This window comes from Melozone crissalis, unplaced genomic scaffold (genome assembly GCF_028551555.1).
Source record: "Melozone crissalis strain CALT ecotype California unplaced genomic scaffold, PUWL_Pcris_2 ptg000027l_1, whole genome shotgun sequence".
In the NCBI taxonomy this organism is placed as follows: Eukaryota; Metazoa; Chordata; class Aves; order Passeriformes; family Passerellidae; genus Melozone; species Melozone crissalis.
The window spans coordinates 3,985,923-4,130,101 of record NW_026535805.1 but is presented as its reverse complement, the minus strand read 5'-3'; the positions used below and the strand labels follow the sequence as shown (position 1 = coordinate 4,130,101).

At 41.3% G+C, this 144,179-nt stretch overlaps 2 protein-coding genes across 2 annotated transcripts; one reads left to right on the top strand and one right to left on the bottom strand.

Annotated features, from left to right (window-relative positions):
• Positions 1 to 9,468: 9,468 nt before the first annotated feature.
• SMYD2 (SET and MYND domain containing 2) lies at positions 9,469 to 39,716 on the top strand. The gene is made up of 12 exons (XM_054279985.1): positions 9,469 to 9,650; positions 12,274 to 12,337; positions 19,224 to 19,334; positions 20,941 to 21,001; positions 23,453 to 23,577; positions 27,249 to 27,316; positions 29,017 to 29,119; positions 31,500 to 31,610; positions 33,384 to 33,504; positions 33,703 to 33,877; positions 36,433 to 36,541; positions 38,513 to 39,716. Exons 1-12 carry the CDS (start codon positions 9,469 to 9,471, stop codon positions 38,591 to 38,593), a joined length of 1,311 nt encoding a protein of 436 aa, XP_054135960.1. The 3' UTR covers positions 38,594 to 39,716.
• A 5,159-nt stretch (positions 39,717 to 44,875) lies between these two features.
• On the bottom strand, positions 44,876 to 110,994 carry PTPN14 (protein tyrosine phosphatase non-receptor type 14). Its single transcript, XM_054279929.1, has 18 exons — positions 110,821 to 110,994; positions 104,085 to 104,254; positions 81,208 to 81,305; positions 79,006 to 79,073; positions 75,778 to 75,848; positions 74,043 to 74,130; positions 71,575 to 71,663; positions 69,896 to 69,983; positions 69,152 to 69,234; positions 66,752 to 66,809; positions 63,428 to 63,506; positions 60,294 to 61,783; positions 57,726 to 57,869; positions 56,481 to 56,699; positions 53,281 to 53,409; positions 52,112 to 52,346; positions 49,984 to 50,147; positions 44,876 to 46,066 (listed from the first exon to the last, which is right to left on the bottom strand). Exons 1-18 carry the CDS (start codon positions 110,992 to 110,994, stop codon positions 45,938 to 45,940), a joined length of 3,576 nt encoding a protein of 1,191 aa, XP_054135904.1. The 3' UTR covers positions 44,876 to 45,937.
• Between the last annotated feature and the right edge of the window lie 33,185 nt (positions 110,995 to 144,179).

The following is a 144,179-nucleotide window of genomic DNA, read 5'->3' as shown; positions in this document are numbered from 1 at the left end:
TTATGAAATCTTTATTTCATTCCTGAGATGGCTATATTATGTCTTACTGCTTTCATGATTATTTCAATTCATCTAGTTCCTGCATACATTTCAGAGCTTTTCCTTTTTCACATAACTCCCTTGAGAAGCAGCTTTGCATTGACTCCTTTTCTTTCTTTTCCCTCTTTAAGAAAGTTTTGTCTCTGTGGATTTTCTCTGAAGATGCTTTAACTGATGAGCTGTGATTTCAACACTGTTCCCCAGACTGACTGAGCAGTGGAGTCTCATTCTCTCTGTGTTTGCTGAAGCTGGTACTGTGCTCCAGCTGAACACAGTTCTCAGGACTGCCATCCCAATGCATCTCCTGTTCTCTGTCTTTCTTTTGTTCCTTAAGATATTTCTTGACGTATGGAGAATCCCTCTCCCCTTCTAGAACTGGAGGAAAAGTGTCATGTTAATCTTTGGGAATGCAGACTTCTGTTCCTAGTTTTCCAGTGTTTTAAAAAGTCCTGATTTTGTTAAGTCATTTTCTGGGACAGAATAATTTTGTCCATGAGTGCTGTTTTTATTTATTATTATTTTGATGAAACAGAGTAAAATAACATGTAAATACATCCACGAAGTTCAATGAGAGCAAGATCCTGCACATGGGTCAGGGTGATCCCAAGCACAAGTACAAGCTGGGGATGAAGGGATTGAGAGCAGTCCTTCAGAAGTCATGGGGGTGTTGGTGGGTGAGAAGCTCAACATAACCTGACAAAACAATTCACCCTGGCAGCCCAGAAAGCCAGCTGTGCACTGGGCTGCATCAAAGCAATGTGGGCAGCAGGTCCAGGGAGGTGACTGCCCCTCTGCTCTGCTCTGCTCTGGTGATACCCCACCTGAGGTGTTGTGTCCAGCCCCCAACAGAGGAAGGACATTGATCTGCTGTAATGAGTCCACAGCAATGATCTCAGGGCTGGAGCACCGCTGTTATGCAAAGACAGACTGAAAGAATCTGGATTGTTCATCTTGGAGAAGAGAAAGCTCCAGGGAGACCTTACAGAAGCCTTTGTGGATCTAAAGGGACCAACAAGAGAGATGGAGAGCAACTTTGTATAATGGTAGGTAGAGATAGGACAATCTAACAGACTGGGATTCTCCAAATTGCTGTCTTAAAGAACATTTGCTTTTCCATGTGGTCAATCATATCTTTACATGCTTTACATGTATGGGCCCTGAAGTTAATTTACCAGGTGTTCCCACTGCATATGGAGATTCTGACAACTCCAAGTCCCACACAGCCTTTCTTTCTCACCCCATTGAGAGGCCTGTCAGTGATATAAACATGCAAGGCAGTCACGCAAGATAAAAGTTCTTAGAGTTTTATCACTATTTCTATTATTGCTGTTGCCATTCTCTTAACCCTGAAAGCTAATAGGCACTGACAATGGACAAGGGAGATGTATTTATCTAAAATGTACTTTTCTGTATCTAAAATAACTTTCACAGCACAATTCTCCATAGTGCTGAAAACCTGAAATCCCTGATCAGTTCACACTTATACTGCCTCCACTCTGGATCTTTCCAAGAGCATCCCCAGAAGAGTGCAATGGCCATGTGACCATGTGACAATGCTTTCCTCCAGAAAGCATTCCCAAAGGCAACACGGACAAGACTGCACCGTATTATGGGGTGCACATACAACATCCAGCCCTTCAAGTATTCCCAGTGCCACATCCCTGAGCTCACAGAACTCTGCCCCATGGAGCCACACCACAGGGGCTGCAGCTTCAGGGACATGTTATTCCATAAACATTGAGCAAACACCACAAATCAAGAGTGCTCTCCATGGGCCAAAGGCTCACTAGCCCAGGCCCAGAGCAAAACTCCCAAGTCTTTACTACATTTTTTTTTTCTCCCATCTGCTAAATGACCACCAAAAGTTTTTTTTCCAAGTAATGAGAATTCCCAAAGCCACTGGTTGTAATAAAAATACTCTATATTTGACTTAATTTTCAAATGCACTCTGGTACCTAATGCAGAGGTGGGAGAGCAGCACATTTCTGTATAAACACATCTGGAAGCTTCCAGCTGCTGCTGGTGTGATACCTCTCACCACAGTGTCCCTCTACAAATATTTAGTACTCTGCTGGACCAGGTTTCATCTTTCAAGAAATAGAATTACCTGTCATCTGATGATGGATGGTGGCTCTTGTCTCAGCAAAATCTGTGTGTTCCCTGCTGCTGTCCATGAAGAAAAGCAGGCACAGAAGGAAAAGCAGAAGAGGTGGTTGACAGAGAAAACACTTGTGGACACGAATCAGCCTGCTGAAAGATGGGCTCCTCAGACAACAGGGAATCACACCCTGAAAGAGGGAGCTGGTATACCCAAAGGATGCTCTTTGGTTTCCAGAATCCATCCACTCAATGCCTTTTTTTTTTTTTTTTCATTCATGAAATTGAACCAGGACAGTGAGGGAGGAAGGTAAGAACAATATTAGTTACAGTTCTCCCTCCTTCCTGCTGTCACTTCATTTTGTTGGAGAAGAGATTAGAAGGAGGAGTAGTAGTCTGCAATAAAAAGGAAGATAAAGGAAAATTATGACACAGAGGGCACTGAAGATTAAGATACCTGTATATGCAGCAGGGGGAAAAAAGGAGTGTGTGAAGTACGTGATACACAGAAGAAATCCCAGCAATGGAATTTGCCAGGAACTAGATGAAGGCGGTAAAATCATTAATAATGAAGAAAGTCATATTCAGTAAATATGTCTCTCCTTGATTTGGAAAAAGCAGGATAACAGCAGTATCATATCAGGCAGCCAAAGCCTTTTTCAGTCCATTAGTAACCAAATAGGATGTTAAATATCTACTTGTGATAAAAACCTGTAATTCATCAGGCCCAGATAACTTGCACCTGAGGAGTCTCAAATAGTTGGTGGAGGAAATTCTTCCTTCCACATGTTAATTTTTAATGGGTCTTGAAATAACACAGAAATTCCAGAAGACTGGAAGAAGACTGATGTTTTGCCAGTGTTCATGAAGGACGAACATGACGACCTTGGTAAATACAAGCCAGTGAACCTAACTTCAAACTGGAGAGGAGGTGAGGGGGGAGCAAAAGAATAGAATATGGGATTCAAGTGATAAAGAATGAAAGGACAGGAAGTAATTAATGCCAGTCAGCATGGTTTTATGGAAAATAGGTCTTGTCAGAAAAACCTGATTAGATTACAAATTTGGTTAAAAAGGTAACCGCCTCAGTCATATATTGCCTCAGTGATACACTGAGACATTTGTAAGGCATTTGATTTAATTTTGCAAAACATTCTGATTTAAAAAAAAAATATTGTACAGCCCTGGTGGAATATCCCCTAGCAGAACAATGCTTTTATTAAGCAGCAAATCTCAAAAATGTTTTATCTCTGGGAAGTCATCACTGAATATAGATATTTTTAGCATGGCTGGGAAAGGGTCATTCTTAGGCATAGAATTTGAATGTTTTTGTAGCTGGGTTAAGTATAAATTACTGTTGATTGTATTGCTAATGCAGTCTTTGCAAAAACAAATAGAAAAGTAACCAATATGTACATAGATGTGATGTTACATCTTTATACAGCATAGGTGGGGCTACTGAAACACTTCACATTTTCATTGATCCTATGTTCCACAATGCTGAAAAAAACCCCAGAGGTTTAAAGAATAGCTGCAAAAATCATTGTTAAAGCTGAAGAAAATGCCTTACCATGAGAACTTTATAGAATATGGAGCTATTGCTTGGTTGCAGTGAGTAAATACCTCCATCAGCAGAAAAGCAGCTCACATAATTTCCTTTTTCAACATCCCAATGTGCTTGAAAAAAAGAGTCAGGCAGTCTTAGGACCCAGGTCGCCCTGAAGGGCATCTGTTTCCACATCAGTAGCAGGATAGGTTAAATACAGCCTGGTGGCAATGGGGTGTCCCTCATGTCAGGAGGGGTGCCTGACCTACTACACACGGCAGCACTCGTGTAGGTCGTCTGCATCTGTGAAGGCTCCAAGATTTTTCTCTTGCTTGTAATCCCTCTCCAAGTAAAAGGGCAAGATAAAATGACCCTGGATAATTCAGAAAGTGTCCTGGCCAATTATCCTAGGGAGCCTCAAGGAGTTATCAGAGGATCAAAGACCCTTCTCTAGTCTTCAACTCAGAAAAGTTGCAGCTAGACAACAAAAGGAGAGGCAGGGAAAGAATGTGACAACTTAATGATGCTACAGAAACACTGGGTATGATCCTCAACTTGAGCAAGCAGGTGCCACTCCTTCAAAGTCAGTGGAGAGATGCTAATTTACACCAATGGAGAATCTGACATAATGTTTTTTTATTTGCTTGAGTCCTGCCGTGGCTCCATAAGCAAAGGTTAATGCAGGTCTGCCAGGGGCAGGCTGGAGTGAGCACAGAAAGGCAGTTGTGAGGTTGCTGATTCTGATAAAAGCAAATTGTGAACTGCAAGCATCTGAGTGTTGAGTGTCACATTCACACCTAACTGCTGCCCTTGCCTGTTCCCCACAGTCATCCAGCTCTGTCATCATGATATGTTCCTGAAACCACATTTGTGCTGCTGCCACTTTTTGTCTTTGGACATTTGTCTACAGGCTTTCTATAATGACATACTAAAATGCTTGTTAACTTCCAATGAGTGGATTACAATATGTTTAACCCAGGAAAATCACTTCCATATATTAGGCAGAAACTTGAGTCTTTACTTCTTGTTCTGCACTTGCAGTAGGGATGTTAATATTGATAAAACTGCAGGAGGCACCTGATAGGTGAGGGCAGTGAGGAGTTTGTTCTTTTCAGAAAAAAAAAATTAAATTAGGAACTTCTTCCTAGATCTCTGGGTCTTTAATGTCACAATATCTCTAAAGAGAAGTCAGACATCTCCATAGAGTTGCCCATCTTCTCCACTTCCACCAGTCCTCTCTGACTGGGAACAGAGTTCTGACTATCAACAGAATCACGGCATCTCCAGAGCATTTTTGTTTGTGTTTCAGTAGTGGGCAATGTCAACATTGTCAACATGTCAACAACTAGTGGCACAGATGTAGAAGATAACATGAGGACAGATTTTGAATGTCACACCCAGGCCCCTCCAGGGCTGGGAGCACATCTGCCTAGAGATGCATGGGTGACACACCATTCTTGCAGCCCCACCGAATTCTGAACTCGCTGCCATCCCTGAACTCCCTCCCACCATGCAGGTTATTTCCTAGAAGTGATCAACTGCACTTTTCTTCTTTGAAAGGCAGCACTTCCCAGCTCCTGCTAGGTTTTTACATTCCAACTGAATCTCTGATTCAAAACTAATAATGCACTCACTGGCTAAAAAGATGCAAATCTGAACCCAAACTACCCATAAATTGCAAAAATACCAGAAACAGCTGCCTAGCTACAGCAGGACAGAGTTTAGGACAAGCCATGACATCTACCCACAAAACTTACTAAACCAGCTTATGCTGAGTTTTTCATTACTTACACTGTACTGTGGGATAAGCTTCCAGCTGCCCCTGTCGTGAGTACCTGTACTGGTGAGCTGAAAGCAGCTAATGGTACCAAGAGGTTCAGGGGGAAAAAAATACAAAGGATGAAAAAGACAAGGTTACTATACCAGATCTCTCTGGAAATAATTGTATTAAATATAGAAAAGGTTATGTACCATTTCCACTGTCCTTTCTCTCCCCATAGGCTGCTGGCCTATGATTGTTTCTTGTACCTACCCTGTAGCTGATTTTATTGTTTATTCCTAGCTCCCCCTCCAGTTTGCTCGGGGCCCTGTGTCTTAGCCAGTGACTCCTGCTCCCTTTCCAAGTTCAGAACCTTTCTGGCTAAAGTCTGCGGTGACACGAACGCAAAAAGACAGCTCTGGGCACGGGGCATGCAGCCGTTCCTGGAGAGAGCAGCCTGCGCCGCGGCCGTACCCTTTCTGCAAGATTAAGTGATTAAGCCTAACTAAAAGTGACTAACAGGGATACATCTTTCCCTGTCAAACACAGAAGGTTTTCCACAGAGCAGCTCCAAGGTTGTGAGTGAAGGTGAACAGTTCTGCTTCTAAAGACTCCTTAATTTTAAGAAATTCAAAGACCCGGCACGACACTTTGTTCTGTGACTTTCTTAAACCTACACCCTACTTCACATCCTTTCATGAGCCATTATCTTTCTTATTTAAAGCAGACACAACAGAAGTTAAAAAAAGACAGAAGGGATGAGAAGTACAAGTCTCTGCAGATGTAAGGAATAATTTAGCAAAGTATTTTATCACCCAGTCCTGCCAGGTCTTCAACACATTCTGCAAGCACGGACTCCTCCACTCATCTTGTGAACAGTGGGGAGAGAGAGCACTCCGGTCTTTTTCTGGTTTCAGGAAACTCCCTGGTGTTGACTGTTCATTCAGCTTTTGCATGCATATTTATATGGCTAAAGCCTTGAGAGTCTTCATGGATTGATTACTAAGTCTGTGTTTTGCAATAAAACATTATTTATTTACTCATTCATAAAAACCCACATTCAGATTTTCCGATGAACATGGTACAAAACCACATAAAACAGGGAGATCCAAAAGAATATGTTTTATTTACAGGTTTTGTATAAATACAGAAAACAGAGGATGGGATAAATAACAAAGTAGTCACCAAACTGTTTTCATTAATAACTTATCAAGCCAGTTTTATTTTTGAAAAGATCCAAAGGAAGCAAAAAGCTACGCAGGCAGCTGGTTGAATTTCTCCTGGAGGGTTTGAATGGGACTGCAGGCCGGTGCTGAATTTCACTCTTGTGAATAAATCCAGGCATTATCTTTTGGAAAGCAATATCTTTCAGGGTGGAATAAAGCCTGTTTAGTAAATTATTATTTTTGTTTTTAAAACTAAATGACTCTTTATTAAAAAAGAGACCTACTGAAATTTGAATTTTTCCTCATTACCTGAGGCATAATCAAATTGTCAGCTGTTTTACAAGGGTGATAATGTGGAACAGAAGTGTGATAACATTTGCCATCATTCCAGCTGGTTCCCCCCAAAAGATACCTTCTCACAACCTTCTCATCAGTGAACCCACACGATCTTAGAGAAGCACAAGTTATTGTTTAGAACTGGTCTGATAATCAACATCAGAGAACCATTAAGTTTGGGAAACACCTCCAAGATCATCGCGTTGATAGATACAAGTGGTTGTAGACCTGTTTTATTTGGACACAGTGTAATTTGAAACACAAATTAAATGCTGACTTCTGGAAAAAATGTAGGAATTTGTCACTGATTTCAACACTGTCAGCGTGACCAGAATTTCACTACTGGAGTATATCACAGTTTTCAGATTTCAGAAGCAAATGCTCAACCATTTCATTTTACTGATACAGAGAGAAAAAAAAGCTGAGAATATTTCAAAATAGTTTATAATGCTATGACAAGATACAGCAGTTGAAGGTACGACTTAAGGGTGAAAATAAAGTATATATTTTTACTAGGGTTTTGGAGTTTTTTTAGACCATCTATTAAGAACATTTTAAAATCAAGACTAGTTACTTCCTAGAAGTTTTGCTCTACTTTGAGCAGGAATTAGTTCATGGGATTTACTAGCTTGTGCAGTGTAAGAAGTCAGAGTAGATGGGTTTAGGAGCTGCGACTCTATTTGTCAAACTATAATGGATCTATAAATTAAACAAACTGGATTGACCATAAGGGCAGTTTCCCAGTTAATGTTAATTCATTCTTAAAGTGCATACATTATCAATCACTATTTTTAAATATACTTGGATATAGAATAGTCTATAATTAAGAGTCCAGACCTTTGAGCTTGACATCTTCAATCTACACTGAACTGGGATGTAAATGGCAGTCCTCATGCACTAGCTGAGGTACTTGGTTAGATACTGCTCCTATTACTTTAACTGCATACCCCAATACCATCCCTGCAGGTCTGCAATTGGGCATGATCAACATCTAGCTGAGTTGTTGAGGGTGATAGGATAATTTTCAAGGACTGGGCCTATTTTCATTGCTCAGTCCTTCCTTGTGAAACAGTAATGTTTTAACTAATTCAAATAACAATGCTGGTCCAGGAAGATACATTATTTTTGCAGTGAATCCACTAATGTCATCATGTTACGATGGATGAGAATAACAGGGGGGTTAAAGATATGCAACTGGATATAAATGATTATATGGAATAATGTAGTGGTAGGGCCCTAGGGCACAACTATACCTTAATCTTCCTGTCCAGTTTCCCTGGGGATTCCCATCCACCTTGTCTCCTGCTGCCCCTGGGACCTGGCTCACCCCTGAGTGTGCATGGGGCTCTCAATTACCCTGCAGGGAGAGCCTGGGCTTGCCACGTTCTCTCCCTGCCCTGGTTATCTATCCAGGAGGCCTCAACACCTGAGCTCCCTGTGACCTGAACTGCAAACCTGCTCATGACAGAGGTGCCTTGGTCTGGAGGCCTTGCTGCTCCTCTCAGTGGCACTTCATCACCCTGGTGTGAAATAAGTTTCAGATTACCCCACTAACTATTCTGCTAATGCAGTCAGTATATTCCATGCTCACTATGCTCCTCCAGAACTCCAAAGGAGAAGCCTGCATGCATAACAAGCAGCTGATCCTGAAGATACTTAAAAGCTATTTCCTGAGATAACTATGATTTTCACAATATTAGTGCATAGCAATGTGGCATGGAAGTATTCCTTGGTCTTTTGGCAGACAGAAATCTTCCGAATGTGATAAAAAAAAAACAGCCACTTTCTACAGCACAAGAAAACTTGTGGTAAGGCACATAAGTTAAAAAAAACCCCCAAAACCTAAAAAACAAAAACAACAGCAAATCTTAGAGGCTGGGAAAAGCCACTGCTGTGCAGGAGGAGACCAAAATCACCTCAGTTGTACCTTTCTTCACGTGAATGGGACTCGCTTCACTGACTTCGCTGGGACCTTTGTAACGGGCTAATATTAACGTGAGGCCAGCGGGAGAGGCCCCTCTGCCCGAGATCCGGGTGGCTCCGCGGACACCGCACATAGCGTGCCGTGGGCAGCGGAGCGGGCGGGCAGGGCTCGGGGCCGGAGCTGGGGCAGGGTTCGAGGCCGGAGCTGCGGACAGGGCTCGGAGCCGGGGCACGGCTCGGCGGGCAAGGCTCCCGGTCGGTGCCGGAGCCGGGACAGGGCTCGGTGTCGGAGCCGGGACAGGGCTCGGCGGGGAGCGCTCCCGGTGCCGGAGCAGGGGCAGGGCAGCGCTCCCGGTGCCGGGGCAGAGCTCGGTGTCGGAGCAGGGGCAGGCCTCGGCGGGCAGCGCTCCCGGTGCCTGTGCAGGGCTCGGCGGGCAGGGCTCGGTGTCGGAGCAGGGGCAGGGCAGCGCTCCCGGTGCGCAGCCGCCGGCGGGCCCCGCGCCGCCCGGAGGAGGCGCTTCCCGCGGCGGCGGCAGCAGCGGCGGCGGCCCCGGCTCCTAGAGCAGCGCTGCGAGCCCGCCCGGCTCGCTGCCCTCGGCGGGATGCGCTCGGAGGCGGCGCCGCAGCTGGACGGGCTGGAGAGGTTCGCCAGCGCCGGCAAGGGCCGGGGGCTGCGGGCGCGGCGGCATTTCGCCGTGGGCGAGCTGCTGCTGAGCTGCCCGGCCTACGCGGCCGTGCTGACGGTCAGCGAGCGCGGCAGCCACTGCGACGGCTGCTTCGCCAGGTAGGGCCCGGCCGAGCCCGGCTGCTGCGGGCGGCGGCACAGCTTTACCCCTGCTCAGCTCGTGTGCTGCTGTGGCAGCGCGGAGGTCTAAAGTCAAAGCTGGTTTTCCCTGCTCAGCAGCTCAGGAGAGAGAGAGGAAAAGGAAAAAAAAAAAGTTTTGCTCTTCCCGTGCTCTGGCGGTCGCGTAGACACGTGCGTAACCATCCTCTGGCAGGAAGTTTCATTCATCCGTCTAGTTTTGTAATAACTTGGTGTTCGTTGGTTTTAATGAAGGTTTGATGCGGGAGAAAGGGTCTGCAATCGCCTAATTCACACCTCACATTCCCTAGTGCGGAGCGAATATCTATGAATGAAATGTATATATCTCCGTATTGAAATATACACAAATGCTTGTATATTACCTCTGTCTGAAACCTTAGTCTGCAAATTACTTTTACTGGGGCGGAGCGGAGGCAACGCAAGAACTTGTTTGTCTCCTGGCTGGGAATAGTGGGACTGGAGTGCTGTCTGCTCCTGAGCGCTCCGGGATTCCTGGTGCTGCAGGGATGCGGGGGCTCGGGTTTGCCGGGGCCTCTGCAGCTCCTCCTCACCTGTGGGAAGGGTCAGGAGGTTTCCAATGTTTGCCTCCAGCCTCTCAATGTGAGCTGCTGCAGGGTGTATTAAAAGGTGTATTGGGGTTAGCAAATTCTGCGTGGATATGACACGCTGGCACGGCACACCACACCATATTTTTAGAAGGTGTAGTATTTTTGTGGCTTCTGGCAGCTTGCTGAGGAATTAAGTGCTTACCTGGTTATAACTCAGAGCAAATGTTAATAGTTGCCTCAGTAAAGAAAAACAACTGTTGCAATTGTGCTATTTTTATCCACACATCCTTTTTCTTTCCTCATTACCTTATCTGCCTATGACTTGGTCACTTGATTCACCCCGCTCTTTGCATATGAGCACCTAATACAGTTCTAGTGAAGCTGGTGAAGCAAGTTCCATTAATTTGAAGAAGGGTACAGCTGGGGTGATTTTCATCACCTCCTTTACACCTTTTCCCAGCCTGTAAGGTTTGCATTGAAGTCATGTGTTTGGTTTAAGAGTTTCTTGGTTTTTTTTTTAACTCTTGTACCTAACCACAAGTTTCCTTGTGCCAGAGAAGCTGTCTGGTTTTGTTTATCATATTCAGATTTGTCTGCCAAAGGACCGGGGAATACTTCTATGCCTCACTGGTGTGAAGTAACACTGTAAGGATAATAGTTATCTCATGGAATAGCTTTTAGTAGTTATCTTCGGGAGCAGCTGCTTGTTATCCATGCAAGCTTCTCCTTTGGAGCTCTGGGGGAGCACAGCAGTCAAGGAACCCTCTGACTGCAGCAGGACAGCAGTTAGTGCGGTAACCTGAGACTCATTTCACACCAGGGTGATGAAGTGCCACGAAGAGGGTCGATGTCTGGATGCGGTAAGCCGATCCGGCAGTGCTCAGACATGTGTTCTGTGTCTGTGACTGTTGCATTAGCGCTGAACTAGCACGTACAGATTCCAATCGGTGCTGCTGGGATTTCCAAAGAGCCCTAGCACGGAGGCTGTGGGCTCCACACCAGCCGTGGGAAGGGAAACTTGGACAAGTTGTCCTGCAAGCTTTTGTGGCGACATTGGCAAAATGAGGCCGGGACATTGTATTTGCATGAGATAGTGGTTGTTACTTTAAATACGCGGTTGTAATGTCGCAAGAGGAGTCGTGGTGTTAGCTGGGCTCGCTCAGGTTGCGCCTTGTGTGCCTTGCAGATACAATCAGAGGTTGCCAGGCTCGCTGGGTTTTATGGGCTCCCGATGCCAGTGACCACCCAAATGTTGTACACTGTCACATCAAGTAACGACCCTCACCCTTGATTTGCTCCAGCGAGCTTACCTCAGTGTAAGGCTATTTATTTTATTTTTTCCTGCAGACATTTTAAAAGCATTCAGTACTGCTGAGAGATCCCTATTGCTGTCATACCAAAATGTCACTTGTTGGGTAACACATGTTCTATTTTTGGTGGGATCTCTTGCAACACATGCACTTTAAAGCAGAAAAGGACCTTTCCTCGTGGCAGTTCCCTCTGGTGGAGTATATACAAATATATAAAAGGAGAGTGTGAGCCTTAGGTCTGCTCAGAATACACAGATATCAGAGCAGACAGGGTGGGGCAGTAAGGGGCTCTCAGGTGACAGGAGGTCAAACAGTATATTTAATAACACAGTATTTTTTCTTGGCTTTTGGAGGCACTTATTCAACAAAGGTCATGCATTCTATAACCAAAGAAGCAATACAGTTGTCAGAGCAGAACCAAAGGGTTAATATTAGTGAACAGAACAATTTTAAAGTTTGCAAAACACAATAACTTTTGCTCATTATTCTTTGTGGCAAAAAACGATGCTCTGTCTAAGAGCATAGAGTAACATGTCTTCAAACCCAGCAATTTATCAAGAAAGCAGAGTGCTTTTGCATAATGAGAGTTGCTTGGAAAAATATGCTTTTGAAAGTCTAATACAGTTTTCATTGTGAAATGCAAAATAGTGTGCAAAAAGTGATCCAGTATATGCTTTTCTTTCATTCAGGTTTCTAGAACAGAATAACTTCTGTTTTCTTTTTAAGGAAAGAAGGATTGTCCAAGTGTGGAAGATGCAAACAGGCCTTTTACTGCAATGTGGAATGTCAGGTACGGTCATGCATTTTGTGAGGGTGGGGGAAGGAGGGTGGGGGTGCAGAACTCCAATTTTTGTTTGTGTGGCATTGATATGCTCTGATTGTAGCTCTGGTTAATAGCAGTCCAGTCAGTTCCAGTGTCCCACAGATGCTGACCATGGAGTTGTGCATTGGACAATTACAGGATTTCGACATGGTCTGCATGAGTCTTTCAAGATCAGTAGCTTCAGGGCTTGGTGCCACTGAGACTTTGATTAGAGCTGCCTGTCAACCCACTAATTATGTCTGTATTACTTCTTCCTTTAAGGACAGACCTGATAATTTAGCATTAGCTCACTAAACTGGTAAGAGATCCTGTGTCTAATGGAAAAAAAATCAAATCTCTAAATAGCATCTAAGGAGAGAGAGAGTTTTTTTAGGATTTTTTTAAAGAATATTTGAATATTTTGAGTATTGAGACTACCACAGCTGATGGTAGTCATGACCATTTGAAACCTATCGGGTTTTCTCCTGAGCTTATTCAGTGTAGCAACTTCTATTCTTTTTTGTTTTTAAAGGATGTATAATGTAAGTTCATACTAATAAAGTAGAGCAATACAAAGATGTCCAAAGCATTTGCATGCAGTTTTCACTCTGTTTTTAATTCAAATTAGAATAAGCATCTTTAAAGAAAAGAGAGGAAAAAAAGAGACAGGATTAGACTATTAGAATCTAGCCTTTTTGGGCCCTCAGCTTGATGGGGAAGAATGATCTGGTTTCTGTGTGGAAAAACCCATCTGGGTTGCTGGTTGGATAACGTGAGCTATGCCAGGTCTGTGCTGCTGGGCCCAGAGTGTGGAACAATGCTTATGAGGGATTTGAGTGACCCAAGGCCTGGCATGCCACTGTGTGCTGGCTATAAATAATCCCAACCTTGTCCCACATGTTAACGTGCTCCTGGCTGCATGGGGCCATGGCAAGTGGCTCTGTTGTCATTACCTGGTCAGAGATGTCCTGGTTTGTGCTGCCCAGTTCCCAGGCACTTTGAACATGGCTGTTGCTTTTATTTCGAGGATGTCTCTTGTTCTCCTGTTGCACAAGTTTCAAAAGAAGCCTGATCTCTCCTCAGTTTTCCTTCTATTCCCTCCCCTACTTCCTGCTTTCGCACAGAATCCTAGTGAGTTGTGGGTGAATCAAATAGCCTTTTGGTTTTGAGGCACCAGGAGAACTCAAAAGGCTTAACAGAAATGAGGTTTTTACAAAACTTGCAGTACTTCATAGAATTTCCAAAGTGAAAGCTTACTGTATGAGCATCTTTAAGGTTTTTGAGAGAAATCTGGATGAGCTTTAAAGTCAGTGTAGAGAAAGCCTATGTTTCTTCCATGAAAAATGCTTGTTTCTAAGAAATGTTTCTTCATGTCATTATTTCTTGCAAGCTTTTAACTAGATGAGGTAAGGAAATCCTTGAACAAAGCAGCTGTTTAGCAGCTTTTTTCTGAAACAGTTTCTTCTCTTACTATATAAAATGTACAACAGTTTATGAAACAGCTGTGCAAGATTTTCTGAAGTAGGAAAGCTCAGTAATTTGTGCTGGGAAAAACAGCAAATAGATGTCATGTTGGAAGTAGAAGAACTTATTTCTTCTCATCCATGGTCCTTTGCTTTCATCACCAAGTGGCCCTTCCTCAGGGTCCTGACTTCCAGCCTTGACAAAGTTTATACTTTTATGTTTACAAACAAGGAAGGATTGATTGATTTTATTTTTTTTCCCTGTAAAGTTTTGTACATGTATTGCCTTTTTTTTAGATTGATTTTTTTTTAGTCTTTATGTTTTGGTGGTCAGAATTCTCTCTCTCTAGAGGGACATGTTCCAAGAGTAAAAACCTGAACTGCTTGAACTGTGTCCTTAAGTCTGCTAAAGCTGATGCTCAGCAAAAGCTTGTCTGTCTGATAAGTTAGTGAATTAGAATTTTTCCTCCTGTTGCTGTGTGGTATGGTGCTCGAGATATATTTTTTTAGATTTTGTTGATGTCTAAACTATAGTATGACATGCACAGGTACTAGTACCTCATCCTTGCTGGTAATATACAAATGGCTTTTGATTCTCTAGTTTATATAACACTGTCTTCCATCTTTTGGGCCCTTCTGAGTCAGTCTGATGAAATTTATGAATGTTGCTGAGATTGAATTCTTTGACATTCTTCCAAAATTACTTTCAAGCACAATATTCTCTAGAAACTGGTCTCCACTGACTGTATGTGCTACACAGACAGCCTGCACTGCATCTTCATCCTTGTCTTGTTCAAAGGCACTTTTCAGCAGTTCAGCAATTCTTTGTGAAAGCTAAAAAGGATATCTGTGCCTTGATACTGAATTTGTAATGCTGGAATGTACAGGAAATGTGTCCCTTTTGCCTGCATGGATGTGAGACATCATGAGACACTCATAAAAGGCCAGGGCTGTACTTGAGAGCTGTCATGGTATTGTTAATTTCATTTTCATTTTATAAGTTAATTTTTCCCTGTAAATCCATTTTTTTTTTTTGTCAATTCAGTGAAAAATTGTATGCACCCGACAAGGACATGGTATGATTTCATATGTTGGTTGGTACCTTGTTAGTCAACACAATGCAGTTAGACAAATGTTTACCACATGAGGCATAGTGGGATAAAAACCCAAAGCTTTTGAGCTTGCTCTTTTCTTACTTAAAGATGTCCTATACCACAACTCATAGGAATTCTTGCTCATTGTGGGGAGACGTGGATCTAGAGGACTGGATCTATGCACACACACACACAGGCTTTGGCACAGCTCCTTAATGTTCCTGTTTTGGTCTCTTATTTTGCTTTTGGGATGGATAACCACATGTTTCGCCTACATTAAGCTGCATGCTTGCATGGGTGTGGATTCAGGGCATGTAAGAGTGGAAGTTGCCTTCGCTGCCTGTCCTTGCTGCTCTTAATGTTTGGTGGGTGGAATCTAGTCTGGGTTTGCTGGGTCTTTCTCTCCCCAAGCCCTAATCCAGGTCTCCTTTAAAAGGGATTGTGATTTCCAGCAGATCACACCGTCCCACTCTCCAGTTTCACCTCCTTGGAGCACAGGCCTGTTGTTATAATAGTGGCTTTCAGCCCCCATCTGCAGCTGTTTGGGTCTTGACTTCTTAAGTTATAATAATTTTAGTCAAGCAGGAGGAGACTTGTGCTCATTTTTTCTCTTTAGAAATTAGCTGCTGGAACACCCTGAAGGGAAATGTTTTAAGAGGGTTATGTGGTTGCAATTTTGGACCTGGTGAACATGAACCAGCTACTGGAACTCCTCTTGCTGTTATTTACTCATAGCTTTCATTTATCCCAAAGAGAGTGGAGATAGCTAGCCAGTGTGCAGAAGGAGATGTTTCTGTGGTGAATTTCAGCATTTGAAATATGTTTTGTACAAACCACTTATGGGGTTTTTTTAACATGTCACATTAAAGGCTGCTGTAGTTGGTGTTGCTGGAGTGAGTGAAACAGGTATTTTTACCAGCTAGTAAGCCTCAAAATGTAGTTGCACACCTGTAATTAGGATTAAGCAGGTGTGTTTTAAATGGGACCTTGTAGAAATTGCCTGCTCCTCTTTGTTAAGATGTAGAAAAAAATACAAAATTTTTTGCTTTGATGATTCTGCACAAAAGGATTTTGACACTGCAAGATTGTGTTGGATGTTTCTCCCCCCTATAAAAAACTTTCCCAGTGTATTTTTCTTTGGTAAATGTCTCCTGTGAACATGTTAAATGTTTGCCCTCAGTCAAATAACCTCTATAGCCCAGTGCTTGGTAAATGATGATGGGGAGGGATGGCTGTGAAGATAAATAAAACTTCTGCCTTCACTGCTTGGTGAAAGGCTGTATCAGAGAACTTTACCAATTAATATCAGACATCAGAAGTTGCCTCACTGGAATTCAGTTAAGGAGTTGGATGCCATTTGATCACAATTGGGCCTTAAGATTCTGAAGAAGTGAGCTTTACCCGTGCACTGGCTTGCCCATCATTTCTCTCTGCTATTTATGTGTGTTTCCTTTCAATTGAACGAAATAGAACTTTTTATTTAGTATTGAAAAAGCCTATGTGAAATAGGGGGTATGAGGACATTTGTTTGGACTAGAGTTTTGTTTTTTTTAATATTATATTTTGTCACTTGTTGTTTTTCTCCTCCAGTGAGGTATAAGACAGTGTTCTGGGAATCAATCCAGTAGTCCTGGATGGCAGAATCTTTTTGAAGAACTTGGTGAAGAGGAGTGTTCCCATGTGCTTTGATGTAAAAGGCATAAAGTTTAAAGAACTTCCCTTCCAAAAATGTTGTCACTCCTAAATGAAGGGGAAAATATTGTGGATGTAATGATAATAGGAAGAAAATATCATTAATGTAGCATTAGGGATTCAGCTAGAACAATGCTACTTGTTATAATTCAAACTACCTGGAGGAAAACGTGGAAAAGAATGCAAAATACAATCCTGCTGTGATCGCAGGGAAAGCTGCTGTCATGGTGCTTCTATCCCAGATATTACTCAGTCATCAGAACTCTCTTTTTTTTTGTGGTGTTTCAGGCTTTTATCTCATTTTGCACAATTCAGCCATATCTTGTCCCTTTAACCTCCCTACTAGTTCATATAACTCAGTGTGATTCTGCCTGGGGAAAGATTTTAATTAACGATGTGTAAAGAATAAAGGGACAAATGGATTTTTTTTTTTAAAAAACACTGCTTCAAGACAGGCACGTGATTTTGCATTTTGATTTTTTGTTTTATCAGATAATTTCTCCTGTTTATTTAATGGGTGTGTATGGATGAGAGTCCTGCAAAGCTTCAGGTTCAGTGCCTTCACTTTTTGAACAAGCATGCTAAAGTTAGTGGGTGTCCAGGGTAAGCAAGAAGAGGTGAGAAATGAGATTTCCCTCTGTGTCTTTTTAGCCTTTAGCCTGTAGATTCCTAAGCAAAGGCTGTCAGGAATTTTCCAGAAAAGATTTTGGGGCATACATGGGAAATGGGTCTCTCTGGGGTCATTTTGTAGTGTGACAGCTGTAGGAGAGTTGAGAGTGTAATTTCACATGACATGATTACAGTGTAATATACTATTTTGGTTCTGGTCTGTATTGCCACATCCTCTTAGAATATTTACACTGGAGCTTATTTCAAGCAGGCTGTATGTAGGTTTTTTTGGAAGTACCATACAGGGATATTGAGGACAGCAAAGTTGACATTGTGAGGGGCTTGAATACCCTTGCAGTGTTGCACTGCTTCAAACCGTACCCAAGGCCAGGGCAGGTGCTGACCTTTCTTTTCCTAATAAAATAACCTCCTAAAGCTGTCTGTGCCCGGCACACTTAAAATAACTGTTTTCAGTGGAAGAAATTTTGGTGTAGTAACTCTGAAATGAGTAATTTTGGCTTTTGTTTTGGTCTGCAAAACCTGCAAATAAGCTGAGCAGCCGAGGCAGGAGGCACTGAGGGTCCTGATTCCCCGGAGTGTTCCCTGCTTTGGGGTGCTGTGTGTAGTTCCCACAAGGAATCCATCTCCCAGCAGACCTGTGGCATCTCTACCAGTCCTGTGTAGATGCTTCAGACAACCTCCAGTGTGTCTCCCTGGTCTTCCAAACAGCTCTTGCCTTTAGTGGTTAGGCAGCTGAGGGAAATTGTTCCTTCTGTGCCACTCAGTCACTATGATAAGCCGTATTGTTGGAACTTTTAAATGACTATTAATTATCTAAAATAGTAATTATTTATTTTTTAATTAATAAATGATTTAATTATTGTTGGGTTTTTTAAAAACTGGGTCTGAGTGGGCCAACTCAGGGTCTGCCATACTGAGTGAATCACAGTAATGGGATTTCAGAACATTCTGGAAGGTGCTAAAAGTTTTTCAAGTTTTCACTTACAGATTTGTAGGGTTTGTTGTATTTTTCTCTTCTCGTGTTTTCCACCAGTTTCAATCTGGTATGAAAGCAAAATTTGATGCTTTCTAAGCAGACAGAAAACTATAGATCTGTTCTAATATAGTGTTATAAATGTGTGTTTGGGATGAGATATAGCAATAAATAACTGCATTGCTCGAATATTTCCATGTTTAAATGAATTAATAAAATGAAATTTGATGCAGTCTGAGGACAGCCTGGGCTAGTGCAGATTGTTTATATGTGATTCTGTGCTGTTGTTTGGAAGATTCTGTGGCCTCGGGTGAAATTTGTTGAGTGACAAAAGCCAGTGTGTGCCTTTTGCCATCACTCCTGTGTGTTGTTACTGTCTGTTGAGCTAGGAATATGCTATGCATTACCTAAACGATATTCTATACATTTAACTAAAATGTTTGTCTGTACTAGTGTTTTTTCATTGTCTAGCTGTATTTTTATTCTTCAACATTTAAGGAAAAAAAATCTGATAATTCCATCAGAATGCTTGTGTTTGACCTTACAGTCAAATGTTTGTTAGTGATTGTGAATCCATTGACTTCAGACACATTACTCCTGATTACAGCAGGGTCACCTCATAGTGAGGGGCCAAGGTATTAAATGGAAATGAACCCAATAAAGTCATCAAGCTCAGACCTACTGCGTCCTCACATGCTTGATCTGAACAATAAGAACTGGTGATTTATAAATCATGTTGTCTGTTTGCTCCTCTGTCATTTAATACTTTTTTCCGTTGAGCAAATGAAGATGTTCTGACCTCAGCTCATCCCTTATGGATTTGTTTGGGAAAAAGCAGGATAGCTCTGCCCCTTAAATGTGACTCAAGCTTTTGTTCCCATTCACTGAACGTCACCTTCTTTTTTAAAGGAAACACATTTCACTTGACCTCTAGGATCTGGCAGGACTTGCTTCATCCCCTTTTTCATAAGTTTATCTCCATTTTTTTCTTTTTTTTAAATTATTTTTTCCTCTGTTTTCAGAAGGAAGACTGGCCAATGCACAAGCTGGAATGTGCCTCCATGTGCACTTTTGGGCAGAACTGGCAACCCTCAGAGACTGTGAGGCTAACAGCAAGGATCCTTGCCAAACAGGTGAGCAGAAGGCAAGGCTTGGCCTGGGAGGTTTGCTCCTGCTCTGGGTGCCGGGAGAGGCAGGAAAATGAAAATTGACCGACAGTAACTGTCCCTGCAGAGCACACACACGGACACACAGACACGAGTTTCCTGTGTACAGACAGGTGTGACACAGAGCTCGAGCAGCTGAATGCACTGACCAGCACACCACTGTAGCAGGGTCAGGGCCAGCATGGTCCAGCTGAAGACTTTTGTGGGGAGCTAGAGAAAGGCTAGTGAGGTCTTCAGCTGTAACCTGAGGCCAAGGTGCTGCTGAACAGAGCCTGGGAATATTTACTGATGGTTTCACATCGGTGTTTCAGCCTCTGTTCTGGTAGATTTGAGCTCTTGCTTACACATGTGGGCAAGCACCAAGACCACACTGATAAAAAGAAAGAACAATAAGATTTGCTATTTGGGTTTAATTCCAAGAAATGCTTCTGGAGTTATCTGGCTGCAGGCACTGATACCTTTATGAAGCAGTTGTCTGTTGTAGTATTTTTCAGCTACTGTTGCACAGCATTGTGTAGCATATAACTCTCAGTATGTTTATTAGTCAAAACACCTCTGAGGTATTCAGGTATAAACATTTATGATTCTGAGTTAGCTGGTGAAAACCAGAGTTTGAGAGAGAAATCTCAGACCCTTTGTGTTTGGGAAAAAAAAATCTTGTGAGTAAGGAAAGAAGATTGCAATGTCAACCTCCATTTGAGTGTTCCTTAACTCTGTGGATAACACAAGTGCTTACAGGGATGGGATGGGATTCATGAGTTTCAAGGTTATTGTGCTGTGTGTCTTAATATAGCTCTAAACTCTCTCTGCAAAAACAAATCCTCTTTGAAGCATATTTTTATGATTGAGGTCTGCTTATGTGACAAGGGCAACCTGGATACTGTATGTAGGGAGGATTTAGGTGGCCTGCTGGGAAGGTAGCTGCATCCTTGCTGTGTGTGTAGATGTGTGTGCATGAATGTACACGTGTGTGACTTAATTAAAGCCGTTTGGGGGTGATCCACAAACAAAATCCAATGTTTAATGACAAAAAGTCATTGGAGTAAATTTTTGCTTTCATCGCTTACAGGGAGGGGGGAGAACCCTACATGTCATATAAAAGCTAAATATGCAAACCATAGTCCCTGAACCTCAGCTGCTGGGCCACCTGCAAAGCCATATTTAATGGCCAAGATTACAAAGAAGTGGCCTTAGGCCAGCAGTGGAGCATTGCTTTTGAACTCTGTCAACAGTCAGTTTATTCACTTTCCTCAAAGCAAAGCCTGTCTTCTGCCTGCTTGCTATTGTTAGCAGCTTTCTGGGTGTCTAGAACAAAGCAAATGACATATTTAAAATACTGTTCAGTTTATGTATATAAATTTGAGAGGAATTCATCTTTGGCTGCCTAATTTCGTGTGGAGAGAATATTTCTATGCCTTTAGTTAGGGCAGTCAATTTAACTCATTGCTGTTCATTGACTCTTATAAATTCCACAGACTGTGGGTAGGTAGGAGTTTCCAAATTCTGAATGAGTACACAAAACTGCTGAAGTGAAACATTAAAATATTTTCCCTTTTTTTCCCCTTGTTGTTAGAAAACTCACCCTGAAAGAACACAGTCAGAGAAGCTGCTTGCTGTAAGAGAGTTTGAATCACGTAAGTAAAAAAGGCTTGCAGGTAAACAGAGGTTTTGACTTAACTATATTAATGATTTGTTTCCCCATGGCTCCCCTCCATCAACACCTTTCAGAACATCCTGCTCCTGAGGAAAGGAGTAAACAAAGAGAATGGAGGTTCTTCATTTTCTTCTTTCTTTTTTTTTTTCCTTGGCTGTTTGTGGGAGCTGTGAAACAAGGATGAAAACCTAGACAGAGTTAATTATGTAGTATACATCCATCTCTTGCTTCTCTGGTGTTCTAGTGTCTTTTGAGAATTGTAATGTTGCAAAATTAAAATAGCTGGTATTTGTTACCAGGAGGCACAAAATCAGAGACAGCACAGTTGCTTGATGGTGACAGTGACTAAGGGGCTAATTGCAGAACCCTCTGGACTGTGCTTCAGTATCTGTCACTGCCAGTCAAATCTGACATGTTATATATGATTCCATGTCCTAAATGCTCTAAAATAATCCAAAGAAGGAGATAAGGCAGTGGGTTGTTTTAACTGGAAGGCTGCTGTTTACATCCAGTAAGGCCGAGTTAGAAACTGACCATTAGTGCCCATCCTGGCACAGTTTTCACCAGCCTGTTGTTTTCTGTCTTGGTGCTGAGCATAATATACACAGGGGCAATGGGTTGTGTGTTCACATTTCTCACCCTGATGGCTTCCAAAACCTTTTGCAAAATGTTGAATGAATGTACTCATTGCTAGGACTTGAGGTAGCAGGGTAACCAAGCACAGTTGTCTTCTTTGCTTCCTGAACAAAAGCTCCTGTCATTGCTCTTGGGACAACCGGGGGAACAAGGGGGAAAAATGCCTACATTTAACTTTGCCTATGGCAAGGATAGTTCTACAGGTAAGTTGGCAGGATTGAGGTTGAGGAGAATGGGCAAGTTTCTGTGTATTCTTCTGCATTGAAGCTTGTATTCAGTAATTTATTAATTTGAGAGATAAAAGGCTGAAATGTTTTTTTCTGTTGCGGTGTCCTATTTGTCCTCTAGAAGCCTTTGTTTTGTTAGCAAGCACCCCTGTTCCTGCTGCTTTTTGACTCACCTCACTGCTTAGCACACCTTTATCAGTTGTCTTATGCTTTGCAACACCATACACAGGACAGGAAAAGGCACCTGGCTCTCAGTTGGAAGCTCAGAATTTCTTATTTCTGATTTGTCTTCATTCTCATCAAGTAGTCCCATTTCATTTTTTCATTTTCCTTAGTGTTTTTTGTGATTCCCCCATCATTCACATCTGCTCTTACAAATAATTTCCTCCTTCTTTGACTGTTGTGTGCAGCCTTTTCTCTCCATTATTATTTTGAGTTGGAGAGAGCAGGAGAGAATTAGTAAAACTGCCAGTGTGAGAGAGTGGATTAGGAAAAAACTTCCAAACATTCTGCTCTTGAGGGGAGAGAGAGGGGACCAGGAGCCTATGGCTGATCCTCTAGCTTACTCTGCATGGACCAGGTAAGGAAAGGTTCAGTGGCCATGGCTTTGGCTAGAACTTGTCGTGGGCCTGAGGGTTAATCTCTGGAGAAACCCAGAATGGAATACAGTTGGCAGGTGTGCCAGGACATTTCCACTGATGTTCCTGCTGTCTCCTGTTAGTAGGTGTCTAAACACATCTCTGTTGGTGGTCACCCCCAGCCCATGGGGATGTGGGCACTCTGTGGCACTGTTTGCTGCCTCCTGAGCAGGTAGCTGCAATAGGTCAGGTGGATTGCATTCCTGGGCAATCACCCTCATGTTATCCTGCTCTTGCTGCAAAGGGAGCCCCTGTAGCCAGCCCCAGTGCTGTTGCTAGATCCCTACCACGTTTGGCCACAGAGATTTGGGGCTTCTGTGCTAGGAAAGAGCACATCCTATAAAAGCAGCAGGGATAAACAGCCTTAGCAGCAGTTTGGGCTGGTTGTGCTGTCTGGATGAGAAAGTTTCCTTACATAAAGCATGCTTCCAGGTGGGTGATGTTCAGTGTGAGCTCATGCCACAGTGGGTGGGACCATGTGTAGCTGGTGAGGTGGTGTCACACAGCTGAGGACAGCTGTCCCCAGCTGGAAGGCTTCCAGAGGGCCAGGGCTGCTGGGCTGACTGCTGGAGTTAACAAATGTGCTCTAAAGACTACGGCCCTTCTCCCAAGGAGGGAGTCTGTGTCCAATTATCTGCTAACCTAAAGATGTCAGAAAATGCTTTTTAATCCTTCATGTTGGGCATGTGCTGGACTCGGTGATCTTGTAGGTCTCTTCCAACCTGGTGATTTTGTGATTTTGTGTTCTTGTAGTGCACGTGTGGCTTTAGCAGAGGCAACATTATGTTTGTGGAAGAGCAGGTGCTTCTTGCAGTACTTCCAAGCAGCTTGTCCTTCAGGGGTTTCTGTTAAAGTCTGGGCCTCTTCTAACCTAAGGCTACCTGGAGGGGTGTTCCTGTTACTGAAATGAAATGTATTTTTTGTCCACAGACCTTGACAAACTAGACAATGAAAAGAGAGAGCTGATTCAGAACGACATTGCTGCTCTGCATCACTTTTACTCAAAGCACTTGGACTACCCTGACAATGCTGCCCTTGTAGTTCTCTTTGCACAAGTAAGTTGGCTAGAACACAGCCTGCTTAGGTGGATGGTGCTTAGGAGTTTAGCCTTCCTGAAAGGGGGAGGATGTAAATGGCAATGGAAATGGTAGCTCTTTGCTTATCTTAGGGACAGATGGAGATCTGCTTCATTGAGCAGTAGTGGCTGGATGTGCCCCACTTCCATCCCAAGGGGAGAGGCTCTTGCCTGCAGACTGTCCATGAGCTGCTTCTCAAACACTGAAGAAAAGGGGAAACAGCCTTTAATAAACCCTGCCAAAGTTAAGCTCCTTGTGGGCCAAACATAGTGTGGCTGTTGTTGAACTAACATGGAAGGCTGCTGGCCTGAGACCCTGCAGAGGCAAATCCTTCATTCAGGCTTCAAACCTGTGGAAATCCTTGCTGGTCAGGTCATCATTGTGTTTGACCTTCACAGGGAGTAAACTTCAGAGACGTAGAAAGAGCTGCAGAAAGCGCAGCCTAAAACTTTTATCTGCTGTGTGGCTTTTAAATGTAGTCAGGTGGTTGGCCATCTGGAGAGATGAAGGAAAGACAGGATGTCTTGTTAGATAACTTCTTATATGTCACTTCTTTTTTCTCACCTACTTTTCATATGCATCTGAATTGGATGTATTGTAGTGGATGGAATAATACACCGGTGGAATACTGAAAGATCCATTTTCTTCTTTTCCCTCTTTTGCTTCAATATGAGCTACTTTTGTACTTAGGTTTCTGAGTAAAATAATATCTTGAGATGGGGGCAAATGTTGACTTCTGTGATGAAAACTGAGTTGGAAATATCCTGTTTTTTAGAGCTGGGCATCTACCAACAAGGAGGCACAGTTACTATTTCCTTACTACAGTGGTACTCTTATTCTGTAGGGTAGTGATTCTTTAGGATGTTTAGCATCTGCTTATCATCCCTTGTGTTGTTTTTAATTACACATTTCCTTTCAATGATGAGGGTTTTTTTCTCTTTTGAAGACTTTAAAATTTATATTTATTAGAGGGATACTTTGAAGATGTTAGTAGACCAGTTTCTTGTGGTATTTCAGAATATTTTTGTTAGAATGTAGCCAGAATACCCCAAAGATTTCAGTATTTTGGCTATAATGACTTTTGTTTCATGTCCTGTCCAAGAGCAGCTCCACCAGATTTGTGGTACTTTACCTGACTTCTGAGAGCTGCTGGCTCCATGATCTCATATTCCATCCAGTCTTCTCTATGGATGTCACCCGTAGGTGTTATCTTGAGCTCATCCTGATCATCAGGTGATGATCTCTGCCACTGTGGACATTAGAATTTTTTGAACTAAAATCTCCAGAATTCATCTGGATACTTCTTAGAGATGTCTTACAGGATGCAGCCTCCTGAGGTGTTAGTCCCAGGATAAATCTTTCCAGAAGAATGGGAGGCATGCTTGTACCTGAGCTGTGCAAACATGTTTCCTAATAATTAGTTCACTTGACCCAAAACCAGTAGTATGGATATGATGCTGCTTTGTTTCCTACAACACTTACTTTGGCCTCATGTGGTCTGTCTTGCTTCTCCATTCCCCATTGTTTCTCCTGTGGTTCAGGGCAGTCATTGGGACTCAAACACCTCTGACTCCTCATTGCTTTTAGTGAACTTTGCCTGATGCTGTTCCCTACACAGCTAAAGTGTAAGTGCTCCTTTTGAGTGGAATAGAATTCTTTTGCCCAAAGTCCTTGCCTTTCACTGCTGTGTTCACCAGCTGTTGGCATCATTCTATTCTCTTTTGTCCCTATGGAATATAGCTCTTGAGGCTGGAGCTTTTCTTCCTCAGTCTCACCTTTCATACTCTTTGAACAGTTTCTGTCTTGCCTCGAGTTCCAGCATCTCAGCCTTTTCTTGAAGACCTTGCTTTTTGTGCCTCCCTTTGCACATTCTCTTTTCCACCATTGGAAACAACCTTGAACTCCACTTTTATTGCTGTTGTCTCTTCACTCCCTCCACTTTGCCTGTTTTTAGTCATGCGTTCATCTGGTGAAACCAGTGTTATCTCATCCCTTCTAATAATTTCTCTTTTGTCATTTCTGATATGATACTTCCATGAAGTGTGTTGTCTCTGGCTTAGTGGAGGCGAGTTGATGATAACTCACTATGTATTTTTAAATATTTCCCTGTGATTCAGAACCATCAAGCTGTTCTTTGTCAGCCTTTGTATCCTTATGTTCTTACTTGCTGTTGATATTATCTTTCCCTTCTATTGTTTTAGCATTCAGCAATTACATTTTGGTTTTGGTTCTGGTATGCTCTTACATTGGCGAGTGCAGCATCCTGCCATCTTGAGAGACTGGGAACCTTTGGGTGCTATATTGCTAAAAATAACAGGATAAAGATCAAGCAAAAATAGCAGAGATACTGATGAGTGCATCAGGATACTTGCCTTAATTGTGAACTCACCCTGAACAGTTCTTACCTGAGGAGTGGAATAGAATTCTTTTGGTATTTGGTATTTGTGTGTTTCTAAAAGCCAGTCCAGGCTGCATTCTAGCTTGTGAGGCATATCACTTTGCCTGATGAGCAACCTGGTCTACTGGAAGATGTCCCTGCCTCTGAGGATTGGAGAAAAAACAAGAGATTGGAACTTGATCTTTACAGTCCCTTCCAACCCAAACCATTCAATGGTTCTGTGATTATTGCTGGTAGTATTTTGTGTCAGCTCTTACCCTTTCCTAAACAAATACTGCACTTGATTGACGGTTCTTGTGCCCTTTGTAGCTTTAACTGGACGTGGCCATGTTGTTTTAGTGAGTGGTTGTTTCAGTGTGTTACTGGTGCTTTTTTCATGTTTGTGGGGAGATAGTGGTGAATGTGGAGAGGGTTCTCTTTGTGTCAGTATGTGTGGGATTTGAAGTGGAAGTGGAATAAAGTACTTGACTGAGGTGCATTTTGGCCACTTAAAGTAATACAAACCACATGAAAAAGCTGAAACTTCTGTAAGATTCCTTTGACTTAGATGAGAACAAAAGTGAGAAGGTTTTAAAACCTGCTTGAATCTATTCTATAAGAGAGTTTTGTGAACAAGTTCTTTTGATCCTGTGTCCGCTTAAATTAGGAATACACTTCCTCTCATACTTCTGTCCCCTCCTATTCTATGTCTTTATGAGGTTCAAGTCTTTCTCAGTGCTTTTGTTGTTTTCACATGTGCTTCAGCTGTAGCTGATGCGTGCAGGCTTTGATGACAGGGCCCTTGAGGCAGGTCCCTGTGACATGTGCTCCATCAAAGCTCTGCACTGCCTCAGTCTGGCTGAGTTGGCTGCCCTTCTCTCCCACACTGCTCCTTGCACGTGTAGTTCTGCTTTGGCCCTTTCCTTGTCATGGTCAAATGAGGTCTCCTTGGCCTGTGCTGGGGTGAGGTTTTGGGTGCTCTTTGTGAGCCCCACTTCTCTTGGTTGGCCCTCTAAGGAGCAATTCACTAGGTGTGTCCTGAGCAGGTGCAAGTGTTGGACTGTCAGTTCTTTAGTGTCCCTTTGGAGTGAGACTTTGTCCTCACTTCGCTTGTCGGGATGTCATGGAGCTCCCTGTGAGTCCTGGGGAGGTGGATGAAAATTGTCACCAAATTTCTGCAATTGTGTTTGATGTGTGAGAATGTGATATGTAAGTACATAGGGAGTACTCAGATGACCAGAAGCTGATCCATCACCTTTCTCTTTTTTCTTAGGTTAACTGTAATGGCTTCACAATTGAAGATGAAGAACTCTCTCATTTGGGATCAGCCATATTTCCTGAGTAGGTTGGTTTTAATATTTAAAAAGATAAAATTAATTTATTTAAGGACAAATAGAAGTAGATATCTACCAAAATAATTAATTTATCTTGTTTTTAAGATCTTTAATTGACAAGTAAAATGTGGCAAATTATTTGCAGCAGTTTTTCTTAAAAATCCAGTAATTTTGGTAAAATTGCACATATAATTTGTTTTGGAACGTAGATTGTGAACTATATTCAGGTTGGTAAAAAACATTTACTTGGGTAGTAGGTTCTGGACAGAGACATTAAGTAATGATCAAAGCCAAATGAAAAGGATTGCAGATGACTTGCTCTGTTTTGGCTGGGTACAATCCTTCTCCTGGTGCTCTCTGAACAATATCCTTCTACCTTTGTTCCTTGGCAAATAGTAAATCCCTTTCACAGCTTCTTTGAGCCTTCTTGCTATGACAGTGGAAGAAAAATATGTACAAGCTTCTTAGCTTTACAAGTAAACTGCAGATGCTAAATGTCAACTGCAGTTTGTGAATGGGGAACTACAGCTTTCTTCAGGGCCAAAAAACATTTCTTGCATTTTTAAATCTGTCCGTCCCATTTAATATTGTGGCAGAGGAGGGTATTTTCTGCCCCTGATCTTTGCACAGCCTGTATGAAGGTATTAGCACTGAGGCTTAGTTTGACTTCCTGGTGAGGCTTGGATTACTCGTAGCTTATCTGTGTCAAAGTAACCTGAAACTCACAGATGCCCACTCAAAGCTGGATGTGATTTTGCCAAGTGCTGCAGACAAGCAGTAGTAGCTAGTCCTTGCTCCACAGATTATGCTTCTTCTTCAGGCAGGTCTGTCTGATGTTCATATCCCTGATCTGCAGATTGGAAATTAATGCCTTGAAATGCCCAGGATCAGAGTCATTGTGGGAAGAGGAGAGCATTGATCTAGGATGTTCTGGAAAAATGTCCAGCACCATCATTTTGTAAATGCTCAGGATACAAGAGTCAGATCTTTCCTACTTAACAGTTATGCCCGTGAGCTGAAAATACTGAAGAGACAGTTGTTATTTTGCTGGATTGGAAGAGAAAGAATTAAAATTTAAAAAAATTATCTCAGATAAACAGGGAACTGCACTTTTTCCAGACTTGGTAATAAAAGGCTTACTTTTCTCTATCCATCCAGGTTTTGTGTCCAAGTCATGTGCTTGTATAACAGACAGAGATGTCCTCCCTCCCACTTCAAACATGGAGGCAGTTTACATTTGAATAGAAGCCTGCTAAAATTTTAACATCCATCTCAACTTTCAGTGCAGTGAAGACTTTTGTTTTCCTGTATTTACGTGTTTCCTTTTAGGTTTAACATGTTTTTCTTTCTCCTCTGAGGAAAATAGTCTGTCTGTCATGTTGATAGTGAAGCTGAATGAACATAACTGTCAGCTTTCCTGTAGCACTGTAAGAAGGGGAAAATAATAACTTGCCTAGTTCTGCAATAATAGGATTTAAAAATTGTAATGATTCATTAGCAGAGCCATTCTCCATATCATTAGAATAAATAACAGTACAAGAGATTTTCCCAAGGTTACCTTCATGTTAAGCCTCAGAATAAAAACAGCTTAGAGAGACAGACTGACTCAATCTTTCAGACCTATTTATTTTGTGAAGTGGTGCTTAACTTTTTATGTGTTACTTGTGTTGGTGGTTGGGGAAAACATTTACTTTTCTACTTTTACAGTGTTGCATTGATGAACCATAGCTGTTGCCCAAATGTGATTGTGACTTACAAGGGAACCTTGGCTGAAGTCAGAGCTGTCAGAGAGATTGAGCCTGGAGAGGAGGTAAATGTGGTGTTTGAATGTGCTCTGTTCTCCTGCAGCCCAACAGGATTCATTCTGCTTCTCAGGGATCATTTCAGTTAGATGGCAATTTAACAACAGGAAGGAAGGATCTCTTGCTTCTCAGCGAAATGTAAGATGGTGCTTTGGAAAAATTAGGGTGGCTCTGGAGGACTGAAGGGATCTGGAGGCACTACCCTAATTTTTGCTAATGGGAAGGGCACCTGCAGCAGTCACTGTGTATCTGCCAGCCTCACTCTCAGTTTACCCATCTGTAAAATGAGGCTGAGTTTACTGATGTTTGGCTGGTGCTTTGAAATTCCAAGATCAAAGCAAATTATTACTGCTATAATAGTTCCCAGTATAATAGTAATGTGTTGAAATTGAAGCCAGAATAAACAAGGTAAATGGGTACAGATAAATCCTCTGACTTCTGTTTGGACAGAGATCCACAAAACATGGGACTTGGTCATATCACCTCAGTGGCATTTGCTGGGAAATCACAGAAGAGCAAATGTGTGGTTTTAGGTGGAGTGAAACTGAACAGAGAGGAATAAAAATCTGTGAATTTGAGTAAGGCTCTAGGTTTACTTTGAAACTTTCTCAGTCAAATAATGGATTTGGCAGGGAGTTTAAACAGTAGAGCTGCACTTTACTAAAAAAAAAAGAAAAAAAAAAAAACCAACCCCAAAAAAAGTTAAATAGAGCTGGGGAGGATGTTCAAATACCTGTAGGGAATGAAGATACTGAACATCCTCTCTGGGGATGGAGTTTGCACAGAATTTCAATGGCTCGTTTGTAAATGTTTATTTAATTGGCAAAGTTCATACTGATAAGCTCAGATTTGATTTTTGATAACATCTGCTGTTTTCTGAGGTGTGTAATAGCAGCCTGGAAGAAAGATAGAGAGGTTATTTTTGTGGATTATACCTGATCTGTCTTGTGAACAAGATGAGTTTAGTTGCTGTAGCCAAGGATGAATGATTCAGGTGAGCAACTTCTTTTGGTACCATTTGGCAGTGATGATTTCTGTCTGTGATTTTGGCACTCACTGCAAATGCATTGTGGTAACCAACAGGACTGATTCTGGCTTCAGAATTTTGGTGTGGAATCCCAGACATTTTCAGCATTTTGGGGGAAGGTGTATCATTAGAGGTAGATGATGTTGCTTGACATCTTCTTCAGGTTGAATTCTGCCTTAGAAATTTCATCATCTCTCCAGGACCTCACAGGTTTTGCACATTTGCTTCTCTGACCCTTCAGAATTTTCCAAATGTGAGCTGTGCCTGTGTGTGGTCGCTGTGCAGTCTCCCAGCCTGTGTCTCCATCTTCAGGCTCCGTGTAGCCATTGCAGGGCAACGTTTTAAAGGTTTTTTTTGCTGTGAATGTGGTTCCCGCATTGCACATGCTTTGAAAATATCGAAGGGAGGAGAGGAGTGTGAGGGAAAGTATGAGATGACACACTCACACTTAAGAAGAAGGTGCACTGTATGAAATTACATGTAATTTTACATTTGAAGAAAAGAGAAACTTTAGGTATAAAGACTGAGCAAAGCATTTCAAATAACTGTAAATGAGGAAATGGAGCTAAAGCTGTTCCTTGGTCTGCAGAATGATCAACTGCACTGAGCATAGGACGTGTTTCTTGGGGGAGATCTCGTTTTAGAACACAGCATTAAAGCTACTTGCAGGGGTTCTTTTCTGAAGACCATTGAAATAGAGGAAAACTTAAGAATAGTGTATATGAAGGGCCTTTAAAATGTTCAAAAGCAGGTTTTCTTTGCTTTAAAATATTGCTGCTGAAGTAAATCTGATATTCATTCTCCTTGAACTGGAGCACTGAGCCTCTCTTCTTTTCAGAGATCTAAAGGTCTTGTCCTAAGTTTCTAAAGCTACTAGTGACTGCTGTTGCCCCAATTTTTGTAGGTTTTCAGAAAGAAAAATTTGAGATTCCAGCCTCCAAAAAAACCAGGCCACTGTAATTTATCCTAGGCTGGATACCTGAAATCATTATTTTACTTCTGAAAAGGAAGCTTCTCTTTGTAGTCTGACAGGAGCCTGAGATTTATGCTGTAATAGTTTCCTTATCCACACCTGAATCTTGCTGTCCTGGGTGCAGGCCAGGGTAATATTTGAGGGAAATTCCATAACAAATAGGAAAGGAACATTTCTCTGTCAGGTTGCTTTCACAAGTGACAGCTCCTGGTGCTGCCAGGGGGCTTGGAATGTGAGGCAGCAGGCAGGTGATGTGGCTGCAGGGGTCCACAAGCTGCAGGAATATGCAGTTTTCATACTGCACATATCAGAACAAGTGTAATAAATATGTTTAGTGATGCTGCTTCTCACTGACTGTTGTTTGTTTGGGTTTTTTTACCATTTTTAGATTTTTAGCAGCTATATTGACCTGCTGTATCCCACAGAAGACAGAAATGACCGGTTAAGAGACTCCTATTTCTTCAGCTGTGATTGCAGGGAGTGCACTACAAAAGAAAAGGTAATGGAATTGGTGGGAAATGTACTGCTGACTGTCAAGGCACCTACCCGTGTCCTGAGATGGAATATCCTATGTGGCTTAATTACATTTTGGAAAATAGGATAATGGGGATGGGGGAAGGTGGGTGTGTTTTTCGGTCTTTCTGTCCAGAATGCTTTCTGATACTCATTCTTTCCACTGTAATCATGACACACCAGGAAATTTCCTGGTAGAGGCCTATTTAAAGCTGAACTACAAAGCAAAGATGAAAACATTGTTAAAAGTAGATAATTATACTGTGTCTAAGCTATTTGGCCAAACAAATTTAGCTCAAAACTTTTTTCTTTTTTTTTTTTTTTTAATTTCATGCTTTCTACCAACTCCTAGCAAGCAAATCTTGCTTGAGGCATTTCTGGGATAGAATGCTGCTGCAATTCCTGGGTGGGACATTTCAGTCAATTCTAGGGGACATTGTATGGCATGTCTGGATGGTTTGGGGACACAGCAGGATCTGAGGAATGATCTTTTCTACAACAGCCTCATACTGTTCTGCTCAGGGACAGCGTGGTCCTGGGTCACAGACCCTTGTGATGTGCAGGCCAGAGCTGTGGTCATTAAACATGAGCTGGTGCCCCTCAAAGGACAAAGGAAGGTCCAGTGTTCCTGACAACAAGGTGTTAGGTGTTTTAAAGAAAAGCACTTCTTGGAGGGAAGAGGTACCCAAACCCAACAGATACTGAGACAGCTGTGCCTGTGCAGCCATTTGGACCTCTTTCACTGTAGATCCTACAAGAATTGAGCTCTGTGTAGTTTATTGTCATTCCAGACAAGATCAGTGTGTCTGGCATAATCTAATCCTTAAGTTCCAGATAATTTTTTCCTCCCATTTTCACCAGGTTTCCCAAAGTGACCGGACAACCATTTCCTTCCCCTAAATGGTGTAATTTTTTGTGATTTTTTTTTTTTTTCAGATAGTACCCAGTATTGTTGCTTGAGGCCCTTCTGTTGATACCATATAATTTCTGTTTTTCCCCACAGTTACCTTGATAAATTTGCCACTGAGTTTAATGAAGCCAGGATTTCATCTGTGATTTTCAGCAATGTGCTACTCTGGGAGTCCCCTGTCACTCAGCCTCCTTCAGTTTTGGAAGGAGTCCCTGTACCTCTCTCAGCTGGCAGATTAAATAATGAAATAAAAAAATCTTACAACAATGTGAAGCTTAAACAGCAAAAAATTGTCTCTAGATTGTAGCTGGCTCCTCATGAAATAGTATATTAGATAGAGAGATAATAGAAAGTGGAGCTGTCCAGCAGAAATAACAAAATATATGGAAATGTGGTTTTGTCTATAGATCTGAAGGATCCTTTTCTGTATTTAAGATCATGTTGTTTTCCACAGAGATATCATTTGGTAGTCAGCCTAAGTTACTTGAGCTGATATACCCTTAAAACTAAGCCTAAATTTATTTTAAACTCTAATCTTTTGGAAGCAGTGACATTTCTTATGTAAAACCACTTGCAACACAAAATCAAAAAGCTCTTCAGTCTTTCAAATAAAGACACTTCATGGAAGTAGAGAATGGCAGATGAACTGGAAGGCCAGGGGATCCTAGGATTTCTAGCCAAGGCTTTGGAGAAAAATTGCAGGTGCACATTCTACCTTTGTTTTTTCATTCTTTGAAGAGCTTAAGTTCACATCTGCGTCTTTTTATTAGAGAAATTTTGTATAGCAGGTGCACTTTTATTTGTAGGGCTTGGAACCTGCCTTTGTAAGGTCCATTGTGTTTCCTTCAGGATAAAGAGAAACTGGAAATCTGCAAGCTGAATGATCCTCCATCAGCAGAGACAGTAAAGGACATGATCAAATATGCCAGGAACGTGATCGAGGAATTCAGGCGAGCCAAACACTACAAATATATCCTTTGTCTTACCCTGGCTCCACTGGTGTGTGACCTAGAAATCTTGCCTGCTGGGCTTCAGAAGTACATGCAGGAGAAATACTGTGACCAGGAGAAATTAAACTTGTCTCTGTGTTCTCTGTGGCTGAAGGCATTATCAGCTAATTGTATAATGAGAGGCCATCAAGTTATTGCATTCCTTGACTTCTTCCTACCCCCCAGTGAATTACTGGAGATCTGTGAACTCAGCCTGGACAAGATGGGTGCAGTGTTTGAGGACAGTAATGTTTATATGTTACATATGATGTACCAGGCCATGGGTGTCTGTCTCTACGTGCAGGACTGGGAAGGTGCGCTGTGTTACGGGCAAAAAATTATCAGACCCTACAGGTAAATATGACAGACTATTTTTTTTAATGGTCTAATTAGTAATATGAACAATTAAGACAAGTTTGTGCAGAAATCACTTCTCTCAGTATATATTGTATAAACATTCTACCCATGATACCACTACTCAAAAAGGAATATTTAAATGCCAGGACAGTGCCTGTTATGGTCAGAATGTGGTCTGCAATATACAGCAGGACTGATTTTGAAATCCTTGCTTTGGGTTCTCAAAATAATTTCGTGCCACCTTGGGTGCCATGATAATTCTGCTTAGCTGGATAAATGCTGGTTTCTAAAATACCATCATTTTTTACTAAGGAAGGGCTTCAGACTTCATCTGCAGCCAGTGTTTTGTACAAGGCAGTGGAGGCACAGCCTGTGTTGCTGTCAGCCCCCCGCAGTCTCCCAGTGCTCTCTGTCTGCAGCAGCCCGGTATGCACGGCTGCAGGAGAGCAGAGCCGAGTCCCAGGGCTGGGGCCGAGCAGCAGAGGGAGCTGGAGCCGAGCTCGGAGCTGCGGGTGCCCCATGGCCCTGATCCCACTCAGAGCTCCGGGTGCCCCATGTCCCTGATCCCACTCAGAGCTCCGGGTGCCCCATGGCCCTGATCCCGCTCGGAGCTCCGGGTGCCCCGTGTCCCTGATCCCACTCAGAGCTCCTGGTGCCCCATGTCCCTGATCCCACTCAGAGCTCCGGGTGCCCCATGTCCCTGATCCCCCTCGGAGCTCTGGGTGCCCCATGTCCCTGATCCCGCTCGGAGCTGCGGGTGCCCCATGGCCCTGATCCCGCTCAGAGCTCCTGGTGCCCCATGGCCCTGATCCCACTCGGAGCTCCGGGTGCCCCATGGCCCTGATCCCACTTGGAGCTCCAGGTGCCCCATGTCCCTGATCCCACTCAGAGCTCCGGGTGCCCCATGGCCCTGATCCCACTCAGAGCTCCGGGTGCCCCATGTCCCTGATCCCACTCCTGAGCTACGGGTGCCCCATGTCCCTGATCCCCCTCGGAGCTCCGGGTGCCCCATGGCCCTGATCCCCCTCGGAGCTCCGGGTGCCCCATGTCCCTGATCCCACTCAGAGCTCCGGGTGCCCCATGTCCCTGATCCCGCTCGGAGCTCCTGGTGCCCCATGTCCCTGATCCCGCTCGGAGCTCCGGGTGCCCCATGGCCCTGATCCCACTCAGAGCTCCGGGTGCCCCATGGCCCTGATCCCACTCAGAGCTCCTGGTGCCCCATGGCCCTGATCCCACTCAGAGCTCTGGGTGCCCCATGGCCCTGATCCCGCTCAGAGCTCCCAGTGCCCCATGCCCCTGATCCCACTCCTGAGCTACGGGTGCCCCATGTTCCTGATCCCGCTTGGAGCTCTGGGTGCCCCATGTCCCTGATCCCGCTCCTGAGCTCCAGGTGCCCCATGTCCCTGATCCTGCTCCGAGCTCCTGGTGCCCCATGTCCCTGATCCCACTTGGAGCTCCGAGTGCCCCATGTCCCTGATCCCACTCTTGAGCTCCGGGCGCCCCATGGCCCTGATCCCACTCAGAGCTCCGGGTGCCCCATGTCCCTGATCCCGCTCAGAGGAGCTCCCAGTGCCCCATGTCCCTGATCCCACTCCTGAGCTCCGGGTGCCCCATGTCCCTGATCCCGCTCAGAGGAGCTCCCAGTGCTCCATGTCCCTGATCCCACTCCTGAGCTCCGGGTGCCCCATGTCCCTGATCCCGCTGCCCTGGTGCTGGAGGCGTGGGAGAATGCCCAGACTGATGCCCTGTTTGGGGCAAGGCAGCTCACAGCCCCTGCAGGAGCTATGCACGCTGTTTCTGATCACATTCCCTGTTTTTGCAGTAGAAGCCCGTTGGTGAGAGCCAGGCAGTTAGGCCGGCTGTGTCTGGTCCTGCCGTGAATCTCCCAGAGTCTCGTCTTGAGACGTGACTCTCTTGCCAGCTGGGGGGAGCGCAAGAAAAGCTCTCCCTTTGGAACAGATGCCAACATAAAGTCACAGATCACTTGGCAGAGAGCAGTGATACAAAGAAGGAGCCAACATTCCCCCCCGGGGGCTCAGTACTATTTATCTTCCCTGGGACTTGCCCAGCTCCTCTGGCTCTGAGCCTGGCATTCCAGGTCAGCTCTGCCGAGGCGGGCTGTGCCCGCTCAGTGTGTGCGAGCACAGGCTGCCATGTGTGCCCTGCACACTGCACAGGGCCCCTCGCTTTCCAGCCCACCAACCATTGTGGAACACACAGAGCTGCTGCTGCGGGTGCAGGGTGGCTCCAAAAACTCATCACAATGCAGGCTCTCTCTGTAGCTGGCTAGATTAAAACTAGTGGCAGAAAGTCATTGCCATCTGACAGCTGTTCAGAGGCATATGGTAGTTTCAGTCCAATTCCCAGCTGACAGGCATCCCCATCCCAGACACAATTGGCACGGGCTCTTGGCAGTCATGGCAGAGAGGATGAGCGCTGAATGGGCAGGGGCACCGAGAGGCAGCTTCCTGCCCCATGAGAGGGGGACAGAACTGGGGAAATGCTGTGAAACTGCCAGAGTTGATGAAGCTGAATTTCTTTCTCTCTTGCAGTAAACATTATCCCTCCTACTCGCTGAATGTTGCCTCCATGTGGCTGAAGTTAGGGAGACTGTACATGGCGCTGAAGAACAGGACGGCTGGAGTTAAAGCCCTGAAGAGGGTATTTACTGCCTGGTTTCTCCGTTAATAACACCAGCCATTGAAACACTGTGTGCCTCTCTGTCAGTGAGCTGGCGTGGTAGGAAATGCACCATGTGTTAATATATTTGGTCACGGGAATTTTGGCTCAGATTTGGTTTTTCTAGAGATGGAGGATAGGTCTGCTCTTGGGTGCCTTTTCACAGTGGGCTCATACTGCAGCAGCTGGAGTGAGAATTATGCTTAAACATTTGCTCTGAGTTCTTCACTGAGCTAGAGCTGCACTAGTGTAAATGAAGCAGAACCCTATCTTCCCCTCATTTGCTGGGTAAGGACAGGAAAAATGCTTGGCTCTTATAAAAGGCACATAGTGTTTCATTGAAGTCTGTGATTTCTATATCCAACTTAAACTAGGCATGCTTTTGATGGTTATTTGTTCTGGAACCAATCGATTTTTACATAGCTGAAGGGAATTCAATGCATCTGGTAATGCTGAAATTGGCAAATACAGCATTTTGGTTATATATTTTTCTTCACCCCTTTTTTTTAGTCTTTAGTTTTTTATTCTGCTATTTTTTATTAGTCTATACTATGTTTCTTGACTATTTTCCCCTATTGTTGTTGGACAAAAATTTATTTTAGTTTCTTAAGCATCCGTGACTATTGTAGCATATAATGACTCAGTGTGGAATGTCACAATCTATTTATTTCTTCTTGCTTTTTAGATGCTGGCAAGTTTTAGCCAGCAAATAACAGCACCAGCCAACCATGGTGAAAGATGCTAGAAGAATATATGCTCTAAAATTTAACTGTTACCTAGTTTGAAGTTGGCATAGGTTTTCCTTCACTGTCATGTTAAACCCTTGAGTAGAAATGGGAATTGTGCCAGTAGGAGCATGGGATGGGGGGTAGGGAACTGTGAGGTAAATTTGTTGGCATAGTTAGTTTCCTTACACAAACATTTTCTAATGACTCACTTCCAAAAGCTGTCTACAGGAACTGCCCAAAGTTATCCCAGCCTCTGATGTTTGGGATTTAGTGGAAAAGCAAGCCCATTGTTCCCTGTCAGTTTGTGGGCAGCTCATCCAGAAGGTCCTCCTTTCTTTTTCAGGCAGGAGGAGGGGTGGGGTCATTTCTCACTGCTGAGGTGGAACCAAAAGCCCTTGCTGTACTGGCTTAGCAAATACAAGAGCATAAAAGTTTCCCAAGGATGAAATGACCAAATGCTCAGAGGGCCAGGATACTGCAATTCCTTGCTCTGTCTTAGCTCCCTTGCTTTTTAACCATTCTCAGACTTACAGTGAACTTTCTTCTCAGTCCTGTCTAGTGTAGCCTTTTATCACTTCTTTTCTCAAGTGGAAATCTTGCCCTGGCACACACTCCAGGGCAGGAAAGGTGCCAGTCAGGGGTTTGGCTGCCTGCAGCATTCCCCCTCGGGCCTGGAGCAGGTGAAACACCAGGGAGTTGTTTGGCACAGCAGTGTCTGTCCGAATCTTATGGGATCTCACTTCTGCCTAAGTTGTTGCTTTCTTCCTAAAGCACTGGCAGCCCCTGGAAGGAGCAGAGGGTTTACAGACTCAAGTTTGAAATGCCTCAGCATTACTCCTGCACTAGGCCTGTATGTCTGGGACAGCTCAAGGATAAATTGGTAGGAGCAGAGCTGGCTCTGATACTGGCTAAGTCCTCTGCTGGAATATTACCCACCGCACTTGCAGTTTTCTGTCCTGGAGCTGGTGGCATTCAAAGTAGTTTTGTCAGGAATATAATTTTGAAAGGTGCTTTGGGCTCCTTTAAGATCAAAGATGTATTCTCTGAATATAAAACCTTTATTACTTAGTTTTGAATTTCATTTTATTTCCTACTGGGTTTATGACTACAAGGGGACAAAAAGTAGCTAGAGGTGTCAGACTGATTCAAACCTCTAAAGAGAGTATTTATAGCCTGGTGTTATATATGAATCAATTGTGTGAATATTTTTTTTTTCTTTTCATAGGCAATTGCTATCATGGAAGTAGCACATGGGAAAGATCATCCATACATTTCAGAGATCAAAAAGGAATTAGAGTACCACTGAGCCTTTGAATCTATGCAATCCTTCAAACCTTTATTTAAAAAGCCTTGTTATGGAAACCTTCAGGAGCGCTTTGAAAAGCGGTAGAGTATGAACACAGTTCTGTCCTATAATTGGAATGACAAACACACGTAGGCCTAGCTTCCACACATCTACAATTACCTTTTTTTTTTTTTTTGGTAAGGAAGCAGCCATGGTTTCTTAAAGGTTATGCCTTTTGATGGCTCATGTGCAGAAATGGCCATTTTTTTCTTTAGTGTTGGTGTGGATCTTATTTGTGTAAAGTAAATAAAGTGGTCTTGGCCCCTCTGGATGCCTGTTGTACACTTAAATGGGTGCAATAGTTTTGTGATACATACTTTTGCCCAAATAGTTTTGCTTAATCTGACAAATTAGCAAAAACCCTACTTTTTCTGTTGTGGTTTGGTACACATTTCCTTTTTTTCTTGCATCATTTTTATTTGCAGTGGCTTAACTGAGAGAGAGGAGAAATGGGGTGATGAATTATGTACATTTCACAGCAATGCCACCGGTATTCCCTCAGCCAGTTAATCTGCAGGTCCATCACTGCTCCTGGCAGGTGAGGATTCATCACACCAAAGACCTAGATAGAGCTCAATTTGTCTTGCACAGAAAATACTGACACCTGTGTTGGAGCTTGAAGGCTTGCACAAGACATGAACTATGCAACTTCTGGCTTTTTACACTCCTTTACAAGTTAAAGTGATTTATTGCAGAGGAGAGCTCATATTTCCTTACAGCCATACCTTCACCTCCAGTGGATTACAACTATTGTAAGTAATATGTTGGCAATTATTTTTAAGAGAGGGACAGGAACACTTTCTGAGGAAAAACTCCAGGACTTAACTTTCTCTACCCATATACAAAACAAAAGGATTTTTTCCTCCTCCATTTAGATCAATGGCAAGAGTGTGCTTTTAAGGATGGGGGAAAAAAGTGCAGCTATAAACTTCTAGCATCAAAATGGAAATATGGTGCACAATAAAATTACCTGCCTCTTTTCACAGTTTATAAAGTATGATGAGAAAGAACACATCACCCTTAAGAACTTCATTGTATTTTCTTTCTTGTAAGCACTGCTCTGAAAATAAAACTGCTAGAACAAGGGGTTGTCAGCTCATTTTGCTGAAATCTTTCATTGCTCTCCAGCCAGCAGTTGTTGCTGGAGTATATAAAACTGCATCAGATCTACAATTCCAGAAAGCCAAAGCCTAGTAACTACAGCCAAGCCTAGGAAGAGGGCACTAGCTGACTATTTTTATCCTAACTTTGTCTTGTCAAATAAACTCTTGTCCTGGGAAATAATACCTTTATTTCAGCAAGTCTGTCCAGAGCCCACACCACACTTCAACACCAAAGAATTGGATTAGCTGAACATGTGGTACCAGTGGGAGCCTTGCCCCTGTGAAACTTGGATTACTATTTGCAGAGGTTATTCAAAGCTCACTGTGGCCCTGGCTGTGCCTATCAGTTTAACATGGGAAACCAACTCAAGCAGTGTAGGTGCAAATACAAAACCCTTAAGCTGATACAGAAAAGAAGACAAACATTGTTTTCCTTGAAAAAAATGGTTTATTGTATACTGTGAATATGAGGGACAGCCTTACCAAAAAAACCTTAGTGACTGAAGACATTCTCACATTTGCAAAAGCATATAAGAAACTATTTACACAAAGGCAGTGAAAGGGGTAAAAAAATTATTGCAATCACTTAATGCTGATAGAACTTTTTATAATAAAAAGAGAAAGAAAAGAAACAGTGCAAAAATACTGTCAAAAGTAATCAGTTCTATACACAAGATAAAACTGACAAGCATAAGCTTATGTACTGATATGAATAATACATTAGAATATAAAATAGCATGCATAGATTTTTATTTTTTTAAAGGCTTTCAATAGCATAGAATAATTCTGCCATTCAGCCCTAACAGGAGGGGCTGGGGGCACGAAGGGCACATAACTGATGTCTCATTTTTCTACAAAATGTATACATACAATGAGGTGGTGAGATCAGATCACTGTTTTGTGCTAAACTGTCAGGTACAGAATTACAGAACAAATAAAACCAGAGGCATCACAATACTGCAGTAAAACAGGACAGTAAAATCCAGTGACATAAAACTTAAACATGTTACCTCATTTACCACATTCCACACAATAACATATGGGAATATTACAGTCATATGCATGTGTAAACTTTTTCCTTTGTAAAATAACAAAAGAAAGGTACTTTACTAGTGAGGAAAAAATGTTATTTGTATGCAGCAACCTCAACAGGATAAACATCCTATTACCAGTGTTTCTGGTACTACAGAGATTTGCTTTCTTTTAAAGACCAAGCAGAAGCAAGAAAATACTTTTATTTAACATACACAAAAAGGAAGTTCTCATGCATTCCATCTATAAGTTATGGAACTCACCAGCACAGGACATTGTGAAGGCTAGAGATGGCTTCTAAAGAGAAGGTAATGGCTTCTAAAGAGAAGGTAATGTGATTCAAGGAAGATGGATCCACCAGGAGGTACAACACAGGGAGCAGGACACAGCTTTGGCCTCAGGAAGCCCACAAAGTTTGCTGCCAGGTGCACCAGAGGGGCTGAGCACCCTTTTCTAGACACATCCCTATTTCTTCCTCAACTACCAGCCACTGTCTAAGTCGGGAGTGCCCCACAGCCTGACATGGAAACAGTTTGTGGAAGCATTCCTTTTCTGCCTGCCTAATCAAGGAGCACTACCCCTGAAATACCTGGAACTGACTGTCCAGCCACTGAGAATCAGTGGCAGTCCTTCCCTTGCTGTTATATTGTTCTGGAATTCTCCAGAGGAAGCTCCTGTTTTCAGTGATTTCCAGTTCACTCTCTGCAGGCAAAGTCCTGTTGTTAAACCATGTGGGAAACTCTCAGTGAGAGCGCACAGAAAGCACAGGCAACAAAACTTCAAAGAAATGCCAGCCAAAAAACAGCTGAGGGAAGCCAATGGAACTGGAATCTAAGATACTCCAAAAACACTGACTAAATTTGTTTACTTTAAATATTTATATAAACACTGCTATTTTTTGACCTGTGCACTGTTTTGTTTCACAATCTAACAATAGTTTATTTATGGTTAATACTTCCATCTTGTTTTGCCCCATAGCCATCTGTTCCCTTCCTCAAATCCCCAATCCCTGGAAGCAGCTGCATGTATAATGTCCTTCTCTCTAAAGACCTAGATGGCATCTAAAGCTCCCTTAGCACCAGATCCTACAAGAAAACACCTCTAGAAGGCTAGGAGTGAGTTGGGGGCAACTGCTTTAGGGGTTTGGACTTGCAGCCTTTCTCTTACTGCCATCAAAACCTAGCCCAAACTCGACATGCCTTGAAGTACACATCAGCAGCTTTGTACTCATTTTGCAGAAGGGTGGTCAAAGGCTATTTTCATGCAGTCCTTCCTCTCATGGCCAGCTCAGGAATTTGCTCCTGCAATGTGATGCAGGCCTTTATTACTTGCAGTGGCTGCCACCCTAGCATTTTTTTACCCACTAAGACAAGGAGCAAAATGTAACTCAGACCTCCCTCAGTGATGCACGAGAGCTGCTACAGCAGAGGTCAGCCTGATGATTCCACTTTCTGAGCACACAAAGCACAAACTGTTAGCGAGGCTGACAACAGCTAATTCAGTCATCATCTCCTCCCAGGAGACCAGTGGGAAGTCGGCTGTTGGAAATGCAGCATTGTCAGAGTTAGCTCTGCTGAATTTTCCCTACAGATTTCTGTGCTATATCCAAGTACAAGACTGCCCAGCAACATTTCTTTTAGAATTGCTTGTGGACTACACAGACATAGCAGGTATTGGATCAAAAAATAACATCCCGGCTGACATGACAAGCACTATTGAAGCACTTAGGTTGGAAAAGAATGAGTAAGTCCATGTTTTGCCATTTGCATTTCTGTTTGTTTACAAGAAAGTAATTTTAAAACCCCCAGCTTTTGAAATCATGCAAATATTTAATAATATTTGTAGCTGAGGCAGGTGATTTAAATAAGTAGAACAGAAATGCACTTCAATATACTTCAAGGACTATGCTGGCAATAGGTTGAGTAAGCTCTCAGAGATGTGTCTTTTGCCAGCTAAAATTTGTTTAGGGGATTTCTGATAAGGCTGAGCATTTAGGATCCCTGTATGCCTATACAGGAAAATGTTTGTGGGCACAAGCTTCATCTTTGCTCAGGTTGTGAAGGACAAGAGACACCTAAACAAGCCTTTGTAGGACCTGAAACAAGTAGGACCTGAGCAGCTGATGTCCACCATCCTCCAGTGTGACTGATGGGTGACAGAAACAGGATCCCCAGAGCACTGAGCAGCACCACAGCTCAGCTGTCTTCTCTCCCATCCCTGCTCTAACAATGGGAAGCATGAAATGCTCAGACCATAACTTTAACCAGCTTAAAAAAGCTGATGCCAGCACCTCAATACTATAGTTGGTAAGAGTTTAAATTAAAAAGGCAAAACATGTTAAATACAGATGAAGAGTGAACTGAAAGAAAAACAGACACAATGGATGCCCAAGCCAGACTTACTCATCCGCTGCAAGTTCTCTCTTGGAAAGCATCAGGGAGTGTAGGCTGAACATACCAGACTGCAAGGTGGGTGCCCTGGGAGAAGACTGCCTGTGTCAAAATTCTGTTCATTGATGAATCATTGTGAGATTTTCAATCCAGACTTTACTCCAAATGGATGAAACTGGTCTCAAGCTACTGTCAGGCTTTGATGTTAAAAAACATGCAACACAACAAACAGCAACTCCAAACTGTCCTTTTCTCAAACTCAAGGGTTCTGCTGTTTAAAAGTCTGCAGGACAGAAATTTAACAGCATTGCTGCTTTAAGGCCCATGTGTTCATTCCTGCTATGACTAAGAAAATTGGATGCAAAATGCATTTTCCTGTCACTCCCTAAAGGTTAGGAAATACTGCCCAAGCAATTTTGGCCTGATAAAACTACAACAGGTTCAAAGTGAGAAGGTTCATTTTTTCCCTTACAAAACTGTTTCAACCATAAAACATAAGCATGCTGAGGGCTGCTTGTAAGCTGGGGTGGAAAAGAACCTCTGAAGACATGCACCAGCCCAATTCACTTAGGATATTAACAGATCTAGTCAAGATAAAATCTAGCCGGGAAAAATACATTGAAGTCAGATAAAAGGAAAAGTTTTAAATTACCATTCTTTGACAATGAAAAGGAAAAAGTGACTCACATTGGCCTCTATCTACCATCCCAGCCACATTAGGAGTTAATTGGAAATGACTGCTTACCACATGGCCACTTATTTGGCTCATTAATAGGCACTGACTTAATTTGGAAAGGATTTTTAGTGCCTTTTTCTAATTAATGTTTTTCTAAGACACCTATGATGCATCTTTGCATAAAAAAACATTTGCTTAATTTTCTTCCCTTCAAACACAGCTCTTCACACTCTCTTATGCAATAACTTTCCTGTGCTCACTGTAGCAGCAGAAACACACATTGCAGCCAAGAGCAGCTGAATAATAAGACACAGGAACATATTCTTTTCCCTCCTGATTTTCTACTTCTCACATCCAATTGGAGCAATGGGACTTGACAGCTCTGAGTTCAAACTTAATTCATCATTAGGAAATTATTCAAAAAGTTATAATGAGATAACTAATTTAATACACTTTGCTTCAAGGTTTATTCCTTGGCTTTTTTCCCAGATATAAAGCATCTCTCTGCAATTATCATGCAGATGCTGCTGAAAAGACTTTAAATGGTTGCTGCTAATTTAACAAGAGATATGTTGGCACTGGCAGAAAAAAAATTAGAGGAAAACTGAAGTTGACTGAAAGCTCAACTGATCCCTAAAAAGAACATGGTCAAGCTATTACAGCAAAATAATTCCTCTCCATTTGCTGGTGGTTACAAGTCTTAACCAGAGACTTTGTCATCTGTCATCATGTTAGGCCTGTATTGCACAGCACCAATTCAACACAGTGCAGTTTTAAATACATTCAAGAAACATTCTGGTACAGAACCTTGGCTTAAGCTCCCCATTAATTTTAGTTCCTTTAGTGCTGAAATTAAGAGTGCTTGCAGGCTTAGGCCCTTGTACATTGACCAGGGTTTGGAGGTGGGGATGCAACAGAAAAGCAACAGTAGGATTAAAATATTAGAAGCATGTGGGGAAGGGATACCAAGAAAGGAGATTTCACCACAACAAAGTAACTGCATTGCATCACGTGTCCTGAGAGGCTGTGAAATTGCCACCCTTGAGAATTCTGGATGTGACCCTGCACAAGCCTATCCAAGTTTCAAGTCAGCAGTGGGGTGAGTGGGGCTGGGTCCAGAGACCTCCAAGGCACCTCTCTAGCCTGACTCCTTCTCTAACCACCCAACAATAGTTCGCACGTGAAGACTAAGGCAACTGAGGATGCCTAATTTAAATGAGATTCCTTCTCTGCAGAGGGTGAGCCTCAAGGCAATAACACTTTCAGTGTAATTTGTGAGAAGGTGCTTGATTTGGCTTTTTATCCAGATGTGTTTGGTTGAAAATGCTCTGCTCTTAAACTCTCAGATCACCAGAGTTATTGGAAAGAGTCATTCACTGACTTCAGCCTGCTAGAGGTCACTGCACTTCACCCTACATTGCTTCTTATGATTCCCTTCAAGGGTTGCACACAGCAGCAAAAAGCTTCCTTAAAAAGATACAATATTGATTTTTTTCAAGGACTAATCTAAAACCATAATTCTTGTGGAATTTGAAGAGTTCAGCACCCAAAACTCTCTGTCCTCACAATGTCCTGTGCTCGAGCCCTCTGTAACATGCCCGGCTGCACGTGCAGAGCTCAGGTCTCCGTGCTGTGCACCCTCAGCTTCCACTCACACAGAGCTGACATCTAGCAGGTCTTGCTTTCACCAGAGAAGCCACACACTGGGTCCAGAAGGTCCTTACATGAAAAAAACCCACTGCCAAATAACTGTGGGTCTCAGAAGCCGTGTAGGAAAATAAAAACCAGCAAACTACCTTTACAAAGGATTGCTTTCCTTACAGACATGTTACAATGCAGACCAGTCATGTCAAATGTGGTTCACTTTGAAGGTCACTATAAGTTTTATGAGTTATGAAAGTAATTCAAAAGTTATTCCAAGAAAAATAAATTATATCTTGTATAAAATAATCCATGGGAGACTAGTAAAGAACCATCATTCCTTACTTTCAAGACAACTTTAAAAAGTGCAATATATGCACACAGTGTTGTCAAGGCAGTTCCCCTTGTTCATCAGTAAGGTTCAGTCAGATCCACAATGCTGGGTCTGGGATGTTTGAAAAGATTAAATAAGTCTCGAGTTTTGCAGGAATTGTATGAGCACTTGGTAGACAAATTTGTACTGGGCTATGGTCTGGATCATAAACACCCTCTGCTCCCGCAGGTGTCTCAGCATCACAGGAACGTCCATTTTCTGTAAAGCAAAGGGGAAAAAAAAGCAGAAGAATGTGTATTCATTAAATCAAACAATCACAAATATCAGTTATTTGACACAGGGAAATATACTATAGTTATAGAAGAGAAAGTTTCTGTGGACAAAATTAAATGTGCAGGCAATGATACAGATACTTTCACTGAAGGGCAAGGGAACTCATTGCCACCAAGAGATCCAGAAACTCCAACGTCTGGTTTGCCACAGCCAAGTGTATGTTAGCAAATAATGCTCCAGGAGAAATCGGTCTGTGAAGTGAAACAAGGACCCAATATCCACAATGTGTGTTTTGCACACTCCAGGCCAGCATCAGTTTGTTGCCATCTACTGAATATCCACTGAGACATATTAAGGTATAGTCTAGCTTCGTTTCACCCAAAAGAAACTCATGTGTGTGCCCTGAAAATGCTCTGCAGCAGGAAGTAAAGTCCAGTAAGTAGGCACAGATAAGGAAATCCACTGGGAAGGCACAGCACTAACCCCATTAAGCAGGCACAGGCAGCCTATAATGGTCTGAACTCAAAACCAAATGAGTTCTGTGAAACAGAGGCCCACGAGCTGAAGCGTTAGAAATCTGCACATTTCATTAGAATGCTATCATCAGATTTCTGGCATTTAGGAAGCCAAAAACCTATGATGCTGTTGTGTTTTATCTGTTACAACAGGTACACAAGGAGCTATTGAGAAGTTGTTGAGCCATGAAGCTCAGCCTGGCAGGCTCAAATTCAAGCAGCGTGTAATGTGAGCCAAGCTGAGGAACACAAACCTTCTATGGCAGCACTAAACGTGAGCACTGAGACACACAACTGGTTTTGGGGAAGTTCTTAAGCAGTTCAAGATACAAAACTGAAGAGCAGCGAGCCTATCAGGCAACATAAAGTGCACTTTGTAATGCCTGCTTGCAGAAACACCAAGAGGAGCTTAGCAAGTCTTTTGACTGAGATTGCTGCTAAGCCTTGGAGGCCCAACTGAGCATGGAATCCGCTTCCAGGCACATCTGAAGTTTCCTGGAAAGTTTAAAATAAAAGTCACGCTGCATATCCATTTCTGTCCATGTATATAAAACTCAGAATCTCCATTCCATGTAAACAAGTATTAACTCATAGGCTATCACTTTCTGAAAACAAGGCCAAATATTCTGCCACATACCCCAACAAGCTGTTATAAAAGGACATCTCTAGAGAGTCAACGAGTGTAAATATTTGAGATGAGTAATGTCATATTATTATCAAACAGGTGCAAAGAAAAATGGAAGCCTTTCCAGTTAACTTGGCTAACTTGGAGAAGGCCTCCCTGTGGACTCAGATGCTTATGAAATGGTTCTTGCTGAGCAGAGCCATGTGGAACCTGATCTCACCTGAACAACTACAACAAAAATGCAGGCCAGCCTTGACCTGCACATAATGTTCTTCTCTCAGGTTTTCATTAGCTTTTAGTGGGCACACAGTGTTCCTGCACCTCCTCAAAATGGAGATGGCTTTGCCTTACCTCAGAAATGGAAGAAAACCCCATCCTGCCTATTTAGTGTCACTATTTATAGCCAGCTTAGTATTTGCTGATTCCAGGTAAGGAGAATCCCTAAATTCACCTTCATTACCATGTACATGTCAAAAAAAAAAGAAAAAAAAGAAAAAAAAATACACCTAATGCTTTGCTAAGCTGGGACTTGCAAACAGAACTAAAATGCTACTTATTTCTGCCTCCCAAACCAAAGCTCTCCCATGTGAAAGCATGCTGCAGATGCACTCATGAGTTAATGTCCCAGTGCCAAGTCTGGACTAAAAGTTGATGGAGCAGGTTCTCAATTACTTTCTCGTACTACGTGTCTACAGCAGTAAGGATGTAATGATGTGACATTTACTTGCCGTGCAGCAGTTACTGAAACTCTATCCCTGCAATGAGATACAGCTTTAGACTCAAGCAGCCATTGCCCAGAAGCCACAGTGACTGAAGCTGGACAGAATTTGATTAAACATGGCTTTTTACCTGAACCTGAAACCTCAGGCTCGAGAGTTCTGGTTTCTGTTTCAGCACTGCTGCAGGCTTTCCAAAATGCTCTTCTTCAAAATTTTCAAACTCCCTCATGATTTTTCTTCACTGCTAAAATGTTAATGCATTTTACTTGCTAAGACACTTCTGTGAAAACCAGTTCCTAAGACTAAAACATTTTAAGTGAGAATTAATTTTATTTCAGGAAAAAACCCCAACAAATTCAGTAAAAAATAAACAAATTAAAAGGAAGTCCTCTGTGCAAAATCTGTCACAAACTGAAAACATACTGTCAAAATTTAACCTTTTTTAAAATTAGGTTTTAACAAACCAAAAACATTAACTTGGTACAATCTAGAGAAACAAGGCCCTTAATAAAAATTGTATTTATTGTTAATGATGATTTTCATTATTATTCAAGACAAAAGAATGCTTTCATTAAGGGACATCAGAGAAATCCCTTATTATTGAGCACTACCATCACGTCCTAGTGAAGTTGATGAAAGCTCATATGAATGATGCCAAGGCTCACCCCCAAGCTTAGATGTTGAGGTGCCAAAGCTACTCTTTGCCTAAGGGGTGACTTCTGTAAACCACAGATTCACTTCTGTAAACAGAGGTGGCCAGACCCTGTTGCACAGCCCTTAGAGTTTGCTTCTGTGCACATGCACAGGGTGCTGTAAAGCTACACTGATGCTCACAAATAATCCAGCATGGCTCTTTTAACTCTCCAGCTTTCCTCTGGAGAAGAAAGCAGAAATTTTGTGGCTGCCATATGAATAACAGAAGCAGTCACTTCCATGTGTCAGTGCATAAGGAAAAGTCAAGCAGGGTCAAGAGCTGGAGCCATTGTCCCACTCTGGAGCAGCTACTGAGCAGCAGTCAGCACTGGGAGGCTGCTGGATTCCCAAAGCACATCCCCATGGGCCCTTTCTTGGCCAGGATACCTCCTCTTTTCCCTTTCTTCCACAAATAAAAAGCAAAAGAACAAAGTGTCACCTGTGACACACATCTACAGGACAGCTTCACCTTCAGTGAGGCCCAAGCAGAGCTGGAGATTTGTCCCAGCTGATCCGAGTCCAGGATCTGTGGGGATCTTGTAACTCCAGAATGATGACCTGCTGGAGTTCTCAGTCTTTCCTGAACTCACCCAATGGCTGATTATTGGAAGGGGCAGATGATACATGTCTGTTTGTCACTCTTGCTGCATTCTTATCTCTACAAGCAGTTTTGGTCTTTGAGCATTTTCTTTGGCAAGAGAAACCCCTGGTTTCCACAGTTGTCATGCAAAGTGTGTGGCACGCTGTTAGTCAAGATGTGACGTTCCTCCTAGACAGTTTCCCAGTGACAGATGAAAATTAGGTTGTTACTCATGGCTGCTCTACCGGGGCACTTGTTCCTAACTCCAGACTGTGTTACTCATAATGCTGGCTGCAACCCTAAAGCCCTACTCCCCACAGGAATACAGAAATACACTTATTCTTGAAACACAGCTAAATTTCATTCCAGGTGAGATTACAAGAGAGAGGAAGGAGCCCAAGGAGAGAATTTAGAGAGCAGAAAACTTCAGTTAAAAGAGCAAGGACATTATTCTCTAGCCTCTCTCAGGTAGTGCTCATAAACACATTGTATTTAATTAAATACAGGTATGGATTCGACTAAATTCTCAAAAGAGAGAAGAAGGCCCTAACTTTGAACATATTAAAATAATAAAAAAATAATAGCAACTATACAGAAAACTACAGCAAGTAACCTGCCATGGGGAATCTCTGCCCATCACATTTAAGGTCCTTGTCCTGCTCACAGAGGTAACAGAAAGAAATCACTTCAATGCCTTTTAATTTCAACCTGAGGAATGCAGCCAGTTAGCCAAGGCATAAGCTGGGGGTTTGCAAAGGAAGCTGACTTACCTCATTATGCTCCAAGCAGCCAATCATGAGCTCTGTGAGGATGACCACGCCAGTCCTGCCCACGCCTGCACTGCAGTGCACCACGATGGGAGGGTTGCAGGTGTTGCTGCTGTCCAGCACGCTGTTGGTGTGCCGACGCACCGACTGGATCTCCTCCAGGTAAGCTGCAAGGGGAAAAGCAGGCAAGGCTGCAAACATCTACATCTCTACATGGCAAAATTAGGAGGGGAGGGGAAAAAGAGTGTGGAAAAGTCATTATCTGTCAAAGTGGCAATAACTTACGTTTTTTACAACATAATAATTATCTTGGCCAGGGTGCGCTGAGCAGCACTGCATCCAGCAAGTACCAGCTGGGTGTCAATTATTACTTGGGAGTCTGCTCCTTTAAATTAAATAGTTCTTTTAAAAAATTAAATTCTGTTTTCCCCCTTGCAAATCTCCAGGTCCCCTAAGCAGATGATTCTAGACATTACTTACAGCAATTCCTGCTATTAACAGGCTGGGATCAAAACAACAGCTAAGCCCCATTGAAAGTACTGCCTGTCAAAGCCAGTATCACATGGGAAGCAAGCATCCATCTGCCCTGTTTCCTGTCTTCCTTCTCCCTTCTAGACTCTGACAGAATCTCCCCCCTCCCTCTCTGCTCAGGGTTTGTTCCTCAATAGCTGCAAGCCCTTCTGGGAGATCACTGCTTTGTTTTCCCTGAAGCCATTTGTAGAAAGCTAGGGGCTCAGGAACAGCTGCCTTGTGTGGCTGTCCCAGCATCATTCAACACATCCTGCTGTCACACCATGCTGAGAACCTCACATGCTGAAAGCTCACTTGGCTTCCCAGCACTCCAAGTGGGAACTGAGACCTGAGCCGAGCTCCCCAGCTCTGACCCTTGGTGTCAGGGCACTGCAGCCCCAGCTGTCCTCTCCCCACAGGCAGGATGGGGCTGGAGGCCTACCAACATCAGAAAAGCTGCATTTCAGTGCACACAGGGAAATGGGACTCTAAGTGGTGACAAACAATGGGAGAGAGGAAATGGGGACAATCAGGTTCCAATTACTGCCATACCCAAACACAGCTACAGGGTATGAGAAACAAAGTGAAAAACAAAGTATGAAACAAACAAGGAATTGGACAATAGCTTTTTCTTGAAGACAGATTCCCTGGTACTCCTTTGCTGAAGTTGAAATTTTCTATTTTTTGTCTTGGTGACAGATCTGGGGAAAGGAAGATGCACTATTTACATGCAGTGTGTACCATGCAAAGGAGAATGCATCATGAAAGGACTGGAGCTGTAGCAAGACTGAAGTAGAAATAATGGATCTTCCTGAGAGAGGGCTTAGCTGCCACAGAGCGACATTGCAGCTGCAAAGCTTTCAGGAGCTAAAGTGACAGGCATCTCCAACACATCAGTACACCATGTACAGACTCCTTCAGTGGTAATTTAAATATTTCTGCATCATTCCCCACTGTACTGCCAGAGATGTGTCTTAAGTTAAATAATGGTTGAATTCCTATTACTTAATATGGGAGTGCTTATTACTTGGTAAGAATCAGGAAGTGTTATTGACACATTACAGATGAATATAATTGCTGTATTTTCAGAAAAGCACAAGCCAGGACCATATGTAATTGGGGAGGCCCTCGAGCACTACCTGGGTACCTGTGGTTACAAGGGTGGCACTGCATGTGTGACAGAGCCCTCTGCTCTTTTGCAAAAAGTAAAACTGAAGGAGATGCACCTTATTTCAATAGCAACTGATCCTCTCACCCAGACCTTTCTAATCACATTTGTGTACAGGCTATTATCTCCTGAATCGTTAAATAGTTGGGAAATGTCAGTCAGTTCCACCAACAGATCAGCCAACTGAAGTACCCTATTAATTAAAATTTCCTGAGGTTTTGGCACTGCTGCTGCCTTGGATTTTTCCTCCTGCTAATCACTTTAGCTCCTACCTCTGGAATACCACTTTTTTTTTTTTTTCCTCCAAATTGCAGCAAAGTATAACCTAGTTGAGGCCTGTGTACACCACAGCAACCACTTGATATCAGTCCCAGCTGTAACTAGGTACAGTGAACTGAATCCAGTGTGAGCAATCTTTTTCTTGATTTATCATGCAAAATAAAGGAATCTTACATAAAAAGCCTTGGACTTCTTCTGGACACCCATGGTCTGGCCAGTCAGTGTACTGCAAATGCCACACTGTCCTCTCCTGCCCAGAGAGAAGATGCTTGACCTTCAGACCAGTAGTTGCAAAGCAGCCAGAGTCCGTGCGGAACTTGGTTGTCACCTTGAACTTCCCGTAGGTGGCTGAGCTGTGCTTAGAGCCCAGCTTAGGCCAGTAACGATGGCTCTTGCTTCTGCCTCCCTCCTTGATAACAAAACAAGACAAAAAGCCATTAGTTTCTGCAATTCTCTACAAACAAAGGGCATAAATCTCTCTGGATAAGCCAAATATTCTTATTTTAAAGCATTGGAAGAGTAAGGAGCATCCCACAAAGTTAAGAAAATACCCATTAAAACTTAAACCTCTCAGCCATGTAGTGTTTTTAAGTGTAAAACTACTTGAAGACTCTTGTCTCGTGGCAAAAGACAGCTACTGCCTAAAACACCTTGGTAAGTATTCTCCTCCTGGGGAAGACTCTCCTTTAATTAGAAGGAGAATCTCTCCAGCAGCTTGTAAGTGTCTGTTCTTGATCAGCCTTGGGAACTGGACAGTGACTTGATGTGCTCTGCAGCTCCCTGTCTTTGCTGAAAGCAGCCAGGCACGGAGCCGAATGCAGTGTTAGTTAACAACATGTGCCAGGTTTTACAACATAGCACACAGTTCTTGGATTACAATAGGAATAACTGCTTTGCTTGGCATAAGAATAAAAACTTATTGTAGGGTGCTTTTATTTGGGGGTTTTTGCCTTTTTTTTATGGACACTTCTACGGAAACAACATCTTCTGGTCTCTTTTCAGCTGATAAGAGTGATGGTATATAGAATTGGCTTTGGATGGTGTGGAAATCTCTGTCATTTTAACCAGGAGCAAATTCAGAGCTCTCACATTCCAATGGAAACATCTTTGTTTGGCTTGGCCCAAGCAGAGGGAAGGAGGGCTCCTGCTTGTTTCACATCAGCATTTGCCAAACTGAGTGTCAGGAAACTGGGAAGTATAGTATGAGAGCAGTGCAGGCATATGTTCAAACAGAGCCAGAGGAAAAGGGGATGTTGATAGGAAAAACAGGTTACTGGAGTGGGAAGTGATGATAACAGGAGATTGGCTCACATCAGAAAGAACTATTCTGTGATTTCACATACCTCCTCAGCTGTGACCATGGCTATAACATTCACCCCCTGTTCCCACACCATCTGCCAGAAGTCATGGCATGTGTGTGGCAGGGGCCCTTGCGTAGCAATGTAGTGCCACTCCTCTCCACCTACAGTCACCTGCGAGAAAGGCAAAAAGAAACAACCAGTCAGTGCCAGAGTTCTCAGCAGTGTCTGTGCCAGAACTGCCTTTTAAACAAAAGGAACTACACTGAAATCTTTGTTCTTCTACTTTTGGTTAAAACTGTGAACAAAAATCATCCTTTTGATAAGAGCTATTCTGACAAAACATAACCTTCCGTGCTAACCTTCAGTGCTTCGATGTCCTGTCTTGATAACCATAAATCTTTGGTCTAAAGGCCCTCTTTCTTGCTATTGCATCTGGATCATACAGGCAAAAAAAACCCCCAATAATCAACCAAATAAAAAATCCATGGATTTTACTCACCTTCACCAGAACCTGAAAACTACCATACAGTAAATGCAGCACACCAAATGGCTTTCAAACACCATGAGAAACTTAAAATTACCCAAAGCTGTAGCCATGTAAATCTATTTCCCAATACACAACGGGTTTACCAACCACATCTTACAGAAGTATTTGTGTATTTGCATGACAGGTAATGAAATTCTTTTCAAAGCATTAATATACAGATTTAGACTGTAAATTCTGAATTGCCCTGAACAGAGCCAGCATTACCTTGCAGTTAGCCAGTATAATACACTGCTTCATTTAACTGACAGAGGCAGTTAAAAAAAAATCACTTGTGTATTAAAAAATCGTAATTTTACGACGCATAATTTGCTATACATCAGGAAAAGCTTAGGGAATCTTTTTTCAAACATTTTAGGTAAAAAAACAAAGTGTTTTTAGAACTGCTACATATCATTTCAAAAATATGGTTGCCAGAAGAACCAGCCAAACTCATTATTTGGAAAGTTGAAATATTTTTCCTTCTCAGGCTAAGGTCTCCTAATTCTGTTTATTAGCCCAGAGCCACTTCTCCCAAAGTTATAAATCCCAGAGAAGAAGATTTACAACAAAAATGCTGACACATCCATAAATATCAATGTACTGGCAGACAACGCTACGAGGAACAATCAATAACTCTGACAGGTTCAACCACATACTGTGTTTGAGGTACAAGCCTTTGAATACATTCTCAGAAATAAAATCAATTTATTTATTAGTCAAACAACTGTTTATTAATCTGAGATGCTTGGGAGTTTACACCTGTAAATAACATTGTTTTTGTATGATAACAAGTTTCTCAATTCACTGAAAACTGTTTGACCCTGTACAACAGCTCCTTTTCTTTATTTCATACTATGCAGCATTTTATTTTTTGAACAATGGTTAAAAACAGCAAGACCAAGGCTGGTAGACTTCTTAAGTTCTTGTACTAGAGGAGAATTAATACAGACTGCACAGCCCCAAGGAGCATCCTGCACTTGGACTGATGGTCTGCAGCCATGAGTGCTGGTACAGCCCTACTGAGCTCTTTAAGTCAATACTGACCTGACACAGTCAGTCTGATGAAGTGCTCTGAAGAACCTTTGTGCCTAATCTTCATAAATTTAATTACAATTTTTCTCTTTGGTATAGATGATGATCTTTGTATCTTAAGAGCAATGATGCATGGTAAATCTGCAGAGAATTATTGTTAAACTGTGGGGCTTGCAGACCAAGCAGTGGGAGCTGGAATCCTCCAGGCATGGATCTTATCAGGATGACAGAGGAGTTTTCTTTGTCTACTGACTCCTGGTCCAAGCCTCCTGGCACATGACATGAAAGGCCCATAAATAGTCTGAAGGGAATGGGATGCCTGGAATGTTTACTGCATTCTAATGTCCTAACTGCAGGAAATTAAAAATTAAATGTTGGGCTGAAAACACAGGCACACACTGTGCTGCTGAGGTAAATTTCACAGATGCAATTTCACCTTCGAAGCAAAAGCACATCTGCTTGGCTTCTGAAAGCGCTGCTCCAAGTGCAGGAGGGAAACCCTGCCAAGGCCCTGTGTCTGTCAGGCACCAAAGCACTGCTGCCTGGTCCTGGGTGCTCCAAGATGTGTCTGTGTCCAACAGCGACACACAAGGGAAAATGGGGGCTCAAAACTAGCCAGAAAAAATAGCATCCTTTAGGAATATCTTCTTTTTCTCCACCTACTTTGTAGGTAGAAAATTTGGGGCTCAGAAATTCATCATCATAGCAATGTCTGATTATGCAAAAACTCAGTATCTGGTTCCTACCAGGCTATGCAGAGAAGTGACAAACTGCCAGGATCCTGGTTCAGAAATGATTCAGATAAAAAATTCAGATTTGAATCACCAGAATTTAACACAGTAAATCACAGCCTAGGCCAGCAAGTCTCTTTAAACTTTTAAAAGGCTTTTACTCAAGGAAAATACTAATTTAACAGGATGTTTTATTCATTATTTTTTAATTATTTCTTTTTAATTTGGATTTTGACAATGCGAAAACGAAGAAAATCCTCTCTAACAACAATATCTGTCATCTGATGCAAAGGATTTCTGTTACTTCTCTCAGGGTACAGTAAAAGCCAACAGAGGACTTTGCAAAAACTGCTGGAAGCTTAAAGAAAAACAAGCATCTGCAGTCACTGAAGCATAGTTCACTGTTAAAACTGACCATGCTTGTAAAAACAGTCAGGTTGTATCTTTAATTATTTCTACACTGAATTAACAAGAAATCTGAAGTTTCTTGTCAAAACATAATCTGAAACATGAAGTTCAATGCAGTTACCAGTCAGAGATGCAGGGACCTTGTTGGTAAGGTCAGTATGGTCACCATACCTTAAAACATTGCTTTATCACACTGCAGGTACTGGGGCTGATCTAATGCATTCTCATGATGGTTGAGAAACATGGCACCTCTTTCTACACTAACCAGTAGAGCCATTCCACAACAAGCTGGCAGAGGTGGGCACAAAAAAGCCAAGGATGCCTCTCTAAAATAACTTCCCAGTCTCCAGCAGTTAAATCAACTTATGCATGTCAGTTGATAGGAGACTTTAGAGATGCCCATGGTGACACAAAAAGGCATAACAATGCACCCTAAACCTTTCCAGAAACTCCTAAGGTACAGAAGATGCTGCTGTGCAGCCAGAAATGCAAACAAAGCTTTAGCACACCTTCATTTGGCAAGCAAATCTCAAGCAAGCCTTCACCTTTATGTGTGAAGCATTGATGTAGCCTGTGTTGTTTTCTTTGGTCGGCACCAGCTCCACGCGGTTCTCCTCGTAAGGGACGACCTCCCTGATGCGGTTGCGCTCCGTGTTCTCAGGCAGGGCAGCAGTGGTGAAGATCCCATCCGCCTTCTTCTTTGGAATCTGCTCGTATTCCGTAAACACCATCCCCTCCTCCAGCTTCCTCCTCAGGATTTTGCACTAGGATTCAATAGAAAGGAGCACCGACCCATTAATGCTTCTGGGAGCAACATTCACCGCTAGACCCATCCATCCATTCTTTGAATTCCAATACACAGCCATAGCATTCTCTCACTCACTCCTCCTGCAGTTATCTGAGGGAATATGACACACTTATTTCTACCAAGTGAAACCACTGGCAGATTTTACAGTTTGACATTCCACCTCCACATTTTTGAAGACTGATAGCATAAAAGGCAAACCTGCACTAAATAATCTTGGTTCAGTAAGAATTTTTGTATGAGTATATGATTTCAACATAACAGATATTTTAATTTTTTTTTCCAGGAAGAAGATTGTATACTGCAAGAAGTGTGATGTGGCCCACATTTTCAAAACACTGCCTAACTCACAAGGATGCAATGCCTGTGGCTGAACACAATCCCACATACAGACAAGGCGGAGGTGAAGTTCTACCCCATGGGTGCCAGAAAACACAAGGCTGCAAATTTCTATCCATAAAACCAGAAAGGTTCTTTGCAAATTTGCTTCTCAAATCTTAACGGCAGCAACTGTTTTTAATATCTGAAATTCCATATCCACACACACACCCGTGTGTGCAAACATCAGGAGGCAAACAACTTCTTTTTTTAAAATTCAATCCCATTAGAGACATTAACCAAAATCCTTATCAGTATCAGAACACGAAAGACAGTTTCTGTGGGTGAGCACTGCAGAACTTTGCCCGATCAAGTGAAAAATGTGCAAAGTATTAGATTTACAGATTGATCTTGTATGACATTGTACAGTCAGGTGAAACACAACAGACTCCATTTTCACTGACTTCACTAAATGCTCAAGACATTTGATTCTTTGCCTGCATTCAAAGACCTACAGTGTTAGCCACAGATCTTTTGCATTAATGGCTCTGAAAACTTATAAGAGAAATTTGTTTTTCACATTTAAAATCAGATTTTAGTATTTTAGATACTTCATGCTGCTGGGAACAAAGCGAACAAAACAACATTTTGTGAGGCTCCATCTTACCCTCTCATCCATTGGCACCTTGGTGACTTCATCCTGGCTGTCCTCCGGCACTGGAACCCTAGCAACCGAGAGTCCGTTCAGTGCTGCCAACATCAAGGGCCTCTTCTGGGCCTCCAGGCCTGCCATCTTCTGCTTTTCTAGATTCTTTTGGCAAGAAAAGGCACGTTTTCATCTCTGTGTGATTATTTATAATGCCAGTAAAATGCTGGAATGTTTTTTTAATCTCCAAAATCTGCAACTCTCTGGCCAAGGAATGCAGATGATCACCATTAGCATCGTAAATTCAAATACAATCTCTATTCTTCCTGTTATTCCTCAAAGGCCTGCTCCTACATGAGCACAGAATTTTAATTTCAAAGAAGCAATCCCAGCATGTAATACAGTTTACATGCCATCAAAAGACACACAAATACAATCTCAAGCATTTTCCTGCAGACATTTTGCTGGATGCAGGACCAGCAAAATGTCTGCAGGAAAATGCATCACCCTGTTACGTTAAAGTAGCACTACCAAAGCCAAGATACCTGGGGCATCTTTTGAAAAGCAATAATTTCAATCTATAACAACAAACACTACAACACAGGCCTTTGTTGCTCTTCTGTGATGATAATGCCTAAAATGAGAAGTCTTCTGATGCACTTAGCTTTTATGGTGATTCAAACAGCACCCATGATAAATTCTGCACTAAAAACTGAGCTCACATGTCCCAGAAACTGAACATAATAGCAGCCAGGGAGGGATATTATTTATCATATTCATGAATCATATTATGGTATGACATGGAGAACCAGAGCATGAATTTTAAATTCACCATGCTGCCTCCTCCTTATGCCACTGGGAGTTGAAGCATCAAAAAAGACAGAGCATCCCCAGAAGTGCCCAAATTAGGAATATTTTATTCCATTTCCTTAACAGCTCTTTCTGTTGGCTTTGGAAGGAGGAATAAGCAGAAAGGGTGCCTGGTTCTCAGCACACATATGGAAGCTGTGGTCACCAGATGAGCCAAGCTCATCTCCTAGAAACACATGATGGAACCTGAATGCCCTCAGACATATACATATGCCTTGACTTTTCAAAAGCTTGTGAGCTTTTTCGTTCCTCCAGAGCACTAAGCAAAAAAACAAACATCCAAATCCACTCTGGCTTCTTTTTTATACTCTGTGAAAGCAGGAAAATGCAAGTATTTTCCCTTTGTTTGGGAACTTTATTTAATTTTTACTATTTCAAAGGTGAAACAGAAGAAAGTCTGTGCTGAACAGATCAAGGTCATCAAATTACCATTAATATCACACCTGATTCCTGTGACAGAAGGAATGTCCACACTTGTCAAGATTCCTGATCTAGGCTGAAACCACCTTAAAAGCTTAATGCCGAGGCTGCCCCTTTACTTCCCTTTTTTCCTTTTTACTTTCTGTTTTACATTTAGGAGTTGTCAAGGGCTAAACTCAGTCTCCATATTGCAATTTTGTTGCTCAGGTTGTATTGCTAACAGTTACATCAGCATAAGGATTCCCAATGGACAAGAACAGCAATGGATATGTTTAGAAAATGTCTTTGAATACACAGTAGTATTTAAATATAGCGAGTTATTGATCTAGTAAACTATAAACTCTTTTCTGCTTTGGGCCATTTAGGTGCTTTACTAATTTATTTCAGACTTCAGTGCTGAAAATGAGAGCTACAGCATATACTTGGGTTTCTGTGACTGCAGCTGCACTGCTTACAGCACTACACCAGGTATATGTGTAGGTCACTAAGGGATAAGCACCCCTCATATTGCTGTCATTGCCTTGAAATAGTTCTTATTTTAAATTTGTTGCAAGTTTAACAGAGCCCTACTTCTCATACTTGAGTGCACTTTTAACAAAATAAACAATCCAGATGCTCAACCACACAGCCTCTACATCTGCTGCTTCTCTATTTAGATATCCGGTTCCTCAGTTACTGGCAAAACCAACAATCCATATTCTAGGGCTACCAGGGTTTTATTCAGAGAACTACGTTACATAAAGTGGCAGGAAGGGAATTAAAGATCATTTGAAAAAAATCCTGAGTTGCCGTTATGTGATGTGATACTTCACCTGACACGCTTGCAAAGGAGGAATAAAACACAAGTGCCAAAAACACAACCCCCCACCCATCTCAGCAAACACATTCCAGACTCGCCCTGCCCTCAAATCCTAAAGGGAAGCAGGCATCAAGGGGGTATTTGCCATCAGTCTCCTCATCCCCAGATGCCTGCCCTGCCATCCACCCATCTCCCGCCAGCACTGCTGCCAGGGCAGTGGCATCCTCAGCTGGGTCAGACACAGGTCTGGCCACCAGCCAAAGAGCCACAGCTGAGACAACAGACAAGCCCAAGCAGTGCATAGGAACAACTCCCTTGACAGCCCACAAAACCAAATTGTATGTGGCACTTAATATCACATTTCCCAACTTTAAGCAAATCCACTGCTTCCCACCCACACGTTCCCTGCAGTTTACTGACCCAACAGATTTCTGGGATGGAAATTGACCTGTGTGATTACTAATTTCCAAGAAGCCACCGCAACAGAGGAAGGCACTTACCCTCATCATGATCTCTCTTTCTATAATGCTGTCCTCGATAGAAAACATTTCAGACACAGGCCTTTCCTTGACCGGCTCTTTCTTGACCCGCTCCTTCACACTGGTGAGGTCAGGCTCCGAGATAGAGGGTCCCAGTGAAGAGCCATTTATTGCCACTTGATCAGTTCGAGAGACACTGATGGCTTTGGAAGGCCCTGGCCTCATGGCCTTGGCCCTGGCCACAGCCACAGAAATGCTAACGTGGTCCTGCCTCAGCGCTCCGTTGCTGACACTTTTACGAGGCCCAGGGTACTCTGGAGGAGGTTTATTTGGTATTCTAGCCAAGGCAGCTTGCAGCTGAGCACTGTACTCCATGTTCTCGTGGAGGGCTGCTATCCGGGACACAGATTCCTGCGTTTCCTCTTCCTCTTCGCTTTCACTGCTGTGTATCAGCATTGTGGCATCGGAAAACGTCTTTTTGTGGTGGTAGTGAGGGACCTGCTGAACTTCGTGGCCCATCTGAACCGGCTCTTCCGGCTGCACCTGCTCCCGCAGAGTGTTCCTGCGCGGCAGAGGGGCGTTCAAAGTCTTCAGGGCCATGGCTTCTATGCCGCGCACCATATTGCTGATGACCTCCAGGCTGTGGCGCTTGTTGACGGCCGCGTGGTGCTTCACGGCCATGAGGGGCTCGCTGACCTCCTGCAGCGACTGGCGCACCACGGGCGAGCTGTCCTCCTGGAAGGTCTTCACTGAGAGCTGCACCTTGCGCGTGACCAGGTCGGGGCTGCTGCCGCTGACGTACTTGTGCCGGTGGCTGGCCAGGTCGGGCGTGCTGGTGGCGGGGCGCGGGCGCGGGTATGGAGGCGGGGGCCTGAAGAGATAGTTCTTGACCATGTGCGTGGTGTTGTAGCTCTGGCCGCTCTGCAGCTGCACGTTGGCCAGCTCTGGGGTGCTGACCGTGTGGGATATGGCGCTGGCTGCCGTCTTGTTCTGGGCAGCGTTGTTGGGGTTCATTTGGTCAGACGGGGCCACGGGCTTGTTATAGGCACCCCCCTGGGGCCCGTAGGTGATCGTGTAAGGGTGCCTCTCGCGAATCTCAGGCTGGCTGTAAACTAGGTCCTCTGGCTGGTTGTAAGCGTGTGTGTTTCCAATATTGAGATTCCTCAAAGACTGACTTTGGCTGTCCATCTGGATCACCCCTCTCTTCATTTGCCTCATGACGGTTTCGTAATCTGGAGTTGGCCTGTAAGATGGGACGATGATTGCACTGTGTCTATGGCTGGGGATATAGTCTGCTCTCATGATGTCACTGCCCGGGATGCTCAGATTTGAGGACATTGGAGATGCCTGGATGAAGTTCTGTGAGTGATTGAGGGAGTTCATGCTGTGGGCACTGCATACACTCCCATTGGGTCCATTACCATTCAAGTAGCTGAAGTCCATTGGACACCTATCCAAACTGGTCTGAGACCTACAGTAAAAAGTTTCTTCATTTCCATGGAAAATGCTATCTGTGTAGAACAGAGAGAGAAATGTTGATAATTTTAACCCACGAGGATTTATTCACTGCTAACAAAGCTTCAAATGCGGTTTGCACCAGTGAGTACATAGACAGCTTAGTGCACAAATGCAGGGAATGTTTGGTCTTGGGAGCATCCTTGAGCCATCAAAACAGAACTAAAGCAAAGCTACCAACGCAAACATTCCCAACATTTAGCAAAACATGGTAGTAGTTCAGATCCTTGTGGGAAACATGAAAGGGGAAAGAGAGGAAGTGTTTTTGCCTGAGGTGGCAAGGAGGAATAAAGGGGCATCTCCTCCCTTAGCATTGTGAAAGGGTTCACTGATGCTGGCACCTTAAAACTCCAGCACTGCAAGCATACGGTTAACCTGAAACATTCTCTTGTCTCTTCTGTTGATACATGGCTGTCTGAGATTTAGAGTAGCAGAGGACTGTGAAATTGGAAATCCTACTTTAGACCAATCAACAGTTTTGAGGATCTGAAGAAAGACACATTTGGGTGATCAAAGCTCAGTGAACAAAAAAAAGGAAAAAAAAACCCAAACAAAAAACCACCCTGCAGATGCACTATAGAATGTTAAATGCTTCAGGCAAAGCCCTGAGAGGAAATCAAGACAATAAAGACCATATCACAACTTTACTGCCTGTCTGTCCCTGTTGAAAATCTTGTAAGAGAAGGGTAGAACTCCCAAACTCTGAAATCAGCTAGTTCTTTGAAAATGTAGAAAAGTCTGTTGTAAAACTAAAAGAATTTTACAATTTTTCTAAAATTGAGAATATTCTTCACAGCCTCACCTCCACAGCAGAACAGCAGTAGCCACTAAGTCAAATCTACTGTATGCAAGGAACTCTGCTAAAGGGCTCCTTTCAAAACTTACCAAATTCTGCCTTAAAACAGTCAGACTGCACAACCCAAAACACTAACAGGTATGATTGAGAGTTCCTCTGCTGCTGAGAGTACTTCAGCTGTACCTCTCATGAATTGCAAAGAACAGCAGCCTAGCAGACCTGGCTACGTGTATTCCAAAAGGTGGGGTGGTTAAGGGTGTGAGACTCAAGCTGTTTAGGAGCTGGGCTCCATTCCCAGACTTGATCAAAGTAACCTGGCACAGCCTCTTAAAGAATTTATTTGTCAAATATGGGCATGAAAACAGTTAACCCTCCTTGTGTCTGTAAGGCTAACAATGCAGGCAGATGGTGGTGAAAAATAATCAGAAAAGGTTGTGCACAGATACAGTTTCATGGACAGGACATCATGATTTCTCCTACAGCAAAAGCTTTTTGCTGTCTCCTTTTCCCTCACTCGGTTTCTCTCCCTGGCCCCAGCTGGCACTGCCTTTGAGTACAGCCATCATACTCCCTTTAGAAATTATTTTTTCAGTTCACTGAACCGGAATACCAAGTTTAAGGTCCATATAATCACATGCAGATATTTTAGGGAAATTTGAAAACTGGAATTGGACTTCAAACAGAAGACTTACTGCAACATTAACTACAAAACTGCTAGTTCTCCTGCAGAAGCAGCTCCCATCTGACCATGATGGCATTATAAATCTGGATATAAGGCTTAGGAGCTTCTTTGCATACACATAAAATTGAAGTACATTAAAGGGAAAATATAAGCTCTAAGTACCTTGTGAATTATGTGTTTCAGTGTAGTGTTCTCCACACTGGACATGCATAGGAGGCAGTATAAAAGGATGTTGTCTTGGCTGAAATAAAAGCACAAGGAAACAAAAAAGCATTAGCCACAATTTTTGCAACTGAAACAGGAAAAATGGTTCTTTGCCCTTTCCACTGAATACTGCTCCTTCTTACCCAGCCAAAAGCACATCTTGGCAGCTCCTTATAGAACAGAGAATAACTTTTTGTAAATCGCTTACTAAATTTTGTTACAGAGTCCAAAACTGACCAGTTTATATTCTTTTAAGATCAACAACTTCAGAAAACAACATCCCCAATTTCAGCTCTTTTAAAATTCTTCACATTTTTATTAAAAGCCCTTGCCCTTGAAGAATTAAACCCAAACAAAACAGACACCTAATAAGGACAAAAGCAGACATGGAACAAATTCAAGGACTTAGGACAATGTCATACACGCAATAAGATCACATATGGACTTAAAATAACTCTGTAAATTACACAAACATTGAATTCCTTAGATAATGAATTCAAGTTTACTCCAGTAACCTGCACAGAAAGAATTTTTTTAATGCAAATCTCAGAGGGGGCAATTCGGCATTAAATCAGCAGGATCATTTACAGAAAATAAATCAGAGCTGACGCCGTATTCCCCAGCTTTGTCCCTTGGTAAACCAACGTGTTTTGCAATTCTACTTTGCCACCTGCACTGCAATGTCCTGTCTGGTGTCACTGAGCAAAGTTTATGAAAACATATTTCAATATATGAAGTAAGCAGAAAGACAAGGAAGACACTCCTGCCTCATGAATGTGTCCTCCTCAGCAGCAGAACAAGGGCTTTTCATCCAGGCTGATTCACGTAGCTCAAACTATTAAGGAATACTGTGGATGCCCAAGGCAAAAAACCCCACATAATCTGCCTTTGTGTGCACATGCACCAAATAAGCACCCTGCAAGTTTGCTAGCAAAGAGGGGGTGGGGAAGGGGTAAGATTTACATTTTCCATGTAAATGGTGAGAAGGAATAAGAATCAAAGATACTGAGCTCGGTATGAATTCTTGCATACAAAATAGGTGTGTTAAGCCAGAGCTGGAAAACAGCAAGAAGTATTTTTGTGACAAGAACAAATTCCAAAGGTATAAAATCCTAGTTTCACTGAACAACCTGGGCCAAGGAGACTGCTGTTGACAATTTTAGTAGAGGAACTGAGGCTGGAACTGATACTGGAAAGCCTAACAAATGGAGGGCAGAGGAAAAGTACAAGGAAAGAGAAGTGACTTCTGCTAAGACCTGGAGCAGACAGTTTTCTTTGTGACAGATGTTATGAAAGGTACCTGCAAGAAATCTGGAATTTTTATTTCTAAGGCCCATCTGCCTCCTCTGAAAAAAGAGAACCCTGGGGTCTGCAGAACAACAGTAGCCAAATTAAAGACGACTTGGATTTTTTTAAAAATCAGGTAATTAAATATACCATTATATTAAGATCTCCTACACTGAGGGGTTTTTTTCTGGAAAACCAACATTGCTGGGTGGTCTGAGAGGAAAAAGAGACACCAGAAACCATGCCAAAACCATATAAAGGGTCTTGATCTGAAAGCAAAGAACATGATCCCTAGTGAAGTGGCAGAGCCTCACCCCAAAGATTCCACTTCACTTCCCATTTCTGCCTACTGATTTATTGCTACACAAGACAAATGAATAGGTAGGTGTATGAAGGTATGTGCAGTTCAGACAACAGTCAGGAGGCCTTTTTTTTCCTCCCAAAGAGAACTGTTCCAACAAGTTAGCAGAACAATTATGAAAAAGGCAGCTGAAAGTTCACTGTGAGCAGTCAGCAGCCCAGTGCACTTTTTTCAATTGATGAGCCCACATTCTTCCTCTTGATCTTCCTGAGATTCTGGGGATTTAAAGCTTGTTGTATGCTTATGCTTAAAAAAAAGTGTGAGTACATTTGTTTTTTCTTTTGAAAGAGCAGATTTCCATTTTTTTTATATAATTTAGAAAGCAGCTCACTTTTCCCTCTCATGATATTACAGAGGCTGTAGCATAAAAATGCAAAGCACCATTCATTTTTTCACCTTCAGTTTTTCATAGTCATTTCCAGGGTTCTAACTCATAAATACCAAAAATATTGTAAATATGCTACAGAGAATGCAATTCACAGCCTGTGTATTGCATCATGACATCTTAGAAACACCTTCACAGAGGAAAGACAAAGAAACATGGAGGCAGCTACAGCAGCTTTCCTGCCAGTGCCTGGGACACAAAGAGTGCAACTTTTAGATCTAATGGATTCTATACACTCACACAGGAAAATAACCTGTGTTGAAATCTGCAAGGATAAAGCTATCTTAAAATCAGTACCTGCTTAAGCCTAATTTTGGAACATGTTCACAAACTGTAACCACACTGTGGGGAAATGTCAAGAAAACACTTGCCCACATCACCTTTCTGTCAGGCAGCAACAGGGTAATGGACTTTTCACTCTGGAAAGGGCTACAAAGTAGGTATAACCTATACCACACATGAAAACTGGCAACCTGCATAGAAATAATATTGCCCTCTGTCCAAGGAACCAGCAGTGCGACTGTTACATAAATTCAGAATCTGTTAAATAAGATTAAAAAATACCGACATGCTAGATGTTAAAATTTATTCCAAAAAGAGTTTCTTTAGAACAGACAGGAGAAAAGAAAAAAAAAGACTAACAAATGATATTTTTTTGGTAAATATTTCAGGAAAAAACACCCAGTTTTGTCACATTGAGTGTTTCTTGGGATTAGTTAAACAGAAATAAAAACAATTTAAGAAAAACTCTGAATCACAATCCTGACTGATTCTAATAGTTTAACTTCAATTAATGGTAACTTCACACATAAAATAGGGTCCTAACCCAAGAAGCTGCTAAATTGTAAGTAGTCTTTATACAAAACCATGAGGATTGAAGAACTGTGAAATGTAACATTTTGTAATGACTAGATTTGATGCACAGAGAACAAGACGCTTCAAATCCTTTCTAGAGGATTATTTTCTCTACATATTGAAATAACCTCAATGCAGCAGAAAAGATGCTCAATTTCTGCAGAGCAAATAAAAATATAATGCCTTGAAGACTGTAATTTTTACTACTCAGTGGCGATATTATCCAGTTAATCAATCTGGGCAGTCACACCATTGAAACTCATTCCAATCTTATTGCCAACAAGAAATGAGTTAATGGGCTTAGTTGAAATTTAGAAAGTTGTTCATCTTACACAATGCCTCATCCCATCAGAAATGGTATAGATATTCATAAAGACCTCACAGTGGCACATACCAAGGATGACCTACTCCAGGTTGGCCGCCGTCGGATAGGGGGAGGAGAATTTGATTGTCTGTGGAGGAAAAAGAGAAATGATAGAAACCACAATATCTCAATTCTGAGTCAAGAATGAATGGGAAAAACAAGATGTGAAGAATCTGTTCATATTGCTCATTACTGAGATTTTCAGATATATGAATAAATGAAAATAATTCAGGTTCTCCTTTAAATACAGGAAATGTTCCCATTCCAAACGATACATGCCTTTTGATCATTATCCTATTTGGCTCACTTGGAAACACAAGAAAGAAAAATTCGGGTTCAAAATGAATTCAACATGTCTCTTAAAGAAAAATTCGGGTTCAAAATGAATTCAACATGTCTCTTAAGTAAAAAAAAACTGAACATGGCAGACAGGTACAGTTTCAGGTGACTTAATGTGAACATTAACACAAGGACAATGTTATGATCTGATAGCAATCACTCCAAAGCAATGCACACAGATCAGGGAGAAAAAGAAAAAACCATCTGGTTAGACAATACTAGCAGAGCCACATACAATGTTAGAGTAGCCAGGTGCAGTGGAAGGAACAAGGAGTGGAGGAGACAAAAAAATACGAGGAAGGGAAAGAAACAAGTTGAAAGGAGGTAGAAATATAGTGCTTACGTGAAGAGAGGAAAGGTGGAATTTGTCCTCTTACAGTTTCTGATCTGGTGAATGATGTTATGTGCAATTAGAGGAAAGGCACACAGGAAAACAAACAATTATCACTTTAAGACAGAGGGCAGGAAAATTATCTGGCTAGAAAACACACACTGGCATATGCTGTCATCAATATCTGAAGCTCTAGCACACAAGCTTGTACCACATGAGACCATGGTCAGGAGAGCAGTTCTAATGACCAAAATACATTGAAACTTGTTATTTCACTCTTTGACTTCGTGACATCCCCTACCTTTATTAGTCCAAATATCTTCAAGTGGCCTGTGAATCTGCTACATACAACACTTTCATAGGACCCACATACTTATGGTTCAGTGTTTAGGAAGAAACATGATCAAAAGCTATGGCTTCTGCTGTCTGGATTGTGAATGGTAACAGAAAGTTCTCTCTGTTGACCCCAACACAGCTTCAAAGGGGAAATATCCCAAGGTGACACACTATGGTATTTTGTTTTCTTTCTTGACTGTCACAGGGAAATCAATCAGGAGCTCCCTTTCAATCCCTCTGGAACCATTAAAATTGAATTTAGTATTGGACAATTGAAAACCATTGTATGCTACTAAGAAATGTCTTTTCCAGTCTTTCACTCTACTCCCAGGAACTGTAAGCAACATGCAAAATCTAACCAACATCTCTTTTCTGTAAGTGAAAAGATCACTCAAAGCAGTTCACCTCTCTGGACTCTCCTGCGCTCTAACTCACCAGATGTCAATATAACGTGTGCACATGTGAAAGACCTTCCAATCTTCCCCTCACCATTTTGGCTTTATTTTCCAACAGATGGCATTACCCAGCTGAACAGATGGGATGTCCAGCTCTAACTAGAGTTGTTGATAGAGATGAGACTTCTTCATGGTAAGTTTTGCAAGAATTTAATGTTCTCTGTTATACATGCCCAGCACACCATGAAAATTTCTCAAAACTCTAACCTTTTAAAAGCCAAATTTATCTCAATCTGAAAATGTGTGCTGGTGTAAATGAAACATCTCAGCTAAGAAACAGACTTTTGAATTAAAGCTAAAGCCTAATGAATTCCTCCTTCAGTTAGAAGGAATCACCTGTGTGAGAGGACTAGCTCAAGGCCAGTTTCTAAGAAAGTGCTCAAACCAGAGCCTAAAGGAGACTTCAGGTTTAGATTTACAATCTCTGCTGTGTTGTGGCAGCACAGCGACGCAGATTAACACACCCAGGTGTCCTCCCTCGTTCAGCATGCATAAGAGGCAGATAAATTATCCTGCCCAAACTAGAAGATGACAGCCTCCACTCTCCAGCACCTTTAGCTGCTGGATGGGCAGTGCATCTGCTGCTACAGCTCACATTTTGACATGCTGATCTATGTCACCTTTCACTCCAGTTTAGGCTAATACTCTGGGCTATCAACAGCAGACACCAAGACCTTCAATTCAAGACTCCCTGTAGGATTTGGCTGCATGGGTAGCACCAAAGCTCAGAATGAAATTTCATTCTCAATCCTCTGTTCTTGCTGATGGTCAAAACAAAGCCAGAAAAAAGGGAAAGGGGAGAAGAACAACTGACAAACGTGACTAGAAAAAAAAAGGAAACACCAGACCAACTCCCCCCACCCCCAAAAAAAAAAAAATCCCAAAAACCAAACCAAACCAGTCATGGCAAAACTCAGACCAATTCCAAAGCAAGGTGTCAGAATGCAAATGTGAATCAAAAGTACTCACTCTGTGCAGATTTTGTTTTGTTTGTAGAACTTGTGTCTTGATGCAAAGAGACGTGAAATATATTTTGCATTTTCAAGATCATCCTTTAAAAATGAGAAAAAAATAGGAAAAAAAATTATTTTGTTATTTTTACCAAGAAGTGACAAAAGTTTTTTTAAAAATCCAGTTGCAGGAATGCTGGGTAATGTCTCCCATGGGCTATTCCATGGTCTACCATGGAATTTGGCTCCCAAGAACACATCTAGTGGTCTCAAGAGCACTGAAGGCATAGGATTACTGAAACCCAGTGGTGTGCATTGCCTCTCCACTGCTAAGGCACAGTAGGGGGGGACTGCAGCAATAAAATGGCTCAAGCTTGCTGGTCCAGTTTCTGTACAGGCCTTGGTTCAGGGAGATGTGGAGTGATTTTAAACAGCACAGAACAGCACCGTGGCCCTCTGAGCTCCAGTATGTGCCCACAGGGTAGCACATGCCCAGTTTCTACTCATGCTGCTGTATTTATGCCATTCTAAAGGCACTTCAGTTTTCTTGCAGACTTCCCAGCACAGGACATTTCAGGATGCTGGGAAGAAAACACAGAAATTAGCAGCCAAATGAAGTTAATTTCTCTTTCTGCATGAAGTTCAACAGGAATGTGAGGGGGGTAGTGTTATGCAAGTGAGCTTCTCTGGGAAAAAAGAATTTTAAAGGTTTATTTTTACATAAGTAGCTTTCATGATGACACTGATCAGATCTTTTTCTTACTGTGTGAAAGAGTACATTCTCTTCTTTGTTGATCAACTCTAGAACAATTGAAGACTTGTTATGAGCAATATTCCCAATGTCATTCCACCTGCAGAGTAAAAAAATGCATTGGAGTTTGCCAACACATACATTCAAACATTTCACAAACACAGTAAGAATCCTTTAGTCAACATCAGTCTCATTTTATGGGAAAGGTTTTCAGTAACTTTTTGGTGAAGAAACCTGGTCAGGAAAACAAGGAAATCAGGTTCTGATTAAACAGCTCTTAACCCAAAGCAGGAGAGTTAAAAACTCTCTTTAAAAACACGAATTTGAAGACCCACAATAGAAGACACACTGAAAACACAGTAATGATAACCATTTTACTGAACTGTGGCATTTTGGAACTGATTGATTTTAGTGACATGTAACAGAATTATTTTAAGTGTCATTCCTCCCCAAATGCTGTTTCCACCTTTCATTCAGTGCTAATTCTTGCTAAAGAAGGTTAAGTTGACAACATGGTTATGTAGGCTATGCATACCATGTTAATACTCTGGCCTTATGTTTGCAATCTTTTTATTTTTTTTTTCCCAAGTAATTGTCAGGTTGCCCAAGATCTGAGTTATAATCTCCTTACAAATAGCTGACAGACATTTGCGTACATTGCATGCAATCCACGGGTATGGAAGGGACTTGTTTGTTCTGTTTGCAGCATGCATTCCTCTTCATGTCATGGCAGGATGCTTGCAGTGCTTATTTCCAGAGAGTTAGAATCCCAGCACCAACTCTCATTTCTACATGTAAAGAAACTTCTTGCTTTTGTCACCTGGCCCAATTAAAGGATTATCTAATTCCTTCTCAAAATTACATATGCAAAACCAGAGCTACAGGGAAAAGGGAGCACTAACATTTTTTAAGCTGACTAATGAAAGCTCTTTTAAGGCAACCATCCCTCCAGAATTCCAGCTGAAGTCTGATATAAGCCTTAGCTACTTTTGAAAATTGAAAATCAGTGCACCTCAAAACCCACAACTTTTAGGCTGCACAAAATTCCTACTCTAATCACAGGGATTAGTAAAAATCCACTTCAAGTAAACAGCAACAGTAATAAAAATACCCACTAGAAGAGTAGCAAAGAAGAGCAAAACTATCCTCCCTGGAACCATGGAGATTTCTAGCAACATTTTCATATAAAACAAAGCCACAAAAGAAAGTTAATGGATAAGCCATTCTTATTAACCAAAATAAACTGCAGAAGAAACAATAGCATGACACAGCCATGATTTTCAAAATCACAGAATAAGAAAGTTGAACATTTTTTTAGTGAGGCACCTAAATGTGGCAACCAGATTTTCAGAAGTGTTGAGCTCCCAGGCTGCCAGCTGTGAGGTTTAACAGATTTGCATTCAGAAGCATCAAAGAAGAAGACATAAAGAAAAGAGAAGAAAAGTGATCAAAGCCTTGTAAACTAGAACAAGATACATGACAGGCTACTACAACTTTCTTGCCATCCAACCCATTCACAGACATCAGAAATTATTCTTTATCTCTCTTTGGGCCACGAGACCAATCCTGAAAACAGCAAGGTTACTACTCCTTAGTTACAGGATCAGCATTATTACAGTCACATATGCAAGTAAGGAAAAAATCCCACACATACAGCTCCGGATAATAACATAAAAGACCCTCATTTTTACCTATAGATCACAGTTGTCCTTCCAATTCTGTTTTTTATGAAGATGCCCATGAAGAAAATACCAAGGTGTATGTCATTTCCATGGTTATCCTGCAGAGAAAGGAAAATTTAATAAATGCTCTGGTCAATAGGTTTACAGGAATGCATGCTGAAGTACCAAAGAGAAGCCCTTCATTGTGGATGCAGGACCAACCTATATTTTGCAGCTTGACTGGACTCTGATTTTCATTATTTAAGAGCAGTTAGCATTTAAGTGGATTCATTGTGCTGATTAGTGAGAACAGAAGAAGGATAAATGACCTCCAAGTTCTCGTCTCCCAAAGAGCATGCAGACCACAAACTGGCATTCACTGTATAATACCCCACATGCCCTGTCTTTGTGATTGCAACTATCTAGAGCCCGTAGGAAAAGCAATAGCTCTCTTTCACAGTCATGGTGTTTCTCCAGACATCTGTTAAAACATGTACAGATTTCAGAGCACCACACCTGGAGATGGAATCCCTCTCAAAAGCTCTACCCTTCACACTTCCTCCTTTAAGTCCTCCACGTAGAAATTCACAGCATGTCATCCCAAAAAGTACTTTCATCTCTGTGCAGCTACATCTTCTATCAATTTTCAGTAGTTGGGTTAAATATTCAACTGCACACACCACATAAAAACAATGCAAAACCAGAGGACTCTAAGAAGTCCTATTGCTTTTGCACCTACCCATGTCTCCTTGCAGGCTCCTGTTCGAAAAACCACATGCTCCCAATCCATTTTGCAATCTGTTTTCTTAAAAAAGCCTTTTCCTTTTTTTTTTTTTTTTTTTTTGCTACAAAAGCTTAATACTGTTGACAAAGAGGTTTTTCTACATTTATCAACAAGCAAGAACAGTTCCCCCTCAGCTGCATATATAGTAATTGAGTCACACTTTAAAGTGGTAAACAGAAATCACTCTAACATCCTGAGTGTGGTTAGAAAACATGGCTAGAAGAAAGGATATGAGAGAAGTTAATGCACCATGCCTGCACACACTGTACAAACCATCAGGTCCCCTGCATTTTAATAGACCAGGCCAGAGCTGTTCTCCTGGCCTTGCTGCGCTTGATCCCCAGAAGGCAACGATGGAGTCTCTGCACCTGTTTAACTACTGAGTGCTGGGCCTTTTGCTAACCAACCATGGCTGGCAATTCATCCACAAGCTGAGGGTCAGCAGTTTAGTCTGATTAGGGGAAAACACATTCTTCTGCCTTGTGCCACAGGGAGTTTTACAAGGCAAAAAGATTGGGAATAGTGGGGGAAAATGTACGTATTTGTTTACATTCAAGTAATATATCTACGTGTGAGTGTGTATACACACAAATACCTGCATGGTAAGAAAGACACATAATTGTAATAACATTTTCTACCTGGGAAGAAAGAGAAATCTTTTGTTTTCCCCTTTGAATGCAGTTCTGTTTGTGTCCATGGCCACCATGCTGCTCCTGAATGCAAGGCTAACACCTTCCTGCCATTTTGCAGAGCACCCAGTCCACTGCTCATGCTTACGTTACAGACACATGCAATAATATCTAATGGCACCTCCAACAGAGGAATCTGTTGCAGTAGTGCGCAGCAAATTCCAAATGAATTTGAGGAGAGCTTTCAATTCATTCATTGGCAATAAACATTCCAAAATTTTTTTGGTGGGTTGAAAGTTTTTTGCCATTCAGCTCCCCCTCTCCAGGCCAATTCTAAGATTGGTGCCAAAGGATCAATTTTGACTTCAAAACAAGCAGGAAGCTTGTTTTGTTTGGTGTGCATTTGGGTTTGGTTTTTAAATTCCAAGTTATCTTTAACTAGCAGGAAAACCATTCACAATTCACCACTTATGGTGTCTGGGCAGGTTAGCAAAAAGAAATGGGTCCTGTTGGTTACAGTGGTTTTCAGTTTCTCAGCACAATTTTTTCATGGCAGTATGTGCTTCATAAGGCCACAAATCGAGACAATCCATGGCAGGATGGGACTTCCAGTGAAGGCAAAGTGACTGCAAATGCAAAATAATCCCTGAAGTTCCCCCTTATTAAAAATGCATGGAGGACCTGTGTGCACACATAGGAAACTAAGGAAAAGTGAAGTTCATGCTTTCTCAGTAGCAACTTAGAAAGATATGAAGAGGTCTCCTTTTCCTATCCTGTTAAAAATTACCAGAGCTGAGATTCATTTGCCCTGGCCACTCTCCCATAGACAGCATGTGAAAGAAAGGCAAGGAGCATCTCTTGTTCTGTAACAAGGATTTTCATGGAAGAGAAGCAGCACCGTAGGCCTAAGTAACCCTCATGCTGCAATGTCCATTCAAACTACCAGCAGTCATTTCACCCTCTGAAGCAGACTTAAACAAGTCCTGTCTCTTTTGGACAAACATGACTTGCATGCAGACCAAAGGTTGCTGCAGAGTTCTGCATCGCTTGATTCAGAGGTTCCTTTATAATATACACTGACATACCTTCACAGGGAAAATTTCCTGTCCAAACCCATCCAGACGTTCCACTTCATTGATGTACATTAGCTCAGCTTCTGCTGCTGTAATGCCACTGCAATTACATTAACAAAAGGCAGTCAATAGTTCAATATTACACACACACACACACAAAAATACTAGCAAAAAATTGTGAGTTTCACAAACCACTTGAGAAGACACTTTGGAAACGCTGGCAAGAAATGCACAACACAAAGATAACTTTCAACATTAGGATCACTTTCAGCAAGGGGGGAAATTTTAGTAAATGTCAGTAAGCTAAGGTACAAAGCGCAGTCCAAATGACAGGAGGAACAAACAGAACTGATCACGTTATTCAGCTTCTTCCACACATAAAATCTTCTCCAGGCTTTATTAAACCACCAGGTTGTGGATAGTTTTGGATGGACAACTTGAACCATAGGGGTGCTAATCTGCCTGAATATTATACAAGGCCACTGGAGCTTCCTACAATGACTTAAAAGGAAAGACCTACATTTTCAAGTTGGCTGTTCAAAAACACAGGCACTAAATCCAAAAGTTGAACAGATTCTCTTTCATAAGAGAGAACAAACCAGCTGAAAACTTTTACACACGTGTCTACACATGCTCCTGTCACAGCTCAGGAATTCAAACAGATTTCAATTCTCAAAAGCAGGTCAGAATAGATTGCAGGTTGCTCCAAAAAAAGCCACTATTAATTTTTCTCCTCTTTACTCCTCCTTACCACAGCTTACAAACAGAAATATAGGAACCAAATACCTCCGAGAAGGGAGGTGGAATGTGATCTACCTGCTGAAGTGAGAGGAAGTATTTGCTCTTTGTGTTGCAGAAATAGCACTATAGAGCACAGCAGGTGGGAAATCTTTCCTTTCAAGTCTGTGAGTTAACCAAGATCACACAAGCAGCCCATGGCAGGGAGAGAACAGAACCAGGCCTGTTCATGGCCAGCTTGGAAGCTATTCCTTTGGTTGCATCAAAGGCCCAGGCTTGCATTGAAACTCAAAACTGAGAATGGCCCTAGACTCGGAGATTGATATTTGTCCTTTTACAACCACTTTCTCTCATGTAATGGGGAATGCAGCATCCTTCACATAATATTCCTATTGCATATGACATGTGGGCACTGCCATTTTTTCCCATAACAGCACTCTGGAGGTTTGAACACTTCCACCACTGAAACACCCAGACAACATGAAAGACACTTGCTCACAAAGAAGGTTTTTTTTACAGAAGCGCTAATGCACACACTCCTGGCTCATTAGCTAGTAACACTATCCTGTGTCCTCTCCTTGAGACTTCAAACCCAATTCCTGTTATTTTCATTTCCATTACACTGAGAGCATTGGTATCACCCCCTCCTCTTGTAAGAGGCTCTCGGATCACCACTGCTCAAGTCACAGGGTCTTTCACATCAGGATTTAAATGAAATCAGAGAGAGGAGTCTACTGCATAGCACCATAGGGTTACACATGCTCATTAAACTCAAGGGTGTCAATGCTCGTTTATTTGGGATTAAGCTCCTCAGCCATTTTGTGTTTACAAGAGGCAGATAATCTTCTGTGATAGACTAATTAAAAATCCAGTGACACAAAGCATAATAGCAACATGAAGATAAGCTAGTTAAACACTGCCAGGAATGCATGGGGAGGCAGGGAAGTACTAGAACAATGATAAAATTTTTTTTAAAAAAATAGCACAAACTTTATCATGTCAAGCTCACCTGTGAGTTCGGTGCTCCTGGGCAACCTTCTGAGTCAGGTCCTCCAGGACAGCTTCATCCTGGGTCCAATCCTGTAAGAACATGAAGCAGCATCAAAAACTAGTCAGCCAAAGAGAGAGAGGATAAAATGGCAGACAGAAATTATGACAGCAGATAGTTCAAGACTTGTAGTTACAGAAAGAGGACCTATCACTGACCGCATTGAAAATTCAAAGCATGGGATGCTGAAAATATGTGAGAAGAACACAAAACTCTGATTTTATTTTTTTTTTACCTTCTTTAGAGAGAGTAAAGAGATACTGTTAAAAATAGAGGTAAGGTCCTTATTATTTAAAAATATAGAACAGACTACAGAGTGCAGACCTTGTCCTGGATAAGTACTGAACAAATCCTTAAAAAATTTGGAATTCTACAAAATAATATATACCTTTTGAAAACAATATAATACACAGACCATGTAAAAATGAAAAAAGAATTCATGAGTATTTTTTGAAAACTAAAAAAAATGGAAAATTGAGTATTTTTTGTCCTGCAACATACAGACACTCCGCTCCTCACGTTAAAGGGATTGAGTTTTGCTACTTCTTCCAAGATGCATTAAAACCTACTTTATGCTTGCAACACATTTCTGAGCAGAAATTTTTATACTCTCCAAATTTAATAACGTGCGGCAGAAACAATTCTGAAATAATTGGGAGCAAGATAATAAAGGAAGTCTACTCATAAATTCAAGGCCAAAAAAAGGAAGCTGAAAAACTTTCTTGCAAAACCTCAAAGTTCTTACTTTTATTGAAGAAAGCCTTAAGGCTGCATGTAATGTACTTAAATACACTGCTTCTTGCTCAATGGGGCCCTCCCCTCTGATATTTGCTTCTGCCACAAAAAAATGTGAAAGTGGTAGCGTGCTAATGAAAAATGGCATGGTACATGCCTATGCACAGCCACACACCTGTGGGGTGTACTGTGTACATAACTTTGTTCTTTTCACTGCTGAAGAAATGCCATTTGACACACATTGTAGCCTCACAAGATCAAACAGCACGAACGCAGCTGCCCCTCCCTCATCCACAAGCTCACTTCACTAATGAATTTACAGCAATGTTCTCAGTGGAGGCTTTTTCTATGCCCCAAATTCACTCAAATCTCCCAACTTGCTTAGGGACTCATTTGTATCTGCAGCACTTAGCCACTGTTGCTGAACTTGCAGTGAAATATTTACTTTTAGGTTATCCATCCTCCCCAAAGAGGAAAGAGAAGTAGTTAAAGAAATGTCTAGAGAAATAGTTGATTTAAGAGTAGGTTTCTGAAGGTGTAGGAAGCAGACACTCTGCTGACCTTCTTAAATTTAGCAATAGTTGCATGGATGAAAGGCAAAATACCACAAAGCAATGGTAAACATGCAAAGCAGAAGAGAGCTGACCACACTACTGTGGAGGCAGCTGACACAAAAATAGAGGGTCTGAGATGGGCCCAAAGAGTAAATTGCTGAACCACAGAGAAATTAACCACCTGAAAGCTTATCTAGAGACCTAAAACCTTCCCTATTTTTTTTCTGAACAGAAAAATAGTACCAGCATATCCCTGGCAGTGTTCAAGACCAAGCTGGATGGGGCATTGAGCAGCCTGGTCACTAGAGGAGGTGTCCCTCCTCACAGCAGGGCGCTTGAAACTCTGATCCTTGGGATCTCTTCCAACTCAAACCACTCTGTGATTCATTTTGTATTGAAAGAACTTTGCAGAAGTTCATTTACAAAATTACTCCCTGACAACAACACTTTTCTCCATGTATATTTTCAGCCATCTTCTTTCCCATTTAGGCTATCTTACATGACTTCATAAGCCATCAACTATACACAAGATCATCAATTACTTATCAATAGACAAGATGGCTAACCAAAGAAATTCTGCCCCACAGAGAAGAAAACAGAAGTTTATTAGTGAAAGGTTAATACTGAAGCTACATTTTACATGCATATTCTACATAAAGCACAGATCTCTGTGCTATCTTACATGACTTCATAAGCCATCAACTATACACAAGATCATCAATTACTTATCAATAGACAAGATGGCTAACCAAAGAAATTCTGCCCCACAGAGAAGATAACAGAAGTTTATTAGTGAAAGGTTAATACTGAAGCCACATTTTACATGCATATTCTACATAAAGCACAGATCTCTGTGCGTTCCCATCTTCTTTCTGCTTTTTTCAGGTTGTATTGAACTATCTAGTGTCTCAAAATCGCACTTTCACTTCAAGACACCAGGCAGATGAGGCAGATGCCACCTTTTTGGACTTAAGATGAACTGTCCACTGCAGTTGCTGTGCAAAGAGCATGGGTAAGTGGGATGAAATGCTTCTCAAGCCTTCAAATTACAGTGAGATGAATCATTCTCCCTCTATTGCTCCACTAATTGCGGAGGGAAACCAGATGCCTTAACTTCCAGGCAGCTACACTCAGGGCATGGGAACCCCACCCTGCTTCCAGATATTTTTTCCAGTTGGAAAGAATTCCATAATCTTTTATATTTATGAAGATTACACTAAACACTCACGCTGATGGACTTGTTAATCTAAGACAAAGCCAGCCTTAGCTTCAAAAGGCATTTGTTTTGGGTTTTTTCTTCTCTAATTCATCCTCCCAGAGAATCTCAGTGTCACAGACTGCAAGTGCTTGGCATTTCCAACATCATTAGTGACCTAAGCTCCTTCCCTAAACATTCAAGTTATTTGCTAGTTTCCAAATGTAAATTGAATTTACAGCAAATGTTCCCTGGAGAACATTTTGAGAAGACCTGATTCAGGCTTCACTTGAGTGCAACAGTCAGCTGATGTATATCCACACTCTCTTCAGGAGTGGCTGCACGGCTTGTCCTGTGACACAACATTTACTACAGCAGCAGCCCTCACATCCCCTTGATGTGCCATGTTGCTAATATCACAGTACTGCTGTTATACACCTTCTAAAACAGCTGCAAATTTCTTTTTTGATTCAAAGATGTCTGGATTTTTTGTGGCCACCAGTTCGTAGTGGAGGCTCAACAGGAATTGAAAATGGGCTGACATTCCACAGATAGAATAATTCAGCTGCAATCAAGTTTTGGGGAGAAAATTTTGTTTTCACTAGTCCAGTGCTGGTGCTTTTACCCTGTTATCAACAAAGCCATCTCTGAATCATGGAGAAATTATTCACAAAAGACCACAAAAGAGAGGGATAAGGAACTCACCATAGGAAACAAGACATATTCTCGGAGGAAGTCATGAGATTCAAACTGATTATAGTCTCCAAAATCCGCTGGAAAAAAAACAACACACTTACTCATTTTGGCACTTTCCACACATGTCAAGACCACACTCAACCTTTGCACAGACGCTTAATTTCAAGTGGGCAAGTTCTCTCTGAAGCCACAACCCAGCACAAAGACTTTTGCTTGTACTTTAGCTTTTAACATGGATGTCTCAAAATAACAGTGTTATTACCAGAGATCAAGTGACAGCCAACAAGTAATTTCTTTCTTTCATCCCTAATATAATGACTATTTGTGATGCTTAACCATCAGGAGTGCAAGAGCTTGTTTTTCTGTAGCCTTCTTAGAATCATACTCCCATTAAAAAAATGCTGGGATTACTCAGCCTCCTTAAAAATCATGCACACTTTTGCTTCTCCACCATTTCCAATCCTGACCAGGCAAAAAAAATAGAAAATTTAACCTAACTCTGCTACAATTCTACACAGTTGAACAAAAGATTAATTTTACAGCCTACAAAGGTTAAAAACCTATAAAGGTCTAAAAGGTTAAAGGTCAGTTTTATTAAAAATTGTCAATAGCCAGCATAGGGGAAGGCTTATCCTTCTGCAGCCAACCTAGCAGTGCAGGCACTGTGTTGGTCTGACTGACTGGCCCACACCTTTCTCCTCACTTCTCTGCTTCTTCTACATCTCTCCAAAAGCCATGCTCACATTCACTCATCTGTCAGGCTGAGAATTCTTGTCCAAATGTCCTTGAGACTGTGGAGTTTTGGAAATGCTTACTAAAGGCTAAACTACAATTTAAAACCCCAAACAATGCCTACATTTATCTATCTGTTAAATATACAACAGCTTATATCAAAAGAGTATCTTGCCAGGAGGTTTTTATTTTATATTAATTGAACAGGATCAAAAGCCATCTACAAGATTCTCATATTATAGGAGCTGGAAATCCCCACCATAAATCATTTTATCTACACATTCTTTCAAAGCTACTAGATAATTTCACATATTGCAGGATGCCAAAAATGCAGTTTCATTTTGTTTCTACCTCAGAGTTATGTTTTAACATAAACAGAAAGAAATCAAAATGAGCATAAAACAGAGTCTGCAAGTTTAAAAGAAATAAGTATTTCAAATACCTTTAGTTGTATCACATGCAAAGGACAAAGGAAGTAATACAAGGTCAGGAACAGTAGGACTGACTCACTCTCAAAATTAGGAAAAAGCTCCAAAAAACATATTCAGTATCTATTGAGTCCTAACTTACACACTGGAAAATCTTCATTTACCTAAATTAAATGATTCATTATGGAATAATTTTATACTCATATTTCCCTTTATTAGGCAAACATTTCAAGATTTGACAAGAAACATTTTCCCTTCAATTTTTAGCAAAGATTTAAGATACAAACACAGCATTTCTTCTGCTTTAAAAAAGACCATAAAAGCATTTCTCTCCATTGAACCTTCAATTGTCAAGTATCAGATAGATTCTTGTGTTTGCTATTTATGTACATACTTCCCCCTTCCCACTCATCAGAGAGCATGCAGAGAACATCACTGCTGAAACTCTGCCTCAAGTTCTCATAGTCAGCTGTGGATAGACCGGAACATACTTTACCCAAATACAGGGCTTCTTCCTCTGAACATACATATTTTATGATCCTACTTTTATTGATGTCCTTAGGAGTCTCAGAATAAAAATCTTGTAGTAAAAAGTAGTTTATTATTAACTTATAACTCACATAACAATTATGGTCATGTGTTCTTTCATACTTCATATAGCACTATACAGCAAAATGAGATTTTAATTAAAGGCAAAATTAAAGCTGCTGCCGTGCTTTTTGATGTAATTTGCATTTGAAACCAGAGAACGTGAAGCAAATTCATTACTGCAAAGTACTCCGTGGTCAGGGCTGGAAGAACTGGTGTTCTGTTGAGATCTGCTTGCATGAATTTTAGAAATAGGAAAGTTGAGCACTGTGATGTGGTCCCTCATTCCCACCCTGAGGCTGTGAGTGTTTCATCCACAGCAGTCCACCCCTGCACTTTGGAAACAATTGGAAACCCAGCTGCTGTGAGCAGGAGTCACACAGGGCCTCAGTGCCCAGTCAAGATGAAGGACAAACCACAAGAGCCATTCCTGGACAGAGGCCATGGGGTCACACCATCCTACCTTGCACTGCCAGACCAGCCAGTCGAATCCCCTGCTCGAAGGAGGATATCAATCGTCCATCAAGAACATCCTTTTTCACCTGTAGGTAATACTGATACCTACAAAAATTTTTAAAAAAAGGAGCACAAATGAGCACAAATTATAATATCTATATGCTTGTACATTTCTTACAGGGAAAAAAAGACTGTGTAAAGGAAGGAAAAAATCACCCCAAACAGGTCAGGTCACTTGTTGAACAGCAGGTCTGTACCCAGCTTCAGAAGCTCCTCATTACCATAACAAACCAATATGATCCCTACCTGTGCAATGCTTCCACATGGATGAAAGGAAAATAAAAGGTTCTAGTTTGGGTTCCCCAGATCACACAGAAGAGGGATATCTGTGAAGATTACCTCTTTTGTAAATTTTATAGGGACCATGCAATCCCCAATGCAAAAAGGGGCTTTTCCATGTTTCTTCTCTTGTTTTTGATCCATTGTCACCATTTTGATCAAAGAAATAGAGTTTTAGCTATACACTTTGGTCTGCTTATTTACCTTAAACTATGGCGCAAAACAAAAAGTTTTTTAATTGGCATTTTTCATGTGTAAGGATGACTAAGACACAGAAAGCAAGCAAACACAGTTTCTAGCACAGTCCATGTGTGCACTCAGCCTCATGCTTCCAACCCCTGGGTACACCTGGGTGATCCAAATCAAGAACCTCACAACCCAACAAATGGGCTTTTTCAGGCTGTGAGCAGACACAGCAGCACAGAGGTTACTGCACCCTACAGCTGCATGCCTGCTCTCCCTCCGAAACTGAAAGTGGAGGGCATCCACTTGAAATGCCATGGATTTAAGAAATAATTGCTTGAGATAAAGTGGGATAGAAAGAATTGGTACACAAGCACGCCAGCCAGTCCCAGAGACTGCAAGCTCTGCAAGGCAGACAGTGAAGAGCAGTCAAAGTCTGTGGGCAGCAAACTCCTACCTGCGCTCAGCTACAACCACATCCGACCTTCCCTCCGAACCTCTCCACAGGGAAGCTGTTCTGGCCTTGCTTTAGAGTGCAAGTGACCTTCCCAGCCCCAGCAGAAGGGAGAACCACTGCAACATCACCCACAGAACATGAACCGTGCTGCCTTTAACTATGCTTGCAAGTGTTACTGTTTGTGTTGAGGTACAAGAAAAATATCATCTCATTTAAAATGCTCAAATTTGGCTTTCACACAGCCTAATAAAGATTAAAACTGATGAGGATTTTGAAATTTGATTGAGAGAAGCAGGCTGAAAAGCACATGGCTTCTCAGCCTGGGCCCTGTGCCTCAGCCCCTGGTTTCACACTTGTCAGTCCAAGAGACAAATCGGCTTCTTTCCACTCCTCTGCAGAGACCAAATCCTAACTCTGAAAACATGCATGCTTTCATAGAAGCTTGACATAAGCTGCTTTATCAACCACGCAGGTGAGCAAGTGTTGGATGAATTTGGTCTTTAACACTTGCAATCCCAAAAGCAGCTATTGGGTCCACACTACATCTACACACGAGTTATGTATTCTAGTCTGACAAGGAGAGTAAAATCTGGATCTGCCATAAAAATAAGGCTATTGTTAAAACAGAGTGGTAAGAGGCTATGTGAGACTCAAACCAATGTCAAATCTTATAGTGACATCCCAGTAGTACAGAAGTGAATAACGTCACCAGCTGCAGAGGAACCATGATTTCAAGCACAGTGTCCACACAACTGCAGACAAATCACAGGAAGGATTGCTTAGGCAAGCATCAACAAAATACAGTGCCTGTATGCAGTTACTGCAGTATCAAATATTATGACCTAGGCTTTCAAAAGAAACATTGCTGTGGGGTTTGAGTTGCCTTTTGACTTGCCATAGGAATGTGATGAAAGCAAGGAGGAAACATTGCTTAGTGTCTGCCTTGGACAATGTGGAATTCTCAAGAGCTGTCTTCACAAACTTCCCCCAACACTGATGTTAGAAATGTTAGGGCAATTAAAGAGCACACACACAGTTACACATTCACAGACAGCTGACAGCGCCCACAATGTGAGAAAGATGTCTATTTACAGGTGTTTCACTTGATCATCAGGAACGGGTCACATTTAAAAATCTTATTAGGAAGATATTATATAGATAGAATATAGGAATATTCTATAACTTTATTCAATCATAGAATGTGTTGAGCTGGAATGGACCTTAAATATCATCTAGTGAGTTTAGGATTTATTATATATTGTAGATTAGCATGCAGTAAGAGTTTAAGGGATGTACACAATTAGTGCTCTGTCATTAACTGGTGTACCTGTCAGGAAAAAATCTCATGGAGAAAGTTGCCACTTCTCACAGGCAAACTCAGTGAAATGCAATCACTTGCTGTGGTTCTGGCACCTGTTTCAGTGGAATTGCCAAGATAATCTGAAGAAGACTGAGTCAGAAACCTGTGGTTGGTACCTGCTTCCCCTTTAACCCTGGACTGATAGGGTGACAAGTGACATCCACCTAAAGAGTCCCCTGACATGTCTTTTCATGGTGTCCAAATAAAGCATGAACTGGGACATCTGTCCCCAGGCATGGACTGGGGTGGCTAATTCCAGTGTCAAGGCAGAGGAGGAGGATACCCTGGAGGAAGCTCCACTAGAAGGCTCTAATAACTCCACCAGCCACAGATTCATGGCTCAGCCATGCTGCAAAACTGTGGTCAGGCTCCCTGCCCAGCCAACAGAGAGGAGCAATTGGCCCAAGTTCTGTCAGGGATTTGAGGCTCCTCCATCTGAAATTAAATTAAATGCTGTTATTATACCACTATGCTAACTGAGACTGCTCTTTGTTCGCTTGGATTGCAAAAGTAGATCTATAATTTGAGGGAAATCGAACATTTTAAAAATGCTTCAGCTATAGATTCACTGAAGAAAGCTGTTCCAGGACAGCAGATAAAAACATGCATTTCAGAAGCCTTCTATTAGGTGGTTTAGTTGGGAAGGCCTATGAAAAGTGAACAAAAAGAGAAATTTGCAATCTGCACCCCCAAATAAAAAAGGACAAAAACATCAAAGTTAAGATTTCTGAAGGTTTAATCACAAAGCCATTCTGCCATACCAGAGGAGTGCAGGGCAGCACACACCACCATAGCTGAGTCAGCCTAGGGTTGAAATCTCTCACCTTCATTGCTCTCTCTGGGTTAAACTTTACTAGCAGAGCCATTGTGTATTTAATATAATAAAGGCTACTGCAGTTTGCCAGCCTGTAGCTAATTCCAAGGGGAATGGGAGTGGACAACAAGTCTGAACAAAGCCATCATTATAAGGATATCATTTCCCACAACTCTATTTAGCCAACACACAAAACATTGGAAGTATATTTGCATGCATGGCATCAAAAAGCACATTTTTATAGAGTAAAGAAGCTGCAACTGCATGACTATGAGACAACATCTCAACTCCAGAATCTGTATTTTGGCAATCCATACCATTAAAGGAAAAAAAGCCCACCAAAACCCAATAGTATTATGAGCAGGAGATAAGGGTACTATTTTAAAATTTAATTGCAACACCCAGATTCAAACTCTGCTAGAGCTGCATAAATGTAGGGAAATTCCATTTGCTCAAACAATTCTGCATGGACCTCCCCTAGGACCAGGGTTCACATTTGCTCTCAGGTCACTTCAAAAAAGAATGTGGGTGTTTGCATAATGTCACTGAAGTCATTGCACCCTTCCATCACCACTGTTTACATGATGTAAAATCCCTGTTGCTATTTGATACACACAGAAAATAACTCAATTTCACTGACTTCTATTCTCCTCAACAACCATTTCATATACCACAAGCCATACAGAACCTGGCCTGACCAACACAAGAAGTGAGGTTTTTGTAGAGAAATTAAAGGATGGTTTACAAAAGTAAGAATATGGGTTAGGTTTGCAGAGTAATTGCACTGCATCTTCAGGATTTTCTTACTAGTGACTTCCACAAAGAACCACAAGGCAAATACTTCCTTACCTTAATCATTACTCAGTATTATCAGATCCACTAGCCTTAGTAATCAAGCAGCATCAAACTCTGCTAGGAAATGTAAAGAAACAGAACTAAAAATTCTTTTTGTCCCAGGGATTTACAATCTAAATGTATATTTTATACAAAAAGGTGACAGTATTGTGTTAATAAGGTTTGAATACTGCAATGTGACCTGTCTGGAGTTTTGTTATTTTTCACAGGTTTTACTTTCCTTCTCTGTACATCACGGACGGTTTGTACCTCCAATGCAGCAGGAAACACTTAGAAACCTTTCCTTTTTTTTTTTTTTTAATCAGTTTGTTTTATTTGGAAATTATGAGCCAGTATAACTACATCACACTTTCAATACCAATAAATATTTACCTTGAGTGTATCTGAAAATAAACAAAGCACTACAAAACATGGATTAGTTACCCAAGAGGTAGAACTCCTTTACAATAGTTTCTAATGATGCTATTACTGGCATGACTAACTTTTTTATAACTCATTAGGTACCATTTTGGCACCAAGCCTATCTATTGGATAACTACATAGCTATGTAATTTAACTTCTCTGGAGGAAAAGAGAACTGCTCTACCATTTCATACCTCCAAAAGAAGAAACCTTTAAGACTCAATGGAGAAACAGATTGGTCCACCAGCGGTTTAACTCAAGAACTTCAACTCTTTTCCAACTTCAAAAAAAAAACCTGCAATTAGAGTACAACACGATCTTCTAATTTAGGAACACAATAAAAGTCTCATTGAGTCACAACAGTCCAAGTCAGCTCATTTGAGATTATCTTAGTATGGTAATATATTTCTGAGGACAGACGCTGCAATGTACACTTATGCAATAATGTGCCCACAGGGGAAGCGGTTTCTCCAGAACAGAAGTCTTTTATCATTTACTAAAATTATTTTAAGAACCAGCTTTGATATGGATGTGTCTATTGTTCACCTGACACCTTAAAACCTGCCATGATTTTGGCTTTTTTACTATTTAGCAACAGGATTCCATAGATACCTATATGCTACATTTGAAATAGAAGCCCATTTTTTATTTTGAGGATATATTTTCTCAGCCTTTGAGGTAGAAGAGCCAATGACTTGGCTATTCAGGGCAACCAAAGGAACTCCCTAATAATGACCAAGAAGTGATTTCTATTTGTTTATTACATATTTAAGAGAATTGTATTACTATTTAACTCTTACTGGTAGCTTTTCTGAGAAAAACATGCTTTAATGTATTAATGATCATTAGCCTAATTTCATAGACTATCTGAGGTCGGTGAAGCTACTCATGTAAACTTGGGCAGGAACCCAAGGCAGATTTGGGAGATCTAAGGTTTTGTTCCCAAGTGGCAATCCAGAGCACTACTTGCTGGATGCTGCTTATTTCACGTGTACCATTCTGCAACAAATCTGACTTGCAAACTTGGACTGGATTTTATATGGTAAGGAAGGCAGACAGGCAGACAAGACTGGTCTTTTCAAATGCAACATCAGGATATTGGCAAAGATGGTGTTATGATTTCTGAGCCTGAGCATGCTGAAACACATTTTGGAGGCAAGGATTCAATCAGCACATCTTAATCTAAAGGCACTTTAAAAGAGAGATACATAGATCCATGATGTCATTTTCAGTAACACAGAGCTAATGCCTCGTCTTTGCCACTTTAAAAACTTAGATGGTGTTGATAAACACCATCTCTAGTTCACTCCTTTGGAATTTCATCAACTTCTCTCCCAGCAAAAGCCTGGTGTTTCACAGTCCTAGACAAGCCATTTACCTGGGATTTGAGTTAGAATATAAAAAGCAATGACAGTGTTTCCACTAATAGAAGGGTAATATTTTTGGAAGGGTATTGTTGAGAATGAGTCTACCACACCCTGTCACAGACCTTCGGGAAGATCAGCAGACTTGCCAGAAAAAGACAGCAAAGGAGACGAAAGAGCTTTTGTCACACATGCAGGAGGAAATTCCTTCAGAAGCTCAAACTGTCAATGCCAACAGTAAAAACAGAGTCATAACATCTTGCAGGGTAAGAGCTCTTTGATCATAGCAACCTTAGAGGGTAGGTCAAGGCTAGCTTCAGGTAACTGAGAAATGACTCTTCAAAAGCAGCATCCAACTGCCGACATCCTGGCTTCCTCCAGCAGCTGGATGGAAAACATGACTGACACTACAACCAAAATAAATACACGGAAAGATTTGTGTCATTCCCCTTCCTAATGAAACAGAACAATGCTGGGATAGTATCATATTCACACATTTAAATGAAAAAAAGGAGAACAGATCAAAACACAGTTCCTATCACCTACTTCCAGATCACTCAATCTCTCTCTTTAAAAGCGACACATTATAGTTGAAGGGGAAAAAAGGGGATTTGGCTACAGCAGACTAACTTCACAGTGATGGTCACTTTCCATTTATCATGATGTGCAGCTTGTGAGATAAGGACAAATGATGCAGAGGCTGGATGCCTGGCTTGATGGTGAGCTGCACTGGGGCACACAGTGAAAAGCCAGCTACCACAGCTGACCAGTGAGGTTCCTACCAAAGGCCCCTGCCTTCCAAAGGTTGAGGGCCAGCTCCACAGCCAGCTCCTAGCTAAGGATACTAGAACAGGAAAACCTTTGCACAGCTGAAGACAGCATGATGAGAATTGTGCATTGCTTAGTTGTTGTTTATCACCTACATTTCAACAGCTGCCTACTGAAAGGTGGTTAATTGGCATGCATTCCCCAAAAGACAATTAAAATTCCAAGTTTTCACCTCCTCCAGTTCTTTACACAGCTGGCACATGATTTCAGAAGTAAATGCAAAGTGTTTTAAGAGCAATAAGGTTTGTATTTTGGCATGAATTAGTCAATAACGCCAAATTTCTGCAGAAAAATAGAGAGCTTAAAGGAAAGTATGTTTATATTACAAATGGACATTTACTGTTTAGGAAAGTAACACAGATCTGTATAACCTGTCCCATGTAAGCAGTGCATGCTTCCAGTGTAGTCTGATATCAAACTGCTGTGGCTCTGCTGCCCAGAGTTCAAGGGACCCCAGCAAAGCCCCCAGCAAAGAGCCAGGGCACAACAGAGTCACACTGTGCATTCTCACAGCAGCAAGAAACAGAGCACACACAGCAAAGAAGGGCTCTGCCCGTGCTTTTCTCTTCCTGCCATTTCTGATGGGCCACAAGCACAGACATGCAGCAGGCCCTGTGCAGCCTGCAGACATGACACAAGCCTTCCAAAACACGCACTCCTTCCATGAGAGGCTTTGCCACCAGATGCAGCTCCACAGTACCCACCAATTTCTCTGCATTTAAACAGAATCCCCCCCAACCACAGCAGGTCCATCCTCTGTACTTGTACGTTTTTTTTTAAAGAACATATTATGCATTTTGCATTCTCCAAGTTCAAATAAACCCACAAGCACAAAGTGAAACTTTAAATAAAAAGGCCAGTAATGGCATGCTTTTGCAAGAAAGGAAGGCATGCCACAACCTGATCTTGATTTTCTGCTCTTGAACTATTGAATTAATTATAACAAATTACAGGGAGCCCCACTACAATTTATAAGCACAATAAACTCCCTTACAACCACCTATAATTTTATCAGAGTTAATCCAAATACCTAAAGAATTATACAGCACAAAACTTTGACAGGCCTTTTAGAGTAAAAAAAAAACCACCAGGGAAGCCATATTCTCTTGTCTTCTGAAGTTTTTATTTAGAAAAGGCTACATTTGGTCACTGCAAATTGGAGTCCAGCAAACCCTGGTGACCCCACCATAGAATTCATCTTTATAAAAGCTGGAGTGGGATTGCAAAAGTAAAGCAAAAAAAAGTCATATAATGCAAAGAAATATGTATATTAGCATTTCTAACTGGAAAAAAAAAAACAACAAAATGTTCAATGCAAGTATAAATATTACATAGAAACATCAGAATAAAAAATTTGAGAGCAAAGAGTTTGTTATCCGCATCTTTGAAAAAAGCCATGCATCCATTTGATTTGGGTTTTAAACACATGCTAAAAGTGTTATTGTTCAGTCTTATTGCTCAGCCTAGGCTTGAAAACATGCTCAGCTATGTGCTCATATCTCCTGAACTGAGCAGAACACTTGCATTTGGCTACAGAGATCCAAAGGTTACAGCTCAGGAAACTATTTTTTCTTTTTAGCTTCACATTCTTTCTTTTTTGATCACAAAAAGAAAAAAAAAAGGTAGGAGTCTGGTTGGTGAATGACAGCAATGCCACATATCACTTTTCACAGCATGGTTGGGTTTTTTTGAGTGCAAACCCACAATATCTCACACAGCTGCTGCCTCCACCTTCACCTTCCTCCCAACACGATCTTCCCCATTCCCACACAGGGTCCCAGGGCTCTTCCTCCTCAGCCTGAGCTGTGTCCCAGAGGCAGCTACTGCTTTGATGCAGGATTTTGGACAATAAACCAATTCTCCCAGGTGTCAGGCACCTGTCCTTTGGTGCCTGACACACAGCAGGGGCTCCAGCTGAGAACAGGAGCCACAAGCACACACAGAGACCCCACCTACACACAGGCGCTCACTAAGGTGCCGTGGCATGCAGCCTGCGTGTCACTGCTCTATTGGTTAGTCACATCCTCACAACAGCAGGGCCCACACACACAGCAACTCATGCCCCCAGATCTCCAGATGGACTAGATCCAAAAAAGTCCTGAAATGGCAGCTGCAAAGATTCATCCTCACAAAGATGCAAAAGTGCAAAGATAAGCCATGGCTACGTAGGCTGAAGAGTGCTTAACCTCCTGGGGAAGAGGAGCACAAAAAATCCCCATTGGTCTTCCCTGAAATGGAACGAGATTTTGGCAAAAACAAGATTAGACCCCAAAAAGTTAATAATAGCTCATATTTACTTCCTTTATTCATATGTGTTGACTCAGTTCAAAATATGCTTCTCCCTGCCCTGAAAAACAAGGCAGCTAACCCTCAAGCTGTATCTACTGTGGGAAAAGGTGGTTTAAGCTACATATGGAAGCAATATGAGTCAACAGTTTGAAAATTCTCCTGGTAGCCAGCCAGGTTAATGGCCAAGCAGGTTAGAATATCATGCTAAAAAAATGTGGTGAGTTAACTAGAACAAATGTATATACTCAAGCTCATACTATGCAATACTGAAAATAAATAGATAACATTTTTTTAAAGTGGTGCTTAAGTACAGACATAACTATTCTTTGGAACCAAAACAAACATGAAGAGTTCTCATTGCTCCATTCTCTTCCCCACATTGTGTCAGTTGTAACAATAAAATATAATGCATATACCCCATAAACCCCATTTTATTTTTCAATATATATTTTAAAGATTCTCCATCCATACTGCTCTAAACACTGGAATTACTCAAGTCCACCATGTTTGTCTGGCTAAATGTAGTGTGTTCTGCTGTGCACTGATGCAGAAGCTGAACTGAGTGAGTACATATACCAGTGAACAACTGGCATGCCCATGTAAGTATCCAGAAGCACGTCACAAAATAATTGCTTTGTGGGTGCAGAGTAGCATGCAAGTGTATTCAGGTGTTACTTTATTCAAAGAGCAAGCGAACACGTTCAGACTTACAGAAGAATGTGTGCTTAGCCTGAACTTAACAAAACAAACGAAAAAAAGGCTCTGGTGAGCCTGCAGTGAAACCTTGTTCATGAATTTATAGAGCTCATTTACAAAACCCTGTCAATGAAACCTTTATGTAGTGCCCAAACTCACAGAATCAATGTCTGAGAAAGCTCTGCTGATTTAATGGAATTTTACCTGGTGTGGAGTTAAAATCCAGTCCATTGGCTACTGCCTTTTACAGTAATCTGTCCTGGCAAAAAGAAAACACTGCTTGAAATGTGACACAATGAAGCTGTTGCCTATCTATAGGTCGTCAGTACAACACCTTATATTCCTGCGAAAAGATTGTTGGAACACCTACATTAGCATCACTGCCAGCAGAAAACAGGAAAACTCAGGTTGCTTCCACCTCCCAGACACCCCAGTGACCCTAGTGTTTCCAAAGGAATAATTGAAAACAGTCACCCCACACCTCAGTAAATCGTGCAACCAAACCACGGCCCAGGAAGTTGTAAAATCCCAGCGAACGCAATCCTGCAAAAGTGAACGCAGCTCTGATAACAACGGGATGTTGCCAGGGAAATATGTGAATCAGTGCCCTGTTGGGTGGGTAAAATAGATCCATTTCATGAGATGAATAATTATTCTTTGTAAAAACTTCAAAAACAGCTGAAGATATCAAGTGCAAAAGCAGCTGCCAAAGATAAAACAGTGAACCAGTAAACATCTCACTGCACAGGAATCTGCCATCTTCCGACACTGAGATTTCTGCCAAATTCTTGTTGAGATTCTCAGCTGTATAAGGGCCTCCACACAAATGCTTCTTTTAAACACATTTGGTGACTTGAGGGTTGTACTGACATCCAATTGCAGGTCCTTGAGTGCTATACCTCGCCAGTAAGGCAAAAAAAAATTAAAATTATTCACATCACTGAAAAAGGTAAGTTTAGAACTAAGTTTTCATGATCTGTGTCTCAGCTACAGGAGAAGGGAAAAAGTTTGATCCAGGCTGCAGTACAAACTTCAACATTGAATAAATTTAATTAAGACTGCCAGTGCTACCCTAACCAAGATTTCCATTGCCTATTGAATTCCCAAAATTTAAAAAGCTGATAGAAATTCCAATCAAAATCCACATATCTGCTTGCTCTCATGCTGCTGCTAATAGTGGCTTGACCCTCTACCTGATCCTGTAGAAGAATTTTAGACATATATCTGGGACTTCTAAATAGCAGACCAATGATCCACAGTTCCCTTTTCAAAACACACAGTAGGAAAGAGAAAATGAATCACCTGCAGAAAGTGATGCACAACAGAGGAATCCTGAATCACACTGTGGAAATGCCCATTTCTTCTCACTGATTACACAGGAAGTCTAGAGCGACCCTCACTCTGTAAGGCTTTATCAGGAGTAGCAACACGGCTGAGGCAGGAGTGGTATGTGTCACAAAGAGTGTAAGGAGCCCGCTCCCCAGCAGTCTGCACTCCCCTGAGGAGAAACTGCCAAGTCCCTGTTACTGCATCATGTGGAGGACAGACAGGAGAGTCCCAGCCCCAGGTAATGCAGTCATCTGTCCAAACCAGTGCCTTAAACTACCCTGGCAGACAAGTCCGAAGCACATGGCAGTGTGTGAGGTGCACCAGAACACCCAACCCGTGCACAGCGCTCCCCAATGAGTGGGAAACCTCCCTCTGCAGTGACACACATTGCTGCTACACCTGGAGGGGAGAAAAGGGCAGCCAAGCAGTTTGCAACAGTCCAAATGACAAAGGCAGTGAGCAGCTCAATTCCTAAACTAGAGGAGGAATTATCCTTTTCATCTTCATTTGAGGACATGCAAAAATGCTGATGGGCACTTCCATGACTCAAGCAGCCAGGGATGACAAGTGTTTTTCCTTTTCCCACTTTTTTTATTCTTTCTCGTTTAAACCAAAACACTGAAGCTATCATCTTTTTTTTCTAAAACTCTCTATTTGCTTTTAGTTGCATCTGTCTGGTTTAAGGAGACAACCATACACTAAGAACCTTCAGGGAGCAAACTCTATCATAACTGATTCTATTGAGAGTCATTCCAGCAGCAGGGACTTTTTCATTAAGTTTACAGAAACCTCCCAATTTATGGGAGGGAACTCCCTGTCCATCACGGTGATGGCAGCATGCTCTCACCAGTCAGGAAACATTAGACTCGATTTTCCAGTCTACAGAATATTATTTCTATTTAGAAATAAAACTATTATGAAACAAAGTCCATTCTTTGTTTCTCTGCACTTTGTATCCCTGCATCCTGCCTTAGGCCTGACACAGTCCTCAAGAGTAAATACCTAGGTGAAGGTTTCCTGTAGAGTTTACAAGTGTAAGCAGATGTAGCAAGGCCATATTGTCAAATACCATTTTTAACACATCCTCCAGCTGTGTAAGCAGAAGCTGACTATCCATGCACTCATGGTCACGCCTTAAGACACTGCAGCTCAGAGAAAGCAGGACACAATTCCCCACTTCATTCCAAAAAGTAGGTCAAGTCACAGTTTTCATGAGGTTCTAGAGCCAATTACAGCAAGATTAAAAATCTCCTTTCAGCACTATTTAAGATAACTGGCTACTAATACAAACCAAGAAAAAGGGACATGTCCAGATCATACAAGTAGACCTTAAACAGGTTTTCCATAAATACGCACATACACATGGAATGGGTACTGCTAGCAGTACAGCTATAGATATGCAACCATGTGTCTGTGTGGCACTGGGAAATCTAACAGGAGAAAACCAAGGAGCAAGAAAAGCTGGATTTAAATGGAAGACAACTCCAGGTTATCCTTGTGATCCTCCTAACACAAGTGCTTATCACTAAGCAGCGGTGAGGAGAGTTTCCTCAGAGGCTGAGAAACAAAAAGCAGTCAGTGTGACTCATCCAAACACAGCTCCATACACAAAGCAAGCTCTTCACTGATGAAAGCAGAAGCTCAGATTTCTAGCCTCAGCACCATTTCACCTGTCACATATCACAAAATAAATATATAGGCCACTCAAATTGGTTTTTGTGTCCATGTAGGAAGCCAGAAGAACTTTTTTTCAGAAAAAGAAAACAGAACAACAGAAGCTGGTCAGACCTTCAAAGCAAGTTTCAAAATGCTTAATGTATTTCCTTCTCTTTAAGGATTATAAAATGTCTCAAGTACTAGGTTCAGTCTCATGGACCCTCAGCTCTTCTTTCTGGAATTAAGGTTCAATCCTGGCAGTCTATATAATTGAGACACATTTTTAGGACAGTGGTTTGCAGCTGAGTCCTAATTATAAACAGCCACTTCCTCTAATGACCAGGAATAGGACACAAGGAAATGGGATGAAGCTGCCTTAGGGGAAGTACTTACCCTGGGATTGTAAAACAGGGACAAAGCAGGGCCTGTTATGATAAGACAAGAGGCAATGACTTTAAACTAAACAAGAGTAGATTTAGTCTACACATAACGACGAAATTATTGACAGTGAGAGTGGTGAAGCCCTGGAAGAGGTTGCCCAGAGAGGTGATGGCTGCCCCATCCCTGGAAACACTGAAGGTCAGGTTGGATGGAGCTCTGGGCACCCTTACCTAGTCCCTACTCATTATAGGTGAGTTGGACTAGATATGACCTCTAAAGGGCCTTCTAACCCCAACTGTTCTATGAGTCTTCTATATTTCCAAGTTCAGAATGGATCTGAGGAAAAAGTTCTTCACCTGTAGGGTGGTCAGTCACTAGAACAGGCTCTCCAGGGAAATTACTACAGTACCAGCCTGATGGTGTTCAAGGAGCATCTGAATGATGCTTTAAATCATATGATCTAGTTTTAGGTAGTCCTGCCAGGAGCAGGGATTTGGGCTCAGTGATTGTTATGGGCCCCTTGCAACTTGAGAGGTTCTGTGACTCAGTGAACCTTCTTCAGTTCTGCTGCACATATCCACATTTTCTGTTCATCTGGTTCCTTATATACTTTTGAAAAGGATGCACGATTAATGTACTGTCATCTTTGAAGTTTCACAGGGCACACATCAACTCCCCCATAGCCATACCATTACTGAAGAATGATATTTCTTTCTTTGGTAAAGCTAGGTATTTCTTTTCCTTCTGGTTTTTGAGAGCTATAAAATATTTGGAATCATACCTTTCATGCCCTTCCTTACTTGCCCTTTACTAATCTGGTCTGAGTACTGTTCTGAACATGTAAAAAAATCCCAGACTGAAATTCATATCACTACCTCATTCCAAGATCTTCAAAGTTTGGGGAAAACCCTAAAATAATAAAAATCACAAGCATGGACAGTAAAATTGCTACATTGTACCCAGCTGTGGAATTGTTTTTTACAAATCTCAATCATTTATGGCTGTCAGCCATGGTAAAAGCCATCCATATTGCTTATCCAGGCTCACACAGTGTCTCCAACAGCACACATGCCCAGGTGGACAAGTAAAGGAGATCCAAAGCACTTTTACCCAAGTGCAAACATCTCCACTACTGTAACTGCATGGAAGGGTTCAACCTGGGCTATCTAAGACCAGAGAGGAAGCTCTCACAACTTCTGTAACTGATGTATCATTAGTCTAAAAGAAGAGCAGAACCTCAGAATGTAATCTTTGGTTCCTTTTAAAAGGGTCCAATAAAAAAGGCTAGATTACTCCAAAAGTATTTGTTCTACCAGAATTGAATGTAGAAACAGCTCCCATCAGGAAAGCAATATGTTAGCACACGTGATTAAGCCCTGGAGCATAAAATTAGTATTATTTCCTTATGATCAGATATAAATGTGAATCTGCCCAATGCCAAGACATTCCTGTTGCAACATTTCTAACCACCACAGCCATTGCCTTCAAAACACAGTAAAGCAAGAATGCAGGCTGAAAGTATCCTACACTGTATTTATAGTTATGCAACACTATTTTTCAGAGTTGCTACATATGTACTGCCCAACCACACACATGAAAACACATTCACTTTCTGGTCTAAAAGCACGGTATAATGTAACAGATTAGATCTAAGCGTCAACAGTTTCTTAAAATATCTGGCACAAAGAGCTCAGCTTTCAATAACCAACACACAGAGAACAAGCTCCCCATTCAATGAAGAAAGTCAGCTGGGAGAAGGGTTTGCCCTCGTCAGCAAATATTTTATAAACAGGGAATTAATGTTGAATCTTAGGTCTGCCTTGAAGGAGTTCTTACTTTTAAGTCAAAGTTTAAACATCCACTAAAATACACATTCAAAAAGAACCGACTGAAAAATATTACTGAAAAGAGAAACAACACATACATTGCAATAATATGAACACAACAAGGCCCAGGTAAATACTGCACATTATTTGTTGTTGCTGTTCTCTAAATACAACATGAAAGCTAATTAAGTATCAGGGTGTTTACAACAAGGCAAGTACAAGTCTAATGTGTGCGTTTCATGCTGCAGTAGCCACTAATATTAAAAAGTTCTAATAATTAAAACAAAACAATAAAACCATCAAAGGAGCACCAAAATGCGAATATCCCAGACTGTCTAAGCCTGGGTGGCCACCCAGGGCTTTGAGGACTCATCCAGCTTGCATGCAGTTCTAGAACTGCTCCCTTGCCTGGACAACATGAGCCCAAATTCCAGCAGCTAGGAGGAAGAGAAAAGAAAAGAAAAGAAAAGAAAAAGTAAGAAAGAAAAGAAAAAAAAAAAAGAAAAAAAAAGGCCACCAACATTTCCAAGTTACTTCACGACCCACCCCCAACCTTGTTCAACAGAAGAGAGCTGGGATCCCTGAGGACTCAGGACTCCCAGAGCAGTGGATCCCAGAGCTTGCCTTTCTCCCAGTTTTGGGAGATGGGCTGCAGTTCCAGTTGTAAGACAAACGACTTGAGGGCCCTGAACAGGACTGGGGCTTTGACTCCCCAAAACATTTAGCTGAGAACACAAGCTTTGACGAGATTCATGGGATTAAATTATCTTCCATTGCTAAGGTCTGCCATTCTTACACACTCTTACCCTGTCCTTTTCGGTTCATTTGATACAGCTTCCATGTATAGCAGCAACTGTTTTAATTCATGTTAATCATTTAATATTGCAGTTCATTGATCCAAAGCTCTCTATAAAATAGAAATATTATATATATAATACATATATAATTATAAAGTTGGAAATATTCTAGAGGAAAGAAGCTACACTGGTCTATGCTACACAAGGGTAGCTCAAGCTAAGAAACAAAGGGAACTGAAAAACTTTATAAATGGAAATAGCTAAAAACACAGGATTCTTCTGACCATTAATATCTTATTTTTGTTGGAGACAACACCACAGTGAAGAGGAGGGGCATCATCCTTCCAGCTGGGCAAGGCACAGGGCTGTTTCTGGTGCCAAGGGGGAGGGCTGTGTGTCAGGGCCTTTCCTGTGTGGTGTGAGTAGAGCTCATCAGCATGAGTGCCGTGGCCATGACGCTTCCCAGAAAAGCAGCAACGAGTGCAATCATTTTTCTGGAAACTGCATAGCCTGCCTCCAGATAAGATCTTTCCAAGACAGCAGGCATGCTCCTAAAACATGGGCTGGTAAGTACACCATAAACACGAACTGACAAAGGCTCCTAGGAAGAGACAAAGCAAGACAAAGCAGTGAGACTTCTGCCGCCTGAAAACTAAACTTTTTTCCACTCTGTTACACACCAGTAGCACTGAAGGGTTAAATTCTGACTTAAATCTCCAGGTGTAAGAGACCAAACTCCAGACTTTTTTGTATCATTCCACCTTCCCATTTGCCATGTATCACTCAGTTCTCTCTCATTTACCAATCCACTCATGCAATCCAAAACATGCATCTCTCTTCTCCTCCCATCTTGCATGCTGTTTTTCTGTACTTTCACAGAAAATTTGTTAAATGTCAGTACATTTTTGAGGTCCATTGGCATTAAAAAAAATCCTGTAGGTCTATCTGTGGTGTAGCAACAAGCACGGCCACACAATCAGTCACAGTCCTCGCTTCAGGCAAGCACAGTCCAGGATGTCTGGAACAAATCTGATTGTACACATTGTGCTGTTTTTTCCAGCACAGTGTGATATTCAAAATAATTATTTTGGACAATGAAGCCAAACCAACTACCACGAGCTCAAAAGTACACACAGAGATTTCTGCAGCCACAAGCTGCAGGTGTGACCAACCATGAAAAGCAAAGCAGCCTCATGGACTTGTCACATGTAAATGTTACGTCCTTAACAGCCAAAAGAGTTCCACTTCACTGAGCTTGCCACAAAACCAGGCTGGCACAGGACAATATGTGACATCCAGCCTTAACACAGAAATTAAAAGCACAGTGTAAGGAGCAGTAACTAGCAGAAAAGACTGCAGTGACTGGTAGAAATCTGCAGCTTGTCTTAAAAGCTAGCTACACAGGAGGATGTGAAACCTTAGCTTTTTCAAAAAAAAAATTAAAAAAAAAAAAGAAAAGCACAGCAGACTAAAAGCAAAGATAAGCTCAAGTAGGCAAGACATCTAACAAGGACTTTTTTTAAGGAAGGCAAAAACTCCAGCATTTGTTAAAACAGATCTGCAAAATCATTTTTCCCTGTAAATATGAAGCACTCAAACACTAATTTTCCCCCTCCACTTTATACTCATATAATTTTAAAATTCATATAGTCCTAGGAGTCTGTACCTCTTTATGCTTTAAAAGAACTTCTGCTTAAAATGTCTTCGCCTAACACTGACAGAAATACAAAAAGAGGGAAAGGCCAGGAACAGTGAAGAAGAAATATTTCCTTAAAAGACAAACAAAAAAACAGCTACAAGAAATGGTGAAGAAAAGGGTATGGCAGCAAAATATCAGGAAAAATAAATTTTCACTTAGTTAAAAGTTGGTAAGTTTGGGGCTGAATTTTCCCAGACCGTCCAGAAAAGAGGCCTTGGAGCCACGGGCTCTAATTTTCCACCTGCAAACACATTAATTCCCACACTTCACAGGTGCAGCCATCCCGTTCCAAACACTGTTTCCTTTCACAGGAAAGCTGTACAGCACGTTCTTCTGGGGAAACGCAGCGCTGACAGCTGAACCTGGGGCAGGAGCCCAGCGCAGCACAGTGTGGGTGCTGGAACACGTCCCTCCCTGCAGAGCCGCGCGTGCCAGACCCACCATGCAGAGCTCCACAGGGGCCAGCTCCATGGGGCACCCACATGGGAACTGCTCTCACTTCCAGAATTATGCCCCACTCTGCAACAGCGCACAAGCCACTGGATACTACTACTGAGTACAGAGCACCTAGTGAGATACTGAAAACTTCTTCCAGGAAAGAAAAAAGCAAAGCAGAGCAAAGCACACCTTTATTCCTTCACAGGAGGCACAGCAGCATCACACGCCAAGAAAGAGATACTGTGGGGAGTAAAATGTGACTTCAGTATTTCCTTAGAACTGTGGGAAGGGCAGAAAAGAAAAAGGCCCTGGATTGTCTGATAATTGTGCAGAAAGCAGCATCGCACCCACATTTTCAGAAAGCCACAAGACTGTGTGGGTTCTCTGTTTTTGGAACAAGAGCACAGTGAAAGCAAGCTTGTTTACTTTAGACACCGTACAAAGACCTTTTTTTTAAATAAATGCTTGAAAGGATGTCTCCTCTCTGAGGAGTTAGCAGAAAATAAAAGGCAGATTTATATGTCTAATCTATGCAAATATCTACTCTACAGGGCATCACAAAGACTGCTTTATATCAGACAGTATGCAGATCCCAGGTGCTTTAAACATGCCAAAAGCACAGGCAGCATCTCCATCTGCGATGGCTGCTCACTGAGAACAGCTGGATGACTAAAAAGAGGTTGTCTAAGTAGCCTTCCATGAAAAATGCTTTCTGCTAATGTGCCAATCCCCATACTCCCACCCAAATTACTCCTGCTATAACTGCCATTGAGTCTGAAGAGGAGTTTTTTTGTTGTTGTTTGCTTGTTTTGGGTTCTTTTATTCTGTTTATCACAAATTCTTCTAGAAATTTTCAAATTGTAGAAATAATAACATGGTGAAAACTCCTACTAACAACATAAGGAATTATCATGGAGTTTTAATTAATCTGTAAAAATGGAAGAACATCTGTGGGACTGGGGACCAGTAGAATGCCATGACCAGTGGGCAGGGAGATGCTGGAGTCATTGAGATGTTGGAAGAGACAGGATTAAGAACAGGGAATATATACAGATGGGAGCCTCAATTCAAGAGAAAAGAAAAAGAGTAGAAAGGGTAGAGAAATAAGAGGCCTAGAAGGTAGGAAATAGCTTTCCTAGGAGGCAGAAGAAGGCTTAATGCCAAGAGTACAATGCTCTGAAAGCAAGGCATAGCAATATTTATGTCATGGCCACTACCAGAAACAAAAACCAGGTACTCTACAACTGGTGTCTGCTTTCTGTATGTTTCCCTGGACATCCTTGGGAAGCATCCATCACAGGTCAGGAAACATGACAGCCCTGAGTAGCCCAGCATTTGCATTTAAAACCACAAATTGAACAAGGCTGACAATGTCCTGCAGATGCTTCTTATCCTGTCCCAGGGATTAACTTCATCCAAAGGGAAAAAACCTCTACACCACTAACATTTTCATCTTCAAGCATCAGTCTTGTATCAAAGAAGGAAAGAACTGCAAGCCAGAGTCAGATGTGACCTACTAAAACAATTAGTGTGCTCCCCAGAGTACTCTTCGCTTCATCTTTTCTTGCAGGTCTCAGAGGTAGCTTCTAAGAGCTTAAAACCTAAATAAACTGATCTGGCACTCTTGTCTTTTCGTTTTCTTTACTACAAGCTTTCATATTATCAGAAACACCTCTTCCAAATTAACTACAGGCATCCATCCCACATGAAGACATGGCAGTACTTGTGTTTATATGGCAGGTGCCTGCAGCTCTGCAGGTCCTAAATAACCAGACACATGGCCAGCCCAGGTAGCCCACTCACCCACCCAGCATCAATCCACAATTATGGGGTCATTTGGGCACAAATTGAAATACATGGCACACCTTCTAGCCATAAACCTCCTTCTTTATTTCAAGGGTGACTGAAAAGATTTCCCAGAGTAAGTGTGGAATCTCTCTTTCCATGACTATATTCCATACCCAATGGGAAATGGTCCTAGAGCTATCTCCTCTAGTTGACCTTGCTCTGAGCAGACAGTCTCCTATCTCCAGACACACCTTCCAACCTCAACCATTCTGCAACTGCTGCTTGCATTTGACTTCAGTAAATCACCTGTCCTTCCCACGCTGTGACTCCCTGTGAGGGACAGCGCTGACTCCTCACGACACTGCTGTTCCACTCCTCTCCCAGCATGGCACATGTGGACAGGTGTCCATCAAGTCTGTCCAGCACTGGGACACAGTTCTTGGAGCAATGTTACTCACCCTTACTTGTGCCTGCACACTTGGCTTGTCAATACAGGAAGTTACCAGAGAAACTATGAAGAGCTCCTGACCACTACCAACACCTGCAGGCAGTTAAAATCCACAGGCCTGGAGGCATAATTAGCATTTTCTACTTCTGGCAGGAATGATAAGATGTAAAGGAGTTATAATTTTATAAATACTGTAGTGTTGGTACCAGGATGCTTCCTGTTGGTCCCAACCACCGAACAACAGCCAAACACAAAATGGTTCACATATTGTCTTCAAAAGATCTTTCAGGTGATATTTCACATAAAATTATTAAGGAACAGTGCCTCAGAGCCAGTGACCAATACCCTAAGTAACGCTTCTCTTAACCAACAGAGCCTAAAAGACTTGCATCATTTTCCCTTTTTGCAATGACAGTGTGTGAGACACAGGAGGCTGCAGCCACTGGAAACAGGAAGGAATATTCAATTTGGCAACAAATTTCTCAAAACCAGCTATCAAGTCTATAATCCTACAGATCAGAGGCAGAGCAAACCAGCTCAGGAAACCAACTCCCTAGTGTTTGAATACTTGTGCATTATGTCAGTGTTTGCTGAAGCATTCTCAGAAGACTTCATCATCTTCAGAGAATATTAATCAACCTTGGAAACCCTCGAGTCTACAATTAACTGAAAGCTTGCTGCTGAGAGATGGGATTCACCTTCAACTCCAAACACAGCCAGGCAAGCTCAGGGCTGGAGGTGTTTCCACTTGGAGAGGGTTACAAAGGTGACAGGTCCACTGCTGTCAGTATGGTCACCACCTCTGCACCATTGGCCTTTGGTGGCGGTTGTGTTTTGGGGCTGGGTTTGTTTGTGATGCTTCTGCAGCCTCCCAGAAGGGGATGAAGTGTCTCATCATAAGTTCTGCATTTCAGACAGATTTGTCATTTGTACCTAAATATAAATCAAATAAACAGGCACTGAGTGGGCGAGTCCAGTGCCTACCTCAACGCCACATGTAATCATATCATGATCAAGTCTAATTCTAGAAGCAGACACCAACAAAATAAAAGCAAATGTTGAATTAATTTACCAAGAGCCAAAAAAAACCCCCTATAAGCCCACATCCATCTGTGCATCTAATCAGGTTTTAAACTAAGCCTTTCTCTGCTGGTTGTTTCAGAAGAACCCTCCAGGTCCCCACCCTTGCCTCAGACATGAATCTACCTATAGCTGAAGGTTTGCTGCCATCACACCATCTCCAGTGCAGTAATTCCACTCCATGAAACAACAAACAAATCTTAACAGGCTATTCTATATCTGAAATCCTCTAGTAAACTGCTACACACCTTTAAAGAAACATAAAAGGCACTTATAAGACTCTACAGCTTATGCTATCAATCACTTCAGAAAGAAAAACAATTCAGCAGCAGCCACTCCAATTGAGAGTGCTGTGAAGTTCAATTGTCACTGAAATGCTTTGTTATTACCAGGCTGGGCAGAATGAGCAAATATACCTCTGCAGGTGAGCTATGAATGAGCAATCAGCACTGCAGGCTGCAGCTTGAAGAGATAATAGCATCCAAGCAGCCACAATGCTTCCTTGCACACAACCAGGCCAGCATTGGGCTGACAAATTGAGCAACACAACATTTCAGACATTCCGTCTGCACGTTAAAATAATTCTGAAGGAAAAGGTACTGAGGCTTCCCTCTCCCAGTGCATACAAAGCAGGAACACACAGATACAGACAAGCATCAGTGTTTGGTCTGCTCTCACAGAAATTGAAGTTTTATGATGCTTTTATCCCACTCTTTGGCAAGAATTCAGCACACACAGTTGTCAAGGGATGGCTTGACAGCTGCCATTCCAAGATACAACTTTTTCACATCTTAACAATATCAACTTCCCACTTCAGTGTCAAATAAAGATCCTTTAAAATATGCAATCTGTAATATAAAAAAAATGCTTCATGTCTTGGATGCCTTCTAGAATTAAGACCATTCTTTCCTCACTATTTATGTATCTTTTCCTAGCTACCATGACCATGTGGTGAATTCCAGGGTTTCAGCAATAGCAGGTTTTTCTCAGTGGCAAGGCCTCTGCCACCCTGAAGCTTTCGTCCACTTATCCCAGGCTTTACCTTCAGTTGTGCTGATACAACTTTGCTCAGAGAAGATAAATGAAATAATTTTGGTTAAAAAGAAAACAATTCCACCCCTTTTTAAGTGAGGTGGGCTTTTTTCTCCTCGCTCTCTTTTTTGTATTATTAATTTTCAATACAGCACAGATGTGCAAAAACCACCCAGTGATGTGGTTTACAAAAATAGCCCCTCAAAACAGTTGTATTGTTACAACTGCAGCACAGGGCTCTGAATAAAAGAGCAGTTCCCACTGAAGTTGTTTGCAAAGGTACGCCCTGATCATAATTAAAGGACTAATGCCCTCTTAACAGTTTTAATCTTTTTGTGAAGCATAAGGGAAAATCAAGAGTGGGATGAGCAAAACCTGGAAAAAAAATGCCAAAGTTCACTTTCACCAAAGCACACGTAGGCTTAAGAATAATAAACTAAAACTCTATATAGAGTTCCTTTGTGGCTTCCTTTTCACCAGTAGAAAGTTACAGAAGAAAATCCATGGTCACCATGGTCCTTTTTAAAATTTACGTAAGATTTATAGTCATATAACTATAATTCCCACTTTTTCCCCTGCAGTTGATCATGCACAATCTTCCGGTGAGACAGGTTTTTTTTTCTTCTTCCCAAGCACACATAATCAAGTGGTGACTTCTGCAAATTTTTCCCATTTGGGCAATCATCAGGAAAGGAAATAAGCAGATGATACCTGAGCAAATACGGAATGCCAGGAACAGAGCAAGTGTTTCTCTCAGATGCTCTGTCACAGCCCATTCTCTCCCGGCTCTATCCCAACACTGCGAACAGAGGGAAGCACATACCTTGTCACCTCCTGCTGCAGTCGGGAAACACTGGGCACATAGAACATCACCCCAAAGAAAAGCAAAGGCTCATTGGCAAATTTGTCCAGCTGCTTCTTCAGAGGCTTTTCCAGTTCAACCCAGCGGTCCTGCTGGTTCTTGCTGAGAAACCAAAGGCCGAAGTAGTGAGTCTAGACAGAGAAACACATGAGTGTCAGTTTACCTTTGCCAGCTAGATCACTCACACGATGTCACAAATGCAAATAAGAACAGATGGCACTGTGTACATTTTTCCATATGCAAAGTCAGAGTAATTTCTTTTTTACTGCCCGTTTTTGTGGGACATTTTGAAAACAATGACAAATTAATATTGCAATATACTTCACAGTGCACTATCTGCCTTCTACCATCTCTCCCAAATGCATATTGAAGAGCTCTACATAACATTGTGGGATAGGTGACATAAATGATTTACAGAAAGTGCCTGAGTGTTTTCTTAAGGGACACCTGTGCTTTGTGAACAGACAGCAAACGCCAAGCCTGAATTGAAGTGCAAAGGCTTCATAAGACTTTGAATCAGGCCCACTTCACACAAAGGACAAGGACTCCTCCAACTAGAAAAAAAAGGAATGCAAACCCACATGCATATGTCAAAATATATCTACTAATACCAGAACCATTTACCCAACACAGAATTGTTAACTCTTATTTTTTTTAACACACTCACAAGGTTTTATGATGGACAAGTATACAGTTAGAACATACACACCACACAAGTTGTTTGCTCTAGGCTCTACAGAAACGCCAGGTTGGAAACCTCAGCTGTTTCTTGCCCAGTGCAAATCTCAATGCTGTAGCAGCTCCTGTATGAGCCACGTGGGACTGCTGCTGGTGAAGAGGAATTAACACAGAACAGCACTCAGAACTACAGCTACAAAGTGGCAATAAAGCTGCTGAAGGAATAGCCAATCCATCATGAAGGATTTTATTGAAAAGCACTTAAACATCAAGTACTATGGCTACAGATCTGAAGAAAAAGTGAAAAACATTGTAGCAGACAAATTGCAGATGTTAAACTGTGCAAAATCCACCATGAACAGCCTATTTCATGCTGGTATGGATGTTTCTATAAAAACCATTGCACACACCATGACTTAGCACACAACACAAGGACAAGCAATACAATACCAAAAATTTTAAATGTTTACAAATGGCAACAAACCAGTAGGGAAGCACTGCTCCAACTACTTTATAGCTGAAGGCATGCAAGAGACAAACATGCAAGACTCTGAATGGGAGCACAGGTGTACTTACTTTAGGGTCTCATTACATACATATTTTCAACTTTGGACAACATCCAGACTAGCATTTAACTAAGGTGATAACTAATTCAACTTGATTCCTCATTTAAGCCTGACAAACAGCTTAAGCACTGCTCAGTCTGGTACAGTGAAGCAAACTTGTTCTTTTGTAGTATTTCCTCCTAGAAATTAAAGGTATCTTCAATAAATCAGTCAATCAATCAATCTACCTAGGGCACAAATAAATCAAGAAATCAGCATCTCCCACAGGATAAACTTCAAACAAAACTAACCTCACAAATGCTCCCTGATATATTTCTACTCTCCCTTTGTAGTCACCAGTGGATAAAAAGTTCTTTCTGATGAGTTCACCATGGTAGTAATTAGATTAAAATGAAGGTGGGAGGGACAGTGGAGGCAGCAAAGAAAAGGAATTAATGTGAAGGCAGAAAAAAGCAGTGATTTTACCACCTCTAAAGGGAAACCCTTTAACACACTTGAAAATCACTGCAGGGCAGCTCATCCTCAGCAAGAAACAGTGCAGAGATGCAAAAACAGAGCTTCCATATTACTTGAAAAAGTAAACATTCACAACAGCTAGAACCCCAAATTTGAAGCGTGAAGTACTTGTAAAACATCTACCAAAGAAGAAGATTTGGACTCTGAAGCCTAGAAGAGTTCTTCAAGGAATTCAGGGATTGCAATTAAACATCTCCAATGAGCACAGTCCCTCCCCTCTGAGTGGGGGCTGGGAGACAGCACCAGTTTAGATTTGCTACAGCAGAAAGGTTCTTCAAGTACCAAATCTAGAAGCAATCCCAAGGAACAAGGAGTAAATGAAACACAGTGCTGTTGAAGCTTCTAGATTACAGCAGGTACTGTGGAGCAAACAGGGCAGCATGCATTTTGCACAACTAGAAGACAATTGCATTCCTGGAAAGCAGCCTGGAGAGGATCAAGCTACTGCAGCTGAAGCACAGGAACTGATAGCAGAGCAGAGCCCATGTCTCAAATTCATGCACTTTGGAGAGACAATACACACAGTTATTTGAAAATCAGGTCCCTTTGCCAGCAACTTCACTTCTTGAAAATGTCATGTGTTTTTTAAGAACCTGCAGTGGAGGACTCCTGTAGCCACTGCAGTGCACACCTGAAGAGACCCTCCCCACAGCGAGTATCAGTGATCCCCAAAAAGGAATGTGGGGCTGGAAAGGGATGGACCACCAAGTTCAGCATGCTATGAGAAGGCATTTGGCTCTCCAGAAGGTGAGTCATGCCATGCTGTCCAGTCCACAAAGCATCCAAAAATTAGTTGAGGTTATAAAAAAATGGGATCTTCTATCTATAAGCAGCTGATTAAAAACTAGGCTGATTCCAAAAGCTGGTCTGTTTGTCCATCTGCACTTGGATTTCCAGGGAATCAATATCTATACCTACAGCTGTCAGGCTCTGAAGTAACACGTATTACCCTCAAGGTTTTAAAATTTATCTCGCCTACCCCACACGACTTCATATGTGGTACCAGGAAATTGGTTCACACTCCTCCAGGAGCTGCAGTCCTCTGCTGAAGCAGCAAACAAGAACCAGAGCACTTGGGTGCCAGAATGAAAAGGTGATTCTCAAAATACAGTGAGTCCCAACACCAGACTTACAAAAACTGCACTGGGAAGTCTTAAAATAGGTGACATTATAGCTGCCAGTTCAGAAGGCAACATATTTGCTTTGGACTTGGCCTTAGCTTTCCTCCCAAGTCCAGAACCACCCCAGCATTTACGCTGGGCCAAACAAGTAGAATGGTCACCCTCAGAAGATGACAGAAAATCACTAAACCAGCAAATGTCATTCTAAAAGACACACCAAGCCCAGCTCAGTGTTTGTTAAAGCATCTGGTTAGTCGGCCAACTAAATACTTTTCCTTGAGAAAGAGATGGAGTTCCAGCTTCTCCAGGCAAAAAACATTAAGCCTTGCTATCCCAGGGCACTTGAACAGAGGGGAAGGTGCCATTTACAGCAGCCATTTATTGTTTTATTCATAGAAGGCCAATGTTTTATTCATAGAAGGTCTTTTGTCCAAGCACTGCCTGAACCCCATCTCGTCTTGCTTTGTTGGCAAGACGAGTCAAACCAAGCCACATTTGGTGGCAAGCTGGCTGCAAAACCCCAGGTTTCAGCTGTGCCCTGAAAGAAAGGAGCACCTTCTGGGCCACTAAAGGTCAGAACAGCAGCAAAAGACCAGCTCTGCACAGTGCACAGCACTTGCCTGTGGTGCTCAGCTCACCAACCTCCTGCTTTGGTTTGGGGCTTATAGGGTGACAGTGATGGACATACCATTGTGAAATTTGGCTCACAAGAATAATTTTGGTTGGAAAGAACCTTTTTGCCCTCTCTCCCACCTACAATACATCAGAGCATACCATCTTTAAACATTTTAACATTTTGGAAAGTGAATTAAAAAGAACAAAGAGGATAAGGAAACTTGAAGACTCCCAACAGATTTGTACAGATTACTATGCTACTTCAAGTAGGTTCACTTAGTCTGGAAGTGGAATGGAAAAATGCCATTATATTGGGGAAAAATCCTTTCTATAAAGTGTGCACATACATACATGATTATGAAATTACATTTTTGTCTTTGTCTTTCCCTTCCTCCCCTCTTCTTGTCTTTTCCTTTTACATAATGCTGGAATAAGAGCTCATTTTATTGGAACGGGTAACTGTTCAAATAGAAGACCTGATGCTTTGTCAAGAGCTTTGCTGAAAAGGATAAAACCAGATTTTACAGTAGTTACATGGCTCCACTTTCTGCTGACCTACTCCTGAACCCTGAGTCAGTCAGGCAGGGAGTTGCATTCCCCAGAGATCAAATAGAAATATGCATAATCCACCAGATACTGTTTTTCAGTCATGTGTGGTATGATCGACAGTCCCTCACAACAAGGCATAATCTCAAAGAGTTTTGCTTTTCAGCAGGAAGGGTTTGGACAGTTTTTTGTTCATTTCTAAGAACTGGATTGAGTGAGACATGGATGCATTCCTAACTTGAAGGTAAAAGCTGTGGTACACCTGGGATTTATTTGAACATAAAACCAAACTGAAACTGCAAGGAGGAGACAAACAGGATTTTAGCACTGTTTTGTTAGCATGGGACTTAATGAGGGTTGGCTTATCCTTACTTGTACCTCACAGCCTGCAAATCAGGATTTCTAAGAAAAGGCATATGCCAGCTGCAGGTTTTGTTGCATTCAGGGAATTTTAAAACTCTCTCTGTGATATGAATGCTTGCAAGGATTTTTGCCTCAGGTACACTTAACAGGCTTCTCTACTCAGCTATCCAGTTGCACAAATCTTGCAGAAATTTGAGCTTTGTGAAAATATTTTTGACCCTTCTGTAGAATTTGGGTGGACAGTGATTTCAAAAATTATGGTAAACCTAGAGAGGAAAGGGGACAGTCATCAAATTACCTCATCATCCTTACAAACAGTGGCAGGAAGACTACGGGGCAGAAGAAAAATTGAATTGAATTTGGGGTCTGAAAGAAAGAACAGCACCAGGCACCTCCAAGCTGCCAGCTCCAATTATTACTCATCCAAGGAGCAAAAGAAGACACAGGGAGACCCTCTCAGAGTTGAAAGAGCTAGGTAATTCTCTCCTTAAAAAAAAAACCACCCAAAAAACTCACTTCTGTCAAAAAATGCTGCACTGTTGAAATCTGAACTTTACAAAACCAGTTCAACGTTGCCAAAGCCTTGTTTAGAAAAAAAAGCAGGGAGGGTGATGAAAGAAGGGGAATGCGTTCCAACAACATCAAAGCATTCTCTTCTATGTTGTTAAAATATTTTTTTATCTTGAAACACAAACTTTTTGTGCTGACATATTTCTTTTTGCATGACAGAAATAATTTTGAAAATTAAAAAAACCCAAAGCAATAGAAAACCCCCATGGAACTGAACATGGACCTACACAGCTTCCTTTGCTACCCTACTGTCTGTAATTTCATTTCTCTGGAAAGTTTTGGAACTTCAGGCTTTGTTCCAAAGTGGAACAAAACACGTTCTGAGATCACAAAATGCTTTGTGGAAAAGAACACTGACCCGCTGACAGAGCTATTGTTTGCAAATGCAGGTGGACCTCCAGAGAGAATCAGGAGGCCCCAGACTTCTCCTGCACCAACTAGATAAGCTCACAGGGAGCATGAGGAGAATCTCTTCATTCATTTCAATGCTTTCTGCATTGGAAGGAAAGAGAGAACTTTGGTTCTTCCCTAAGGGCACCCTAGGGCATCACCAACAGAAAGAAAAAAAAAATGGAAATATGGAAAAATGAAAGATTGATAAATCTTCATCCCTGTAAGTGAAGGGGGGAGGGGGAGATGATTCTACTAAAATTCATATTTAAAACCAAACAAGCAAACAAACCACCCAAGCATGAAAAACACTATGCAATATTCCCTCTGCCCTGTTTCTGCCTGCACATTTTCCACCCTATTCTGGAGACACACACAGAGTTCTTCCATTCTTTATCATTATAAAAAAAAGGGGGAAAAAAGAATTTTTGTTTAGTTTTCAGATATTGGAGTTATTTGTATGCTATCTTCCAGCTGCCCTCACTATCATGGGCAAACTGCATAACACACTGCAAGATTTTTAATTTCTCCAGCTGTGCTTACAGAAAGTATCAGCCAGGACAGCCAGATGATAACACAGCAACTTCCAGGCCATGGTTTTCCACTCATGATTTGCAGAAGTGTAGAAACATGTAGGATACACACAGGGAGCCCACAGAAGGTAAGAAGAGTCAGTCAGTTCAATGTGCCATGCACGTTGGAGAGGTATTTCTATAATGGATTCAACACTTAAATACTAAACACTTCAACACAGCAAGAAGTAGAAAAGTAAGGATTTCAGTCTTGAATAAAGGCTGGTTTCTTCGACATTTCCAGAAGCACTGGGAATGTGAAAGAAGCCTTTTAGGATTTCAGACGTGAAATATTAAACAAAACCAAAAGGAAGAAAAACCCCACGAGTAAAACACAACTGTTAAGTGTTACTGTTGCCCTCTTCGGTTTTATAGTAACAAGAGTGTTTACATAAAGGCAGATGTTTAAAAGCCGGTAGTCACCTTCCTATTTCCATAATTCAGCCATCAGTGCCGTGAAACCAGGGCTACATTCAGAAAAAAGTTACTGTAACTCGTCCTTTGGCATCCCAGCTCAACAAGTAACACTCGCGGCTTTCTAAGAAAAGAAACACAAAGAGCTCCCAAAGCCAGGACGGACGAGCAGCAGCCCAAAGCCCCGAGCGCCGTTCCGTGCAATCAGAGTGTGTTTGTCCAAGCTCCAGCTGCTGATCGTATCTGGCCAGCCCTGAGAACAGCATGACTCAAACGCACAGACTGCCCGAGCTAAAATCGCGTCCAGTTACCCAGTGACAGACGGTGCTTCCCGAGCCGCCCTTACCTCGCGCAATTCCAGCCTCTGGGCGACAGCCTCCAGGCACTCCTGGCCCGTGCTCTCCACGGACAGGGTGCACTCGATCACGTTGCTGTCCAGCAGACGGATCCTGGTCACGAAGCAGTTCTTGCTGAGCACGTTGTAGCGCCGGGTGCGCCGCAGCTTGAGCCCGAACGGCATGGCTGCGGGCCGGCGGGATCGGCCCTGCCCCGCTCTGCCCGAGCTACCCGCGCTGCTGCCCGCCCGCCGCCGCGGCCGCTTCAGCCGGCACCGCTCTCCTCCACAAGCGGAGGGAGCTGTCCATTCCTGGGGCGAGCTCCACGGGATTCCTGCAAAACACACGCACAAGTAAGGAGACCCAAGTGTGAAACAAGCCGTTCCTGAAGTTCAGCGGGAAAGAACTTCACATTTTAAAACCATGAAATAAACACCTCCACACATAGGATTGCCAGGTACTTACTACATATCCCAAATGAATACCTTATACAACAAATCTTCCAAAATACTGTGTTGGCGCTGAATTTAAAGCACGGATTTAATAGCAAAGCCGTTCTTTGAGAGGCTCAGTACAAACAGCGACTCTACAGGGCACTCATCCAGAGGTGCTAACTCTCCCACCATTACCCCCACCACAGGGGTCTATAACATAATCTTCGAGTTTTCATGCCCTCGGGCCAGCTTTGAAAACTGGTTTAAAAAGCGAAGGAATAGAGGCTTTGAAAAGAGGCGCGATCTTGAAAGAAGAAAGGCTGGCTTCGGGTCCGCAGGAAATGCAGGCACTCAGCACCTCCGAAAAAATCAAACCTAAAACATGCATGTGAAAAGCAAGAAGCATCCGAGCCATTTCAGAGGAGCCTCCTCCGAGGCAATCCCTCGCATTTTGCTGGCTTCCAGCTCCAAACCCTCCTAGGTGGGATGAGTAATGGCAGGAACGCGGCTGCCAGAGACCGGGGCAACACCGAGTGGGAGGAAGAGAACACATACTCTAGATACTCATTCTAACTAGCACTCCTAAAATTTATCAGGGACACATGCAACTGCTGAGCCACAAAGTAGACAGAAGAACTAGAGATACAGGAGTAATGACATTTAAGATGTATGATCCTCACTTGCAAGAACGACTTCCTTTAAAGTGAAACGAACCAAAAGAGTTTAGCTAAAACCAGGTTCAAGTTGAACTAAAACAAAGCATTTGCACTGATATAACCAACTCTAAAATATCATTTTCCACGTGCCGAAAGGAATGAAGCAAATAGAAAATTACTTGCTACCCGGTCTTCCTGGTTTTGTTTGAATATTCTGGAGCAAAAAGTAGAGGAACACTAATGGTGACGTTTAAGAGTCCATTTTTCTTAACCAATAGTACTGCAAATGAAAAATTAGATCCCATTTCCTCATTTCTTAAGAGAAGCGAGGGAAGGCAGTGCCAGCAGAGTATGCATCATTTGAATGCACCAGCTGAGTGTGACATTCAAACAGACAGTACATTGCCCACACATATCCCTTGGCACAGAACTGCATGAATCAGTTATTTTCAGTTTTTACTGAATTTAGTTGCTATAGAGATAATTAAAAGCTGCCCAATGGACTACAGTGGTTATCATTACACTAGAAAAATAACTATCTCATTTTTACATGAAGCATATTTTCCAAAGCCAGTATAACTTGACATTCATTAGGGAGTTAGAGCAACACAAACAGAACAGGGAAAAAAAAATAAACACACAAACAGAAAACCACTGGTTAGGTGTGTGACTAGCATGGTAGTCTACCAGCATCACCAGACAAAAGCCTAGAGACTAAGGGAGCACTGCTATTTGACTGAAGTGCAAACAAACCTATCAAATTAGCTGCTATGGTTTAATCTCCCATTTTTAGCTTTCATGGGTACAGACATAATGTATTATTTTCATGTAATTGCATGAGAGGGCTGTTATACCTTGCATTGCTCTAACATCAGAAGCCATCAAAGACATATAAATACATCCTCACAGCAATCTGATGAGGCAGGGACACGTTACCCAAGACTCACACAAAAGGAGTTGAAACAAACATTCACCAGTTTGTCCAGCACTGCTCAGAACAGTGGCTGCAGGTCTCACCATCACCATGGAGGACAGGCTACTGCTTCAACCCCTGGCCAACTACTCACCAACTACCCTGCTGACCAACCTATCTGAAACTACTGCCTGAATCTGAAAAGTGGGAAGAATGAAAGGAAATTACAGAGAGGAAAGGGTGGGGAGGACTACATCTTATCAAGGACAGCATTTTTGTTCAGTCTCTGGCTTCACAGACTATTTTTAATGGGACACAAGGAGAGTTTTAGCTAGATAATTCAATTTCAAAAAACACTTTTCTCTTTCATTAGTGTTAGTTGCACACATTTCCTTGCAGAGCACGAGCCGTTCCCTGTATAGTAATTGTACAGTTAGCAGTAGCCTAAGGATGAAATCAGTGTTAATTAAAACAACCCAAGGGTCTGGCCTTGCTGTCCAGGTACAGCTACAGCTGGACAAGGCATCCCAGAAGGGGTGTGTGAAAACAGGCTATTCTGGAACAAACCCATCAGCTCCTGTATGCCAGAAATGTCAACATGGATTGGACATTAACTGCTCTAAGTTGTATCATACACTCAGGAAAACAAGGCCAGTATCTCTCCTGCTTTTCAAAAGCAGTAAAGGAACAGGAGTTTTCCCTTAATTCTGCTGAGGGCAATCAGCTGGCACCATTTTCTCAAGGTGCAGATGTACAAATGGGTTAATGGATGCACTCTGTGTAATCCAGACTGGGTTATTTTTCCATTTAACTTAAATATATATATGAATGCCCAATGACATCTCACTCACATAAAAGGTCACACTTAACCTAGCTTCCAGTTAAAGAATTAAATGGAATGGCAAGGCTGGAAATGCTTAAAAACCACTCAGATTGCCCCAGCTTGTAAAAGCTGTTAATTCTCAAATCAATGCAGGTGTCTGAGTTTTTTGTTTACACATATTCTGGATGTCTGACCAATTTCTCACTGGGTTTTCTGTTAAGGTTACTAAGCACGATCTCAAAGACAAGTCATTTACAGGCACCTAAAGGTAAACTAGGTTCTTCAGTGTTTGCATCATCTTAAAACCATCTGAAGCATTCATTTTTATTCATGGTTATTCTGTAGATGACTGAAAAAAAAATGCCATTGAGAGACAGGAATGTTTTGGTCTTCCAAATGAAGGATTATTCCATTACTGGATCTCCTTTCCCCATTTACAGGTTGCCTGGGAGAAGCAATGTCCCTAACAAAGTCATCCCCACTGTGCAGACATTCACAACACTCCCCTCCTCAAACTCACTCTTCCACTTAAAACAAAACCAAACCAGTGAAACTAATGCAAGCCTATGAACAGCTAATCAGATAACCATGAACTTGCTCTGATGTTAACAAAGGATTTCTATTAAGAGTATTTCAGGTGTGAAATGGAGACATAACATCTTAAACTAACATTTTCTATTAAGAATTTATTTTTCTGAAGAGAAATTACACTGAGCTCCTTTGGGTACTTTTTTTCTTATTTATGTATCAATTGCTCTTTGCAAATTAAGCTCATTCTAAGAAGTATGCTGAATTAAACAAGGTTCTTAGTTAGAGCATAAGCTTTGGAATTTAAACATTCTGCTAAGTGGAAATTCCTTATGTTTAAAGTACATACTCTGTAGGCCTACAAAACACACACAAAACCTTAAAGTCCTTCAACCATTTCTCAGAAAACAGCTACAGAAAAAAAGGTATCCTAAATGCAGTTTGAAGACAGATACAATATCTTTATAGATTCAATATCTTTGTAGATTCTTGGTAAAAATTTGTATTCCCCTACTTCAATGGACCAATAGAAAACTGAACAACAAGACAGTTCCTTTGCTATCACATACATCGGAATCAGACTTTTTATGGTATTTACTTGAAAAAGCCATGTGGATAAAATCAATGGCTGTGGAATGGGGAAGACAAAAATGGGAAAACACAATAAAGAATGAAAACAAATTTCAAATTTGACACAGAATAAAACTAAACCTTCAATTCACTATCTCATGCCAAGCACAACACAAGTTCTCCTAAGAGCCTTCACTAGCAAACAGCTTAAAGAAAACCACATAAGTCTCAGCTCAAGATACTCTTACCTATCTCTTTCTCTGTGTGTGACTGAGGGGAAACATCTCACTTTGCCTGGAAGCCCTGCCAGTGTACTGCAAAGGCAGCAGACACAGAGGTATGGATCTCTCCAACAGTATTTGATTCCTCCACAGCACCACTGCATCTTGCAAGGGGGAAAGAAGGACTCCTTGATCATTCTTGCAACAATCCTTCTCAGGATAGAAGGGGTTTCAGGAGGTATCATTTCCCCACTGTTCAATCATAGAATACTGCTGTTCATGTACCAAAAGGTAGGGGGAAAAAGGCATAACTCATACAACCAAGCATATCTTGCAAGCACAATGCTGGGGACCGAAGAAACATCTTCAAGATGACACAGCTATAATGGTTTAGGCAGGAAAAGGCCAATCCATTAGTGCTGTTAGTGACCTTAGCAACTACTCTTCTTCACTGGCCACTCCTACATGAAGAACTAGGTCAGATTCACACTGTCATATACAGCACAGAATGGCTTCTGATTTTTGAGAAAACTTTGTTCGTTTCTGCATAGAATAGAAATTCTCCTTATGAATTTAAATTATCTGATACAGATAAAAATTTGTGCTTTTCCAAATCAGTAGTTTTCTTGTTGTCTTTTATTTTTAATGAGACATTACAGTGAAACCAGATCAAACCACTACTACTCAAAAAGCAAATGAAGTAATATTTTACAGGTTTTCCAAACCTAAAATGAAAAGAAGCCAGAAATACAAAAAATTCTTCCTCAGTTCTCCCAAAGTCAGCTGGGGCTGGCAAGATTTTTGTTTGCTAGTAATTTTAAAAGACAGACTGAAGGTATCAAGGGAATCCAGGTTGCTTGGTGGTTCAAGCAGAGGAAGAGGCCATCAGGCAGAGGCTGCTTTGCGAGGTGAAGGGCACTGCTCCAGTCGCTGGGCATTCTCCCACTTAGTTAGATTTATTTGAAGGCCAGAAGTGAAGAAAAGCTTATAAATAATTAGGAGCAATGTAACTCTCAGGACATTTCCAAGTACATGACTCTCTCCTCTCTTACAGACAACAGGTACAAACTGTACTACATTCAAAGGAGCATAAAAAAAAATAATAAATATCATCTGATACAAAACGCACTTAGAGCAGAACGCTTTCCTGCACTTCGTTTGCTTTTGTACGTAATTTCTGAGACTCCAGGAAGAAAGCAATTATGTCAAACTGCAGCCTGTATTTACCAACAGCACCTGGCAGCCCTCCAGCATTCCTGGCACTGCAGGAGCAGCAGCACACCTCAGGGAAGTATGTAACCCTGGGCTGGGCAGAGACCGCAGCACGGCAGGGCAGCTGCGAGCGGTGCGCTGGCCTGCAGTTGTAGGGACGAGTAAAAATAACAGGGCATGGGAGACGAGGTCTGACACAACCCATCTCCATCGGGCTGAGCTGTGTCTAGAGGAGGAGATCTCTCTCCCGTGAAACAGCTTTCTCTCCCTTGAGTGCTCTCATGGCAGTCTCATGCAGGTAGAGCACAGCAAGGAGCATTTCTGTGCCTAACAAGGTGTTTGTATCCCACCCAGTTATGGGTGGGAGTCCCATACAGCCTCTCAGGAGTCTAAATCATCTCTGGACAGATGAAAGGGGTATTTAACCCTTAGATAATAATAACTCTTCTGCCACAAGGCCACTGTCTTCAACTACTTGTTTATACAGTCCCTGGTCAGACACAGGCCTCATCCTCAGGCATTTAAATCTTCTTAAAATTCTTGCAGACAGGAATTTAAATATTTCCCAAATCCAAACAGTAATAAAATTATTAACACTCTCACCTCTACATTCTGGAAGAGGAGTCAAATTACAATTTGATTTAATTTTTATAACTAATATTCTACACAGAACTTTTAGAGTTTGTAAGCATCTAGAGATGCCGTACCTGTGTGCATGGACAGAAGCCAAGGCTTCTCTGGGACAATGAACTCAGGAGACAACTGTTACTGTTACCACTACTGTGAGTCATCAGACAACAGAGATCAAAACACCATCTCAGTTAGCATTTCTACTTTCCCAGTCCAATCACAGCCTTCCCTTTCCAGGAAAACTTACATTCTCCATCAGATCCACCTCTGCTGTAAGAGATGTTTTTTGATCTAAGTCGTTGTGTGTTTTCACTGTATCCAGCTTGGGTCAGTATCTCATTTCAGTCTAGAGAGGTTTAAATAACATCAAAATAACAATTTCAATTCAAAGTTAGAATTCTGCCCTTTCCTCTCCTTTGTGGCAGTACCCAAGAGAGTACATACTCAATAATTCTGAAGCACATAAAGATTAGTTTTTCCACCACTTGTTATTCCCTCCTTGTCTCCCATGTGAAAGTGCCACACTTTTAGTGTAAACACACCTTTTTTGTGGATCCACAGAACTATGCAGTTTTGTAGGTGCTGCCTGACAGGTGTACCCAAGTCCTCTTCTGTGACAAGTCCACAGGGACCAAGTACTTCTATAGGTTCTAGCAGGTCCATGTCCAACAAAGTTTCCATTGCAGACAAGATGTGAACTTCCCAAACTGCGAATTAGCACTTTATCCATTACTTCCTTACTTATCACTCCAAAATACTTCCTTACTTATCACTCCAGAATACCCACAGCAATTCAACAGGTCTTTCTAAGGCAACTACTGATGCAGGGCTCTTTTTGAGGTAGTCTAAGCATTCAAGTTAGGAGTAACATCTGCATAAAGTAACACACCTACATGACACTTGCACTGCCATCATGATCAGTTTTAATCCACATCAGTAATGAATGCTTCCACCACTCCCCTTGCATAACATTGTGTTCTAAAGTTTAAAAAATGAAACAAAAACAACCTACCAAACCCAAAATGCCAGACTCCAGTACTTTTCCCTTCCAAACAGGAAATGCTGCCTGTCCATGCCAGGTGTTTGCAGCAGCTCCACCTCCCTGTCATGGCAGGGTTTAAGTCTGCAGGGTACAGCAGTTAACCATTTACAACCCTCTCACACCTTGGCTATGTCATTGCAAGACCTCAAATTAGACACAGCCAAGAGCCTGGATGGCACCTGTCCAAGGATGCAGTTTGGTACTTGAGGCAATCTCATTTAAGAGCTCACTTCTGCCAGGAACAGAGAGGTCCTGATCTCTTCTCCCTCCCTCAATGCCAGAGCACATTACAACTTGTTTTGTGCCAGCTGTGAAAATCTGCTGGAACCTCCTCCTGCTTTAGCCCCTTCATTCCTCTAACTCAGTTAGAGAATCTGATCCTTTTCAGCTTGGTTAGTGAGTTTAGATAGCTCACAGCAGAGCCCAGAGTGAGTAGTTCATCTGGCAGAGGGAAGAACAGAACCACAGAGCTCAGAGAAGGATAAATAAGAGCAATTCTGCCTTAACTGAGGCAGCTGCTCAGGTCTGGAGAGCAGTTTGTGAAATCACATTCCCTGATCAGGAAAGCTCCTGATCTCAGCAAGCAGAGGAGCTCCCCAGAACATATCCCCATTATTCCTGTATTGCAAAGCTATGTTGGAACCAAAATTGCTTTATCTGAAAATAAACTGAAAATAAAACTGAAATAACCAGTTGATTCAAATTGCACTAATTTTTTTGTTCCCCCCCCCTCCAAAATAGAGCATTCTGTAATTCATGTCTTTAAGAGGAGTTAATATTGCAACATCTCTATGTGTTATGTTTTCTGCATGGGACAAGCCATTCAGAAGAGGAGAGCCAAGACCAAGACCAGCTTTCTGGTATTCTGGCACATCTTTCTTTTAGAGCTCATACAATAACTGGTCTCTAAGTGCCAGCCTTCAGGAAAGGCATGAGATCCCGCAGCCTAAATTTTCACTGAACACTTCATAGTAATCAAAGATCAGGAAAGCCTAACCATTGTTGTAAGGGTCAACTATTTAAAACCCATTATAATCCCATTAAAAAAAACCATTATAAAACCCATTATTTAAGTGACTTAAAATGTCTGAGTATATTTGACAGGATTCTTTACCTTTTGTCCCTATTTTACCCCTACTGGCTACAATCAGTAGCAACATAGTATTGGTGCCATTTACTTTTCCACATAGTTAGTTAGCTTTCTAAAGGTTTTCAACTTCTTCAGACTTGCTGGAGCTACAGTGATTTTTAAGAGGTTAAATTTCCTCCTAAATGTGATTGATGGGCATGCAAAAACATTACAAAAACAATGAATGATATGCTTAGTAAAAACCACAGAGAAACTTCTTACAGCATGTTTCATTATTCTCTCATATTACAAAGAAAGACATGAGTAAAACTAAGACGTTCTAAACACAGGACAACATTTAGAGCGGAATCAATAGCTCCAACAGATCCAAGTATCAGATAGGAGGTAAAATTATATACCCCAGAGCATTCTCACTAGTTAAACATCCACTAGTACAAACTGCTGCCAGTTGGTGTATAATTTTAAATAATACAATACAAACTTTTTTTTAAAAAAAAAAGACACAAAAGTTCAAACATCACCTATCCTGCTTTAATGAAAATATATCTATCCTCAAGAGGTGGCCTGCAGTTTCACTTCTGCAGTGGGTTTTTGCAATGGAGCAGTAAAAAGAGAGCACTTGGAGATTAGGAAGCAAATAGCCACACTGCTCATGAGACTGAAAGATGTGCCTGCAGCTCATTACACGGCTCTGGTGTCAGACGGAGACTGGAAGCTGCTTACCTGGACTCACACGATGCTGCTCTCAGCTGAGATCCTGCTGAAAAGGTGTGTAACTGCAGCAAAATATGGTCCCATGCATTTAATTAAGGCATTGTATTTCAGCTTCTGCCTTTCTTCTGGTTTTGAAATGGCGTACACAAGTGAATTTTTACAATTTCTGCTTACTGATATTCTTGCATACTTTCCATTCTTTTTTTTTAATATCTACCTATCTATGGAATATAGTAATGTCTTTCAAATAAACAGAAATTAGGAAAACCTGGGTTATAACTATAGACTTGCAAAATGTATCACATTACCTCCAACTCTTGCAAAAGTCAAAAAGGTATTTGTTTCACATAAGGAGGTTGCAACATACATGGATTCCTTGGCCCACCAGCAAGGAAAATGTTTTCTTAATATGTACAGTTGGGGGAGAGGAGAAAGATCAACAAGAAGCACTGAATTTGCAACATCTCAAATGTTAACAATGTGCTGGTCACTGCAAACTGCCAACCTGACCTTCTCCTTTCAGGAACAACAACCAGTGCTGTTCCCACTGATGTCAGTAAGAAAAGTGGCACCAGAGGAAGCAAGATCCATGCCTGAGGACTTGCAGTAAGAATAAAACTTTATTCAGTTTCTTGAAGTTTAGAACAACGGTCTACTCTCCTGAAGAGGCTCAATTAATCCCATTCACGTATTAGGCAGTGAACAGAGCTAATGCAATGGAGGAAAAGTGGCTGCAGGTAAGCAATGAGAGCCAAGCACGATAGGGTGAAGAAAACAGAGAAGAGGGGGAGAGAGAGAAGAAAAATAAAGTTATAAAAGCATGCACACTGTCAATCCCAAACCACAACCAGGCACATTGAGTACACAAGTAGATACTTCACACAAGATCATAACATGAACTTTTGAACTTGCACAGGAAAAAGCCTCTCCACTACTTAATGCATTAAAACATCAATGCTACAAAATGCTAAAAAAACTCCTTCAAGTTGCATCAAAGGAGGATTATATTGTGGGCACATGCACGAAGAAAGCAAATCTGTTATCTTTACTGAATATAGGCCTTGATGTAAATCACAGAGCCACAGTGAATAACTGCATTTGTTTCGACAGCAAAACACCTCATCTGAAATACAGAATAGCTGCCGGAAATGAGCTAATGGCACTTTTCTTTCTGTATTAAAGGATTATTTTCCAGTGCCCACTGTGTGGGCTTAAACACTAGACTGAAACAGTCAAAATACTTAGAAGTAAGATTTATGGCTAAAAAGGGGGAGGCTGGGGGGAACCTGCTTTGAAGTGACTGACTTCTTTGACCAGGGTCTCAGAATTACAAGGCTACAAAAGAACCCCTCTCTGTGAGCAGCCCCCTGCATTCTTCCTTCATCTCTGTGGCAGATCACATTGATAAACAAGATTTGAAAACAATTACCTGGGAATCACAGCGCTGGATAGCACACAGTGGCTGAGATATTATGAACAACAAATTTTTTTTTATTTTCTAATACTTTTAAATAGATATCTTAAGCTCTTAACTTATACCTCAAACACTACTTCAGCCATCAACATTAATCCTTCAGCAGTATGTTTTCAAATGGTTTCAAATGAGCTTGAGAGAAAAATCAGGAGTTTACTTCCAAAGTATTCCAAAAGGTGTTGCTAACTACATTGATAGAGGAAGAAATTGCACTAATTGGAACCCCATATTCTTTCATTATTCAAAAGTAAAATTATCCTTTTTTAGTAGCAGCAGAGCTATAAAAGATTGGTTTAGAATGGCTGATTATTTCCTCTAACACATTATTTGTCATTAGTTCTACTCAAGAGAACAGCTTTGCAGTGAAGGCTAGTAAAACTAATAGCTCTGGAGTACAAAATACATGCTGTAGCTTTATACATAAACCCACTGTAATAAATTCTAAAAACTGTGGCGTGCCATTCTTTGTTCACCTTTCCAAATAGTACTTTGATAACCACTTTACAACCTTTCACTATAAGTCTACACAAAATACTCACCCTTTAACATATGGTGATAGCTTTATTTGGAATCATATCTGAGGTTATCAGCTTTTCATGAGATTATAGCCTGATCCTTTTTACCTCCCCTGTTAGAGAAAGTAGTTGTGTTGTAAGGCTCCAGAGTAAAAAACTGCTTTGCAGAAAATTTGACTTTGTCATGAGCTGAAAAGAAATTCTTCTTTAAAATAAACCATCTCTATTTATTGCTCATATTAATCCATTTTTATGTTAACATTTTAGCATACGATTGGAGCAATAAATGTCAAAATTTACTTGCAAGCTTGTGACCCTCTGTAGCTCCTGTAATAGACTTTGTATATCAAAATGAAGACTTCATACATTAAAATGGAGAGAGACAAAAACCATCAAAACAGAACATTAATATTTTCTTGTTTTGCTGTTCTTTACAAGCAACTCAACTTTGAAACACATGAATTAGTCTGACTTCTAGTTCTCAAATGAAAAGCAGCAAGGTTACTCTAAATTTAAATTGCACAATTTATTAAAATAGCCTGGATCTAAGCACAACTTGCACAAAATCAAAACACCTTCTATACAACCACAGGTAGGTGTATTTATTGTATGTTTGTATCAAAGTGGCACAAATAGGCCTTTGATCCACTGGATCCACTGCAGTGGCCATTGAAGTTCTGCAGGCAAAGAAAAATACTATATATAGGTTATGCACACTTATTTTCTTCTAAGCACAAAACCTAAACACCAAAAGAGAAGAAGATGGAGTAAAATAAATAATAATTAAACAGTCTCTCTGTATGCATCAGGTTATCTCAGCTGTTATCACATAACTGGACTTGCTGAAGCCTAAAGGGACGAAGGATCCCTAAGACTTACACTCAGTTTAACTGCAACGCAGAGAGAAGCAAGAGAAGAAACAAGGAACAAAAACAAAAAGTGGAGAAAGCCCATATGGCACAGCCCTCCCTGTAATTCTGTCTCTGGTTAGCAAGTTGCAAGCATTTAATTTCTCTGACTTGAAGCCTGATATTCACATTCCTCTGTGGTTTAATGTGGACATGGACTACAGACTGCACTCATGTCTTAAAGGAGCTAAATGATTAGCACAGCAAGCCCACAGACTCCAACAGCGGTAGCAAGAAACCTTACATTCCCATCCATTTGAAAAAAAAGGAAATTAAATTTCTTCATTCCTAGTTTTGTTGCACAGTAGGCAATGGATGTGTGCATGTAGTGATTGCCTTTACCAAAAGTAAGTAAAATCTATCCTTGGCAGTAGTGAAGACACTCAAGCCTCCTGAAGTGCTGTTAAGTGTGACCCCACTCCTGGAAAATCAAACACCCTGTACCAACACAGCCAAGTCTCCAACTTCAGCCTTTCTAAAACCAGTGCAGAGTGGCAACAGGCTGAACAGCAATGAAACAGCAAAGATGTGACACCAGCGTGCATTTCATTCAACAATTTACCACAAAAACAAGCCTGTGCTAACACAAATTCCTATAATCACGGAAGAGCAAGTTGCTGTTTGTGATGAATAAAATGGAGCAGACCAAGTCATGCCTGATGCTGTCTCACAGCAACATCTACTGCACACAAGACACCAGTGTCAGTGGGCAGGGAAATGGAAATGCTCCCCACCAAGAGGCCACAGCTCTGCAATTCCACCCAAGCTATTTATTTATTGCTGCTAAAGTTCAGCCTTCCCATTTGCAGATGCAAAGTTATGGGACAAACCTGGCAAGAATTAACTGGCCTGCCTTTTTTAAAATGGTTAGCTGTACTTTTGAAAGAGTTACTAAGGACCAAAGGGTCACAGGGTAATTATTTACAGAATGGATGCCAGGGATGAAGTGACAGATAAAGCCATTACAAAGATCATGCAGAGTAAGGAATGAGAAATTCCTGCAATTTATTGTCTATCACTGTGAAGTGTGATTCTGAGATAGCACCAGCTCTGCTCTTTCCTCTTTATAGTCATAGACTGCAATGACTCAAGACCTTTAGTTCTCCATTTCCAACTTCATACTGGATCTATTCAAGAAGCTAAAAAAAGAAGAAATCAAGCCCGTCACACAGCAGATAGACATCATGAAGAGGTGATGTTGCCTTGCTTTGGTTTGGAAGGTATCCAGCCCAATTGTGACAGAAATTAAGTGTTCCCTTTCATCTAAATAAAAGCTGTGGTTGCAGTACAAACCACTGCCCTGCACTTCAGCATGAGGAGGGTTTACAACCTGCTCTTGTGGGAGGGTGACTGGAGGCAGCACGGTTCAGCCATGACTCTCTAAGAGGGAACAGGATCACTGGAAAAGTTTTAAAAATCCTTCTGAAAGACAGAACAGCTCATATCTTCCCCAGCCACTCCCCCACTGCAGAATACAGGACACTCAGTCCAGAAGCATTTTCAGTGCCTAAATATAACACAGGCATTCACATAGCATAAATAGGAGAATCCTTCTGAAGTGCTGTCTTCAAAACAACCTCCACTTTTCAGTAGGGCCAGAATTCAAAGTCATGTACTGGCATGTCAAATTCCGGACATCCTCCTAAGAAAAATGAATTTATTGTTATTATACCTGGCTATTTTTATAAATTTTCTGGAAACAAGAAGCATTAACTGTGTTTAATTCATACTTGTACACCTTCATGTTTCTCTTTGGTCACAAGCCAAGAAGAAGATTTGATGGAATATGATCATATCCTTATGGGATTTCATCACATCAGTTTTCATTGGCAACCAGTGATTACATACCACAAAGGAAGCTGCTAGATTTTTTCAGTCTTTTTCATAAGCTATGATATATAAACTTATCAAAGTAAAAAGTAGCCAACCCTTAATATTACAGTTCATGCCAAAAATAATATAAAACTATTAGAATCACAAAACCTAGAATTAAATTAGAAAATGAATACTGCAAAATCTCCAAGCATAAGCATTATGATTATATCAAGAAAGAGTAAGCAAAATGAAGTGGAGCTTTGAAGAAAAGCTAACCTCCTACTCATGATGGACAAATTTCTAAACCCTTTGTTTCTATCTCTAAACTCTCCAGTAAACCAAACATTTTAATTGGCAGTAGGGTGTATGTACTGGCAGATATATATCTTCTGACAGTGACAAGGACAGCACCAAATCTGCTACCCTGTTTTCACAATGGAAATTCAAAAAATAAGCTAGTAGGGCCAAAAGACCAAGTTGATATTGCTGGAACCCTCTTCAGGTCACTGGGCTATATAAGCAAGAGTCAAATAGCATCCCCTCACTACTACAACTTATGAAAGGACTCAGCCTGACACTAGGAAAAAACCCAGATATTATTTATTTTCTTAGTTTTAAGTTAGAGTGGGAATTTAATTTGCAGAGGGGGGAAAAACATCGCCTTGGCATAAAGTGGAGAGAGAAGAGGTAGAAAAAGAAAAAAGACTGGCAAAGATAAGCAAAGAACATAGAGAAAACATTTTTTTCAGTGCAGATAGAAAAGGAAAAAAACTTTCCAGCTGTTGGCCAATTTTTATAAGTTTTAAAAGTGTTCAAAGGAAGCAAAACAGTAAATGGCATGAATTTCATGTAACATACATAATTCAGGAAACTTCTAAAGTCCTTTGCCTATTCAGATTGCACTTTTTCCCACTGCAATCAAAGTTCATTTTTTTTTCTTTTTGCAGAGAGCCAGTAAAAAGCAACTCTGATTCACCTAACTTGCGTTCTAAACAAAAAATGCACAATAATCTGGGTCTCATATTACTGATCAAAAAGAAATCTAGAAACCACCTCAATCCTAATTTATGTTTAGCTCCTTCAATAGAGAGGTCCAACACAACTACTCACCACTCATTCCCTGAGTCAGGCTCATCCTTTTATGTGTGTTATTACTCAAGACAACAGATGAGAGCAATTACTCCATTCCATGAAAAAAAAAATTCACATTTGCATATTGCTATCATCTTGTACCTCACAGATGTGAGAATTATATGTTTATAAATTTACAGAATCATCTGTACACAAATATTACAGCAGTTTCAAAAAGTCAGAAAGATGAATTATCCCATTCTGGAATCAAGCCTGCCTGCAACCCTGGACATCAAATAGCCTCCCAATTTCTCACCCTGCTTTTCCTTGGAACAGTCTTTGTGCATCTTAAGGGGTTCTAGAAAAAAAAAATTAACTGCATTCATAGACAAGAAAAGTAATCATGTACTACATCATTTTCTTCCACTACTACAGCTACCTGTGGAATCTTAGGAAATTGCAAACAAGACAAGTTTATCTGTGATCTTGAGAAAAGGAGGGAGAGGTTGAAGCAAGAACACCTAAATTGAATGGTCCACACAGCTGAGGAGGTTTCAACACCTTCTTTCAGCTGGAGAAATAAGACAGGAACAACATAAAAGCTCTCAAGTGGTATAAAAATTATGTGCCTTAACTGTATCCCATATATAGTTAGCCTCCCTTGACAGGGTGGTACCCCGAATACCACACAATGAAACAAGAGGAAGAGTCTGGCTATAGACATCAGTATAAATGTGCTTTTATAAGACTTGTTCTCCTTCTACAGATGCAACAGTAAAATACCCCATATGACATTTTATTCTCCTGTAAATGAAGAACACAACATGCAGATTTCCTGTAATGGAACACACTTTTCTTTTCCATGTGCAATTTGAACTGCCAAGTTTAAACAGAGAAAAATATTATATGTATCCATGGATATCTAATTTTAGAAAGACAAACAATTCTCCGGCTCCAGCACCAGGTTGGAAAAATGGTAAGAAAGAAACAGTTATTACAAGTCTTATGGAAAAGAGCTATGACAAAAAGTGACGTGCACAAAACGTAGTAAGGACTGGGCTGGGCAACTGCCCATGAGGAAAACAAAACTTTTGTGGGCTCTGCATCTGAAATGGACAGGTTACAGTTAAAGCCATATCATCTTACTGACAGCTTGATACACTAATTCTTCTCCAGTGGAAAAGCTTTGGGAAGGTAGATACCTTTACGGCCCTTGCAGCCATTGTCAAGCCCTGTGTCATGTTAGCAAGCACAGATTCCATAAAAGAAACTGTAATGTCTGCTTGTCATTTATAAACTTTATTTTCCAAAGTCAAGTTTTGGCTTACAGAATTTGGCCAGAACTCTTCAGAAACTCAGCTGGGCAATTTTTCTTCCTATAATCTGAAGTAGATAGAGATGGAGATATAGATAGTTTTATTGCATGCAAGCACATATTCATCACATACTATAGTTCTTGCTACTACAAAGCAGTAAAAGTCAGTATGTGAAATGTAAAAAAATTAAAGAAAAATATAAAGAAAAATATTTATGTTCATACAGAACCAGTGTGCCCTAATGAAGAGGCAAACAACAAAGACAAGCATCTGAAAAGAGAAAATGGATAAACCCCGTGGATGTTATGGGTTCTGGAACAAAAGGCCAGACTCTTTAGAAATGGAGTGCCAGTGCTGGAAAATTGCTGCTAAAACCAAGATATGGCAAAGTTCTTGTACTTACCTTAGGAAGCTGCTAAAGGTAGCAGCAGTCTCCAAGTAAAACTCACTTGTTTCCAGTACCAGAAAAATTTATTTCTCAGAACTACAAATTGTATAATTAGCAACTGAGTTAGCTAGCTAGTTTCAATTATGAACAAGCACTGTAATGCAGATATACCTTCATGCAATTTATAAAACACTTTCATTCTTTAAATACACTGTTGATTAAGATCCATGAAAACAAGTATTGCTATCTCACCTTCAGAATTGAAGCCTGCCTTGAATTTCTGATTCTTTTGTCCAAAATGAGTGGACAGAAGTTTACCAGTCCTCAAGGCACACTGAATCCTATTTAAACTTTCCAGGTCAGCTGAGCTTAAAAATTACATTTGTTTTCTTTCCCCAGCTTTAGCTAGCAGAAAATCCCCACAAGATTGTACCAATCAGAAATCAAATTTGCAATCTTGGGATGATCCTAGATGCTTGGTTTTGGTTTGTTAACTATATCATTTACAAAAGGTAAAAGAATATTATCCAGAAGAACAGAGAAAGAAAAAATACTGGAATTATCATGATGTCAAAAGTATGACAGGGCTTGTGACTTTCTAAAGACAAAAACAAAAAATACATTGTTCAAACTGAGACATTGCTAATGCTAAATCCTAAAAAATACATCTCCCTGGCATTAAATTCAATAAAATATTGTCCAGAAATGCACCTCCTGTTTAATCCAATTTGCAGTTCAATTATCTTGGTTAAGAAAACAAACATTAAAATACACATAACTAAAATTAGCCTCATTGTTCATTAATACTAAACTTTACGTAGATGGTCTAAGGACAAAGTAACCACCCAAGGCCAAGGAAAAAACAAAAGGCCAGAAAAAAAAAGTAGCAGCGCGTTTTTTAAAGGGCAGTTTTGAAATTTACTATAATGTCTAGAAATAGCCACTGAACAATTACAGTTACAAATTTAGCTGGCCAAATTAGCATTGCATTGCATAAATCCAGCTAGTTATTCTGGATCCCATGCAGGGCACTAGCACCCCCTTCTCAAAGTCCTACTAAGTTCTTTTAAAATACAGACCAATTGATGTCCCTCCTATAAGTCCCTCTGCGGTTCTTTGTTAGTGCCTGACTCAATTTTCTGTTTCCTTATTTTTATCACACATGAGAATGCTGGGATATTTAGACTACTTACAATGTTCAAAATGCTTTTGAATTAAAATAGCCAAAATAATCCAAATAAAATTAATCACGAGAACACAGAGATACACAACATATTTCCCTCTTTTAAAACCTTTTTCTTACCCCAAATTTTATCTGCTAAAAGTTTACCAGCCAGACTTCCTCCCCCTGCTCCAGCCACTCAGGCACTGCGAAGAGGCTGAATCTCTCTCCCAGCAGCCAGCCAGGAATTCCCTAATTTCCGACCCAAGCAGTGACCCATGCTGAGCCAGGGCTGCCCTGACAGCCAGGTACTCCTTGCTTCCCACTCCCTGTGCTGGCAAACCTCAACACAAATTCTTCTTTTCAAACAATATGACTCGAAAACAAACCAAGCAAAAGCTCCTAAAAATCCCCATTATGGGGAGTTGAAACTTGTCCGTGGATGCACACACAGACAAAAATACCTCAAGCAGATGTAACACTGCTTGGGAAGCCTGAGCATGGGAAGTCCTGAGCCTGCTGGTGTGCTCAGGACCTGACAGAGTGGTTTGAAACACGACACAGGCCCTTTGATACAGCTCACGAGTTTAGAAGTGGAGGGGCCGTATCCTATTAAAAATAACAGGAAATTGGCCACAGCAATAAATCTAAAGCTTTGGCTGTTGCAATTTCTTATCTGCCATGAGCAGCTGGTGCTGTGCAAAAAAGTCATGCAACTTTTCCTTCTCAGAAAAAGAAAACAAACAAACAATTTAAAAAAATCACTCCAAAACTGCAGCTTCCATTTGGTGATAGCTTGCATCAATCAGTTGACAGCCTTGGGAGACCTAGATCCCCAGGATCTTCTCCTGTCACACCAGGATATTAATGATTTACTGTTGCCGCCAGGCAAAACCAAGCCACTGACAAAGTGAAGATGGTGCACTAAGGTTCACAACTCCCAAGGAACCTCATCAGAGGCTTTGGCACTCCTGACAGTACTTTTCTCATGCAATTTCTGCCTCCGAGTGATCCCTCTCTCTTCTCTGATAGCATTTTTCTCTTTACCTACTGAAACAAATGAAGATCCAAGATGACAGTAGCTCCTTCTAATGGCTTACCAACACTTTAAAGGGACTGCAGCAGGCAGTGTTACCTCTGCAATTCCCACTAGTGGAGAAGCAGCTTCTGCTGGGCTGGAAAAAAAAGGATGAGGGGGCAGGGAAGAGGTAGCCAAGGCTCTTCCTCGAATGGAATAAAATACAAACGTCAGAGGATTTCATTCAACTGGCAGGGACTACACTGAGCTTTTTGCCAGCACAACTGCGTCTGCTGTGGGTATGACTTGTTTTCCCACTCATAAAAGGAAGAGCTTTGCCAACAAAACTTTAAAGACTAAGACCAACAACGTGGGTGTGGGGTTCACTGTGTTTTCAGCACACATGAGTGAAGCTAACTATGGTCCAGTTTCCTGCCAATCTAATCTAGACATCATGTAGTGCTAGTATTTTCTTTCTTTATTTATTCTGATTAGGTTCTGCAAGCATTTCTGGAGCAGACTTTTCAGGCAATCCTCCTCTGAAGCAATTCTTTTTTTTTAATCCTAGTGTAAGATCCCAAAGGTGGAAAAAACTTAAGGGCCAAGTGGTTCAATACAAAGGGCAGATGTCTACTTTAAGAGCTAAAAGCACTTCTAAAACATGTCTATTTTGCCTGCATTTAGACAACCACAATATATTAGTTGTATGAGATACAATGGAAAGATGAAACCACGGCACCTACTAAAAAAACCCCAATCATCATCAACAACAACAACAAAAAAAACATTCTTCCAGCCCTAGAGACTTAAAAACCAGAAGAAACTAATTATAGCAGAATAGCTACAACATGCTTAGAGATCACCTCACCTGTATGTGCCAAAACCAGGGCTCAGTTCTCTCCTGCTCCCTTGGAGGAAGGTGGAAGGGAATTAAGTTCTAATTTGGACACTGCAGGACCCCAAGAACTATGTCCCCTTGAAAAAAATATATGTATATAAGAAAACAGATTGAAACAACTTCCTCTCCCTTGCATACAGCAATTCTGTAAAGCTGTTTCTTTGCTGGAAAAGCTGTGCTAGAAGGGCCTGCTATGTGCACCTTCTCATCTCAGTTATCCAATTTTGTATTTCTTCAACCAGGTCCTGATCCCAAGCCTGAGGAAGGCTCCACATATTTTTCAGCAGCCTCCAAGCACAAAAGGTTGTGAGCCAAAAAGTTCCATTTCTTGATATTACTCCTTGATAGTCTCTTCTCTAGCACCAAAACACCTAATAAAGAAGTCCACAGAGTGCATGGTGATCCCACTGGAAAGAAAACTAACATCAGCAAAGGAATTACTAGGCTACCAAAAGGACTTTCCACTAGCATATTAGAAGGGAGAGTTAGGGGTATGGAATTTCTTCGTGCTTGAGAGCTAACTCTTGCCAACACTAACCCATCTGTCATACACTGTTTCATGTCTGCTTTGATTTCTTTTTTTTTTTGCTGCAAAAAAAGAAATGCACATCAGAAATGTTACAGACCACCAGATTTTTTTCATATATTATCAAAGCTAAACATTCAAGAATTTTATGGAGATTAAGAGATTAGAGTCCGAGAGGTTTTATTCTTCTCTGTGCAAGGCTCTCTCTTTCAATCAATTTAAAAAGTGAAGTTCAAGGTATGTTGTTAATTCCTGAGGGGAAATGATACATAACCCACATGCACAAAGAAGTTGGCTTGCAAGCAGTTGTTTTTACAGCACGGAATCTGTTTCAATCTATGTTTGTTTAACAAGATGCAAGTCTAACAATGGTAATTTACTAAAAGCTTGTGCACGAAGTATGTACAATACCAGAAACAATGGTCATAACTCCTTCCAAAGATACAAAAGCATCTACAAAACTATCAAAACAGGCACTGCCCTGGATTAGTTGTTTCAAAACCCAACATTCCAAACAGCTTCATCATTTCAATAATCCATCTATAAACATTTAACTAATTTTGGACTACTGTTTTGCATTCCAGCAATGAGTTACTGCCAGTCAGTCCAACACAAAATTTCACTATTTGTATTTTCACCGATTTTTTTTAAGCCATAGTATTATTACTGTTTGCTCAGACAGCTTTTGCAACAGTAAATTGTGGCTCAAGTATTGAACTAGGAACACCAATCATTCAAACAGCTATTTAGTATTAAGTTCCTCAATCTATATCTCAGCACTTGAATAAACACCTGCTTGTACAGCTAACGGCCAGTGACCACACAGCTGCAGAAGGGAACTCTGCCCCTGCAACAAGCCTGTTTGTCAGTGCTCAGCCCAACCTGCATCCTGCAGCATCACAACCATAATCACATTTCGAAATGATTCATTATTTACAATGTTACTTGAGGCTTACTAGAGGATATTCTGCTCTCCCTGAGAACCCAACAGAGGTAAATGAATCTTCATGATGAACAACAACCTGTGCCTTTAGCTATTGCATCAGACGGTCAAAGCTTCTTCAGTCCTTACCCTGTGTGCTCCCAACACCTGTATTTTACAGAACATATCTCACCGTGTGTTGTACCTGCTCACTGTCTGCACCAGAATACTGAATCTCTTTGTCATGCTGAACATGTGGACCACAAAAAAATTTTGGTTCAGCATTTGCATTTTTCCCCCAGACACAGTTTTACCTTAAGATAGCGCAGAAACTTCTAAATGGGCAGGTCACTTCATTAGAAAAGAATCAACCAGAAAACAACCAGGTGTAGCAATTCCCCTCGAGCCTTAGAAAACAATTAACAACAACATCTACAAAGGGCATTAAAAACCTTAGAAATACTTGCTTGGCAACAACAAACAATGCACAAACCTGCTCCTGAGGACAACTGGGCAGGGGGTTGCAGACAGTTATATTGTAGTAAGGTCTATAAGCTATGGGTGCACTTCTTCCTACCTTCAAAAATACAGTGTCCCACATTTCAGACACATTTGATCTTAGTTAACTGTGGCAATCAGTTAACCATCATTCAATCACACACACTTGGAAGGTGCCTCACCAGATGTCAGGTGTTTAACCTGCACATTCCCCAAGTAATATCTAGTTGCTGACATTTTTTTCTCCCCTGCCTCCAAAGCACTGTGATCACAGTAGTGGGATCTTGCATCAGAGGATTAATATCATTAGTTATCATGGTTAGGATTAATATCATTAGGAGAAATATGCAATGCCATAACTACTCTGAATCTTGTAACAACCATGAGATAAGCTGCAAGTGTGTCTGTAAAGAAAATAATCACGGGAATGAAATTTTCAAGATTCTCTGAAAATTGTTTTTTTTTTGATACTGCTCTACTTCTCAATTCTTCAGCCACTACAATGCAGGCACCATCATTCTTTTATTTCTTTAAAGAAATATGAATTCAATGGTGCTACCTATTTGAAGTAGACCTGGCATTTTAGTTTAGCATATTTTGAAACAGTACCAAGTCATACACCTCACTCTTTTTCCCTTACTGGTAGGCGTCAATGTATTCAGCACTCATAGAGCATCTGGTTAGCAAGATGTGGCAGCCTTCAAATTTTGGAATTCCTTTCAATGTTACTCTAAAAGAGGATTGTTTTGATCCCCAAGTTGGTCCAGATGGTATCTCAGAATTGTTCAACTCCTCCTTTCAAGATTGCTGCCACTATTGTTCCAGAGGGCCAAGCAAACAGGCTTTTCAAAGCAAGCCATCACTACTGGAGAGAGTCTATCTAAGGAAGTTCACAACATCTAAATTCTCTGATAAGCACTTACAGGAGAGTTTCTGTAAATCAAAACTATTTCTCCAGTGTGTCAGGCTACAGCTTTGAAGTCTCCTGCAGCTGCTGGGCTGGTAGCACCAGGTGACAGATTTCATCAGAAACCTCTGAGTGCTGATCCTAAAAGTGCAACAAACAGCCTTTAGGGTTGGCTTGGACAGAGAGCCTGATTCTACAGCTAGCAAAATGTCAGAGCTTGCATGAAAATATCAATGCACTGAAAACACTCGTCAGCAACACAAGGAGGCAAGAAAAGCATTAGAAGATCCTAAAGCAGCTTGTGCACTGCCTTATGTGCCCAGCAGACCTCTGAGAACCACAGAATCATTAAGGTTGGAAAAGACCTCCAAAATTATCAAATACAATCTTTCACTGAACATTGCCATGCCAACTAAGTGCCATGTCAAGGTGTTTCCCACTCCCAGGGATGGTCACTCCACCACCACCCAGGCCTGCCCATCCCAATGCTTACCGAACGAACCTGTCAGTGAAGAATTTTTTCTTGATGCTCAACCTGAACTTCCCCTGGCCCAGCCTGAGGCCATTTCCACTGGCTACTTTGCAAAGGCAATAACTTAATGCAAGTCATCACGTAACCAAATAAATAAAAGTTACTTGATCCTTCAATAGGAAAAAGTACATGTACATGTACTTGTGGAGAGGTTCATTGACAACAAAGCACAGCAGACTAAAGCCAGGCTTTTTGTACCAAAAAATTTTACAAACTAATTATAAGGGCATCCTCAACCTCTTGCAATATAAGACCAATTTTCTGCAAATTGTATAAAAAACACAGGCATTGAATGCACCAGAAGCACTCTGTTTCTGCAAAATCCAGGAAATTTAATATAAAAATGCTCCTTTTCAAAAAAAAGCTGCATTTTTAGCAGTTTAATACGTGAGAAAATAAATGCCAGTACATATCTCAGTCTCTACAATTTAATCCTTTTTACTTGCACTGAATCTTCATCTACTATGCACAGTTACGAGGACTCACATTTTGCAGCTACTAAACCAATTTATAAAAGGAAAAAGGGAAGCACTTATTTTCACCTTTTGTGGGGTGACACTTCAAGGGAAAAGTTAACAAATGTAACTTGAGAAATACCTTGGAGTATACAGAAAAAAATATTTCACAGAATGCAGGGGACAGGGAGAATAGAAACAGATATCATCATCATCATTACTATTAACCCTTTATTACAGATAAAACAACCAAGAGGTATAAGAAAATGAGGTGCTTAAAGTTTCTTAATAAGCCCAACCAGAGAAACCAACACTCCTCAATGCTTTGGAGAATTCCTTTGTTTAATCCAATCTAGAAGTGAAATTATCCTTTTTGAAGTGCAAAACAAAAAAGCTGTGCAGAGAAAGTGACTGTATCACTATGATTAAGGAAATCCTCTTCCTCCAGATGGGTTTCCCCACCACAACACTACAAATTCAACAAGCTACATTTGGTCCAAGTCTTTAACAGCTATGTACATTTTAGGAGGTCTTTTAGCCAGCAAATATAACATTGCCGTTAAGGTACCAAGGAAAGAATGTCACCATTCCAGGAAATGCTAAAGAAATAAATCTCAATGAATGAAAAATTACAAGTCACCTACAACTATTTATTACAGTCCTACAGTATCTGAATTAACAAATACATAATGTCACTTGGATAAATGTTTTTCAACAAAAAGCCAGACAAAGCACCAAAAAACATTCTCATGTTTGTAAACAACAAATATTAACTCCATTAAAAGGTATGAAAAACATACTCATCTGCAAGTTACTTTTATTTTTAATGGAAGAGTGGCCTTTGCCAATACTTGTTCATTTTCTTTGAAAAGTATGTTTTCCATTCAGCCCAATACTGAAAATATTGTCTCCAAGTACGGCTGATAAAGCATATATTTTAAATACAGCACTTTTCTATTTTTGCTTGTTCTCCAAACCAATAGAACGTATTTCCTCAATATAAATCTTTGTTCTTCAAATTGTTAAAACGGATTATATGCAAAATCTATTTAATGAAAACTTGTTACTTTCTCCATCAGCGCTAGCAATATGAAGAACAAGAAGAAGGTGCTAAAAGCAGAGATGTTTGAGGAAGAGTAGCTTTAGATACAAAGCTGACCTCTGGTGAAAAAGCAAAATCTAGCAAAGGGGCAAAGAGTCCATGCCAAAGGAAGAGGTTTTTACATCTCTTCTACCCAGACATGTAACATTCACACACAAATAATTCATTTCTAAATGCTAAAATGGATCTTTGGAAATCCTTCAGAAAGACATTTCACAGCAGAACCTACTGCCACAACAAGCTCCTCTTACACTGGCATTGTCCAGTTTCTTTACATGGTGCAAACTACTGGACCCTTAATGCACATCACCATTCAGAGAGTACTGAAGCAAAATACTGACCTCAGCTAATAAAGTGCAACAACCAAATCACAAAACTGCAGGTACACCTCGCACAAATCTTGAATGATGCACCTCAGAAGCCCAATCCTGGGGTTTTATGAATGCGCTCACACACTGAAATACAGATGCAATCTATTTTTCTGTATGCATGTGCAGTACAGACAAGGTCTTAAACTCATAGTGGTGTCTGGTTTCATAGCATATGCCCTTCCTTATCAAATGTCATTTGTATTGCCATCCCTGCATCTGTCTCCACAGATGTCATCCCATGTAATGAAGCATATGGGCTTAAGCTGACATTGTTTGCAAACAGGAAGAGCTTTTGGCAAGAGGAATAGAACATAAAGTGTTCTGCGGGCTGCCTCTCTTAACCCATCTTTAGTTGGCTCCTCTGCTCAGCTGAAACTGGTCGGCTACTTTCTGAGAGGGCAGAGTGCCAACCTAACAGATGGGCAGAATAAAGTCATGCCAAAGAACCAGAATGTGCATCTAATTTGATAATTAGGGGCTGAATTTCCCCTTAGAAATATTGCAGTGGCAGCACACACAAAGTTTTCAAGCTTAAGGGTAAAAGAATATCCTTCAGCCTATCCAGTTGAGGGTTAATTCTGAAAATGACAAAAAAAATACCCCAAAACAACAACAACAGAAGTGAGCCATGGAGGAGGGAGGAGACCAGCCATGGGCCCTCCTATCATTCAGGATTAGTACTCTTCAAGGAGAGAAGAAATGAGAGAAGGGGAGGAAAGACACAGCAAGATTAAGCCTTTATCCTGAAACAGCTCTCCACAAGGGGCACCTGCAAATCTTGGCCAGAATGTTTCTGTGGCCTTGCTGAAAATAATTTATGCTGAACAGAGATAAAAGCAAAGAACTGATGGCCACTTTACAAAGCATTAAACACAGCTTTCCTGTCCACAAGGAATAGCCAAGCCAATAGCTAGTAAAAGGCAAAGGACAAAGAGCGTTTATAGCTCGGTGGAAATCAAACATAATAATGTACACACGTACTTGGAACTGTTGACAATTATTGTCTTGGTCTTGATATACAGTGATACAGAGCTGTGGCATTAAAAAAAAGTTAACAGTAATAGAGAGAGAGAGAGAGCTGAGGACTCAATTGAAATTCTCTTTTCATACATTTTAAAAGTTTTCATGCGGTGAGGCAGTGGTCCTGTGACTATCTTAGAGTCCTGTCAAAGCAGGCTCTACTAGGTCATTTTTCTCTTCATCTTGTGTGTTCCCTCCCCTTTCTCAAGACACTTTACTCAGCAGTATGAATGCCAACAGCCATGCACAGCTCAGTTTGGAAAAACATGGTTCTAATTAATTCTTCTTTTTCCAGTTCTAAAGTGGCGCTTCCAATTTACAGCTTCTGAAACAAAAATATTAAGAGCAATAACTACAATAGCTTCAGTTAAGTGGGATTTGCAGGCTTATATTTCGGATAAACAAAGAAAAATTTTAATCCTGTCTTTTTATCATAAGCCCTATGTTGAAAAATACTCCAAGAAGCTAAGAGGTTACTTACTCTCACTTTGCTTGCTTTGGAAATATGATGTTTCAAGAGGGCTTTCACGTTGTGAGCAGATGGAAATTAGCTCTCCAGCACAAGTAGTGTTCTGAGTCACATCTTTGGAACAGAGCAGAAGGCTCAGACATGGATTTAAAATAATTTTAAAATGATAGCTATAAAGTGTCTAAAATCACATGTGCTGCTTTCCAGACCTCCACTGAGATTTCCTTCTGAAGAAATTGGTCACTGAAATGTCCTTTGTTGTACTGTCAAATTCTGGCAAGCTGCTTCCCAGTATAGCGGGAGACTTAATTGGGCTTTTGTTTAATACCACCAAGACAATGATGCTCAAATGAAGAGCACAACATCAGCAAATGAGTGAAAGTAATCAATTAGGATGAGCCTGAAACTATCTTTCAAGAGAAAGGAAAGGGCTACTCATTACTGCAGTCATAGGCCAGAAATTCAAAATATAAACATGCCATTTACTAAAATAGCACATAGCTTTTAGAAGCAAATAAATTAAATGACAGTTACTATAAAGGAGAAGCTTCATCATTATGAAGCAAGATCAAGATTTTATTGCACAAAACTGCTGCTAAGCTTAGGAAAAAAGAGACTTGAGTTAGTGAATTAATGTGAATGCTGGTATTAAGTTGGGCAAAACTCTCCCAAATGCACTACAGGTACATATTTAGCAACAGCCTAGATGATGCAACAAATGAATCAATGAGCACAGAAAGAAACTCTTATGGAACATTTTTGGTATCAATTAGCTTGCAACGAATCAAGAAGGTAATTGGCACCCCCAAAAATAAAATATGACAAAAAATCTAAATCTTAATCTGGTAACTCCCAAAATCAGTAATACAATTGAAGGTAAAAACACAAAAGGATCTAGTGTATATTCTACAGCAGTAACACAAGACTTGAGGTGCAATCCATAAAGACATATCAATTGGCAAGACAACAGCTGCACTTGCAAAGCCAAAAAAAGTTTTATCAAAAGGGTAAAAGCAAAAGACAAGCCTAAACACTTTCACATCCAATGTTCATCTACACTAAAAAGTGCAATTGTACCCAACAGTACAGGCTAACATACACCCTAGCAAGCCAATGGCATCTCTTAGTGGGAAATGAGACTTAACCGTGAGGGACATGCAGAAGGTCAAGCAGGGCACACAGCAATGGCAAAATGTTTGCCCATGATCTAACTAAGGCTGAACCGACCTGAGGAAGTTCTACCTCACCATTCTGAAAATTCAGCTCCACTTTTTGCTTTAAAAAAGCTCAGGTTGAGCGTTACCTTTTTGTTTGATAAGTAAATGAGCACATGTAAAATTCCAAAACTCCATTCTTTTCAGTGGCCACAGTTTTCACGCCTAATGGTAAGAGAATATACTAAAGATTATGTATTTCCAGACTTATGTATTCAATTTCTACACCAGATGAGCCAAACATGACACTGTCCATCTCAGTTACTCATTTTCTCAGCCAGAGTTCACAATTTCAGGGTCACCTATTTAAGCAACAGCATTTTCTTCACAAGAGCAAGACTAAGTGGCAATACATCTAAACAGGTGGTTGAGCTTTTTCTACCATTTATGTAAGCACACCAATTGCAGACAGAAGTTCTATTATGTTTTCTTGGCCTGCATGTTATTACAATAGCATCTGCCATTAAATTATAAAAAAAAAAAAACAAACCTGTTTAAGTATCAGAGTTGAAAAGATATTTCAGACAAAGTAAGGAAAGTGGATAGAGAAAAAATTTTAAAAAACAACAGGAAAAAAAAACCCCAACGCATAATTTAAGTGAAACCTTTATTACAGAAACATGATACTGGTATCTCCTGAAAGAGATTGTAAAAATAATGGAAAAAACCCTGGTGAGACAGGAAGCTTAAACACAGCTAATCTAATGATAACTTCCACAATACAGGAAGCAAGCACACTAGCAAAGAGATGACAAAACCAGAGATTATTTTAGGTGTTTACTTATTCCCAGACGAAGCTAAAACGTGTGTGAAAGGAACTTGGGGTAAGCACAGACTTACTGCTACAGCTTCTTGTTTTCAAATAAAATCACAGCACCCAACTTGGCAGGTAATAACCTCCAACAGAATTTAGTTTGGTACAAGCTGTCAGGAGTTGCTGATGCCTTTCACACACTCACCTTTGGAAGTGCAATTTCCTGTTGCAAACTGGTGTCCTGATGCTGCAAACCTCTGCTCACACGAATGCCTGGTTAGGTAAGCAGGGCTGCCAGCTGTGCCAGTGGCAGCAGGGCTGGCAAGCCCACGCTGGAGCCTTGGGGGTGCAGTGCTCACCAACTGGACTTCCTGCCTGGAGCTTACAGTGCCAAGGTAAATAACTATGATACCACACTGACAGACGTGTCAGAGGTACGAGGTATTAACCAGATTTACTACAGACTTAAATAACTGAGTTGTAATTTTCCGCACTCCTGGCACGTAATGTTACGATGTGAGGTGTCCTACAGTGCCAGGATGTACCCAACTGCAACACTTCACCTTCTGAATTTTAGAACCCATGTGTATTGTAGAGCTCCTCTTGCACAAGACTCTGAGCCCCTTTAGTCTAATTACACTGCTCCTCCACCAAAAGAGGGCTGAATTTAACCTAACAAAGTCTCAGTTACCTCTGCCTTGTAATCTACCGAGGCTGACAATTTAAGATGTGTTTGGACAACATGCTCAGACACATGGTGTAATTCTGGATCTCATCCTGTGCAGGGACAGGAGTTGCACTCCATGATCCTTGTGGGTCCCTTCCAACTCAGGACATTCTATGATTCTGGTCAAAGGACATAGGACACAGTTGTCATCATCATGATCCTGGCAGGACAAGGATAGTGTAATCAGTGCTCAGTCTCAGCAGACATGGCAATCAGGCATTCTTTTGTGTTTAATTTCCTCTGACCTTGCACTTTGTCCTTGTAGAGTTCTCACTGTTCATGAGCATCTATGTTTGAACAAACTTAGTACACAAACTGCTTCCACACACTTAATAACATCTTCTGCTCAACATTCCACCAAATCTTCAAAACCACCACTTGCTGCCATATTCCTTAAATCAAGAAGATATAAAAGTATAGAAAACACCGAAAATATGAAAGATTTGACACATAGTCTTTAAAGGCTTGCTACAATGAAATAACATAATTGATTCCAGTATTTCAAAGTGTCCTTAAAACATTTCAAACTTCTGAGAGATACAAACTGCAGAGGTAAAGCTCACGGTCATGTCTAGACAACACTTATCCAGTGCACAATGCCACAACGGTTTTGGTGATAGGCAGCTTGCAGCACAATTGTTCACAGTCCATAATAAAGCAAATCACACCTGGGAGATTATGGGTTAATGGTCTTCATCTGTTGAGAGAACTACTCTTAAAAGCCATATACCTTTGTTATCTTATAAACTTCATTTACCTTTCCTATATATCTCTACCATTATAGGGATATGTTTTAAAACCAAACAAACCTACAAAAACCCCACAAACATTTCAAGCTCTCCTCCATCTCTTTTCCTAATGGGTAGAGGAATCACCACATAAAGACTTAACAAAATGCCCATCACTGACAACAACATCCAGAAGAGATTTTGCACTCTTGGGTGCAGAATCCCTTTCTGTGCAGTTAGCACTTGATACCCAGCCCTATCAGTTTGTTACCCTGATTAAATTCTTCTAGGTTTGACCGCTGTACACAGAAATCACCACACACACCAGTATAATAACTTCACTGAGATAACAGTGAAGGAAATCTACATTTAAGTCATCACCCAAACAGTTCCTATCCATGCTGGCTCTCTGTGAGAGGCATTTAGGACGTTGCTTGGAGCACGTTGCAGAGAGGAGGTCAAATGATGCCCAATGGAACGTGGTGTACAAAGCACCCACCGTGGCCAAGGTGAAACATTCCTGGGCATCACACCTCAACACAGCCACAGGCAGGGCAGGAACACACACGGGGGGATGAATGCATGGCCTGTCAAATGCCTCAGGATAAAACAAATGTGTCTACCAAAGTACAGGTATGAAGGTATGAAGTACTGCAAAGGAGGTCACTTGGTTCATGAAGGCCCCAAAACACTGCACTGCCAAAAGTACTTACTTAAAGATTTCTGGATTGGTTTTGTACTACCATTTTACCAGATCCTTTGCTAAAAAATGAGTTCCAACACTTAAGCAAAAAAAGAAACCTCACAAAACAACCAAAAACCCTTGATTTTTTCCCAAGGTCAGTAACCCCATTCATCTTTATCTCTAAAAGAATGGCAAAAAATAACAATTACTTGAGCTAATATCACAGGTTTTTAAATTAAAAAATACTTTATTATTTCAAAGCACTGTGGAGAAAATGACCTCTTTGATTACAAAGCCAGAACCTTGTCCATTTTTCTGACAAATACATTGACTCTTCAGTGAATGCTTCAGTGGACTGTTGAATCTTACTTTAGCACAGTTCCCACAACAGAGCTATTCCTAAGAAACTAATAACTAGAAATCATAGAGCTTATTATTGGGAAGTTTTCCTAATAAACAATCTAGATTCTGGCTTGAACTTATAAAATTATTTTATTAATTTTATTATTTTATTAATTTTTTGTATTACCAAAGGGTCCTTTACAGCATGTGAGTTTTAGATGTTATTTTCATTCACATATCTTAACCTTTGCAAAAGGCACTCAACAAAATGAACACGATCTGCTTTCAAAACCACTGCCACGGGGTGCTCAGGTTGTGGTAAAAAGCCTTCTTGAGATAAACATGCACAAACATGCATAAACATACTGTTTTCTTAATCATAAGAAACTATTGGAATAATGGAGGATATCCTTCACTGTCATTGTCCCATCCTCTGCTGCTCTCTTTGATTGAAACATACAACACGAGGAGACAAATCGGCTTGCTCTGATTCTGCCTCAAGTAAAAAAATAAATTACTTTATAAATCCACACTATTAAAGGAGCAGAGAAAGCAAAATTAAGTGGCATTTAACAGTGGACAATGTTACCTGAAGTTAGCTGAATGCCCCTCTTATTGAACACATTTACATGCAGAGGACTTTATTATCACCAGCTCATAGTCCAGACAGTCATGAGCATTGCAGTGTATTGTTGAATGCATGGGGGGTAGGACATGCAGAATTTCACAGCTGCATGCAGAGAACTGGTGATACTTGCAAAGGACACTGGCCACACAAAGCTAACATGCAAGTTAAGCCATGTGTTAACAAACTTCTACTGTAACACAAGCTGAAATTATTACAAAGGTAGGTAAGAAACCTTATATAACATCAACTGAAGTTGACATTATTAACTAATAGACAAAATGACTAATTGTCTCCAATGTGCACCCACCCCAATCTGTCAGATGTTTTGACAGATTAATTAGTGCATGGGTGGCAGTCTTCATACCTGAGTCAGGTTCAAGGAAAAACTGCATGACTACATCAGTCTCTCTGGATAAACCCATCTGTACATCAAAAGAGACAACTGGGCCATCGTTAGATAAGGTTTTGAAAGCTCAACCTAGCCACAGTAATAGTTTACCCTTTCAGCAGTGAAAAGTTATATACAAATGTACACTACAAGAACTCAGAGCCATTCTGTGACCAACAGTTTTAGGTCACTACATCAGCAGCAAGGAACAAGAGCAGCTAGAGCAAAACTAACACACAGCTAGCAGAGATCTCCTACCCCCACTACTGCATTCTCCTTACAGGTGCTTCTTTTCATTCCAGCTTCAGAGAAATACTCATCACTTCACAAAGTCAAGCAACTCCTGAGGTCGTATCAATAATTTTCTTCCAAAACAACTGTCTCAATTTTTGAAGTATAAATCTGCATTTTTGAATTTGCATATTCAAATGCACATGGCAATTTCCTAATCAAATGCGAAAACCAGAAAAGCTTTCAAGAGGTCAACCAGCCTCAGAGGGCAGACTATGACCAAAGAAACCAAAATCCTTAATAATACGGGCCAGCATTCCCCAACACACCATTTGCTATTGCACCAAACCATTTCTTCTCCTCTTCCTTAGGACAGAATTCAAAACATGTATTTTGTCTTTTCCGGTTTGTAAACTTCCCAGTACATTCTACAATATAGAAAGGAATGCAAAAACATTATTCATAAATTGAGATGTATTTCTCCATATACAACACTATATTTAAACACTTTGTAGATAATGTTAAGTAGCATGCAACATCAAACTGCAAAGCAAAAGCCCTAAAATATGCAAAAATTTAAAATAACATTCATCTTTAAATTTTATTTAAAGCTTTTATTTCCCCCTTGTCAGAAAGAAAGATATTTTTAAAAAAAGGAAGTGAAATTGCTAGCAATCAACATACTTACCATTTGGATCTTAAATGTTATCTCACCTCAATAATGCTCTCCTGCAATATTTCAGTTCTCTTCTACAAAGAAAATTTCCAGCTCTGCACTGATGCTTTTTGGGGCACCAAGCTAAAAAGGGAAGCATGGATACATGGAAGAGAACTTGCAAAAAAACCCTGTCACTGTCAACCACAACGAAGTGGGGAACAGCAGCACACCAATACTGTGATTTAGCTTCCTCTGCTGTCACAGATTCCCACAGCACAGTCTTGGCAGAGGTGGGAGGAATCACAGGAACTTTACTCAAATACATCTACATGAGTTGTTTTATTCACAAGCAGAAACTTGCCCTGTCCACCCTCCATTCTGAAACTGAGGGAGCTCTGATGATCTGTCAATAAATATTTCTGTCTACCAGCAGCAGACTACACCAGCCATCCCCTTCAATTAGCAGACGATTTCTTTATCTGCTAAGCTGACCAAAGCATCTTCCTAAACAGGCTGAATCTTCACAACACTATAAGGAATGTAAATAGACATCAATTACACTCAGTAGCTCTTAAAAGAATGCCCAACTAGGAAAAACAAGAAAAATAAAAGAAAAAATATTATCATTTCAGATGCCCGTTTTTCAGAACCTTTCAAATAAATTCCCCCCCCCTAAAGTTCATCAGAGTTTTTCTTCCTGAGGCAGGTCTGTTCATATGGGCATTTTACAAAGCTCTCAATGGAGACCTCAGATTGGCCCTGAAATGCCTCTTTTCTATGTTTGAGGTAGGACTTTCAAGGCCTGATCCATCTGA

Coding starts and splice junctions, on each gene's coding strand:
- SMYD2 (XM_054279985.1), top strand. CDS start 9,469: ATGCGCTCGGAGGCGGCGCCGCAGCTGGACGGGCTGGAGAGGTTCGCC. Junction 31,611..33,383: donor AGTGCACTACAAAAGAAAAG/GTAATGGAATTG, acceptor TGTTTCCTTCAG/GATAAAGAGAAACTGGAAAT. Junction 33,505..33,702: donor GCGAGCCAAACACTACAAAT/ATATCCTTTGTC, acceptor ACTTCTTCCTAC/CCCCCAGTGAATTACTGGAG.
- PTPN14 (XM_054279929.1), bottom strand. CDS start 110,994: ATGCCGTTCGGGCTCAAGCTGCGGCGCACCCGGCGCTACAACGTGCTC. Junction 63,507..66,751: donor CCTGGAGTAGGTCATCCTTG/GTATGTGCCACT, acceptor CTTTTATTTCAG/CCAAGACAACATCCTTTTAT. Junction 56,700..57,725: donor AGGTGCCAATGGATGAGAGG/GTAAGATGGAGC, acceptor ATTGAATCCTAG/TGCAAAATCCTGAGGAGGAA.